The 144179-nt window shown below is 39.0% G+C and overlaps 1 long non-coding RNA gene across 2 annotated transcripts; it reads right to left on the minus strand.

The window, feature by feature from the left end:
- Positions 1 to 54240: 54240 nt before the first annotated feature.
- On the minus strand, positions 54241 to 120444 carry LOC149124658 (uncharacterized). Of its 2 annotated transcripts, none has more exons than XR_016213756.1 (3): positions 120058 to 120423; positions 58365 to 58499; positions 54241 to 54443 (listed from the first exon to the last, which is right to left on the minus strand). It is a non-coding gene; the product is annotated as an uncharacterized LOC149124658 (long non-coding RNA). The 2 variants fall into 2 exon arrangements; XR_016213757.1 differs by lacking the exon at positions 54241 to 54443 and adding an exon at positions 56402 to 56565 and having other exon boundaries at positions 120058 to 120444.
- Between the last annotated feature and the right edge of the window lie 23735 nt (positions 120445 to 144179).

The raw sequence follows: 144179 nt of genomic DNA on the forward strand, positions 1-144179 counted from the left end.
TGGATTCTATTGCGTCAGAATACAAAATTTGGGAAGGAAGAAGGCAAAACCAACTCAGACCCAGAAATCATTTAGGAAGTTGCCGCTCAAGAAATCAAATGTCGGCTGAGGCACCCAAAACAATGACAGAAAGCCAGAATTGGAGCAAGCCAACAGCTGTGCCCTGATTGAAAAAGACCATTCCTTCCGTGTCTTGAACTCCATATTCCAGCCTCAAAATGAAAGCTCAAATCACAAAATTCAAGACAAACCATGATAAATATGAAAAATGTGAAAAAAGCCAAAGAAACGGAAGAGTCCTTTTTGATATTGGCTTGATTTAGTCTCAAGGAAACAGGCTGTTTCCAGATTCATCCACCCCTCCCAGCTGACTGGCTTTGGAAAACTAATTCAATGCACCTGAAAATCCCTGGCAAACTTGATTTGGGGGAATTAATTTTCGTTCCCCTCTGCAAAAGGGTTCCATTTCTTTTTCCAAAACACAAAAACTCATGTTGGTCGTGCTGCCTCTAGAATTCTAAGCATGACATGCTAATTTGTTGTGTTTTTTATTTCATAATGGATCCGCTGTCTAAACTCTGGTTTGTATTGCGTCAGAATACAAAATTTGGGAAGGAAGAAGGCAAAACCAACTCAGACCCAGAAATCATTTAGGAAATTGCCGCTCTAGATACCAAATGTCAGCTGAGACTCATAAAACAAGGAGAGAAAGCCAGAATTGGAGCAAGCCAACAGCTGTGCCCTGATTGAAAAAGACCATTCCTTCCGTGTCTTGAACTCCATATTCCAGCCTCAAAATGAAAGCTCACATCACAAAATTCATGACAAACCATGATAAATACGAAAAATGTGAAAAAAGCCAAAGAAACGGAAGAGTCCTTTTTGATATTGGCTTGATTTAGTCACAAGGAAACAGGCTGTTTCCAGATTCATCCACCCCTCCCAGCTGACTGGCTTTGGAAAACTCATTCAATGCACCTGAAAATCGCTGGCAAACCTGATTTGGGAGAATTAATTAGCGTTCCCCTCTGCAAAAGGGTTCCATTTCTTTTTCCAAAACACAAAAACTCATGTGGGTCGTGCTGCCTCTAGAATTCTAAGCATGACATGCTAATTTGTTGTGTTTTTTATTTCATAATGGATCCGCTGTCTAAACTCTGGTTTGTATTGCGTCAGAATACAAAATTTGGGAAGGAAGAAGGCAAAACCAACTCAGACCCAGAAATCATTTAGGAAATTGCCGCTCAAGAAACCAAAAGTCGGCTGAGGCACCCAAAACAATGACAGAAAGCCAGAATTGAGCAAGACAACAGCTGTGCCCTGATTGAAAAAGACCATTCCTTCCGTGTCTTGAACTCCATATTCCAGCCTCAAAATGAAAGCTCACATCACAAAATTCATGACAAACCATGATAAATACGAAAAATGTGAAAAAAGCCAAAGAAACGGAAGAGTCCTTTGTGATATTGGCTTGATTTAGTCACAAGGAAACAGGCTGTTTCCAGATTCATCCACCCCTCCCAGCTGACTGGCTTTGGAAAACTAATTCAATGCACCTGAAAATCGCTGGCAAACCTGATTTGGGAGAATTAATTAGCGTTCCCCTCTGCAAAAAGGTTCCATTTCTTTTTCCAAAACACAAAAACTCATGTTGGTCATGCTGCCTCTAGAATTCTAAGCATGACAGGCTAATTTGTTGTGTTTTTTATTTCATAATGGATCCGCTGTCTAAACTCTTGTTTGTATTGCGTCAGAATACAAAATTTGGGAAGGAAGAAGGCAAAACCAACTCAGACCCAAAAATCATTTAGGAAATTGCCGCTCAAGAAACCAAAAGTCGGCTGAGGCACCCAAAACAATGACAGAAAGCCAGAATTGGAGCAAGCCAACAGCTGTGCCCTGATTGAAAAAGACCATTCCTTCCGTGTCTTGAACTCCATATTCCAGCCTCCAAATGAAAGCTCACATCAGAAAATTCATGACAAACCATGATAAATACGAAAAATGTGTAAACAGCCAAAGAAACGGAAGAGTCCTTTGTGATATTGGCTTGATTTAGTCACAAGGAAACAGGCTGTTTCCAGATTCATCCACCCCTCCCAGCTGACTGGCTTTGTAAAACCCATTCAATGCACCTGAAAATCGCTGGCAAACCTGATTTGGGAGAATTAATTAGCGTTCCCCTCTGCAAAAGGGTTCCATTTCTTTTTCCAAAACACAAAAACTCATGTGGGTCGTGCTGCCTCTAGAATTCTAAACATGACACGCTAATTTTTTGTGTTTTTTATTTCATAATGGATCCGCTGTCTAAACTCTGGTTTGTATTGCGTCAGAATACAAAATTTGGGAAGGAAGAAGGCAAAACCAACTCAGACCCAGAAATCATTTAGGAAATTGCCGCTCTAGAAACCAAAAGTCGGCTGAGACACCCAAAACAATGAGAGAAAGCCAGAATTGGAGCAAGCCAACAGCTGTGCCCTGATTGAAAAAGACCATTCCTTCCGTGTCTTGAACTCCATATTCCAGACTCAATATTAAAGCTCACATCAGAAAATTCATGACAAACCATGATAAATGAGAAAAATGTGAAAACAGCCAAAGAAACGGAAGAGTCCTTTTTGATATTGGCTTGATTTAGTCTCAAGGAAACAGGCTTTTTCCAGATTCATCCACCCCTCCCAGCTGACTGGCTTTGGAAAACTCATTCAATGCACCTGAAAATCGCTGGCAAACTTGATTTGGGGGAATTAATTTTCGTTCCCCTCTGCAAAAGGGTTCCATTTCTTTTTCCAAAACACAAAAACTCATGTTGGTCGTGCTGCCTCTAGAATTCTAAGCATGACAGGCTAATTTGTTGTGTTTTTTCTTTCATAATGGATCCGCTGTCTAAACTCTGGTTTGTATTGCGTCAGAATACAAAATTTGGGAAGGAAGAAGGCAAAACCAACTCAGACCCAGAAATCATTTAAGAAATTGCCGCTCAAGAAACCAAATGTCGGCTGAGGCACCCAAAACAATGACAGAAAGCCAGAATTGGAGCAAGCCAACAGCTGTGCCCTGATTGAAAAAGACCATTCCTTCCGTGTCTTGAACTCCATATTCCAGCCTCAAAATGAAAGCTCACATCACAAAATTCAAGACAAACCATGATAAATATGAAAAATGTGAAAACAGCCAAAGAAACGGAAGAGTCCTTTTTGATATTGGCTTGATTTAGTCTCAAGGAAACAGGCTGTTTCCAGATTCATCCACCCCTCCCAGCTGACTGGCTTTGGAAAACTCATTCAATGCACCTGAAAATCGCTGGCAACCTTGATTTGGGGGAATTAATTATCGTTCCCCTCTGCAAAAGGGTTCCATTTCTTTTTCCAAAACACAGACTCTCATGTGGGTCGTGCTGCCTCTAGAATTCTAAGCATGACAGGCTAATTTGTTGTGTTTTTTATTTCATAATGGATCTGCTGTCTAAACTCTTGTTTGTATTGCGTCAGAATACAAAATTTGGGAAGGAAGAAGGCAAAACCAACTCAGACCCAGAAATCATTTAGGAAACTGGCGCTCTAGATACCAAATGTCAGCTGAGACTCATAAAACAAGGAGAGAAAGCCAGAATTGGAGCAAGCCAACAGCTGTGCCCTGATTGAAAAAGACCATTCCTTCCGTGTCTTGAACTCCATATTCCAGCCTCAAAATGAAAGCTCACATCACAAAATTCATGACAAACCATGATAAATGAGAAAAATGTGAAAAAAGCCAAAGAAACGGAAGAGTCCTTTGTGATATTGGCTTGATTTAGTCACAAGGAAACAGGCTGTTTCCAGATTCATCCACCCCTCCCAGCTGACTGGCTTTGGAAAACTAATTCAATGCACCTGAAAATCGCTGGCAAACCTGATTTGGGAGAATTAATTAGCGTTCCCCTCTGCAAAAGGGTTCCATTTCTTTTTCCAAAACACAAAAACTCATGTGGGTCGTGCTGCCTCTAGAATTCTAAGCATGACATGCTAATTTGTTGTGTTTTTTATTTCATAATGGATCCGCTGTCTAAACTCTGGTTTGTATTGCGTCAGAATACAAAATTTGGGAAGGAAGAAGGCAAAACCAACTCAGACCCAGAAATCATTTAGGAAATTGCCGCTCAAGAAACCAAATGTCGGCTGAGGCACCCAAAACAATGACAGAAAGCCAGAATTGGAGCAAGCCAACAGCTGTGCCCTGATTGAAAAAGACCATTCCTTCCGTGTCTTGAACTCCATATTCCAGCCTCAAACTGAAAGCTCACATCAGAAAATTCATGACAAACCATGATAAATACGAAAAATGTGAAAAAAGCCAAAGAAACGGAAGAGTCCTTTGTGATATTGGCTTGATTTAGTCACAAGGAAACAGGCTGTTTCCAGATTCATCCACCCCTCCCAGCTGACTGGCTTTGGAAAACTAATTCAATGCACCTGAAAATCCCTGGCAAACTTGATTTGGGGGAATTAATTTTCGTTCCCCTCTGCAAAAGGGTTCCATTTCTTCTTCCAAAACACAAAAACTCATGTGGGTCGTGCTGCCTCTAGAATTCTAAGCATGACAGGCTAATTTGTTGTGTTTTTTATTTCATAATGGATCCGCTGTCTAAACTCTGGTTTGTATTGCGTCAGAATACAAAATTTGGGAAGGAAGAAGGCAAAACCAACTCAGACCCAGAAATCATTTAGGAAATTGCCGCTCTAGAAACCAAAAGTCGGCTGAGGCACCCAAAACAATGACAGAAAGCCAGAATTGGAGCAAGCCAACAGCTGTGCCCTGATTGAAAAAGACCATTCCTTCCGTGTCTTGAACTCCATATTCCAGCCTCAAAATGAAAGCTCACATCAGAAAATTCATGACAAATCATGAGAAATACGCAAAATGTGAAAACAGCCAAAGAAACGGAAGAGTCCTTTTTGATATTGGCTTGATTTAGTCACAAGGAAACAGGCTGTTTCCAGATTCATCCACCCCTCCCAGCTGACTGGCTTTGGAAAACTAATTCAATGCACCTGAAAATCGCTGGCAAACTTGATTTGGGGGAATTAATTATCGTTCCCCTCTGCAAAAGGGTTCCATTTCCTTTTCCAAAACACAGACTCTCATGTGGGTCGTGCTGCCTCTAGAATTCTAAGCATGACAGGCTAATTTGTTGTGTTTTTTATTTCATAATGGATCCGCTGTCTAAACTCTTGTTTGTATTGCGTCAGAATACAAAATTTGGGAAGGAAGAAGGCAAAACCAACTCAGACCCAGAAATCATTTAGGAAATTGCCGCTCAAGAAACCAAAAGTCGGCTGAGCCACCCAAAACAATGACAGAAAGCCAGAATTGGAGCAAGCCAACAGCTGTGCCCTGATTGAAAAAGACCATTCCTTCCGTGTCTTGAACTCCATATTCCAGCCTCAAAATGAAAGCTCACATCAGAAAATTCATGACAAACCATGATAAATACGAAAAATGTGAAAAAAGCCAAAGAAACGGAAGAGTCCTTTTTGATATTGGCTTGATTTAGTCTCAAGGAAACAGGCTGTTTCCAGATTCATCCACCCCTCCCAGCTGACTGGCTTTGGAAAACTAATTCAATGCACCTGAAAATCCCTGGCAAACTTGATTTGGGGGAATTAATTTTCGTTCCCCTCTGCAAAAGGGTTCCATTTCTTTTTCCAAAACACAAAAACTCATGTTGGTCGTGCTGCCTCTAGAATTCTAAGCATGACACGCTAATTTGTTGTGTTTTTTATTTCATAGTGGATCCGCTGTCTAAACTCTGGTTTGTATTGCGTGAGAATAAAAAATTTGGGAAGGAAGAAGGCAAAACCAACTCAGACCCAGAAATCATTTAGGAAATTGCCGCTCTAGATACCAAATGTCAGCTGAGACTCATAAAACAAGGAGAGAAAGCCAGAATTGGAGCAAGCCAACAGCTGTGCCCTGATTGAAAAAGAGCATTCCTTCCGTGTCTTGAACTCCATATTCCAGCCTCCAAATGAAAGCTCACATCAGAAAATTCATGACAAACCATGATAAATACGCAAAATGTAAAAACAGGCAAAGAAACGGAAGAGTCCTTTTTGATATTGGCTTGATTTAGTCCCAAGGAAACAGGCTGTTTCCAGATTCATCCACCCCTCCCAGCTGACTGGCTTTGGAAAACTAATTCAATGCACCTGAAAATCCCTGGCAAACTTGATTTGGGGGAATTAATTATCGTTCCCCTCTGCAAAAGGGTTCAATTTCTTTTTCCAAAACACAAAATCTCATGTTGGTCGTGCTGCCTCTAGAATTCTAAGCATGACAGGCTAATTTGTTGTGTTTTTTATTTCACGATGGATCCGCTGTCTAAACTCTGGTTTGTATTGCGTCAGAATACAAAATTTGGGAAGGAAGAAGGCAAAACCAACTCAGACCCAGAAATCATTTAGGAAATTGCCGCTCTGGAAACCAAGAGTCGGCTGAGGCACCCAAAACAATGACAGAAAGCCAGAATTGGAGCAAGCCAACAGCTGTGCCCTGATTGAAAAAGACCATTCCTTCCATGTCTTGAACTCCATATTCCAGCCTCAAACTGAAAGCTCACATCAGAAAATTCATGACAAACCATGATAAATACGAAAAATGTGAAAAAAGCCAAAGAAACAGAAGAGTCCTTTGTGATATTGGCTTGATTTAGTCACAAGGAAACAGGCTGTTTCCAGATTCATCCACCCCTCCCAGCTGACTGGCTTTGGAAAACTCATTCAATGCACCTGAAAATCGCTGGCAAACCTGATTTGGGAGAATTAATTAGCCTTCCCCTCTGCAAAAGGGTTCCATTTCTTTTTCCAAAACACAAAAACTCATGTTGGTCGTGCTGCCTCTAGAATTCTAAGCATGACAGGCTAATTTGTTGTGTTTTTTATTTCATGATGGATCCGCTGTCTAAACTCTGGTTTGTATTGCGTCAGAATACAAAATTTAGGAAGGAAGAAGGCAAAACCAACTCAGACCCAGAAATCATTTAGGAAATTGCCGCTCTAGATACCAAATGTCAGCTGAGGCACCCAAAACAATGACAGAAAGCCAAAATTGGAGCAAGCCAACAGCTGTGCCCTGATTGAAAAAGACCATTCCTTCCGTGTCTTGAACTCCATATTCCAGCCTCCAAAGGAAAGCTCACATCAGAAAATTCATGACAAACCATGATAAATACAAAAAATGTGAAAAAAGCCAAAGAAACGGAAGAGTCCTTTTTGATATTGGCTTGATTTAGTCACAAGGAAACAGGCTGTTTCCAGATTCATCCACCCCTCCCAGCTGACTGGCTTTGGAAAACTCATTCAATGCACCTGAAAATCGCTGCCAAACCTGATTTGGGAGAATTAATTATCGTTCCCCTCTGCAAAAGGGTTCCATTTCTTTTTCCAAAACACAAAAACTCATGTTGGTCGTGCTGCCTCTAGAATTCTAAGCATGACACGCTAATTTGTTGTGTTTTTTACTTCATAATGGATCCGCTGCCTTAACTCTTGTTTCTGTTGCGTCAGAATACAAAATTTGGGAAGGAAGAAGGCAAAACCAACTCAGACCCAGAAATCATTTAGGAAATTGCCACTCAAGAAACCAAAAGTCGGCTGAGGCACCCAAAACAATGACAGAAAGCTACAATTGGAGCAAGCCAACAGCTGTGCCCTGATTGAAAAAGACCATTCCTTCCGTGTCTTGAACTCCATATTCCAGCCTCAAAATGAAAGCTCACATCAGAAAATTCATGACAAACCATGATACATACGCAAAATGTGAAAAAAGCCAAAGAAACGGAAGAGTCCTTTGTGATATTGGCTTGATTTAGTCCCAAGGAAACAGGCTATTTCCAGATTCATCCACCCCTCCCAGCTGACTGGCTTTGGAAATGTAATTCAATGCACCTGAAAATCGCTGGCAAACTTGATTTGGGGGAATTAATTATCGTTCCCCTCTGCAAAAGGGTTCCATTTCTTTTTCCAAAACACAGACTCTCATGTGGGTCGTGCTGCCTCTAGAATTCTAAGCATGACAGGCTAATTTGTTGTTTTTTATTTCACGATGGATCCGCTGTCTAAACTCTGGTTTGTATTGCGTGAGAATACAAAATTTGGGAAGGAAGAAGGCAAAACCAACTCAGACCCAAAAATCATTTAGGAAATTGCCGCTCAAGAAACCAAAAGTCGGCTGAGGCACCCAAAACAATGACAGAAAGCCAGAATTGGAGCAAGCCAACAGCTGTGCCCTGATTGAAAAAGACCATTCCTTCCGTGTCTTGAACTCCATATTCCAGCCTCCAAATGAAAGCTCACATCAGAAAATTCATGACAAACCATGATAAATACGCAAAATGTGAAAAAAGCCAAAGAAACGGAAGAGTCCTTTGTGATATTGGCTTGATTTAGTCACAAGGAAACAGGCTGTTTCCAGATTCATCCACCCCTCCCAGCTGACTGGCTTTGGAAAACTAATTCAATGCACCTGAAAATCGCTGGCAAACCTGATTTGGGAGAATTAATTAGCGTTCCCCTCTGCAAAAGGTTTCCATTTCTTTTTCCAAAACACAAAAACTCATGTTGGTCTTGCTGCCTCTAGAATTCTAATCATGACAGGCTAATTTGTTGTGTTTTTTATTTCATAATGGATCCGCTGTCTAAACTCTTGTTTGTATTGCGTCAGAATACAAAATTTGGGAAGGAAGAAGGCAAAACCAACTCAGACCCAGAAATCATTTAGGAAATTGCCGCTCAAGAAACCAAAAGTCGGCTGAGGCACCCAAAACAATGACAGAAAGCCAGAATTGGAGCAAGACAACAGCTGTGCCCTGATTGAAAAAGACCATTCCTTCCGTGTCTTGAACTCCATATTCCAGCCTCAAAATGAAAGGTGACATCAGAAAATTCATGACAAACCATGAGAAATACGCAAAATGTGAAAACAGCCAAAGAAACGGAAGAGTCCTTTTTGATATTGGCTTGATTTAGTCACAAGGAAACAGGCTGTTTCCAGATTCATCCACCCCTCCCAGCTGACTGGCTTTGGAAAACTAATTCAATGCACCTGAAAATCGCTGGCAAACTTAATTTGGGGGAATTAATTAGCGTTCCCCTCTGCAAAAGGTTTCCATTTCTTTTTCCAAAACACAGACTCTCATGTGGGTCGTGCTGCCTCTAGAATTCTAAGCATGACACGCTAATTTGTTGTGTTTTTTATTTCACGATGGATCCGCTGTCTAAACTCTGGTTTGTATTGCGTCAGAATACAAAATTTGGGAAGGAAGAAGGCAAAACCAACTCAGACCCAGAAATCATTTAGGAAATTGCCGCTCAAGAAACCAAAAGTCGGCTGAGGCACCCAAAACAATGACAGAAAGCCACAATTGGAGCAAGACAACAGCTGTGCCCTGATTGAAAAAGACCATTCCTTCCGTGTCTTGAACTCCATATTCCAGACTCAAAATTAAAGCTCACATCAGAAAATTCATGACAAACCATGATAAACACAAAAAATGTGAAAACAGCCAAAGAAACGGAAGAGTCCTTTTGGATATTGGCTTGATTTAGTCACAAGGAAACAGGCTGTTTCCAGATTCATCCACCCCTCCCAGCTGACTGGCTTTGGAAAACTAATTCAATGCACCTGAAAAACGCTGGAAAACTTGATTTGGGGGAATTAATTTTCATTTCCCTCTGCAAAAGGGTTCCATTTCTTTTTCCAAAACACAAAATCTCATGTTGGTCTTGCTGCCTCTAGAATTCTAAGCATGACAGGCTAATTTGTTGTGTTTTTTATTTCATGATGGATCCGCTGTCTAAACTCTTGTTTGTATTGCGTCAGAATACAAAATTTGGGAAGGAAGAAGGCAAAACCAACTCAGACCCAGAAATCATTTAGGAAATTGCCGCTCTAGAAACCAAAAGTCAGCTGAGACCCATAAAACAATGAGAGAAAGCCAGAATTGGAGCAAGCCAACAGCTGTGCCCTGATTGAAAAAGACCATTCCTTCCGTGTCTTCAACTCCATATTCCAGCCTCAAACTGAAAGCTCACATCAGAAAATTCATGACAAACCATGATAAATACGCAAAATGTGAAAAAAGCCAAAGAAACGCAAGAGTCCTTCTTGATATTGGCTTGATTTAGTCACAAGGAAACAGGCTGTTTCCAGATTCATCCACCCCTCCCAGCTGACTGGCTTTGGAAAACTCATTCAATGCACCTGAAAATCCCTGGCAAACTTGATTTGGGGGAATTAATTTTCGTTCCCCTCTGCAAAAGGGTTCCATTTCTTTTTCCAAAACACAAAAACTATGAGCCGGCGCCGTGGCTCAATAGGCTAATCCTCCACCTTGTGGCGCCGGCACACCGGGTTCTAGTCCCGGTTGGGGCGCCGGATTCTGTCCCGGTCGCCCCTCTTCCAGGCCAGCTCTCTGCTATGGCCAGGGAGTGCAGTGGAGGATGGCCCAGGTGCTTGGGCCCTGCACCCCATGGGAGACCAGGAAAAAGCACCTGGCTCCTGGCTCCTGCCAGGATCAGCGCGGTGCGCCGGCTGCAGCGGCGGCCATTGGAGGGTGAACCAACGGCAAAAGGAAGACCTTTCTCTCTCTGTCTCTCTCTCACTGTCCACTCTGCCTGTCAAAAAAAAAAAAAAAAAAAAAAAAAAAAAAACAAAACACAAAAACTCATGTTGGTCGTGCTGCCTCTAGAATTCTAAGCATGACAGGCTAATTTGTTGTGTTTTTTTATTTCATAATGGATACACTGTCTAAACTCTTGTTTGTATTGCATCAGAATACAAAATTTGGGAAGGAAGAAGGCAAAACCAACTCAGACCCAGAAATCATTTAGGAAATTGCCGCTCTAGAAACCAAAAGTCGGCTGAGACCCATGAAAAAAGGAGATAAAGCCAGAATTGGAGCAAGCCAACAGCTGTGCCCTGATTGAAAAAGACCATTCCTTCCGTGTCTTGAACTCCATATTCCAGCCTCAAACTGAAAGCTCACATCAGAAAATTCATGACAAACCATGATACATACGCAAAATGTGAAAACAGCCAAAGAAACGGAAGAGTCCTTTTTGATATTGGCTTGATTTAGTCTCAAGGAAACAGGCTGTTTCCAGATTCATCCACCCCTCCCAGCTGACTGGCTTTGGAAAACTAATTCAATGCACCTGAAAATCGCTGGCAAACTTGATTTGGGGGAATTAATTATCGTTCCCCTCTGCAAAAGGGTTCCATTTCTTTTTCCAAAACACAAAAACTCATGTTGGTCGTGCTGCCTCTAGAATTCTAAGCATGACAGGCTAATTTGTTGTGTTTTTTATTTCATAATGGATCCGCTGTCTAAACTCTGGTTTGTATTGCGTCAGAATACAAAATTTGGGAAGGAAGAAGGCAAAACCAACTCAGACCCAGAAATCATTTAGGAAATTGCCGCTCTAGAAACCAAAAGTCGGCTGAGACCCATAAAACAATGACAGAAAGCCAGAATTGGAGCAAGCCAACAGCTGTGCCCTGATTGAAAAAGACCATTCCTTCCGTGTCTTGAACTCCATATTCCAGCCTCAAACTGAAAGCTCACATCAGAAAATTCATGACAAACCATGATAAATACGAACAATGTGAAAAAAGCCAAAGAAACGGAAGAGTCCTTTTTGATATTGGCTTGATTTAGTCACAAGGAAACAGGCTGTTTCCAGATTCATCCACCCCTCCCAGCTGACTGGCTTTGGAAAACTAATTCAATGCACCTGAAAATCACTGTCAAATTTGATTTGGGGGAATTAATTATCGTTCCCCTCTGCAAAAGTGTTCCATTTCTTTTTCCAAAACACAAAAACTCATGTTGGTCGTGCTGCCTCTAGAATTCTAAGCATGACAGGCTAATTTGTTGTGTTTTTTATTTCATAATGGATCCGCTGTCTAAACTCTGGTTTGTATTGCGTCAGAATACAAAATTTGGGAAGGAAGAAGGCAAAACCAACTCAGACCCAGAAATCATTTAGGAAATTGCCGCTCAAGAAACCAAAAGTTGGCTGAGACCCATAAAACAATGACAGAAAGCCAGAATTGGAGCAAGCCAACAGCTGTGCCCTGATTGAAAAAGACCATTCCTTCCGTGTCTTGAACTCCATATTCCAGCCTCAAAATGAAAGCTCACATCAGAAAATTCATGACAAACCATGATAAATACGCAAAATGTGAAAAAAGCCAAAGAAACGGAAGAGTCCTTTTTGATATTGGCTTGATTTAGTCACAAGGAAACAGGCTGTTTCCAGATTCATCCACCCCTCCCAGCTGACTGGCTTTGGAAAACTCATTCAATGCACCTGAAAATCGCTGGCAAACTTGATTTGGGGGAATTAATTTTCGTTCCCCTCTGCAAAAGGGTTCCATTTCTTTTTCCAAAACACAGAATCTCATGTTGGTCGTGCTGCCTCTAGAATTCTAAGCATGACAGGCTAATTTGTTGTGTTTTTTATTTCATAATGGATCCGCTGTCTAAACTCTGGTTTGTATTGCGTCAGAATACAAAATTTGGGAAGGAAGAAGGCAAAACCAACTCAGACCCAGAAATCATTTAGGAAATTGCCGCTCTAGATACCAAATGTCAGCTGAGACTCATAAAACAAGGAGAGAAAGCCAGAATTGGAGCAAGCCAACAGCTGTGCCCTGATTGAAAAAGACCATTCCTTCCGTGTCTTCAACTCCATATTCCAGCCTCCAAATGAAAGCTCACATCAGAAAATTCATGACAAACCATGATAAATACGCAAAATGTGAAAACAGCCAAAGAAACGGAAGAGTCCTTTGTGATATTGGCTTGATTTAGTCACAAGGAAACAGGCTGTTTCCAGATTCATCCACCCCTCCCAGCTGACTGGCTTTGGAAAACTAATTCAATGCACCTGAAAATCCCTGGCAAACTTGATTTGGGGGAATTACTTATCGTTCCCCTCTGCAAAAGGGTTCCATTTCTTTTTCCAAAACACAGACTCTCATGTGGGTCGTGCTGCCTCTAGAATTCTAAGCATGACAGGCTAATTTGTTGTGTTTTTTATTTCACGATGGATCCGCTGTCTAAACTCTGGTTTGTATTGCGTCAGAATACAAAATTTGGGAAGGAAGAAGGCAAAACCAACTCAGACCCAAAAATCATTTAGGAAATTGCCGCTCAAGAAACCAAAAGTCGGCTGAGGCACCCAAAACAATGACAGAAAGCCAGAATTGGAGCAAGCCAACAGCTGTGCCCTGATTGAAAAAGACCATTCCTTCCGTGTCTTGAACTCCATATTCCAGCCTCAAAAGGAAAGCTCACATCACAAAATTCATGACAAACCATGATAAATACGAAAAATGTGAAAACAGGCAAAGAAACGGAAGAGTCCTTTGTGATATTGGCTTGATTTAGTCACAAGGAAACAGGCTGTTTCCAGATTCATCCACCCCTCCCAGCTGACTGGCTTTGGAAAACTCATTCAATGCACCTGAAAATCGCTGGCAAACCTGATTTGGGAGAATTAATTAGCGTTCCCCTCTGCAAAAGGGTTCCATTTCTTTTTCCAAAACACAAAAACTCATGTGGGTCGTGCTGCCTCTAGAATTCTAAGCATGACAGGCTAATTTGTTGTGTTTTTTATTTCATAATGGATCCGCTGTCTAAACTCTGGATTCTATTGCGTCAGAATACAAAATTTGGGAAGGAAGAAGGCAAAACCAACTCAGACCCAGAAATCATTTAGGAAATTGCTGCTCAAGAAACCAAAAGTCGGCTGAGGCACCCAAAACAATGACAGAAAGCCAGAATTGGAGCAAGACAACAGCTGTGCCCTGATTGAAAAAGACCATTCCTTCCGTGTCTTGAACTCCATATTCCAGCCTCCAAATGAAAGCTCACATCACAAAATTCATGACAAACCATGATAAATACGAAAAATGTGAAAACAGCGAAAGAAACGGAAGAGTCCTTTTGGATATTGGCTTGATTTAGTCACAAGGAAACAGGCTGTTTCCAGATTCATCCACCCCTCCCAGCTGACTGGCTTTGGAAAAGTAATTCAATGCACCTGAAAATCGCTGGCAAACCTGATTTGGAGAATTAATTATCGTTCCCCTCTGCAAAAGGGTTCCATTTCTTTTTCCAAAACACAAAAACTCATGTTGGTCGTGCTGCCTCTAGAATTCTAAGCATGACAGGCTAATTTGTTGTGTTTTTTATTTCATGATGGATCCGCTGTCTAAACTCTTGTTTGTATTGCGTCAGAATACAAAATTTGGGAAGGAAGAAGGCAAAACCAACTCAGACCCAGAAATCATTTAGGAAATTGCCGCTCAAGAAACCAAAAGTCGGCTGAGACCCATAAAACAATGACAGAAAGCCAGAATTGGAGCAAGACAACAGCTGTGCCCTGATTGAAAAAGACCATTCCTTCCGTGTCTTGAACTCCATATTCCAGCCTCCAAATGAAAGCTCACATCAGAAAATTCATGACAAACCATGATAAATACGAACAATGTGAAAAAAGCCAAAGAAACGGAAGAGTCCTTTTTGATATTGGCTTGATTTAGTCCCAAGGAAACAGGCTGTTTCCAGATTCATCCACCCCTCCCAGCTGACTGGCTTTGGAAAACTAATTCAAGGCACCTGAAAATCACTGGCAAACTTGATTTGGGGGAATTAATTATCGTTCCCCTCTGCAAAAGGGTTCCATTTCTTTTTCCAAAACACAGACTCTCATGTGGGTCGTGCTGCCTCTAGAATTCTAAGCATGACACGCTAATTTGTTGTGTTTTTTATTTCACGATGGATCCGCTGTCTAAACTCTGGCTTCTATTGCGTCAGAATACAAAATTTGGGAAGGAAGAAGGCAAAACCAACTCAGACCCAGAAATCATTTAGGAAATTGCCGCTCTAGATACCAAATGTCAGCTGAGACCCATAAAACAAGGAGAGAAAGCCAGAGTTGGAGCAAGCCAACAGCTGTGCCCTGATTTAAAAAGACCATTCCTTCCGTGTCTTGAACTCCATATTCCAGCCTCCAAATGAAAGCTCACATCAGAAAATTCATGACAAACTATGATAAATACGAAAAATGTGAAAACAGCCAAAGAAACGGAAGAGTCCTTTTTGATATTGGCTTGATTTAGTCACAAGGAAACAGGCTGTTTCCAGATTCATCCACCCCTCCCAGCTGACTGGCTTTGGAAAACTAATTCAATGCACCTGAAAATCGCTGGCAAACTTGATTTGGGGGAATTAATTATCGTTCCCCTCTGCAAAAGGGTTCCATTTCTTTTTCCAAAACACAGACTCTAATGTGGGTCGTGCTGCCTCTAGAATTCTAAGCATGACAGGCTAATTTGTTGTGTTTTTTATTTCATAATGGATCCGCTGTCTAAACTCTGGTTTGTATTGCGTCAGAATACAAAATTTGGGAAGGAAGAAGGCAAAACCAACTCAGACCCAGAAATCATTTAGGAAATTGCCGCTCTAGAAACCAAAAGTCGGCTGAGACCCATAAAACAATGACAGAAAGCCAGAATTGGAGCAAGACAACAGCTGTGCCCTGATTGAAAAAGACCATTCCTTCCGTGTCTTGAACTCCATATTCCAGCCTCCAAATGAAAGCTCACATCAGAAAATTCATGACAAACCATGATAAATACGAACAATGTGAAAAAAGCCAAAGAAACGGAAGAGTCCTTTTTGATATTGGCTTGATTTAGTCCCAAGGAAACAGGCTGTTTCCAGATTCATCCACCCCTCCCAGCTGACTGGCTTTGGAAAACTAATTCAAGGCACCTGAAAATCACTGGCAAACTTGATTTGGGGGAATTAATTATCGTTCCCCTCTGCAAAAGGGTTCCATTTCTTTTTCCAAAACACAGACTCTCATGTGGGTCGTGCTGCCTCTAGAATTCTAAGCATGACACGCTAATTTGTTGTGTTTTTTATTTCACGATGGATCCGCTGTCTAAACTCTGGCTTCTATTGCGTCAGAATACAAAATTTGGGAAGGAAGAAGGCAAAACCAACTCAGACCCAGAAATCATTTAGGAAATTGCCGCTCTAGATACCAAATGTCAGCTGAGACCCATAAAACAAGGAGAGAAAGCCAGAGTTGGAGCAAGCCAACAGCTGTGCCCTGATTTAAAAAGACCATTCCTTCCGTGTCTTGAACTCCATATTCCAGCCTCCAAATGAAAGCTCACATCAGAAAATTCATGACAAACTATGATAAATACGAAAAATGTGAAAACAGCCAAAGAAACGGAAGAGTCCTTTTTGATATTGGCTTGATTTAGTCACAAGGAAACAGGCTGTTTCCAGATTCATCCACCCCTCCCAGCTGACTGGCTTTGGAAAACTCATTCAATGCACCTGAAAATCGCTGGCAAACTTGATTTGGGGGAATTAATTATCGTTCCCCTCTGCAAAAGGGTTCCATTTCTTTTTCCAAAACACAGACTCTAATGTGGGTCGTGCTGCCTCTAGAATTCTAAGCATGACAGGCTAATTTGTTGTGTTTTTTATTTCATAATGGATCCGCTGTCTAAACTCTGGTTTGTATTGCGTCAGAATACAAAATTTGGGAAGGAAGAAGGCAAAACCAACTCAGACCCAAAAATCATTTAGGAAATTGCCGCTCAAGAAACCAAAAGTCGGCTGAGGCACCCAAAACAATGACAGAAAGCCAGAATTGGAGCAAGACAACAGCTGTGACCTGATTGAAAAAGACCATTCCTTCCGTGTCTTGAACTCCATATTCCAGCCTCAAAATGAAAGCTCACATCAGAAAATTCATGACAAACCATGATAAATACGCAAAATGTGAAAAAAGCCAAAGAAACGGAAGAGTCCTTTGTGATATTGGCTTGATTTAGTCACAAGGAAACAGGCTGTTTCCAGATTCATTCACCCCTCCCAGCTGACTGGCTTTGGAAAACTAATTCAATGCACCTGAAAATCGCTGGCAAACCTGATTTGGGAGAATTAATTAGCGTTCCCCTCTGCAAAAGGGTTCCATTTCTTTTTCCAAAACACAAAAACTCATGTTGGTCGTGCTGCCTCTAGAATTCTAAGCATGACAGGCTAATTTGTTGTGTTTTTTATTTCATGATGGATCCGCTGTCTAAACTCTTGTTTGTATTGCGTCAGAATACAAAATTTGGGAAGGAAGAAGGCAAAACCAACTCAGACCCAGAAATCATTTAGGAAATTGCCGCTCAAGAAACCAAAAGTCGGCTGAGGCACCCAAAACAATGACAGAAAGCCACAATTGGAGCAAGCCAACAGCTGTGCCCTGATTGAAAAAGACCATTCCTTCCGTGTCTTGAACTCCATATTCCAGCCTCAAAATGAAAGCTCACATCAGAAAATTCATGACAAACCATGATAAATACGCAAAATGTGAAAAAAGCCAAAGAAACGCAAGAGTCCTTCTTGATATTGGCTTGATTTAGTCCCAAGGAAACAGGCTGTTTCCAGATTCATCCACCCCTCCCAGCTGACTGGCTTTGGAAAACTAATTCAATGCACCTGAAAATCGCTGGCAAACTTGATTTGGGGGAATTAATTATCGTTCCCCTCTGCAAAAGGGTTCCATTTCTTTTTCCAAAACACAAAAACTCATGTTGGTCGTGCTGCCTCTAGAATTCTAAGCATGACACGCTAATTTGTTGTGTTTTTTATTTCACGATGGATCCGCTGTCTAAACTCTGGCTTCTATTGCGTCAGAATACAAAATTTGGGAAGGAAGAAGGCAAAACCAACTCAGACCCAGAAATCATTTAGGAAATTGCCGCTCTAGATACCAAATGTCAGCTGAGACCCATAAAACAAGGAGAGAAAGCCAGAGTTGGAGCAAGCCAACAGCTGTGCCCTGATTTAAAAAGACCATTCCTTCCGTGTCTTGAACTCCATATTCCAGCCTCCAAATGAAAGTTCACATCAGAAAATTCATGACAAACTATGATAAATACGAAAAATGTGAAAACAGCCAAAGAAACGGAAGAGTCCTTTTTGATATTGGCTTGATTTAGTCACAAGGAAACAGGCTGTTTCCAGATTCATCCACCCCTCCCAGCTGACTGGCTTTGGAAAACTAATTCAATGCACCTGAAAATCGCTGGCAAACTTGATTTGGGGGAATTAATTATCGTTCCCCTCTGCAAAAGGGTTCCATTTCTTTTTCCAAAACACAGACTCTAATGTGGGTCGTGCTGCCTCTAGAATTCTAAGCATGACAGGCTAATTTGTTGTGTTTTTTATTTCACGATGGATCCGCTGTCTAAACTCTGGTTTGTATTGCGTCAGAATACAAAATTTGGGAAGGAAGAAGGCAAAACCAACTCAGACCCAAAAATCATTTAGGAAATTGCCGCTCAAGAAACCAAAAGTCGGCTGAGGCACCCAAAACAATGACAGAAAGCCAGAATTGGAGCAAGACAACAGCTGTGACCTGATTGAAAAAGACCATTCCTTCCGTGTCTTGAACTCCATATTCCAGCCTCAAAATGAAAGCTCACATCAGAAAATTCATGACAAACCATGATAAATACGCAAAATGTGAAAAAAGCCAAAGAAACGGAAGAGTCCTTTGTGATATTGGCTTGATTTAGTCACAAGGAAACAGGCTGTTTCCAGATTCATTCACCCCTCCCAGCTGACTGGCTTTGGAAAACTAATTCAATGCACCTGAAAATCGCTGGCAAACCTGATTTGGGAGAATTAATTAGCGTTCCCCTCTGCAAAAGGGTTCCATTTCTTTTTCCAAAACACAAAAACTCATGTTGGTCGTGCTGCCTCTAGAATTCTAAGCATGACAGGCTAATTTGTTGTGTTTTTTATTTCATGATGGATCCGCTGTCTAAACTCTTGTTTGTATTGCGTCAGAATACAAAATTTGGGAAGGAAGAAGGCAAAACCAACTCAGACCCAGAAATCATTTAGGAAATTGCCGCTCAAGAAACCAAAAGTCGGCTGAGGCACCCAAAACAATGACAGAAAGCCACAATTGGAGCAAGCCAACAGCTGTGCCCTGATTGAAAAAGACCATTCCTTCCGTGTCTTGAACTCCATATTCCAGCCTCCAAATGAAAGCTCACATCAGAAAATTCATGACAAACCATGATAAATACGCAAAATGTGAAAAAAGCCAAAGAAACGCAAGAGTCCTTTTTGATATTGGCTTGATTTAGTCCCAAGGAAACAGGCTGTTTCCAGATTCATCCACCCCTCCCAGCTGACTGGCTTTGGAAAACTAATTCAATGCACCTGAAAATCGCTGGCAAACTTGATTTGGGGGAATTAATTATCGTTCCCCTCTGCAAAAGGGTTCCATTTCTTTTTCCAAAACACAAAAACTCATGTTGGTCGTGCTGCCTCTCGAATTCTAAGCATGACACGCTAATTTGTTGTGTTTTTTATTTCACGATGGATCCGCTGTCTAAACTCTGGCTTCTATTGCGTCAGAATACAAAATTTGGGAAGGAAGAAGGCAAAACCAACTCAGACCCAGAAATCATTTAGGAAATTGCCGCTCTAGATACCAAATGTCAGCTGAGACCCATAAAACAAGGAGAGAAAGCCAGAGTTGGAGCAAGCCAACAGCTGTGCCCTGATTTAAAAAGACCATTCCTTCCGTGTCTTGAACTCCATATTCCAGCCTCCAAATGAAAGTTCACATCAGAAAATTCATGACAAACTATGATAAATACGAAAAATGTGAAAACAGCCAAAGAAACGGAAGAGTCCTTTTTGATATTGGCTTGATTTAGTCACAAGGAAACAGGCTGTTTCCAGATTCATCCACCCCTCCCAGCTGACTGGCTTTGGAAAACTAATTCAATGCACCTGAAAATCGCTGGCAAACTTGATTTGGGGGAATTAATTATCGTTCCCCTCTGCAAAAGGGTTCCATTTCTTTTTCCAAAACACAGACTCTCATGTGGGTCGTGCTGCCTCTAGAATTCTAAGCATGACAGGCTAATTTGTTGTGTTTTTTATTTCACGATGGATCCGCTGTCTAAACTCTGGTTTGTATTGCGTCAGAATACAAAATTTGGGAAGGAAGAAGGCAAAACCAACTCAGACCCAAAAATCATTTAGGAAATTGCCGCTCAAGAAACCAAAAGTCGGCTGAGGCACCCAAAACAATGACAGAAAGCCAGAATTGGAGCAAGACAACAGCTGTGACCTGATTGAAAAAGACCATTCCTTCCGTGTCTTGAACTCCATATTCCAGCCTCAAAATGAAAGCTCACATCAGAAAATTCATGACAAACCATGATAAATACGCAAAATGTGAAAAAAGCCAAAGAAACGGAAGAGTCCTTTGTGATATTGGCTTGATTTAGTCACAAGGAAACAGGCTGTTTCCAGATTCATTCACCCCTCCCAGCTGACTGGCTTTGGAAAACTAATTCAATGCACCTGAAAATCGCTGGCAAACCTGATTTGGGAGAATTAATTAGCGTTCCCCTCTGCAAAAGGGTTCCATTTCTTTTTCCAAAACACAAAAACTCATGTTGGTCGTGCTGCCTCTAGAATTCTAAGCATGACAGGCTAATTTGTTGTGTTTTTTATTTCATGATGGATCCGCTGTCTAAACTCTTGTTTGTATTGCGTCAGAATACAAAATTTGGGAAGGAAGAAGGCAAAACCAACTCAGACCCAGAAATCATTTAGGAAATTGCCGCTCAAGAAACCAAAAGTCGGCTGAGGCACCCAAAACAATGACAGAAAGCCACAATTGGAGCAAGCCAACAGCTGTGCCCTGATTGAAAAAGACCATTCCTTCCGTGTCTTGAACTCCATATTCCAGCCTCAAAATGAAAGCTCACATCAGAAAATTCATGACAAACCATGATAAATACGAAAAATGAGAAAAAAGCCAAAGAAACGCAAGAGTCCTTCTTGATATTGGCTTGATTTAGTCCCAAGGAAACAGGCTGTTTCCAGATTCATCCACCCCTCCCAGGTGACTGGCTTTGGAAAACTAATTCAATGCACCTGAAAATCGCTGGCAAACTTGATTTGGGGGAATTCATTATCGTTCCCCTCTGCAAAAGGGTTCCATTTCTTTTTCCAAAACACAAAAACTCATGTTGGTCGTGCTGCCTCTAGAATTCTAAGCATGACACGCTAATTTGTTGTGTTTTTTATTTCATAATGGATCCGCTGTCTAAACTCTTGTTTGTATTGCGTCAGAATACAAAATTTGGGAAGGAAGAAGGCAAAACCAACTCAGACCCAGAAATCATTTAGGAAATTGCCACTCAAGAAACCAAAAGTCGGCTGAGACCCATAAAACAATGACAGAAAGCCAGAATTGGAGCAAGCCAACAGCTGTGCCCTGATTGAAAAAGACCATTCCTTCCGTGTCTTGAACTCCATATTCCAGCCTCAAAATGAAAGCTCACATCAGAAAATTCATGACAAACCATGATAAATACGAACAATGTGAAAAAAGCCAAAGAAACGGAAGAGTCCTTTTTGATATTGGCTTGATTTAGTCCCAAGGAAACAGGCTGTTTCCAGATTCATCCACCCCTCCCAGCTGACTGGCTTTGGAAAACTAATTCAATGCACCTGAAAATCACTGGCAAACTTGATTTGGGGGAATTAATTATCGTTCCCCTCTGCAAAAGGGTTCCATTTCTTTTTCCAAAACACAGACTCTCATGTGGGTCGTGCTGCCTCTAGAATTCTAAGCATGACACGCTAATTTGTTGTGTTTTTTATTTCACGATGGATCCGCTGTCTAAACTCTGGCTTCTATTGCGTCAGAATACAAAATTTGGGAAGGAAGAAGGCAAAACCAACTCAGACCCAGAAATCATTTAGGAAATTGCCGCTCTAGATACCAAATGTCAGCTGAGACCCATAAAACAAGGAGAGAAAGCCAGAGTTGGAGCAAGCCAACAGCTGTGCCCTGATTTAAAAAGACCATTCCTTCCGTGTCTTGAACTCCATATTCCAGCCTCCAAATGAAAGCTCACATCAGAAAATTCATGACAAACTATGATAAATACGAAAAATGTGAAAACAGCCAAAGAAACGGAAGAGTCCTTTTTGATATTGGCTTGATTTAGTCACAAGGAAACAGGCTGTTTCCAGATTCATCCACCCCTCCCAGCTGACTGGCTTTGGAAAACTCATTCAATGCACCTGAAAATCGCTGGCAAACTTGATTTGGGGGAATTAATTATCGTTCCCCTCTGCAAAAGGGTTCCATTTCTTTTTCCAAAACACAGACTCTAATGTGGGTCGTGCTGCCTCTAGAATTCTAAGCATGACAGGCTAATTTGTTGTGTTTTTTATTTCACGATGCATCCGCTGTCTAAACTCTGGTTTGTATTGCGTCAGAATACAAAATTTGGGAAGGAAGAAGGCAAAACCAACTCAGACCCAAAAATCATTTAGGAAATTGCCGCTCAAGAAACCAAAACTCGGCTGAGGCACCCAAAACAATGACAGAAAGCCAGAATTGGAGCAAGACAACAGCTGTGACCTGATTGAAAAAGACCATTCCTTCCGTGTCTTGAACTCCATATTCCAGCCTCAAAATGAAAGCTCACATCAGAAAATTCATGACAAACCATGATAAATACGCAAAATGTGAAAAAAGCCAAAGAAACGGAAGAGTCCTTTGTGATATTGGCTTGATTTAGTCACAAGGAAACAGGCTGTTTCCAGATTCATTCACCCCTCCCAGCTGACTGGCTTTGGAAAACTAATTCAATGCACCTGAAAATCGCTGGCAAACCTGATTTGGGAGAATTAATTAGCGTTCCCCTCTGCAAAAGGGTTCCATTTCTTTTTCCAAAACACAAAAACTCATGTTGGTCTTGCTGCCTCTAGAATTCTAATCATGACAGGCATATTTGTTGTGTTTTTTATTTCATAATGGATCCGCTGTCTAAACTCTTGTTTGTATTGCGTCAGAATACAAAATTTGGGAAGGAAGAAGGCAAAACCAACTCAGACCCAGAAATCATTTAGGAAATTGCCGCTCAAGAAACCAAAAGTCGGCTGAGGCACCCAAAACAATGACAGAAAGCCACAATTGGAGCAAGACAACAGCTGTGCCCTGATTGAAAAAGACCATTCCTTCCGTGTCTTGAACTCCATATTCCAGCCTCAAAATGAAAGCTCACATCAGAAAATTCATGACAAACCATGATAAATATGTAAAATGTGAAAAAAGCCAAAGAAACGGAAGAGTCCTTTGTGATATTGGCTTGATTTAGTCACAAGGAAACAGGCTGTTTCCAGATTCATCCACCCCTCCCAGCTGACTGGCTTTGGAAAACTCATTCAATGCACCTGAAAATCGCTGGCAAACTTGATTTGGGGGAATTAATTTTCGTTCCCCTCTGCAAAAGGGTTCCATTTCTTTTTCCAAAACACAAAAACTCATGTTGGTCGTGCTGCCTCTAGAATTCTAAGCATGACACGCTAATTTGTTGTGTTTTTTTATTTCATAATGGATCCGCTGTCTAAACACTGGTTTGTATTGCGTCAGAATACAAAATTTGGGAAGGAAGAAGGCAAAACCAACTCAGACCCAGAAATCATTTAGGAAATTGCCGCTCTAGATACCAAAAGTCAGCTGAGACCCATAAAACAATGACAGAAAGCCAGAATTGGAGCAAGCCAACAGCTGTGCCCTAATTGAACAAGACCATTCCTTCCGTGTCTTCAACTCCGCATTCCAGCCTCAAAATCAAAGCTCACATCAGAAAATTCATGACAAACCATGATAAATACGAACAATGTGAAAACAGCCAAAGAAACGGAAGAGTCCTTTGTGATATTGGCTTGATTTAGTCACAAGGAAACAGGCTGTTTCCAGATTCATCCACCCCTCCCAGCTGACTGGCTTTGGAAAACTAATTCAATGCACCTGAAAATCACTGTCAAATTTGATTTGGGGGAATTACTTATCGGTTTCCTCTGCAAAAGGGTTCCATTTCTTTTTCCAAAACACAAAAACTCATGTGGGTCGTGCTGCCTCTAGAATTCTAAGCATGACAGGCTAATTTGTTGTGTTTTTTATTTCATAATGGATCCGCTGTCTAAACTCTGGTTTGTATTGCGTCAGAATACAAAATTTGGGAAGGAAGAAGGCAAAACCAACTCAGACCCAGAAATCATTTAGGAAATTGCCGCTCAAGAAACCAAAAGTCGGCTGAGGCACCCAAAACAATGACAGAAAGCCAGAATTGGAGCAAGCCAACAGCTGTGCCCTGATTGAAAAAGACCATTCCTTCCGTGTCTTGAACTCCATATTCCAGCCTCAAAATGAAAGCTCACATCACAAAATTCAAGAAAACCATGATAAATACGAACAATGTGAAAAAAGCCAAAGAAACGGAAGAGTCCTTTGTGATATTGGCTTGATTTAGTCACAAGGAAACAGGCTGTTTCCAGATTCATCCACCCCTCCCAGCTGACTGGCTTTGGAAAACTCATTCAATGCACCTGAAAATCGCTGGCAAACTTGATTTGGGGGAATTAATTTTCGTTCCCCTCTGCAAAAGGGTTCCATTTCTTTTTCCAAAACACAAAAACTCATGTTGGTCGTGCTGCCTCTAGAATTCTAAGCATGACAGGCTAATTTGTTGTGTTTTTTATTTCATAATGGATCCGCAGTCTAAACTCTTGTTTGTATTGCGTCAGAATACAACATTTGGGAAGGAAGAAGGCAAAACCAACTCAGACCCAGAAATCATTTAGGAAATTGCTGCACAAGAAACCAAAAGTCGGCTGAGGCACCCAAAACAATGACAGAGCCAGAATTGAAGCAAGCCAACAGCTGTGCCCTGATTGAAAATGACCATTCCTTCCGTGTCTTCAACTCCCTATTCCAGCCTCAAAATCAAAGCTCACATTAGAAAATTTATTGAAATCCATGATAAATAACAAAAAAGCCAAAGAAATGCAAGAGTCCTTTATGATATTAGGCTTGATTTAGTAACAAAGAAACCGGCTGTTTCCGGATTCATCCACCCCTCCCAGCTGACTGGCTTTGGAAAACTAATTGAATTCACCTGAAAATCGCTGGCAAATTTGATTTGGGGGAATTACTTATCGCTCCCCTCTGCAAAAGGGTTCCATTTCTTTTTCCAAAACACAAAAACTCATGTTGGTCGTGCTGCCTCTAGAATTCTAAGCATGACAGGCTAATTTGTTGTGTTTTTTATTTCATAATGGATCCGCTGTCTAAACTCTGGTTTGTATTGCGTCAGAATACAAAATTTGGGAAGGAAGAAGGCAAAACCAACTCAGACCCAGAAATCATTTAGGAAATTGCCGCTCTAGATACCAAATGTCAGCTGATACTCATAAAACAAGGAGAGAAAGCCAGAATTGGAGCAATCCAACAGCTGTGCCCTGACTGAAAAAGACCATTCCTTCCGTGTCTTGAACTCCATATTCCAGCCTCCAAATGAAAGCTCACATCAGAAAATTCATGACAAACCATGATAAATACGAAAAATGTGAAAACAGCCAAAGAAACGGAAGAGTCCTTTTTGATATTGGCTTGATTTAGTCACAAGGAAACAGGCTGTTTCCAGATTCATCCACCCCTCCCAGCTGACTGGCTTTGGAAAACTAATTCAATGCACCTGAAAATCGCTGGCAAACTTGATTTGGGGGAATTAATTTTCGTTCCCCTCTGCAAAAGGGTTCCATTTCTTTTTCCAAAACACAAAAACTCATGTTGGTCGTGCTGCCTCTAGAATTCTAAGCATGACAGGCTAATTTGTTGTGTTTTTTATTTCATAATGGATCCGCTGTCTAAACTCTTGTTTGTATTGCGTCAGAATACAAAATTTGGGAAGGAAGAAGGCAAAACCAACTCAGACCCAGAAATCATTTAGGAAATTGCCACTCAAGAAACCAAAAGTCGGCTGAGGCACCCAAAACAATGACAGAAAGCCAGAATTGGAGCAAGCCAACAGCTGTGCCCTGATTGAAAAAGACCATTCCTTCCGTGTCTTGAACTCCATATTCCAGCCTCAAAAGGAAAGCTCACATCGGAAAATTCATGACAAACCATGATAAATATGAAAAATGTGAAAACAGCCAAAGAAACGGAAGAGTCCTTTGTGATATTGGCTTGATTTAGTCACAAGGAAACAGGTTGTTTCCAGATTCATCCACCCCTCCCAGCTGACTGGCTTTGGAAAACTAATTCAATGCACCTGAAAATCACTGGCAAACTTGATTTGGGGGAATTAATTTTCGTTCCCCTCTGCAAAAGGGTTCCATTTCTTTTTCCAAAACACAAAAACTCATCTTGGTCATGCGGCCTGCAGATTTCTAAGCGTAACACTCCAATTTCTTGTGTTTTTTATTTCATAATGGATCCGCTGTCTAAACTCTTGTTTGTATTGCGTCAGAATACATAATTTGGGAAGGAAGAAGGCAAAACCAACTCAGACCCAGAAATCATTTAGGAAATTGCCGCTCTAGAAACCAAAAATCGGCTGAGACCCATAAAACAATGACAGAAAGCCAGAATTGGAGCAAGCCAACAGCTGTGCCCTGATTGAAAAAGACCATTCCTTCCGTGTCTTGAACTCCATATTCCAGCCTCAAAATGAAAGCTCACATCAGAAAATTCATGACAAACCATGATAAATACGAACAATGTGAAAAAAGCCAAAGAAACGGAAGAGTCCTTTGTGATATTGGCTTGATTTAGTCCCAAGGAAACAGGCTGTTTCCAGATTCATCCACCCCTCCCAGCTGACTGGCTTTGGAAAACTAATTCAATGCACCTGAAAATCCCTGGCAAACTTGATTTGGGGGAATTAATTATCGTTCCCCTCTGCAAAAGGGTTCCATTTCTTTTTCCAAAACACAAAAACTCATGTTGGTCGTGCTGCCTCTAGAATTCTAAGCATGACAGGCTAATTTGTTGTGTTTTTTATTTCATAATGGATCCGCTGTCTAAACTCTGGTTTGTATTGCGTCAGAATACAAAATTTGGGAAGGAAGAAGGCAAAACCAACTCAGACCCAGAAATGATTTAGGAAATTGCCGCTCAAGAAACCAAATGTCAGCTGAGACCCATAAAACAATGACAGAAAGCCAGAATTGGAGCAAGCCAACAGCTGTGCCCTGATTGAAAAAGACCATTCCTTCCGTGTCTTGAACTCCATATTCCAGCCTCAAACTGAAAGCTCACATCAGAAAATTCATGACAAACCATGATAAATACGAACAATGTGAAGAAAGCCACAGAAACGGAAGAGTCCTTTTTGATATTGGCTTGATTTAGTCACAAGGAAACAGGCTGTTTCCAGATTCATCCACCCCTCCCAGCTGACTGGCTTTGGAAAACTCATTCAATGCACCTGAAAATCGCTGGCAAACTTGATTTGGGGGAATTAATTTTCGTTCCCCTCTGCAAAAGGGTTCCATTTCTTTTTCCAAAACACAAAAACTCATGTTGGTCGTGCTGCCTCTAGAATTCTAAGCATGACAGGCTAATTTGTTGTGTTTTTTATTTCATAATGGATCCGCAGTCTAAACTCTTGTTTCTATTGCGTCAGAATACAAAATTTGGGAAGGAAGAAGGCAAAACCAACTCAGACCCAGAAATCATTTAGGAAATTGCTGCTCAAGAAACCAAAAGTCGGCTGAGACGCAAAAAACAATGACAGAAAGCCAGAATTGAAGCAAGCCAACAGCTGTGCCCTGATTGAAAATGACCATTCCTTCCGTGTCTTCAACTCCCTATTCCAGCCTCAAAGTCAAAGCTCACATTAGAAAATTTATTGAAAACCATGATAAATAACAAAAAAGCCAAAGAAATGCAAGAGTCCTTTATGATATTAGGCTTGATTTAGTAACAAAGAAACCGGCTGTTTCCGGATTCATCCACCCCTCCCAGCTGACTGGCTTTGGAAAACTAATTGAATTCACCTGAAAATCACTGTCAAATTTTATTTGGGGGAATTACTTATCGGTCCCCTCTGCTAAAGGGTTCCATTTCTTTTTCCAAAACACAAAAACTCATGTTGGTCGTGCTGCCTCTAGAATTCTAAGCATGACAGGCTAATTTGTTGTGTTTTTTATTTCATAATGGATCCGCTGTCTAAACTCTGGTTTGTATTGCGTCAGAATACAAAATTTGGGAAGGAAGAAGGCAAAACCAACTCAGACCCAGAAATCATTTAGGAAATTGCCGCTCTAGATACCAAATGTCAGCTGATACTCATAAAACAAGGAGAGAAAGCCAGAATTGGAGCAAGACAACAGCTGTGCCCTGATTGAAAAAGACCATTCCTTCCGTGTCTTGAACTCCATATTCCAGCCTCAAAAGGAAAGCTCACATCAGAAAATTCATGACAAACCATGATAAATACGAAAAATGTGAAAACAGCCAAAGAAACGGAAGAGTCCTTTTTGATATTGGCTTGATTTAGTCACAAGGAAACAGGCTGTTTCCAGATTCATCCACCGCTCCCAGCTGACTGGCTTTGGAAAACTAATTCAATGCACCTGAAAATCGCTGGCAAACTTGATTTGGGGGAATTAATTTTCGTTCCCCTCTGCAAAAGGGTTCCATTTCTTTTTCCAAAACACAAAAACTCATCTTGGTCATGCGGCCTGCAGATTTCTAAGCGTAACACTCCAATTTCCTGTGTTTTTTATTTCATAATGGATCCGCTGTCTAAACTCTTGTTTGTATTGCGTCAGAATACAAAATTTGGGAAGGAAGAAGGCAAAACCAACTCAGACCCAGATATCATTTAGGAAATTGCCGCTCTAGAAACCAAAAGTTGGCTGAGACCCATAAAACAATGACAGAAAGCCAGAATTGGAGCAAGCCAACAGCTGTGCCCTGATTGAAAAAGACCATTCCTTCCGTGTCTTGAACTCCATATTCCAGCCTCAAACTGAAAGCTCACATCAGAAAATTCATGACAAACCATGATAAATACGAAAAATATGAAAAAAGCCAAAGAAACGGAAGAGTCCTTTTTGATATTGGGCTTGATATAGTCACAAGGAAACAGGCTGTTTCCAGATTCATCCACCCCTCCCAGCTGACTGGCTTTGGAAAACTCATTCAATGCACCTGAAAATCACTGTCAAATTTGATTTGGGGGAATTACTTATCGGTCCCCTCTGCAAAAGGGTTCCATTTCTTGAGTTAGTCAAAGCTCACATCAGAAAATTCACTACAAACCATGATAAATAAGAAAAAAGCCAAAGAAATGGAAGAGTGCTTTGTGATATTGGGCTTGATTAATTACAAGACAACCAGCTATTTTTTGAATCATCCATACCTCCCAGCTAACTGGCTTTGGAAAACTAATTGAATTCACCTGAAAATCACCATCAAACTAGATTTGGGGGAATTAATTATCGGTCCCCTCTGCAAAAGGGTTCCATTTCTTTTTCCAAAACACAAAAACTCATGTTGGTCATGCTGCCTGTAGATTTCTAAGCCTGGCACGCCACCTGGTTCTATTATTTATTTCATAATGCATCCGCTGTCTAAACTCTTGTTTGTATTGCGTCAGAATACAAAATTTGGGAAGGAAGAAGGCAAAATCAACTCAGACCCAGAAATCATTTAGGAAGTTGCCGCTCAAGAAACCAAAAGTCGGCTGACGCACCCAAAACAATGACAGAAAGCCAGAATTGGAGCAAGACAACAGCTGTGCCCTGACTGAAAAAGACCATTCCTTCCGTGACTTGAACTCCATATTCCAGACTCAAAACCAAAGCTCACATCAGAAAATTCATTACAAACCATGATAGATAAGAAAAAAGCCAAAAAATGTGAGAGTCCTTTGTGGTACTGGGCTTGATTTAGTCACAAGGAAACAGGCTGTTTCCAGATTCATCCACCCCTCCCAGCTGACTGGCTTTGGAAAACTACTTCAATTCACTTGTAAATTTATTTGGGCAGAATTCATTATGGTTCCCCTCTGCAAAAGGGTTCCATTTCTTTTTCCAAAACACAAAAACGCATCTTGGTCGTGCTGCCTGTAGATTTCCAAGCATGTCAGGCCAATTGGTTGTGTTTTTTTTTCATAATGGATCCACTGTCTAAGCTCTTGTTTGTATTGCATCAGAATACAAAATTTGGGAAGGAAGAAGGCAAAACCAATTCAGAAACAGAAATCATTTAGGAAATTGCTGCTCAAGAAACCAAAAGTCGGCTGAGGCACCCAAAACAATGACAGAAAGCCAGAATTGGAGCAAGCCAATAGCTGTGCCCTGATTGAAAAAGACCATTCCTTCCGTGTCTTGAACTCCATATTCCAGCCTCAAAATCAAAGCTCACATCAGAAAATTCATTGCAAACCATGATTAATACAAAAAAAGCCAAAGAAATGGGAGAGTACTTTGTGATATTGGGCTTGATTTAGTCGCAAGGAAACCGGTTGTTTCCTGATTCATCCACCCCTCCCAGCTGACTGGCTTTGGAAAACTAATTCAATTCACCTGAAAATCACTGTCAAACTTGATTTGGGGGAATTAATTTTCGTTCCCCTCTGCAAAAGGGTTCCATTTCTTTTTCCAAAACACAAAAACTCATGTTGGTCATGCTGCCTCTAGAATTCTAAGCATGACACTCCAATTGGTTGTGTTTGTTATTTCATAATGGATCTGCTGTCTAAGCTCTTGTTTGTATTGCATCAGAATACAAAATTTGGGAAGGAAGAAGGCAAAACCAACTCAGAAAGAGAAATCATTTAGGAAATTCCCGCTCAGGAAACCAAAAGTCGGCTGAGGCACCCAAAACAATGACACAAAACCAGAATTGGAGCAGGCCAACAGCTGGGCCCTGATTGAAAAGGACCATTCCTTCCATTCTTGAACTCCACATTCCAGCCTCAAAATCAAAGCTCACATCAGAAAATTCATTACAATATATGATAAATAAGAAAAAAGTCAAAAAATGCAATTCCATAACTTTGGCAACCCAGTGGGAGACTGAAGGAGAATTTGAGCCCACTCTGAGGGCCGAACAGATTCCCTGTGTGGTCCTTGGGAAAGAGCTTCTGATCTCTGGCTCCTGTGGGTATATCATTTGCCTGCTAACTACCTCCAACTTCGTTCAGCTGTGCAGAATAACTTCCCTTTTGAATCAAAAAAAAAGAAAGAGAGAGAGAGAGATTTACCATGCCTAACCTGGGGGTGTCACTTTGGCACACCAAACAGAGCTCTCAGGCCACACCCATCTCAAGCCCTAAGGCTCCATCAAAAACAGATAGTCCACTTAATCTAGAGTCATAGTATAACAAGAAAAAGCACCACAGTGAAGAAACCAAATATCTCCAATATGCCAAATAACAAATGCAAAAACCAAGGTAATAAAAACAAGGAAGTCACCATGAAGCCCTCAAATGAAAAAGACACCCCAATTCAAGATTATGAGGATGATGACATAGAAGAAATGCAAGAAGCAGATCTCAAAAAATTGATATGAACATTAAGAAGTTCTCAAAAACAAATTCTTGAACTACAGAAATCCTTAATGGACAAGATAGAAAATCTCTCTCGTGAAAATGAAATATTAAGGAGGAATCAAAATGAAACAAAACAACTAGTACAACAGGAAACTGGGATAGTGACTGAAGTGAAGAATTCAATAGATCAAATGAAAAACACAATAGAGAGCCTTACAAACAGAATGGGTGAAGCAGAAGAGAGAATATCGGACTTAGAAGACAGAGAACAGGAAAGGATACAGTCAGACCAAAGAAAAGAAGAGGAAATTAGGAATCTAAAACATATTGTCGGGAGTCTTCAGGATACTATTAAAAAACCCAACATTCGGGTTCTAGGAGTTCCTGAAGGCATGGAGAGGGAGAAAGGATTAGAAGGCCTTTTTAGTGAGATATTAGCAGAAAATTTCCCAGGTTTGGAGAAGGACAGAGAAATCCTAGTACAGGAAGCTCACAGAACCCCTAATAAACACGACCAAAAGAGATCCTCACCACGACACGTTGTAATTAAACTCTCCACAATGAAACATAAAGAAAAGATCCTAAAATGTGCAAGAGAGAGATGTCAGATTACTCTCAGAGGATCTCCAATCAGACTCACAGCTGACTTCTCATCAGAAACTCTACAAGCTAGGAGGGAATGGCAAGATATAGCCCAGGTGCTACGAGAGAAAAACTGCCAGCCCAGAATATTATATCCTGCAAAGCTATCATTTGTGAATGAAGGTGAAATAAAGACTTTTCATAGCAAACAGAAATTGAAAGAATTTGTTGCCACTCGTCCAGCCCTGCAAAAGATGCTTAAAGATGTGTTACACACAGAAACAAAGAAACACGGTCATCAATATGAAAGAAGGTAAAGGAAGGAAACCAACGAAGGAAAGCTCACAGCAAAAGATCACAGGGAATTCAAAGCATATATTAGAACTTATCTTTGGCAAATGGCAGGGCAAAGTTACCACTTATCATTAGTCACATTGAACGTGAATGGCCTGAACTGTCCAGTTAAAAGACACCGATTGGCTGGTTGGGTTAAGGAACAAAACCCATCTATTTGCTGCTTACAAGAAACACATCTTTCCAACAAAGATCCATACAGACTGAAAGTGAAAGGCTGGAAAAAGATATACCATGCCAACAGAAATGAAAAAAGAGCGGGCGTAGCCATCTTAATATCAGACAACATAAACTTTACCACAAAAACCGTTAAGAGAGACAAAGAGGGACACTACATAATGATTAAGGAATCAATTCAACAGGAAGATATAACAATTATCAATGTATATGCACCTAACTACAGGGCACCGGTTTATCTAAAAGATTTGTTAACGGACTTAAAGGGAGACTTAGACCCCAATACAATAGTACTGGGGGACTTCAATACTCCACTCTCAGAAACAGACAGATCAATAGGACAGAAGATCAACAAGGATACAGTAGATTTAAATGACACTATAGCCCAAATGGATCTAACAGATATCTACAGAACTTTCAATCCTACAGCTAAAGATTTTACATTCTTCTCAGCAGTACATGGAACCTTCTCTAGGATTGACCACATTCTAGGCCATAAAGCAAGTCTCAGCAAATTCAAAAGAATTAGAATCATACCATGCAGCTTCTCAGACCATAAAGGAATGAAGTGGGAAATTAGCAACTCAGGAATCCCTAGAGCATACGCAAACACATGGAGATTGAACAACATGCTCCTGAATGAGCAATGGGTAATAGAAGAAATCAAAAGAGAAATCAAACACTTTCTGGAAGTAAATAAGGATAACAGCACAACATATCAAAATATATGGGACGCAGCAAAAGCAGTGCTTGTAGATTTCTAAGCATGACACGCCAATGGGTTGTGTTTTTTATTTCATAATGGATCCGCAGTCTAAACTCTTGCTTGTATTGCGTCAGAATACAAAATTTGGGAAGGAAGAAGGCAAAACCAACTCAGACCCAGAAATCATTTAGGAAATTACCGCTCAAGAAACCAAAAGTCGGCTGAGGCACCCAAAACAATGACAGAAAGCCAGAATTGAAGCAAGCCAACAGCTGTGCCCTGATTGAAAAAGACCATTCCTTCCATGTCTTGAACTCCATATTCCAGCCTCAAAATCAAAGCTCACATCAGAAAATTCACTACAAACCACGATAACTAAGAAAAATGTGAAAAAGCCAAAGAAATGCAAGAGTCCTTTGTGATATTGGGCTTGATTTAGTCACAAGGAAACAGGCTGTTTCTGGATTCATCCACCCCTCCCAGCTGACTGGCTTGGGAAAACTAATTAATTTACCAGAAAATCGCCATCAAACTTGATTTGGGGGAATTAATTATCATTCCCCTCTGCAAAAGGGTTCCATTTCTTTTTCCAAAACACAAAAAATCATCTTGGTCATGATGCCTGTAGATTTCTAAGCATGACACGCCAATTGGTTGTGTTTTTTTTTTCATAATGCATCCGCTGTCTAAACTCTTGTTTGTATTGCATCAGAATACAAAATTTGGGAAGGAAGAAGGCAAAACCAACTCAGACCCAGAAATCATTTAGCTAATTGCCACTCAAGAAACAAATACTCGGCTGAGGCACCCAAAGCGATCATAGAAAGCCAGAATTGGAGCAAGCCAACAGCTGTGCCCTGATTGAAAAAGACCATTCCTTCCGTGTCTTGAACTCCATATTCCAGCTTCTAAATCAAAGCTCACATCACGAAATTCATTACAAACCATGATAAATAAGAAAAAATCCAAAGAAATGGAAGAGTCCTTTTTGATACTGGGCTTGATTTAGTCACAAGGAAACCGCTGTTTCCGATTCATCAATGCCTCCCAGTGACTCTCTTTAGAAAACTAATTGAATTCACCTGAAAATCACTGTCAAATTTGATTTGGGGGAATTAATCATCGATCCGCTCTGCAAAAGGGTTCCATTTCTTTTTGCAAAACACAAAAACTCATCTTGGTCATGACGCCTGTAGATTTGTAAGCATGACACGCCAATGGGTTGTGTTTTTTATTGCATAATGGATCCGCTGTCTAAACTCTTGTTTGTATTGCGTCAGAATACAAAATTTGGGAAGGAAGAAGGCAAAACCAACTCAGACCCAGATATCATTTAGGAAATTGCCACTGAAGAAACCAAAATTCACCTGAGGCACTCAAAACAATGACAGAAAGGCAGAATTGGAGCAAGCCAACAGCTGTGCCCTGATTGAAAAAGACCATTCCTTCCGTTCTTGAACTCCATATTCCAGCCACAAAATCAAATCTTACATCAGAAAATTCATTACAAACATGATAAATAAGAAAAATGTGAAATAAGATAAAGAACGCAAGAGTCCTTTGAGATATTGGGCTTGATTTAGTCACAAGGAAACCAGTAGTTTCCGGATTCCTCCACACCTCCCAGCTAACTGGCTTTGGAAAACTAATTGAATTCACCTGAAAATCACAGTCAAACTTGATTTGGGGGAAATTGATTATCGTTCCCCTCTGCAAAAGGGTTCCATTTCTTTTTCCAAAACACAAAAACTCATCTTGGTCATGCGGCCTGTAGATTTCTAAGCATGACATGTCAATGGGTTGTGTTTTTTATTTCATAATGGATCCGCTGTCTAAACTCTGGTTTGTATTGCATCAGAGTACAAAATTTGGGAAGGAAGAAGGCAAAACCAACTCAGACCCAGAAATCATTTAGGTAATTGCCGCTCAAGAAACCAAAAGTCGGCTGAGGCACCCAAAGCCATGACACAAAGCCAGAATTGGAGCAAGCCAACAGCTGTGCCCTGATTGAAAAAGACCATTTCTTCCGTTTTTGAACTCCATATTCCAGCCTCAAAATCAAAGCTCACATCCGAAAATTCATTACAAACCATGATAAATAAGAAAAATGTGAAAAAAGCCAATGCAATGCGAGAGTCCTTTGTGATATTGGGCTTGATTTAGTCACAAGGAAACCGGCTGTTTCCGCATTCATCCACCCCTCCCAACTGATTGGCTTATGAAACTAATTCAATTCACCTGAAAATTACTGGCAAACTTGATTTGGGGGAATTAATTATCGTTCCCTTCTGCAAAAGGGTTCCATTTCTTTTTCCAAAACACGAAACTCATCTTCGTCATGCTGCCTTTAGATTTCTAACCATGACACGCTAATTTGTTTTGTTTTTTATTATTTTAATGAATCTGCTGTCTAAACTCTGGTTTGTATTGCGTCAGAATACAAAATTTGGGAAGGAAGAAGGCAAAACCAACTCAGACCCAGAAATAATTTAGGAAATTGCCGCTCAACAAACCAAAAGTCGGCTGAGGCGCCCAAAACAATGACAGAAATCCAGAATTGGAGCAAGCCAACAGCTGTGCCCTGATTGAAAAAGACCATTCTTTCCATTCTTGAACTCCTTATTCGAGCCTCAAAATCAAAGCTCACACAGAAAATCATTCTATCCATGATAAATAAGAAAAAAGCCAAAGAACGCAAGAGTCCCTTGATATTGGGCTTGATTTAGTCACAAGGAAACAGGCTGTTTCTGGATTCAACCAACCCTCTCAGCTGTCTGGCTTTGGAAAACTAATTGAATTCAAGTGAAAATAGCCATCAAACTTGATTTGGGGGAATTAATTATCGTTCCCCTCTGCAAAAAGGTTCCATTTCTTTTTCCAAAACACAAACACTCACCTTGGTCGTGCTGCCTGTAGATTTCCAACCTTGACAAGCCAAGGGTTATGTTTTTTATTTCATAATGGATCCTCTGTCTAAACTCTTGTTTGTATGCGCCAGATTACTGAATTTCGGAAGGAAGAAGGCAAAACCAACTCAGACCCAAAATCATTTAGGAAATTGCCACTCAAGAAACCAAAACTCGGCTGAGGCACCCAAAACAATGACAGAAAGACAGAATTGGAGCAAGCCAACAGCTGTGCCCTGATTGAAAAAGACCATTCCTTCCATGTCTTGAACTCCATATTCCAGCCTCAAAATCAAAGCTCACATCAGAAAATTCATTACAAACCATGATAAATAAGAAAAATGTGAAAAAAGCCAAAGAAACGGAAGAGTCCTTTTTGATATTGGCTTGATTCAGTCACAAGGAAACAGGCTGTTTCCAGATTCATCCACCCCTCTCAGCTGACTGGCTTTGGAAAACTAATTCAATTCACATGAAAATCGAGTCAAACTTGATTGGTGGGGAGTTAGTTATTGGTCCCCTCTGGAAAAGGGTTCCATTTCTTTTTCCAAAACACAAAAACTCATCTTGGTCGTGCTGCCTGTAGATTTCCAAGCATGACACGCCAATGGGTTGTGTTTTTTATTTCATAATGGATTCGCTGTCTAAACTCTTGTTTGTATTGCGTCAGAATACAAAATTTGGGAAGGAAGAAGGCAAAACCAACTCAGACCCAGAAATCATTTAGGAAATTGCCGCTCAACAAACCAAAACTCGGCTGAGGCACCCAAAACAATGACAGAAAGGCAGAATTGGAGCAAGCCAACAGCTGTGCCCTGATTGAAAAAGACCATTCCTTCCGTGTCTTGAACTCCATATTCCAGCCTCAAAATCAAAGCTCACATCAGAAAATTCATTACAAACCATGATAAATAAGAAAAAAGCCAAAGAAATGAAAGAGTCCTTTTTGATAATGGGCTTGATTTAGTCACAAGGAAACAGGCTGTTTCCGGATTCATCCAGCCCTCACAGAACACTGGCTTGGGAAAACCAATTGAATTCACCTGAAAATCACCGTCAAACTTGATTTGGGGGAATTAATTATCATTCCCTTCTGCAAAAGGGTTCCATTTCTTTTTCCAAAACACAAAAACTCATGTGGGTCGTGCTGCCTCTAGAATTCTAAGCGTGACACGCCAATTGGTTGTGTTTTTTATTTCATAATGGATCAGCTGTCTACACTCTGGTTTGTATTGCGTCACAATACATATTTTGGGAAGGAAGAAGGCAAAACCAACTCAGACCCAGAAATCATTTAGGAAATTGCCGCTCAAGAAACAAAACTTGGCTGAGGCACCCAAAACAATGACAGAAAGCCAGAATTGGAGCAAGCCAACAGCTGTGCCCTGATTGAAAAAGACCATTCCTTCCATGTCTTGAACTCCATATTCCAGCCTCAAAACCAAAGCTCACATAAGAAAATTCATGACAAACCATGATAAATAAGAAAAATGTGAAAAAAGCCAAAAAATGCAGGATTCCTCTGTGATTTGGCTTGATTGAGTCACAAGGAAACAGGCTGTTTCCAGATCATCCACCCCTCCCAGCTGACTGGCTTTGGAAAACTAATTCAATGCACCTGAAAATCGCTGGCAAACTTGATTTCGGGGAAATTAATTATTGGTCCCCTCTGCAAAAGGGTTCCATTTCTTTTTCCAAAACACAAAAACTCATCTAGGTCATGCTACCTCTGGAATTCTAGGCATGACACACTAATTTGTTGTGTTTTTTATTTCATAATGGATCTGCTGTCTAAACTCTTGTTTGTATTGCATCAGAGTACAAAATTTGGGAAGGAAGAAGGCAAAACCAACTCAGACCCAGAAATCATTTATGAAATTGCCACTCAAGAAACCAAAAGTCGGCTGAGGCACCCAAAACAATGACAGAAAGCCAGAATTGGAGCAAGCCAACAGCTGTGCCCTGATTGAAAAAGACCATTCCTTCCGTGTCTTGAACTCCATATTCCAGCCTCAAAATCAAAGCTCACATCAGAAAATTCATGACAAACCATGATGAATACGAAAAATGTGAAAGAAGCCAAACAAATAGAAGAGACCTTTTTGATATTGGCTTGATTTAGTCACAAGGAAACAGGCTGTTTCCAGATTCATCCATCCCTCCAAGCTGACTGGCTTTGGAATACCAATTGAATTCACCTGAATATCGCCGTCAAACTTGATGTGGGGGAATTAATTATCGTTCCCCTCTGCAAAAGGGTTCCATTTCTTTTTCCAAAATACAAAAACTCATCTTGGTTGTGTTGTCTGTAGATTTCTAAACATGACACGCCAATTGGTTGTGTTTTTTTTATTTCATAATTAATCCGCTGTCTAAACTCTTGTTTGTATTGAGTCAGAATACAAAATTTGGGAAGCAACAAATAGTTGGGTGTTGTTCCTTAAGCCAGTCAGCCAGTCTGTGTCTTTTAACTGGACAGTTGAGGACATTCACATTTAATGTTACTATTGAAACATAGTGACTTTGCCGTGCCATTTTCCCGGAGATATTTTCTAGTATGTGCTTTGAGCTTCCCATGCTCTTTTACTGGTAGGTGTTTTTCCTTTCCCTTCTTTCGTATTGATGGCTGTGTTTCTGTGTTTCTGAGTGTAACACATCTTTAAGTATCTTTTGCAGGGCCGGACGAGTGGCCATAAAGTCTTTCAATTTCTGTTTGCTATGAAAGGTCTTTATTTCACCTTCATTCACAATTGAGAGCTTAGCAAGATATATATTCTGGGCTGGCAATTTTTCTCTCTTAGCACCTGGGCTATGTCTTGCCATTCCCTCCTAGCCTGTAGTGTTTCTGATGAGAAGTATGCTGTGAGTCTGATTGGAGATCCTCTGAGAGTAATCTGACGTTTCTCTGTTGCACATTTTAGGATCTTTTCTTTATGTTTCACTGTGGTGAGTTTAATTACAACGTGTCGTGGTGAGGATCTCTTTTGGTCATGTTTACTGGGGGTTCTATGAGCTTCCTGTACTAGGATGTCTCTGTCCTTCTCCAGACCCGGAAAGTTCTCTGCTAGTATCTCACTAAAAAGGTCTTCTAATCCTTTCTCTCTCTCCATGCCTTCAGGAACTCCTAGAACCCGAATGTTGGTTTTTTTAATAGTGTCCTGTAGATTCCCAACAATATTTTTTAGATTTCTAATTTCCTCTTCTTTTTTTTTTTTGGTTTGACTGTATCCTTTCCTGTTCTCTGTCTTCTAAGTCTGATATTCTCTCTTCTGCTTCACCCATTCTGTTTTTAAGGCTCTCTAATGTGTTTGTCATTTGATCTATTGAGCTCTTCATTTCATTTTGATTTCTCTTCACTATCACACTTTCCTGCTCTACTAGTTTCTGCGTTTCATTTTGATTCTTCCTTAAAATTTCATTTTCATGAGAGAGATTCTCAATCCTGTCCAATAAGGATTTCTGTAGTTCAAGGATTTGCTTTTGAAAACTTCTAAATGTTCTTATCGTAAATTTTTTGAAGTCCATATCTTGCATTTCTTCTATCTCATCATCTTCATAATCTTGGCTTGGGGTGTTTTGTTTATTTGGAGGCATCATAATGTCATCGTTGATCTTGTTCCCTCGATTTCTGTCTTTATTGCTTGGCATGGTTAATTCTGTTTCCCTCAATGTGAGGGGTTTTTTTATTGTTATTATACTATGTCCATGTTAAGTGTACTGCCTGCTGATGGAGGAGCCTTGAGGCTTGAGATGGGTGTGGCCTGAGAGCTCTGCTTGGTTCTTCAGGGTTACAGGTGTGCAAAGGTGACACCCTCAGGTTATGCGTGGTAAATCTCTATTTATTTATTCATTTATTTATTTTATTTTATTTTATTTTATTTTATTTTATTTTATTTTATTTTTTGTTCAGGAGGTAAGTAATACTGCAAGGCTGAGCAGAATGGATGGTATTTAGCTTCCCTGGCTTCTACCCAAAGAGTCCTGTGGACTCCCACTGGGTTGCCTAGGCTACTGAATTGTAGTCTTAACTCTCCCCTTTTATTATGTATATCCCAGCTCTTTGTCTCTTGCTAGCCTTTGCAAGGTTGGTGGAGAGTGGAACTTGTCTGTACCAGTATGCCCCCACCTTTTTATTTATTTATTTTTCCTTCTCTCCTGTAGTCTGTTGGACTTTCCCACTTCAAAACCCACGTCCCTCTAAAATTCTGTCCGCCGTTTCCCCGCCAATGTCTCCGGTTACTAAGCTCACCTCCACTTCCAGCACCGATGTGTGGACTCGGAGCCCTGGGCGTCTCTCCTCTCCCCACCGATTTCTTTGTCACATAGACTCCCCTTCCCGCACTGGCGCTCAGACTCTGCGGCTCCCGCGGTTCGGCTTCCGCGTGGTGGGCAACCCTGCTCTCCCAGTAGGTCCTTTGAGTCACAGCAAATAGCTCCAGAAGAGTTTCCTCTGCAATTTTTTGCTGATCCTTTTTCTGAGGCTACTGAAACTCCGCTTTTATTAAACTAAATATTCCCGCCCTCACTATTCCGCCATCTTCGCTGGCTTTGGAAAACTGATTGAATTCACGTGAAAATCGCAGTCAAACTCAATTTGCAGGGGATTAATATCTGTCCCCTCAGCAAAAAGGTTCCATTTCATTTTCCAAAGCACAAAAACTCATCGTGGTCATGCTGCCTGTAGATTTCTAAGCATGAAACACCAATTATTTTTAATTCTTAATGGCTATTCTGTTTAAACACTTGTTTGTATTGCATCAGAATACAAAATTTGGGAAGGAAGAAGGCAAAACCAACTCAGACCCAGAAATCATTTAGGAAATTGCCACTCAAGAAACCAAAAATACCACTTGTTCTCCATGATAGGTGACAACTAACTGAGCACCAAAAAGGAAACCTGTTAAAGTGAAATGAACACTATGAGAAACCATGACTTGATCAGCCCTCACCCTGACTGTTGATGAGCAACTTAATATGTTATCCCTCTTAGTATTTTTTGTTTGTTCTACTTAATACTTTTGGTTGAATACTGTAATCAATACACAATTATTCATAAGTGCTGAAACTTAACTGAAAAGTGATCACTGTTAAATATAAGAGTGGGAATAAGAGAGGGAAGAGATGTGCAATTTGGGTCATGCTCAAGCTGACCTACCTCAAACGGTAGAGTTAGAAACATACCAGGGGATTCTGATTCAGTCCCGTCAAGGAGGCATGTACGAATGCCATCTCACTAGTCCCAGTGATCAATTTCTGTTCACAATTGATCATAATGATAGGACTAGGAACCAAAGGGATCACATAAACAAGACTAGTGTCTGCAAATACTAGCTGATAGAATAAAAAAGGGAGAGAATGATCCAACATGGAAAGTGAGATACACAGCAGACCCATAGAATGGCAGATGTCCTAAACAGCACTCTGGCCTCAGAATCAGCCCTTAAGGCATGCGGATCCGGCTGAAAAGACCATGAGAGTATTTCAGGCATGGAAAGCCAAGACACTCTGGGGAAAAAAAAACCTAAATGAAAGATCTCTGTGAGTGAGATCCCAGTGGAAAGAACGGGTCATCAAAGAAGGAGGTACCTTTCTCTGAAGGGAGGAGAGAACTTCCACTTTGACCATGGCCTTGTGTAAAAATTATCAGGGTCAGTGAAATCAGGGGGCTTCCATAGCCTTGGTAGCTCATGAGAAGAGCCTAGGTTGATTACTGATGCCATAAACAAGAGTGTCAAATTGTTAAGTCAACAACAGGAGTCACTGTGTACTTATTCCTCATGTAGGATCTTTGTCCTTAGTGTGCTGTACATTGAGATTTAATGCTATAACTAGTACTCAAACAGTATTTTTCACTTTATGTTTCTGTGTTGGAGCAAACTGTTGAAATCTTTACTTAATGTATGCTAAACTGATCTTCTGTATATAAAGAGAAATGAAAATGAATCTTGATGTGAATGGAAGGGGAGAGGGAGTGGGAAAGGGGAGGGTTGTGGATGGGAGGGACATTATGGGGGGGAATCCATTGTAATCCATAAGCTGTACTTTGGAAATTTATATTCATTAAATAAAAGTTAAAAAAAATTAAAAAAAACAAAAAAAATTTTATCCATAGATTTTCCAATGTTCATCCATGATCCTGTTTACCACCAGATTTTTTTTCAAGTATGATTGAATGGTTTTTCTGGTAAGATGACTTAAGTCACTGCTTGGGATGCCTGTATCTCAAAAGAGTGCCAGTTTAAGCTGAGGCTACTCTGCTTCCAATACAGCTCTGAAATAATGGATACTGGAAAGCAGCAGATAATGGTTCATGTGCTTGGGACCCTGTGATAGAGATGAGTAGGTGAAATTTCAGGATTCTGGCTTCAGATTAGTCATAACTGTTGATAGTATTTGGGGAGAGAGTTAATAGAAAATCTATTTCTCACTGTTTCTCTCTCACTTTCTACTTTCACAAAAATGAATAAAACTTCCCAGAATGGACTAATATTTAATAAATATATTCACCTGTAATCTAGAAGCCAATTTTTCCCTGTCCATTTTTTCAATTCATTTTTCAATGTATTTTTATTTCTTTATTTGTCAGAGTTAAACAGTGAGAGACAGAGACAAAGATCTTCCTTCCATTGGCTCACCCCTCAAATGGCAAATACAGTTGAAACTATGCCAATCCAAATCCAGGAGCCAGGTGCTTCCTCATTATCTCCAAGCAAGAATGCCATTTCATTTCAGATTTGTGAGCATTTGGACAGCCACACAGAAGCATTCAACAGGGGATCAAACCTATGGTATAAAGGCTGTGAATAATGCCCAAGATGGAGGGAAACAGGAATTTCTGTTCACAAAGGCCAGACTATGACAAGGGCAATTGCACAGTAGGCTGAAAGGGGGACAAGAGTCACTCTGGAATGAGCAATGTTCAGAAGAATGTAGAAGTATTCGGGAAAAAGACAAGAAACCATCAGGGAAGTTATGAAGGCATTGAACAGTGAAGAATTTCCAGAAAAACACTATACACAGTCAATGCAATTATGGCAGAGAAAAAAATATTTTAAAAGAGACAGTAGGCATTTAACTTACTGTTTATGATGCCAGCTCAGATACTCTCTCTCTGCATTAAATTTCCAAAGTTGGATTTCAGTGCCAGCTCCAGTTTCCAGCTCCCAGCTAATGCAGACCAGGTGAAGCAATGGTGATGCCAACCAAGAGGGAGGCATAGATTCCATTCCCGACTCTTGGCTTCAGTTGTGCCCCACCTCTGCTTGATATTTTTATTTAGGCAATGAAGAAGTGCATGGGAGCTCTCTAGCTTTCTCTCACTCCATCAATTTCTTTCTCTATCAAGCTCATAAATATTTTAAAATAAGGGAGGAGATTCAAGAAAGAATAGAAAGTAGCTTTTGCTTTTTCTACTCATAAACATTTAAAGAACTGAAATAACATAACAAATTAAAGTAAAAGCTATGGAGATATTTACCCAAGAATAGAACCTGAGAAATTCTGTACTATAATCTGCATTTGTGACTGAGGGAGATACAGAGAGATTTGTTTGAGAACCTGCAGTTGGCACCAGCCTTGTGGTACAGCAGGTAAGTCTCCACCTGCAATTCAGGCATCCCATGTGGACAGACAATTTGAGTCCTTGGTGCTCCACTTTCAATTGAGTTCCCTGCTAAAGTGCCTGAAAGAGCAGTGAAAGATGGCCTGAGCATTTGGGCCAATTCCACAAATATGGGAGACCCAGATAGAGTTCCAGACTCCTGGCTTTGGCCTGGCCAACCACTGTGTCCATTTGTTGAATGAACCAGCAGATGGAAGGTATCTCTTTCTCACTACCCATCTTTCCCTATCTCTATTACTCTGCCTTTCAAATAAGTTAATAAATAAACCTTGAGGCTGGCATTGTGGCACAGCAGGTTAATGCCCTGGCCTAAAGCACCAGAATCCCATATGGGCACCATTTCAAGACCCAGCTGCTCTACTTTTAATCCAGCTCTCTGCTATGACCTGGGAAAGCAGTAGAAGAAGGCCCAAATCCTTGGGCCTTTGAAGCCATGTGGGAGACCCAGAAAAAGCTCCTGGCTCCTGGCTTTAGATGGGTGCAGCCCGGCCATTGCAGCCAACTGGAGAGTGAAATGTTGAATGAAAGATCTCTCCTCTCTTTCTCTCTGCCTCTCCTCTCTCTGTGTAACTCTTTCAAATAAATAAATAAATTGTTAAATAAAATCTTAAAACATAAAAGAACGTGCAGTAGATTATTTTCCCCACAGTGTTATTACTCTAGCTGGGAATCAAGTTCATCTCTTCAAACTATTAAGGACAGCATTACTCTAACAATTAAAAAAATAAATGCAACTGATTTGTGGTTTAGCCCTAGGTAACTCTTTCTCTTGCAGAATGCTAAGTGTTTATTTCCAGGGTGGCACTAAAACACTGCCCACTACATCATCTGTATAACACTAAAGACTGTGTTGGACATTATGACCCCAAAATTTAGAATATTGTCCTTGAAGCTTCAGCTGAAATCATATAACAAATATATATTTTGCTATGGCAACAGAAAATGAGAGACCACATTCTGTTTTCTTAGATAAATGCAATGCTTGATAGTCATGACAAATTCATCATACATCTTGTTTCTATATATTACCTGAGAATAAACTTTACCTTCCTTTATCCATTTTCATTAATAAATTATTATAAATCTAAAAAGAAAACTGACAGCAAGCTAGGAATAATTAAGAAAACCACATAAAGGGGCCAGTGCTATATCGCACAGTGGGTTAAAGCCACAGCCTGCAGAAACAGCACCAGATATTAATACCCGCCAAATCAAGTGTGAGTGCAAAATCTACAGGCAGCACGACCAAGATGAGTTTTTGTGCTTTGGAAAAATGGAACACTTTTGCTGAGGGGAAAGATATTAACTCCCCCCAAATCAAGTTTGACTGCAATTTTCAGGTGAATTCCATCAGATTTCCCCAGCACCCAGTCAGCTAGGAAGGGTGGATGAACCTGGAAACAGCAAGTTTACTTGGGACTAAATCAAGCCCAATATCAAAAAGAACTCTTTGATTTATTTGGATTTTTCACATTTTCTTATTTATCATGGTTTGTAATGAATTTTGTGATGTGAGCTTTGATTTTGAGGCTGGAATATGGAGTTCAGGGCATGGGAGGAATGGCCATTTTCAATCAGGGCACAGCTGTTGGCTTGCTTCAATTCTGGCTTTCTGTCATTGTTTTGGGTGCCTCAGCCGATTTTTGGTTTCTTGAGCGGCAATTTCCTAAATGTTTTCTGGGTCTGAGTTGGTTTTGCCTCCTTCCTTCCCAAATTTTGTATTCTGATGCAATACAAACATGAGTTCAGAGTAGCCATTTTGAAATAAAAAAAAAAACAATTGGAGTTTCATGCTTAGAAATCTACAGGCAGCAAAACCATGATGAGTTTTTGTGTTTTGGATTAAAATGGAAAACTTTTGCTCAGGGGACAGATATTATTTCCCTCCAAATCGAGTGTGAGTGCGATTTTCAGGTGAATTCAATTAGTTTTCCAAAGCCAGTAAGCTGGGAGGGGTGGATGAATCCAGAAACTGCCACTTTCCTTGTGACTAAATCAAGCTGAATATCACAAAGGACTCTTGCATTTCTTTGGCTTTTTTCACATTTTTCTTATTTATCATGGTTTGTAATGAATTTTCTTATGTGAGCTTTCATTTTGAGGCTGGAATATGGAGTTCAGGGCACGGGAGGAATGGTCTTTTTCAATCAGGGCACAGCTGTTGGCTTGCTCCAATTCTGGCTTTCTGTCATTGTTTTGGGTGCGTCAGCCAATTTTTGGTTTCTTGAGCAGCAATTTCCTAAATGATTTCTGGGTCTGAGTTGGTTTTGCCTTCTTCCTTCCCAAATTTTGTATTCTGACGCAATACAAACAAGAGTTCAGACAGCGGAACCATTATGAAATAAAAAACACAACCAATTGGCGTGTCATGTTTAGAAATCTACAGGCAACAGACCAAGACATGTTTTTGTGTTTTGGAAGAAGAAATGGAAACTTTTTTGAGGGGACAGATACTAATTCCATCCAAATCGAGTGTGAGTGTGATTTTCAGGTGAATTCAATGAGAATTCCACAGCCAGTAAGCTGGGAGGGGTGGATGAATCCAGAAACTGCCACTTTCCTTGTGACTAAATCAAGCTGAATATCACAAAGGACTCTTGCATTTCTTTGGCTTTTTTCACATTTTTCTTATTTATCATGGTTTGTAATGAATTTTCTGATGAGAGCTTTGGTTTTGAGGCTGGAATATGGAGTTCAAGACATGGGAGGAATGGTCTTTTTCAATCAGGGCACAGCTGTTGGCTTGCTCCAATTCTGGTTTTCTGTCATTGTTTTGGGTGCCTCAGCCAATTTTTGGTTTCGTGAGTGGCAATTTCCTAAATGATTTCTGGGTCTGAGTTGGTTTTCCCTTCTTCCTTCCCAAATTTTGTATTCTGACACAATACAAACAAGAGTTTAGACAGAGGATCCATTATGAAATAAAGAACACAACCACTTTATTTCATGCTTAGAAATCTACAGGCAGCAGGACCAACATGAGTTTTTGTGCCTTGGAAAAAGAAATGGAACACTTTTCCTGAATGGAAAGATATTAATTCCCTCCAAAGCGAGTTTGATTGCAATTTTCAGGAGATTTCTAAATGTTTTCCACAGCCGCCAGTCAGCTGGGAGGGGTGGATGGATCCGGAAACAGCTGGTTTCCTTGTGACTAAATCTAGCCCAATATCACAAAGGACTCTTGCATTTCTTTTTCCACATTTTCTTATTTTTCATGGTTTATGATCAATTTCCTGATGTGAGCTTTGGTTTTAAGGCTGGAATATGGAGTTCAGGGCACGGAAGGAATCGTCTTTTTCAATCAGGGCACAGCTGTTGGCTTGCTCCAATTCTGGCTTTCTGTCATTGTTTTGGTGCCTCAGCTGATTTTAGTTTCTTTTTTTTTTTAAAAACTTTTATTTAATGAACATGAATTTCCAAAGTACAGCTTATGGATTACAATGGCTTCCCCCCATAACGTCTCTCCCACCTGAAACCTTACCCTTTTCCACTCCCTCTCCCCTTCCATTCACATCAAGATTCATTTTCATTTCTCTTTATATACAGAAGATCAGTTTAGCATACATTAAGTAAAGATTTCAACAGTTTGCTCCAACACAGAAACATAAAGTGAAAAATACTGTTTGAGTACTAGTTATAGCATTAAATCTCAATGTACAGCACACTAAGGACAAAGATCCTACATGAGGAGTAAGTGCACAGTGACTCCTGTTGTTGACTTAACAATTTGACACTCTTGTTTATGGCATCAGTAATCAACCTAGGCTCTTCTCATGAGCTACCAAGGCTATGGAAGCCCCCTGATTTCACTGACCCTGATAATTTTTACACAAGGCCATGGTCAAAGTGGAAGTTCTCTCCTCCCTTCAGAGAAAGGTACCTCCTTCTTTGATGACCCGTTCTTTCCACTGGGATCTCACTCACAGAGATCTTTCATTTAGGTTTTTTTTTCCCCAGAGTGTCTTGGCTTTCCATGCCTGAAATACTCTCATGGTCTTTTCAGCCGGATCCGCATGCCTTAAGGGCTGATTCTGAGGCCAGAGTGCTGTTTAGGACATCTGCCATTCTATGGGTCTGCTGTGTATCTCACTTTCCATGTTGGATCATTCTCTCCCTTTTTTATTCTATCAGCTAGTATTTGCAGACACTAGTCTTGTTTATGTGATCCCTTTGGTTCCTAGTCCTATCATTATGATCAATTGTGAACAGAAATTGATCACTGGGACTAGTGAGATGGCATTCGTACATGCCTCCTTGACGGGACTGAATCAGAATCCCCTGGTATGTTTCTAACTCTACCGTTTGAGGTAGGTCAGCTTGAGCATGACCCAAATTGCACATCTCTTCCCTCTCTTATTCCCACTCTTATATTTAACAGTGATCACTTTTCAGTTAAGTTTCAGCACTTATGAATAATTGTGTATTGATTACAGTATTCAACCAAAAGTATTAAGTAGAACAAACAAAAAATACTAAGAGGGATAACATATTAAGTTGCTCATCAACAGTCAGGGTGAGGGCTGATCAAGTCACAGTTTCTCATAGTGTTCATTTCACTTTAACAGATTTCCTTTTTGGTGCTCAGTTAGTTGTCACCTATCATGGAGAACAAGTGGTATTTGTCCCTTTGGGATTGGCTTATTTCACTCAGCATAATGTTTTCCAAATTCCTAACAGGGATCACTTTTCAGTTAAAATTTAAACACCTAAGAATAATTGTGTGTTAATTACAGAGTTCAACCAATGGTACTAGAACAAAAAATACTAAAATGGATAAAGTATTACATTGTACATCAACTGTCAGGACAAGAGCTGATCAAGTCACTGTTTCTCATAGTGTCCATTTCACTTCAACAAGCTTCCCCTTTGGTGTCAGTTTGTTGTCGCCGATCATGGAGAACATATGATATTTGTCCCTTTGGGACTGGCTTAATTCACTCAGCATGATGTTTTCCAGATTCCTCCATCTTGTTGCAAATGACCAGGTTTCATTGTGTTTGACTGCTGTATAGTATTCTATAGAGTACATGTCCCATAATTTCTTTATCCAGTCTACTGTTGATGGGCATTTGGGTTGGTTCCAGGTCTTAGCTATTGTGAATTGAGCTGCAATAAACATTAATGTGCAGACAGCTTGCTTGTTTACCAATTTCATTTCCTTTGGGTAAATTCCAAGGAGTGGGATGGCTGGGTTGAATGGTAGGGTTATATTGATGTTTCTGAGGAATCTCCAGACTGACTTCCATAGTGGCTTAACTAATTTGCATTCCCACCAACAGTGGGTTAGTGTCCCTTTTTCCCCACATCCTCCCCAGCATCTATTGTTGGTAGATTTCTGAATGTGAGCCATTCTAACTGGGGTGAGGTGGAACCTCATTGTGGTTTTGATTTGCATTTCCCTGATGGCTAGTGATCTTGAACATTTTTTCATGTGTCTGTTGGCCATTTGGAATTCCTCTTTTGAAAAATGTCTATTGAGGTCCTTGGCCCATATCTTAAGTGGGTTGTTTGTTTGATGTTGTGGAGTTTCTTGGCCTGAGCCATTCTCCCTCATTGCCCAAAGTAGATAAACTTTGGAATGTATTCCTTGCCCTTGAAACTCAATTGGGTCTCACAGCCTATTGCCTTCATACCCCACCCTGCATTATTTTCCAGGTTCCTAAGGCCCCCACCCAGTTCCTGGAATTCCCCTCCACTGCTGCCCCCTACCCTCATGCCCAGCCTTAGCCCTCCTTAAAAAGGTGTGGCCCCTGGGAGTTGGGGCCTTCATGCTCCATCTTTTACACACGGGCAGTTGGTCACCCACCTCTGTGGATTAATTTTCTCTGAATAAATTCTGTCTGGCTGTAAATTCATACACTTTCTCCTCTATTCTACAACTCTTTGGTGCCCTGTGTGAGGAGGCACCAATGCAGACATTTTCCTAACATCTTATCCCTCTTAAATACAAGTAACTTCATTCCTTTTACATGAGTATGCTAGAAGAAACAATTGTATTTGATTTACTGACATCATTTTTTTCTCACTTCAGTTGCCATGAAACTGGATGAGTTGATTAAGACCAACCAGAAAAGTCTGGAGAAAAATCTGAATCAGGATGTTATGAAAAATAATAAGACATTAACTCCCAAGGCAGTTGAATTCAGAAAAACCCTTAATTTAAGTATAAGCCATATTCCCAAACTGAGTATCAAAAAGGGTAACTATTCAGGAATAAAACCTGAAGAATGCAGTATATGTCACAATGTGTGTCCCCATTGTAGGCCTGATCAACTACAAGCTGGAGAGAAATTTCATGCTACTAAGGTAGCTGGGAACACTCTCCAGTTCTGTGAACCTCTTAATCAACAGCACAAAATTCAGACCATGGAGCAGGCACTTGAACAAATTGGACAAGGGAAAGTCTTCAAAAGGAAGAATATATTCTGTGAATCTGAGAAGCTTTTTATGGTAGAAACCTGTAATAAGTCAACTGCCACTCTTGGCAAGAAGACTCAAATAGTGCAAGATTTCCATAAGAATTCTAACCTCAGTATATGTCAACAAAGTCCCCAAAGAGAGAATGTTTATAAGTATATTGGGCCTGTGGAACCTGTCATTTACCAATCACATGTTAGAATGAATCATAGACCAAATATAGGGAAGAAATCCTATGCATGTAAACCTTGTGGAAAGTCATTCAGTATTAAATTCTGCCATACCCTCCATCACAGCACTCATATAGTGGAAAACCCTTATGTGTGTAATGACTGTGGAGAAACCACTCACCAGAAGTCAGACCTCATTAGACATCAGAGAATTCACACAGGGTTGAAATCTTATAAATGTAATGACTGTGGGAAGTTCTTTGGCCAGAAGAAACACCTCATAAATCATCAGAGAATTCACACAGGTGAGAAACCTTATGAATGTAATGACTGTGGAAAATCCTTTGGCCAGAAGGCAAACCTCATAAATCATCAGAGAATTCACACAGAGGGTAAGCCTTATGAATGTAATCATTGTGGAAAAGCCTTTGGCCAGAAGTCAAACCTCATAAATCATCAGAGAAGTCACACAGTGGGTAAGCCTTATGAATGCAATGACTGTGGAAAAACCTTTGGCCAGAATTCAAACCTCAGAAAGCATCAGAGAATTCACACAGGGGATAAGTGTTATGAGTACAATGACTATGGAAAATTCCTTGGACAGAAGCCACAACTCATAAATCATCAGAGAATTCACACAGGGGATAAGCATTATGAGTGCAATGACTGTGGGAAAACCTTTGGCCAGAAGTCATACCACATAAATCATCAGAGAATTCACACAGGGGATAAGCCTTATGAATGTAATGACTGGAAAAGTCTTTGCTGAGAAGTCAAACCTCACAAAGCATCAGACAATTTGTACTGGGGGGAAACCTTATGAATGCAATAACTGTGGAAAAACCTTTGCTGAGAAGTCAACCCTCAGAAAGTATCAGAGACTTCACACCATGGAGAAAGCTTATAAATGAAATGACTGGAAAAGCCTTTGGTCCCATCCTTGCATACCAAGGATAAATCCCACTTGGTCTGGGTGGATGATCTTTCTGATGCATTGTTGGATTCAATTGGCCAGGATTTTGTTGCAGATCTTTGCATGTATGTTCATCAGGGAAATTGGTCTATAATTACTTTCTTTGTTGCACTTTTTTCAGGTTTAGGAATGAAGGTGATGCTGGTTTCATAGAAAGAATTGGGAGAATCGCCTCTCTCTCAATTGTTTTGAATAACTTGAGAAGAATTGCAGTTCGTTCTTTAAATGTCTGTTAGAATTCAGCAGTGAAACCATCCAGTCCTGGGATTTTCTTTGTGGTGAGGGTCTTTATTACTGATATCATTTCCATCCGGTTCTGTGTGTGTTTAGGTTTTCTGTATCTTTGTTGCTCAATTTAGGTAGGTTTTATGGATGTAAGGGTGGTGGAAAGCCTCTTTGCTGTGATTCATAACTCATAAGATATCAGAGAATTCACACAGGGAATTTTCTACATGACCTTTTTGTGCAAGTTATATCTTATGAAATATTAGAGAATTCACCAAGGGGAGAAATGCATGAATGTAATAAATGTGAATAAGCCTTTGTGATGCAAATCAGACCTCATCAAACATAAAAGAATTCTCATGGGGAGAAATTTTATGAATGTAATGACTCAGAGCCTTTTACCATAATTCAGCCCTCATTGTACATCATCAAATTCATATAGGAAAAACTCCTTTGAAAGTAAAATCCCTTTAATTAGAAGCCATACCTCATAAGACAACAGGGAATTCACATGGGAGAGAAACCTTATGGGTGTAACGAGTGTTGGAAAGCTCTGCCCAAATCTCTCCTTATATCAGAATGCACAACATATATATCTAATGAATGAAATAAATGTGAGAAAGTCATTTCACATAGGTAATGCCTCATAATCCATCATGGAATTTGAACAAGGGAGAGACCTTAACAATATAATGAATGCGGAAGAGCTTTTCTCCAAAATTCATGTAAGTATTGTGACAAAACCTTTTGCTGGAAATCACATCCTATCCAACAGAGACTCATGTAAAGGAGAAAACTTATAAATATTATTAGTGTGAAAATGTTGTTTGTCAGAAGTCAATGGTACATCAGAGAATTGAAACAGGTGGTTTCTTAGGAGTATAATGATTGTGTAAAAACATTTTCTTTATTTCAGTCTTGTATAGATATAAAATTCACAAAAGGTGATATTCTTTGCATGCTGTAAATAGGATAAAACCTTTAGCCAGGAATTAGACATCAACAGACTTCAGAGAATTCATAAGGAACAAAAGTCTATGCAATGAATTTGGAAAAAGTATTTCTGCTATAAATCAGTCTTCAATTCCCATGAATAGACTCACAAATGAGAAAACATGCATGCATAGAAAAGTTTTGTACCATAAATTATCTCTAGATGGTAAACTAATAACTCACACGAAAGAAAAATCATGAGTGTAATGGAACTGGGAAACCCTTTGCTATAAGGCAGATTTCCAGAAAGCTTAGCAAGATTACAGAAAAGTCTCTGAAAATGTAACATGTCTGAAAGATTTGTTGGCATCACAAAGTGGAGGATAGCTCAAGTGCATGTGTTTTTGTGACCAGGCATCCAAATTGATATCTCTTTTTCTTTGATGAATTCCTTGTTTATTTATTTAACAGATTTAGAGACAAAGGATTCCTGTTCATTGATTTACTACTATAAGCCCACAATTGCCATGGTAAGGTCTATGGAAAAACTGAGTGCTGAGGGCTGTGAATCTGATTCATCACTGATAACACTGAAGACATTGGTTCCTGGTTCTTATGCTGCTATGCATGGAAATGTTTTTCTAATTTCATTTTCAAATAGTTCATTGTTAATATAAAGAAATGCTTCTAATTTTTAAAATTTCATTTAAATAATTTGTGATTAATGTGTACTAGTCATGCATTATTACAGGGTGTAGTGCAATACCTGCACACATTTATGCAGTAAAAACTGATCAAGCTAAGCAACTACAGTTTTCTTAATTTTTTAAAGATTTATTTATTTGAAAGACAGAGTTACAGAGAGAAGTAGCAGCAGAGAGAGAGAGGTCTTCCTCTGCTGGTTCACTCCCCAGATGGCCACAATGGCCGGAGCTCTGCCAATCTGATGCCAGGAACCAGGAGCTTCTTCCAGATCTCCCACTTGGGTGCAGGGACCCAAGGACCTGGGCCATCTTCTACTGCTTTCCCAGGCCATAGCAGAGAGTTGGATCAGAAGAGGAGCAGCAAGGACTAGAACTGGTACCCACATGGGATGCTGGTGTTTCAGGCCAGGGCGTTAGCTCACTGTGCCACAATGCTGGCCCCCAAGCAACTATCGTTTCTAATTCTTCTCCATGATTTGAGACTACCAGCTCCTCTCTTTCAGTTCTTTACACAGAACCTAATATGGTTGAATGTAGTCATCTCATTATATTATGGAACACCAGAAGTTCTTTCTGCCTCTTTGTATTTTGTTACTTATTATCCAATCCCCCTCTATCCCTAGCTGCTTCCCTTCTCAGCCTCTAGTAATCACAGTTCTGTGTTCAGATCCATTATTTTCTTTTACTTCCACATGTGACAAGGACCAGGTGACATTTGTGTTCCTGTTTCTGGCTTATTTCCGTTAATTTAATAATATTTTGTTCTTTTTTGTCTAATGTCTAAATGAAGTTCCCCTGTCCATTTTTTTCATTGATGGACAGCTAGATTGATTTCAAATCATGGCTGCAGTGAACTGTGTTATAGTGGCTGTGTTATGGGAAAATTGCTGTATCTTTGATATGCTCTTCTCCTTTCCTTCTAATAAAATTTCCTTATTATATATAGCCAAGAGCAAGATAACTCTCAAATGGTAGGTCAATTTTTATCTTTATTTTAAATTTTTGTTATTTATTTGAAAGAGTTACAGTAGATGTAGAGACACAGAGAGGTCCTCCATTAGCTGGTTCACTCTACAGATGATTACAAAGGCCAGAGCTATGCCATTCTGAAGCCTGGAGACAGGAGCTTCCTCTGGGTCTCCCACATGGGTGCATGGATCCAAGGACTTGGGCCATCTTCTACTGCTATCCCAGGAGATAGCAGAGAGCTGGATTGGAAGAAAAGCAGCTGGAACTAGAACTGGCACCCAAATGGGATGCTGGCCCTTCAGGCCAGGGCTTTAACCCCCTGCATAACAGCACCGGCCCCAATTTTTATCCTTTTTAAGGAATGACCATACTGTTCTCCATAACATTTGTACTAATTTGTATTTTCACCCACCATATATGGAGGTTTTCTTTTCCCTTATGCTCTCTAGCATTTGTTATTTTTTATCATTTTGGCATAAAGATGATATAGTATTGTTCATGTTTTTGTGTATTTTGAAATCAGTTAATTTGTTTACTAAATATTTGATTATTTGAAAGGTGGATTTAGAGAGAGAGGGAAAGACAGAGATAGCTTTCATCTGCTGGCTCACACCCCAGAGAGTTTCAAAGGTTGAGCCTGGGGCATGCTGAAGTCAGGAGCTTCATCCAAGTCTCCCACGTGAGTGGCAAGGACCCAAGTCCTTCTTCCATCTTCTGCTGGTTTCCCAGGTGTTTAGCAGTGAGCTAAATTGGAAGTGGAGATTCCAAACTCAAAGTGGAACTCACATGATATGCTGGCCTCACAGATTGCAGCTTACCCCACTTAGCCACAATGCCAGCCTCTCGATCAATTTAATTCCTCAAAAATAGGTCAGTAATGTTGGCATCTATCTCATTTTGTTTCTTCTCTGTTATTATTCAACTTACTGATGTCTTATTTTTGTTCACATTATTCCTCTCAATTGCTCTGCCTGAGGTGAGTAGGGCTGCTGTGTTGCTTAACTGCAGTGTATGCTTTAGATTGCTCATTTACTGAGTGCATGTCATTCACATAGCACTTCATTGAAGTTCTACTATGTCCCAAATCCTCTTCTAGGCACAGAATTCAGACCACTTTTCTCTTAGGCCTAGATCTTGCCTTTGACATACTACTTGGAATTTAGTAGCTCATGAAATCTGCAGACTGCATAAATTAATGAGTATTGTGAGGGCTGTGCTTTTGTGGAGGAACTTCATAAGAGACCAAAGGAATAAAATAAATCAAAAGTATCCACAGTATATAGAATGTATACTATTTTACAAGTCACAGAGAAGAGGAAGAAGAAGGAAAGTAGTGAAACTAGAAAGTTTGTGGCAAGACTAACAGGCACTGGTCGAGAACTTAATAAGCCCATTAGGAAAGCAGTAAGGTTTCTTTACCTCCCTGTAGACTGCTCTCCAGAGGTGAACAGGGTCCTCTAAACGCACTTGCTGCACACACAAAAACCTGAGTGCTGTATTCTCCCACAGGTGTTGGAGACTGATATTGTGTTCTGATTTATATTTACATAATGGCTAGTGACATCGGGCATATTCACATGTTTTGACCATTTACATTTCTTCTGAGAAATGTCTATTCAGATCCTTGCCTGTTTCTTCACTGTATTTTTTGGGGTTTTTCCAATTTATGTCAATGTTCTGGAAATCTGTAAACATTCAGAGTTTTAATTTTTACTGCCATTCTGTTCATTGTATCTACACTCTGATGTTTACTTTGTTGTGAAGAAGTATCTTAGTTTGATATACTCAAATGTCTCTGTTTTTACTTTTGTTACTATTGCTATTGGAATCTTACCCAAAAGCTATTGTCTGTTGACAATATTTAGAGTTTCCCTATGTTTACATGGGTTTTGGTCTTATGATTAGATTTTTAATTCACTGTGAGTTCACTTCCACATAGTGTAAGAGATGTTGGAGTCTATTTTCAGGCTTCTACATATGGATAATCAAGTTCCTCTGCACCACTTGTGAAAGAGATTCTTCTTTCTCCAGTTCATTTTAGTTCCTTTGTTAAATATGAGTTGCTGGTAGAAATTTGGGTTTATTTCTATGCTACCTATTCTTTTCCATTGAACTATGTGTGTGTTATTATATCAGTGCTAACACTTCTTTTTTTTTGCAGTTTATTTATTTATTTGAAAGGCAGAGTTACAGAGAGGTAGAGGCAGAGAGAGAGAGGTCTTCCATCCAATGGTTACTCCCCAAATGGCCACAATGGCTGGAGCTGTGTTGATCTGAATCCAAGTGTCAGGAGCTTCTCCCAGGTCTCCATGCAGGTGCTGGGGCCCAAAGACTTTGGCCATTTTCTACTTTTTTCTCAGGCTATAACAGAGAGGGGTATAAGAAGTGGAGCAGCTGGGAAACATACTGGCACCCATATGAGATGCTGGCACTGCAGACAGTGACTTTACCTGCTTTGTCATAGTGCTGACCATTGTAATATGTCTTAAAATATGGTGTGATGTCTCCAGCTTTTTTTATGCTTTATAATATTGCTTTAGCTGTTAAGCATCTCTCATGTTTCTATATGAATTTTAGCATCATTTTTTCTAGCCCTGAGAAGAACATCGTTGGTATGTTGATTGGGATTGCATTCAATTTGCAAATTGCTTTTGGTAGTATGGACATTTTCATATTCTTCTTCCCATTCACAAACATAAGTTTTCTCTGAGACTGTCAAAAAGTCTTGACAAAAATTGGACTTTATTACACAAAAATTGATCACTTTTTGGGATCATTTAAATCCATATTTTTGCACTAATATTTGATAAATAATGAAAAACTTTCTCTGAGCATTTTAGTAGGAGAAATTAAAATATTTATTTTATCAATTTCTTCAAATATTGTTTAGATGTAATATTCAAATATTGTTTAGAGCCATTGTCTGTATTCCCTCTAAATTAGGATCTTTTTGCTTTTTGCCTGTTAAACTTGTCCCTTGATTCAACAACCCTTTTTAATGTAATATAAACTGAAAATGTCATTTCATAAGCTATAAAAAGACAGAGAAGGAAAAAGAAGGGAGGGAGGTTGAGTATATAATTATGTTCTCTGAATTCTTTCTATAAACCATATTGAATCTTTTAAAAGCCAATTAAAATTAAAACTCTAAATTGGACCATTATGGCCAATATTTAAAACAAGTGATTAAGAACTGTAGATGTCTTCAATTTTGATTATCATTCTTATTTAGAATATCTGAAAGAAATCTGGTTTCTCACTTTAAAATATACCAGTGTATTAGAATTCAGTATTAAATGACTTTGTTTAAAAGTGTTATTTAATCTATTGCTTTAAGTGGTAATACTATGGCCATTGTAAAACAAAATCCTTATCATTTTTCATAAAACAGAAAGGGCCTTTAAAACATCATCACTAAAAATATTAAGAGACCTAAAATATAACATTCTTAAAACCCAAGTGATACCATTCAAAATTTTCAAATATGCAGGGATAGTTTGTGTCAAGTAACTAAATAATTGTTAAGTGTATGTATGTAATAGCTTCTATAAAATCTTTTGGCAAGGGCTGGCACTGTGGCATAGTGGGTGAGGCTGCCACCTGCAGTGCTGGTATTCCATAGGGGCATCAGTTCAAGACCTGGCTGCTCCACTTCCTATCCAGCTCTCTGCTCTGGCCTGGGAAAGCACTATAAAATGGTCCAAGTCCTTGGGCCCCTCCACCTGCATAGGAGACCAGGAAGAGGTTCCTGGCTCCTGCCTTCCAGTCGGCACAGCTCCAGCCATGGAGGCCAACTGTGGAGTGAACCAGTGAATGGAAGACCACTCTCTCTGCCTCTCCTTCTCTCTCTCTGTAATTCTGACTTTCAAATAATATAAATAAATCTTTAAAAAATTCTTTTGGCAAATAGATGAAGCTATTTGTTATACATTTCAAATAAATAGCAAACATACTAGAAAAATATATTGAATAAAATTTAAGCAACTCATAGCTATACACAGAAATTTCTTACCATAACAACATAGCAACCACTAAATTTCCAAACTTAATTTTCCACAACTTAGAATCTTTAACTCCAGAAGGAGTACTAAATGGACAGAACATGGCCTATGTATCAGGATACCTAATTCTAATACAGAATTATCCCTGCTACAACTTACCTATGTGACCTTGAGCAATTCACTTTACTTCTCTGGGCCTTGGCATTTAGCATCCTCATGTGATAAAGGAGGCTTGGATAAGATCAGTTGTACTCAAGATAGACTTCAGTGATCTCTCAGTTTCCAAACAGGCACCTTAAGGGAAAGTAAAACTTTAGATCAAAGCTTACACTTTTAAAGATAAATATATTTTAAACTGTTTCTACAACTAGTACAAAACAACACATTCAAATGTGTACCATGCCACTTTTCAATATTTGGGAATAATTAATGCATCATTTTAGAGCATTGTCTTGAGGCCAGTGCTGTGGTGTAGCCAGTAAAGCCACTGCATGCAGAGTGGGCATCCCATATGGTTCAAGACCTGGTTGCTCCAATTTCCATCCAGCTCTCTGCTATAGCCTGGGAGAGCAGTAGGAAGTTGGCCCAAGTCCTTGGGCCCCTGAATCTGCATGGGAGACCCTGAAAAGGTCCTGGCTCCTGGCTTCAGATTGGCATATCTCTGACCTTTTAGGCCATCTGGGGAGTGAACCAGCAGATGGAGGACCTCTCTCTCTCTTCCTCTTGTTCACTATCTGTGTAATTCTGACTTCCAAATAAATAAATAAATAAATAAATAAAACTTTTTTAAAAAATCAAAAGAATATTGTCTTGCACACAGTGAACCACTAAGTACAAGATATTATTAGTAATATTATATTGAAATATTGAAATAAACTAGGCAATAAGCCTTAAGATGCAAATTAATACCAAGAAATATAATCTCAAATTTCTGTGTTCAACAAGGTAGTCTCTTTTTCACTACTAACTTTATACTGAATAAGATATTTTTGTATTTTGTTAAGAGTAAATTTATCGGGGGCCAACGCCGTGGCTCACTTGGTTAATTCTCTGCCTGTGGTGCTGGTATCCCATATGGGCAAAGGGTTCTAGTCCTGGTTGCTCCTCTTTCAGTCCAGCTCTCTGCTATGGCCCGGGAAGGCAGTGGAGGATGGCACAAGTGCTTGGGCCCTGCACCCACATGGGAGACCAGGAGAAAGCACCTGACTCCTGGCTTCAGATGGGCACAGCTCCAACTGTGGTGGCCATTTGGGGAGTGAACCAATGGAAGGAAGACCTTTCTGTCTTTCTCACTGTCTATAACTCTACTTGTCAAATAAAAAAATTATTAGTTTTTCATAAAAACTGCAGTATTGAAAAGGTTCTAAAATCCCTCTAATTCTAAATGTCTGTGACTCATTAGCACATATTGCATTCTTTACATCTGGGTAATCATGATAATTCACTTTTAAATGATTAACAGATCTGCTGTCATATATAAACACATCCTTTTCTGAAAATCATACAATAAGCAGGCTGCATACTTTACTTCAAGTAAAACTGCCATATCCAGTCCTACAATTGTAAATAAGACAGTTTCAATTGTTCAGCATTATCAATTATAAATTCAATAGCGTAGCAATAGTCATAAGAATAAAGGGGCTGATGCTGTGGCGTAGCAAGTAAAGCTGTGGCTTGCAGTGCCGACATCCCACATGGGTGCCAGTTCAAGTCCTGGCTACTCAAATTACTATCCAGCTTTTTAGGCAAGTAAGACTTACTATCCAGCAGTAGAGGATGGCCCAGGCCCTTGGGCTCCTGCACCTGCATAGGAGACCCAAAAGAAGCTGCTGGCTCCTGGCTTTGGATCCGCACAGCTCCAGCCATTGTGTCCAAATAGGGAGTGAACTAGCGGTTGGAAGACTGCTCTCTTTCTCTCTCTCCTTTTCTGTGTGTGTAACTCTGACTTTCAAGTAAAATAAATAAATCTTTTTAAAAAATGACTAAATAAAAAGGAAGATGAAGATTACAAAAATTGTTTAACTTTTATTTAATAAATATAAATTTCCAAAGTACAGCTTTTGGATTACAGTGGCTTCCCCTCCCCCATAACTTCCCTCCCACCCATAACCCTCCTATTTCCTGCTCCCTCTCCCATCCCAGAATATTACAAAATTGTATGAAGGACATTTGTACAGTAAACAAATATACTGATTTCTAATGTAATATTTGAATACTTGAAGCAGGAAGGCTAAGTACTTCTTTGCCAAAATAAAATATTTTGTTCAGTGTAAAACCCATTTGCCATCCTAATACACAAAGGGATTTGGGGCAATAAAGAAAAAAGAAGTCCACACATGCAGAAATTTTAAGCAAAACAAAATAGAGAATGTATTTAGTTTCATGCAAATCACCTGAGAATTAATAGTATTCCACCAATTTCCAACAAATATTTTTAACTTTAATGAATGAATGAATTTTCAGTTACATAACAGAAAACTTCTACCCTCTCCCATAAAACTGAAAGAGAAACTTTTTAAAAGTAAAAACGGATGAAAAAATTCTGCAATACATGTTAATGCTAAGTAGCCCAGCAGAGTTTATTTAGAAATACAAAACATACACACAGAAAATAAATACATTAAAATCTTACTGAATAGTTCAGTAATAGTTCAGGATCCAATATAGTGTGCCAAAGATTCTGGATTTCCCAGTCACTTTGTATAGGAAATGATTTGCTTTGCTATGTAGCATGTAACTTTAGATTCCTGAACACCTCCATTTTGCTTCTTACCCTGAGTCCCAACAAATACAGGAACACAGCTGTCGAATCATTCATTTTCTGGATTTGGGAATATCAAAGAATTAATGAGTATAGAAAGTTGTACAGCAGAGACCAAGAATATCCAAGGGAGGTCAGGAAAATCAATTGAACAAGTCAAAATACTATGAATGTATACTCCCACCAGGACTAGAACTCGGTGTGCCTGCACTGCAGGTGGAGGATTAGCCTATTGAGCCATGGCACCTGCCTCCAATAAGTCATAACCTGGGATGCAACCAAATTTAACAAGGATACTCAATAGGAATTTTAGAATTCCAAAATATGTATCAGAATAAAAATAAATACTTTACTTGGTACACCTCATTTTAACTATACTATTGTCTAAATTTCCAATTGTCAGATGTACTAAAAAAATCCCAGAAGCAGCAGAGTTGGTCCAACATGATGAGGAATAAAATGAAGTTTTTCAGTTACAACTTGCCTAGAGAAAATGAGAATTTGCAGATCCCAGATTAAAATAACCAAGAAGGCCCAATAAAAGAAAACTCAATGTCTTCATACACTAACATTTATAACCTCAGATTTATTTAACAAAAAGGTGATTATTCCAGCTATATCCCATTAGGTATCCCAATTTTACCTGCTGAATCCAGTAAAAAATAAAAAAGCACCTCATGATATATTACTAAAATCATATTGCTATATGCCATCCACCATGTCCACTGTACCTTATACCTAATGTTAACAGATCTGATGAAAATCAATAGATGAATGATGTGTCTTAACCAAGTGTGGCAAGTGTGTTTTGTTCAAAGATTTGTTCAAAGTCAAAATACTATGAATGTATACTGAATGCTCTGTTTTTAATATGTCTTTCTTACCTAAAAAGACATGAGTGCTATTGCTCTCTCTCTTAATACAACTAAGGAGAAGATATCACCAATGCTTGAGTAAAATGAATAGACAGCAGAGCTAGTACAAAATCCCAAAAATCCAAAATAGAAAAACTGGATATGCACTCCTTACACACATCCTGAAGTGGCAATGAAGTAGAACAAATCTAAAATTAGAAAAAATTCTTTTTTTAAAGATTTATTGATTTATTTGAAAGTCAGAGTTACACAGAGAGAGGCAGAGAAGAGAGAGGGGTCTTCCATCCACTGGTTCACTCCCCAGTTGGCTGCAATGGCACCAATCCAAAGCCAGGAGCAAGGAGCTTCTTCCAGATCTCCCACATGGGTGCAGGGGCCCAGGACTTGGGCCATCTTCTACTGGTTTCCCAGGCTATAGCAGAGATCTGGATCCATATGAGATGCCAGCACTGCAAGTGGTGGCTCTACCCACTATGCCACACTGCTGGCCCCAAAAATTCTTGTCAAATTAAGAACATTTAACCTTTGTTTTAGAATGAATTATTAAAATATCCAAACTGGGGGAATACATAATTTCTTTCTTTAGAAATCAGAAGAGAAAAAGAACACTTAAAGGCTACTGTGACACCACACAGAAAGAATGGAGAATCATGACCTCAATTAGCCTAGGGTCAGAATAAAAGGGAGGGAAATAGGAACAACTGAATTAAGATGAATAAGCTTTGACAGCTGAGAGAATCTGAATGTAAAGAAAAGGCATGCAGTTAACTGAAACAATAGAGATAAGTCTGAGAGGAAAAAACATTGTTAAGACATATTAATGAGGCCAGAGCTGTGCTTAGTAAAGTAAAAAAAAAAAATCTAAAATTTGTTTTTAAATTATATAATTAAAAAGGATAAAAAAAGATGTTCAATCTTACGTCTCTACAGCATAAGATATACATCAATTTTCCCAGGTTCTATTTGCATTTATTAACAAAGTTTCATGGGTATAATCAGTGTAGTGGCTGCAATAAGTCTTTCTATAAAAATTATTTTTTTTATTTTGACAGGCAGAGTGGACAGTGAGAGAGAGAGAGACAGAGAGAAAGGTCTTCCTCTTTCTGTTGGTTTACCCCCCAGTGGTCCCTGTGGTCAGTGTGCTGTGGCTGGCACACTGCGCTGGTCCATAGCCAGGAGCCAGGTGCTTCCTCCTGGTCTCCCATGCAGGTGCAGGGCCCAAGCACTTGGGCCATCCTCCACTGCACTCCTGGGTCATAGCAGAGAGCTGGACTGGAAGAGGAGCAACTGGGACAGAATCTGGCGCTCCCACCAGGACTAGAACTCGGTGTGCCTGCGCTGCAGGTGGAGGATTAGGCTATTGAGCCGTGGCACCTGCCTCCATTATTGGGATGCAACTAAATTTAACAAGGATACTCAATAGGAATTTTAGAAGAATTCCAAAATATGTATCAGAATAAAAATAAATACTTTACTTGGTACACCTCATTTTAACTATACTATTGTCTAAATTTCCAATTGTCAGATGTACTAAAAAAATCCCAGAAGCAGCAGAGTTGGTCCAACATGATGAGGAATAAAATGAAGTTTTTCAGTTACAACTTGCCTAGAGAAATTGAGAATTCGCAGATCCCAGATTAAAATAACCAAGAAGGCCCAATAAAAGAAAACTCAATGTCTTCATACACTAACATTTATAACCTCAGATTTATTTAACAAAAAGGTGATTATTCCAGCTATATCCCATTAGGTATCCCAATTTTACCTGCTGAATCCAGTAAAAAAAAAAAGCACCTCATGATATATTACTAAAATCATATTGCTATATGCCATCCACCATGTCCACTGTACCTTATACCTAATGTTAACAGATCTGATGAAAATCAATAGATAAATGATGTGTCTTAACCAAGTGTGGCAAGTGTGTTTTGTTCAAAGCTTTTCCAAAAACCCCTCAGTCTCAGTTTACCTTCACCTTGAAAAGACACTTCTGAGGTTTACAAATCAGTCCAGCTTCTTTGGGCCTCCCTCCAATGAAAGGGGCTAAAATCCACCAAAATAAACTCTAGGCACTGTCCTTGTGCTCCCAGTGACTTTTTCACTCTAGGGGCTCACAAACCTTCTAAATTCTTTACATCACCTGTGATGTCCATTAGTTCTCAAAGACTATGATGCAAGTAATTTCCCCTCTTGGAACCTTGTTACTAACTGTGCTGTATGAGAAATGAAGTCTCCTACACACCTTGTGCTTACGATTCTCCAAACCATGTTGTCTGCTAGGACTTTGGCCATGAATATAGGACAGCAATACCTGAACATGATTACTGAGATCTCCTTAATAAAGGATAGACTGGGGCCAGCACCGTGGTGCAGTGGTGTAATTCTTTACCTGCAGTGCTGGCACCCCTTATGTGCACCAGTTCTAGTCCCCATTTCTCCTTTTCCCATCCAGCTCTCTGCAATAGCCTGGGAAAGCAGTAGAAGCTGTTCCAAGTGCTTTGGTCCCTGCCAAAATGTGGGAGAACTGGAAGCTCCTAGCTCAGATTGGCCCAGCTCCAGACATTGCAGTCATTAGGGGAGTAAATGAGCATATGGAAGACCTTTCTGTCTCTTCCTCTCACTGTCTGTAAGCACACTTGTCAAATAAATAAATAAATTCTTTATATATATATACATTTATTTCTATATATTTATGTATATAAATATATTCATATATAAAATATATTATAATTTATTATATAATATATAATATATAATAATTATAAACAGATAATATTATATAATTTATTATATGTATTACATATATAATATATATATATTATTGAGATGACTTCAATAGCCAGAGTGTGGCCAGGTTGAAGCCAGGAGCTTCTCCTCCGATGTGTGTGGCAGCAACCCAGGCACTTGGACCATCTTTCACTGCTTTTTCAATCCATTGGTAAGGAGCTGGATCAGAAATAATTATATATTTAGATATAAATAATAAATTTATATGTAATAATTTTATATAATTATATATTATATATTTATAATAATTATATGCAATTCTATATTATATATAGAAATATATAATATAATATGTATTATAATATATAAATATATATATATATATGATGGACCAAAATGTGGCATTCTCCATTTGGCAGAAGGAACAGGCTCCAATATCTACTGTCTATGTCAGTATGTCAGTATAATGCAGGAGGTAACCCCTCTACCAAATAAGAAAAGCTATTTCAGTTCAGCTGGACATCATTCTGCTGACTGTTGACCTTAGTACTGTTAGTCTGGATGCTTTCATTGGTCGCAATCCAGAGACCCAATTTTCCCATAGATATAAACATCAGCAAACATGACAATTTGGTAAGAAAAGCTTAAACTGAGAGTTATGATTAATAACTATTTTAACAAAATTTGTCAGAACCCATCTGATCCAAACCTTGGGCAATTGGAAGCTGTTGTACTTGGCCCACCCATAATCAAAATGGATTCTAAATCCTTTAACTGCAAGGAGAGTATCATAGACATTAATGCTCCAAACTGATCCAGTTCCCTGCTAATGTGTCTGGAAAAGCAGCACAGGATGACTCAAATATTGGGGCTCCTGCACCCATGTGAGAGACTTGGAAGAAGCCCCTGGCTCCTGATATCAGTCTGGCCTAGCCACAGTCATTGCAGCCATTTGAGGAGTGACCAAACCAGGAGGAAGATCAATCTCTTCCACTCTCTCTTTCTAGTGCTGCCTTTCAAATTCATAAATAGATCTTTAAGAAAGTAGATCACTTCGGGGGGACGAGGCAAGATGGCGGAATAGGAAGGGAGCACACTGATAGTCGGGGGAGAGATAGTTTAATAAAAGTGGAGATACTGCAGATTCAAGGAAGACTAGGGGAGGAAACAGCAGAAGAAACTCTTCCGGAATGCATGATTCACAGTGGACCTGCGTGGAGAGCATGGGAGCCCACAGTTCAGGACACCAGCGGCAGACTCAACACACCAGCACTGGAATGCGAGGTGAGCCAAACCTCAATAGCCCGAGACACCAGCAGGCAAGCAGAGAGAGGAGACTAGAGGGAACAACCCCCGGGGGGGAAAAGTTCACCAGGCTAACTGGAAGAGAGAGAGAGAGAGAGAAAAAGGTGACTGGTACAGACACGGGTTTCTCTCTCTCCGCTCACCTCTCAAGGGCGAGCAAGACAAAGAGCAGGTGCCATCTTGGACATACGTCATAAGCAGAGTGACCTCAGGTCTGCACTGGCCCTGAGCCTAGCAGAAAAACCTGACTCTGGGTGGGGCGAATTAACAGGAGATTAGGACCTAGTAAATTTGTGGTGCTACTGAACTGAGACTGTGAAAAAAGAGACGGTGGGGGAGAGAACTCATAGAATTCACATGAGTACTCTCCAGAGACGCTACAATTCCATAACTTTGGCAACCCAGTGGGAGACTGAAGGAGAATCTGAGCCCACTCTGAGGGCAGAACAGATTCCCTGTGTGGTCCTTGGGAAAGAGCTTCCGATCTCTGGCTTCTGTGGGTATATCATTTGCCTGCTAACTACCTCCACCTTCGTTCAGCTGTGTGGAATTACTTCCCTTTTGAATCAAAAAAAGAAAGAAAGAGAGAATGAGAGCCCTATCACGCCTTACCTGGGAGTGTCACCTTTGGCACAACAAACAGAGCTCTCAGGCCACACCCATCTCAAGTCTCTAAGGCTCCATCAAAAACAGACAGTCCACTTAATCTAGAGTCATAGTATAACAAGAAAAAGCACCACAGTGAAGAAACCAAATATCTCCAATATGCCAAATAACAAACGCAAAAACCGAGATAATAGAAACAAGGAAGTCACCATGACGCCCCCAAATGAAAAACACACCCCCATTCAAGATTATGAAGATGATGAGATAGAAGAAATGCAAGAAGCAGATCTCAAAAAATTGATAAGAACATTAAGAAGTTCTCAAAAACAAATTCTTGAACTACAGAAATCCTTAATGGATAAGGTAGAAAATCTCTCTCGTGAAAATGAAATATTAAGGAGGAATCAAAATGAAACAAAACAACTAGTACAACAGGAAACTGTGATAGTGACGAGAAATCATAATGAAGTGAAGAATTCAATAGATCAAATGAAAAACACAAGAGAGAGCCTTACAAACAGAATGGGTGAAGCAGAAGAGAGAATATCAGACTTAGAAGACAGAGAACAGGAAAGGATACAGTCAGACCAAAGAAAAGAAGTGGAAATTAGAAATCTAAAACATATTGTCAGGAATCTGCAGGATACTATTAAAACCCAACATTCGGGTTCTAGGAGTTCCTGAAAGCATGGAGAGGGAGAAAGGATTAGAAGGCCTTTTTAGTGAGATATTAGCAGAAAATTTCCCAGGTTTGGAGAAGGACAGAGAAATCCTAGTACAGGAAGCTCACAGAACCCCTAATAAACATGACCAAAAGAGATCCTCACCACGACACATTGTAATTAAACTCTCCACAGTGAAACATAAAGAAAAGATCCTCAAATGTGCAAGAGAGAAACGTCAAATTATTCTCAGAGGATCTCCAATCAGACTCACGGCTGACTTCTCATCAGAAACCCTACAAGCTAGGAGGGAATGGCGAGATATAGTCCAGGTACTAAGAGAGAACAACTGCCAGCCCAGAATATTATATCCTGCAGAGCCATCATTTGTGAATGAAGGTGAAATAAAGACTTTTCATAGCAAACAGAAATTGAAAGAATTTGTTGCCACTCGTCCAGCCCTGCAAAAGATGCTTAAAGATGTGTTACACACAGAAACACAGAAACACGGTCATCAATATGAAAGAAGGTAAAGGAAGGAAACCAAGGAAGGAAAGCTCACAGCAAAAGATCACAGGGAATTCAAAGCATATATTAGAACTTATCTTTGGCAAATGGCAGGGCAAAGTTACCACTTATCAGTCACATTGAACGTTAATGGCCTGAACTGTCCAGTTAAAAGACACCGATTGACTGATTGGGTTAAGGAACAAAACCCATCTATTTGCTGCTTACAAGAAACACATCTTTCCAACAAAGATCCATACAGACTGAAAGTGAAAGTCTGGAAAAAGATATACCATGCCAACAGAAATGAAAAAAGAGCGGGCGTAGCCATCTTAATATCGGACAACATAAACTTTACCACAAAAACTGTTAAGAGTGACAAAGAGGGACACTATATAATGATTAAGGGATCAATACAACAGGAAGATATAACAATTATCAATGTATATGCACCTAACTACAGGGCACCAGTTTATCTAAAAGATTTGTTAACAGACTTAAAGGGAGACTTAGACCCCAATACAATAGTACTGGGGGACTTCAATACTCCACTCTCAGAAATAGACAGATCAATAGGACAGAAGATCAACAAGGATACAGTAGATTTAAATGACACTATAGCCCAAATGGATCTAACAGATATCTACAGAACTTTCAATCCTACAGCTAAAGATTTTACATTCTTCTCAGCAGTACATGGAACCTTCTCTAGGATTGACCACATACTAGGCCATAAAGCAAGTCTCAGCAAATTCAAAAGCATTAGAATCATACCATGCAGCTTCTCAGACCATAAAGGAATGAAGTTGGAAATTAAGCAGTGTTAAGAGGAAAGTTCATATCAATAGGTGCCTACATCAAGAAATTGGAAAGGCACCAAATAGATGAGCTTTCAATTCACCTCAAGGATCTAGAAAACGTACAGCAAACCAGACCCAAATCTAGTAGGAGAAGAGAAATAATTAAAATCAGAGAAGAAATCAACAGGATTGAATCCAAAAAAAAATCACAAAAAATCAACCAAATGAGGAGTTGGTTTTTTGAAAAAAATAAACAAAATTGACACCCCATTGGCCCAACTAACTAAAAAAAGAAGAGAAAAGACCCAAATCAATAAAATCAGAGATGAAAAAGGAAACGTAACAACAGACACCACAGCAATAAAAAGAATCATCAGAAATTACTACAAGGACTTGTATGCCAGCAAACAGGGAAACCTATCAGAAATGGATAGATTCCTGGACACATGCAACCTACCTAAATTGAACCAGGAAGACATCGAAAACCTAAACAGACCCATAACTGAGACAGAAATTGAAACAGTAATAAAGGCCCTCCCAACAAAGAAAAGCCCAGGACCAGATGGATTCACTGCTGAATTCTACCAGACATTTAAAGAAGAACTGACTCCAATTCTTCTCAAACTATTCAGAACAATCGAAAAAGAGGGAGTCCTCTCAAATTCTTTCTATGAAGCCAGCATCACCTTAATTCCTAAGCCGGAAAAAGCTGCAGCATTGAAAGAGAATTACAGACCAATATCCCTGATGAACATAGATGCAAAAATCCTCAATAAAATTCTCGCCAATAGAATGCAACAACACATCAGAAAGATCATCCACCCAGACCAAGTGGGATTTATCCCTGGTATGCAGGGATGGTTTAATGTGCGCAAAACAATCAATGTGATACAGCACATTAACAGACTGCAGAAGAAAAACCATATGATTATCTCAATAGATGCAGAGAAAGCATTTGATAAAATACAACACCCGTTCATGATGAAAACTCTAAGCAAACTGGGTTTGGAAGGAACATTCCTCAATACAATCAAAGCAATCTATGAAAAACCCACAGCCAACATCCTATTGAATGGGGAAAAGTTGGAAGCATTTCCACTGAGATCTGGTACCAGACAGGGATGCCCACTCTCACCACTGCTATTCAATATAGTTCTGGAAGTTCTAGCCAGAGCTATTAGGCAAGAAAAAGAAATTAAAGGGATACAAATTGGGAAGGAAGAACTCAAACTATCCCTCTTTGCAGATGATATGATTCTTTATTTAGGGGACCCCAAGAACTCTACTAAGAGACTATTGGAACTCATAGAAGATTTTGGCAAAGTAGCAGGATATAAAATCAATGCACAAAAATCAACAGCCTTTGTATACACAGACAATGCCATGGCTGAGGAAGAACTTCTAAGATCAATCCCATTCACAATAGCTACAAAAACAATCAAATACCTTGGAATAAACTTAACCAAGGACGTTAAAGATCTCTACGATGAAAATTAAAAAACCTTAAAGAAAGAAATAGAAGAGGATACCAAAAATGCAAAAATCTTCCATGCTCATGGATTGGAAGAATCAATATCATCAAAATGTCCATTCTCCCAAAAGCAATTTATAGATTCAATGCAATACCGATCAAGATACCGAAGACCTTCTTCTCAGATCTAGAAAAAACGATGTTGAAATTTATATGGAGATACAGGAGACCTTGAATAGCTAAAGCAATCTTGTACAACAAAAACGAAGCTGGAGACATCACAATACCAGATTTCAGACATACTACAGGGCAGTTGTAATCAAAAGAGCATGGTACTGGTACAGAAACAGATGGATAGACCAATGGAACAGAACTGAAACACCGGAAATCAATCCAAACATCTACAGCCAACTCATATTTGATCAAGGGTCCAAAACCAATTCCTGGAGTAAGGACAGTCTATTCAATAAATGGTGCTGGGAAAATTGGATTTCCACGTGCAGAATCATGAAGCAAGACCCCTACCTTTCAGCTTTCACAAAAATCCACTCAACATGCATTAAAGACCTAAATCTACGTCCTGACAACATCAAATTATTAGAGAGCATTGGAAAAACCCTGCAAGATATAGGTACCGGCAATGACTTCTTGGAAAACACCCCAGAAGCACAGGCAGTCAAAGCCAAAATTAACATTTGGGATTGCATCAAATTGAGAAGTTTCTGTACTGCAAAAGAAACAGTCGGGAAAGTGAAGAGACAACCGACAGAATGGGAAAATATATTTGCAAACTACGCAACAGATAAAGGGTTGATAACCAGAATCTACAAAGAAATCAAGAAACTCCACAAGATCAAAACAAACAACCCACTTAAGAGATGGGCCAAGGACCTCAATAGACATTTTTCAAAAGAGGAAATCCAAATGGCCAACAGGCACATGAAAAAATGTTCAAGATCACTAGCAATCAGGGAAATGCAAATCAAAACCACAATGAGGTTCCACCTCACCCCAGTTAGAATGGCTCACATTCAGAAATCTACCAACAATAGATGCTGGAGAGGATGTGGGGAAAAAGGGACACTAACCCACTGTTGGTGGGAATGCAAACTGGTTAAGCCACTATGGAAGTCAGTCTGGAGATTCCTCAGAAACATCAATATAACCCTACCATTCAACCCAGCCATCCCACTCCTTGGAATTTACCCAAAGGAAATTAAATTGGCAAACAAAAAAGCAGTCTGCACATTAATGTTTATTGCAGCTCAATTCACAATAGCTAAGACCTGGAACCAACCCAAATGCCCATCAACAGTAGACTGGATAAAGAAATTATGGGACATGTACTCTATAGAATACTATACAGCAGTCAAACACAACAAAACCCAGTCATTTGCAACAAGATGGAGGAATTTGGAAAACATCATGCTGAGTGAATTAAGCCAGTCCCAAAGGGACAAATATATGTTCTCCCTGATTGGCGACAACTAACTGAGCACCAAAGGGGAAACTTGTTGAAGTGAAATGGACACTATGAGAAACAGTGACTTGATCAGCTCTTGTCCTGACGGTTGATGTACAATGTAATACTTTATCCATTTTAGTATTTTTTTTGTTCAAGTACCATTGGTTGGACTCTATAATTAACACACAATTATTCTTAGGTGTTTAAATTTTAACTGAAAAGTGATCCCTGTTAGGAATTTGGAAAACATTATGTTGAGTGAAATAAGCCAATCCCAAAGGGACAAATACCACTTGTTCTCCTTGATAGGTGACAACTAACTGAGCACCAAAAAGGAAATCTGTTAAAGTGAAATGAACACTATGAGAAACTGTGACTTGATCAGCCCTCACCCTGACTCTTGATGAGCAGCTTAATATGTTATCCCTCTTAGTATTTCTTTTGTTTGTTCTACTTAATACTTTTGGTTGAATACTGTAATCAATATGCAATTCTTCTTAAGTGCTGAAACTTAATTGAAAATTGTTTGCTGTTAAATATGAGTGGGAATAAGAGAGGGAAGAGATGTGCAATTTGGGACATGCTCAAGCTGACTTACCTCAAACAGTAGAGTTAGAAACATACCAGGGGATTCCAATTCAATCCCATCAAGGTGGCATGTACCAATGCCATCTCACTAGTCCAAGTGATCAATTTCTGTTCAGAATTGATCATAATGATAGGACTAAGAGCCAAAGGGATCACATAAACAAGAATAGTGTCTGCAAATACTAGCTGATATAATCAAAAAGGGAGAGAATGATCCAACATGGGAAGTGAGCTACACAGCAGACCCATAGAATGGCAGATGTCCTGCATAGCACTCTGGCCTCAGAATCAGCCCTTAAGGCATGTGGATCCGGCTGAAATGCCCATGAATTTCATGCATGGAAAGCCAAGACACTCAGGGGGAAAAAAACCTAAATGAAAGATCTCCCCGAGTGAGATCCCAGTGGAAAGAACAGGTCATCAAAGAAGGAGGTACCTTTCTCTGAAGGGAGGAGAGAACTTCCACTTTGACCATGGCCTTGTCTAATTATGATCAGATTTGGTCAACTCAAAAGGCTTCCATAGCCTTGGCAGCTCATGACAAGAGCCTAGGGTGATTAGTGATGCCATAAACAAGAGTGTCAATTTGTTAAGTCAACAACAGGAGTCACTGTGCACTTACTCCTCATGTAGGATCTTTGTCCTTAGTGTGCTGTACATTGAAATTTAATGCTATAACTAGTACTCAAACAGTATTTTTCACTTTATGTTTCTGTGTGGGAGCAAACTGTTGAAATCTTTACTTAATGTATGCTAAACTGATCTTCTGTATATAAAGAGAATCGAAAATGAATCTTGATGTGAATGGAAGGGGAGAGGGAGTGAATAAGGTTAGGGTTGTGGGTTGGAGGGATGTTATGGGGGAAGCCATTGTAATCAATATTCTGTACTTTGGAAATTTATATCCATTAAATAAAAGTTTTAAAAAAAAGAAAGTAGATCACTTCAATAAATTTGCCATTGCTCAGTCATGATGCCTTTTACCACCTTAAGTTCTTTCTCAACAGATTTATTTATTGGAAAGGCAGAAAGAGGAGCTGGTGGTTGTGGTGCAGTGGACAAAGCTGCTATCTGTTACATTGGCATCCTGTGTGTGCACCAGTTCAAGTACCAGCTATTCCATTTCTGATCCAGCTCCTTACCAATGGACTGAAAAAGCAGTGAAAGATGGTCCAAGTGCTTGGGATGCTGCCACGCACATCGAAGGAAAAGCTCCTGGCTTCAACCTGGCCACACTCTGGCTATTAAAGTCATCTCAAAAATGAATTAGGTGGTGGAAGATTTCTGTCTCTCCCTCTCTCTGTAACTCTTTCAAATAAGTAATTAAATATTTTAATATGATAAAAAAGGCAGAGAGACACAGAGACAAAGAAAGAAGGAAAGAGAAGCAGAGAGATCTCCCATCTGCTGGTTCACTTTCTATATGGCTACAACTGTGCAAGACCAGGTTCTCAAGTCCCCATTTAGGTTACAGTTCTCCAAATTAGATGACAGGAATGAAAGAATTTGAGCTATCATCCATTGCTTCCCAGGGATATTAACATGAAACTGATTTGGAAGTGGAGTACCCAAAACTCAGATTAGCACTGCAATATAGGATGTGGGCATCTGTTGTGATGGCTAACAAATTGGAAAACCTAGAGGAAAAATCAACAGATTCCTGGGCATACACAATATACCAAAATTGAGTCATGAAGACACATAGAAAAGCTAAACAAATCAAAAACCAAGACAGAGATTGGATGAGTAATAAAGATCCTCCCAACAAAGAAAAGTCCAGGATCAGACAGCCTCACTATTGAATTCTACAGGACTTTTAAAGAACTAATTCCAATTCTTCTCAAACTATTCAAAACAATTGAAAGAGAGACAATCCTCTCAAACTCCTTCTATTAATCCTGCATCACCTTAATTCTTAAACTAGAAAAAGATACAGTGGAGAAAGAGAACTATAGAAAAATATCCCTGATGGGGGCCAGTGCCGTGGCACACTGGGTTGATCCTCCACCTGTGGAGCCGGCATCCCATATGGGTGCCAGTTCTGGTCCCAGTTGCTCCCCAGAGCTTTCTGCTCTGGACTGGGAGGGCAGTGGAGGATGGCCCAAGTGCCTGGGTGCCTGCACCCACTTGGGTGACCAGGGAGATGCTCCTATCTCTGGCTTCCGATTGGACCAGCACCACCTGTTGGGCCATATGGAGAATAAACAAGCAGATAAAATACTTATGTCTCTCTGCCTCTGCCTCTGCCTCTGCCTCTGCCTCTGCCTCTGCCTCTCCCTCTCCCTCTCTGTAACGCCACCTTTCAAATAAATAATTCTTTTGAAAAAGTCAACAAACAATAAAGGTTGGTGGAGAGGTAGAGAGAAAGGTACCCTAACCCACTGTTGGTGGGAATGAAGCTAGTACAGCCATTATGGAAGGCAGTATAAAAGTTCCTCAGAAATCTGAAAACAAACATACCATATGATCCCGCCATCTGACCCCTGGGAATTTATCCACATGAAATGAAATAGAATATGCATAGGCATGAGTTATCTGTACCCTCTTGTTTAGTACAGCTCAATTCACAATAGCTAACATGGAATCAACCCAGATGTCCATCAACTGGTGACTGGAAAAAGAATATGAGCTATATATACAGTGTAAAATACTATTCAGCCATAATTGAGAATGAAATCCTATCTTTTCTAACTAAATGGATGAACTGGAAACAATTAGGCTTCATGAAAGAAGCCAGTCCCCAAAAGACAAATACCATATGTTTTCTCTGACTGGTGGTAACTAATATATAGACAACAAAAAGTAGCATATGAGTTAAATTGACATTTTGAGATTTGAGTATTGTTCATAGCACTTTTCTGTACTCTTTGATAGAGTATACAACATATCCTCATTGATAGTTCTGCTACTACTTGCTGAATTCTTTATTTTGTAGAGGGTTAAAGCTTGTGATTCTAAAATAAAATCAAAGCATGCAGCTGTAAAAATTAAAAGAAAATAAACCAAGAAGGAGGGAGTTGGAAATATGAGACCAAGGGAAGATAGGGTAGGATGTTATCAGTTTGCTCTTAAATCTGTATATATCAATTACATGAAATTTGTTCACTTAATATGCATTTAAAAACATAAACTTAACACTAGAAGAAAAAGACCTGAGATCAGTGTTTTCTGGATCACCACTAATAAAATTTAGTCTTCATTTATGTCTGACCATATTTAATTTCTTATTTACTTATTTTATAAGAAAATTAACATCACCACTCCTAACAAGTCCATCCTGCTTCATCCATATCTATCAGTTCCCACTCTGCTAATAATTTCTCATGAACTTAAATCCATATCATCTTAAAAAGATGCAATGCGGGGCTGGCGCTGTGGCATGGCTGATAAAGTTGCTGCCTGCAGTGCTGGCAAGCCATATGGGTGCCAGTTCAAGTTGTGGCTGCTCCACTTCTGAACCAGCTCTCTGCTATGGCCTGGGAAAGCAGCAGAAGGTGGCCCAAGTCCTTGGGGCCTTGCACACAAGGGAGAGACCTGGAAGAAGCTCCTGGCTTCGGATCGACACAGACCAGCCATTGCGGCCAACTGGGAGTAAACCAGCAGGTGGAAGACCTCTCTGTCTCTGTCTGTCTGTCTCTCTCTACCTCTCCTCTATTTGTGCAATGCTTTCAAATAAATAAATAAATCTTTAAGAAAAAAACCTGATTCATGTTATTATTTATGTGTTTTAGAGGCTTTGCAGATGTTGCTTACATGTGCCATGAAAACCCATTAAAATGCAAATCCTATAATAGGCAACTCCATGTTCACTAAAATGGTAAAATCCAGTGCATGTGTTGAGAAAAACACACTAGCAATAAATTTCAAAAAGCTGTTAAATATTATAAGTGGCTGTCAAAGAGCTAAAAATCTGACAATGACTCATTATGTCATTTATTTAGTACATAATGCTGAGAAAATCAGAAGTATTTGTTAAAACTTCTGCTAAAATGCACTAGATTTATAATTTTTAAATGCATCTTTCCTATATGTAATGCAGTCCTGTGCTACTTTAGAGTATCAGAAATTTAAAATGTTGGACTGGTGCTGTGGTGGAGCAGGTTAACACCCTGGCCTGAAGTGCCAGCATCCCATATGGGGGCCGGTTCAATACTCAGCTGTTCCATTTCTCATCCTGCTCTCTGCTATGGCCTGGGAAAGTAGTAGAAGATGGCCCAAGTCCTTGGGCCCCTGTACCCATCTGGGAGACCTGGAACTAGCTCCTGGCTCCTGGCTTCAGATCAGCACAGCTCTGGCAGTTGCAATCAATTAGGGAGTGAACATCAGATGGAAGACCTCTCTCTTTCTCTCTGGCTCTCCTCTCTGTTTGTAACTCGACTTGTAAATAAATAAATCTTTAAAAAAATTAAGAAATTTTAAATCTGAAAGGTTTTTAAAAAATGTATTTATTTATTGTGAGGCAGTTACAGATATAGAGAGGAAGAGAGAGAGAGGTCTTCTATCCACTGGTTCACCCCTAAATGGCCAGAATGGCTGGAGCTGGGCCGATCTGAAGCCAGGTGCCAGAAGCCAGGAGTCAGCAGCTTCCTCCAGGTCTTCCACATGGGTGCAGGGGCCCAAGCACTCAGGGCATATTCCACTGCTTTCCTAGGCCATTAGCAAAGAGCTGGATTGGAAGTGCAGAAGCAGGGACGCAAACTGGTGCCCATGGGGGATGCTGGTGCTGCAGGTGGATGTTTAATCTACTGTGCCACAGAGTGGGCCCAACGAAAGGTTTTAGGAAGACATCTTTCATGTAGACTAGGCTGCAATATTGCAAGGTAAGGTTTAGCTTTTATTCCCACACATCAGTATTCATCTTTTAGCAATTATAAATACTAAATATCATACATATATACATAAATATAGGTAACTGCAGATTTTGTTGTCATTCTTTCTAATTCTCTTTTTAATGTCTGCTAATAGGCAATCTTATGGGTTCTTATATTGATGTTACCTGTACACAACCATCAGGCATTTCCACTGTTGAATGTGTTTATGTGTACAGGTAGTTTTGTTTGTGTGTACATGAATGCACATTTGATGGAGCTAGCACTGACAGTAATACTGTGAGAAATCCTAACGCTGATTTCAAACTTTCTGTCCTCCGCAGAGATGGCTGTCATTGAAGTAGACCACAGGGCCCCTTTTGCTGTTATGGACTGAAATGTGCCTCCCTAAAACTCAAACACTGAAGTGCTAACCACCAACATGACTCTACCTGAAGAAAGTGATTTTAAGCAGATCAAATGATAGATGTGTCTGTCACATTGAAGAAAGGCTTCTGGAAAAATCAAGCCTATTAGGACCTTGATCTGATATTTTCAACCTCTACAACTCTGAGAAGTAAAATTCCATGATTTAAATCATATTCTCTGTGGTATTTTCTTAGCAAATTAATATATCCTCATTTCTGCCAGCATTTTCTGCTGTCATCTAGAAGGTCCTTGTGATTAGCAGAGAAATATAGAAAATAAAAACTATGATTTTAGATTACCAAGCATCTACTAACACAAAAAAGATATCCCAGAAGCAACTTACTACCATCCTCCAGGACCCAGAAAAAAACAGGAATGGGTCAAGTTGCAGGGCAGTAGAAAAAAGTGAATAATGAAAGATCACAGCAGAAATAAATAAGGAAGGGTTTGGTGCTGTGGTGTAGTGGGTTAAAGCCTTCAGCTGCTGTGCATGCACCCCATATGTTGCTGCTGGAGACCAGGTGCTCCACTTCCAATCCAGCTCCCTACTAATGCACCTGGGAAATTGGTGGAAGATGGCCCATGTTCTTGGGTGCTGGCACCCACATGAGAGACTTGGAAGAAGCATCTGGCCTTTCAAATAAATAAATAAATCTTTAAAAAAAATAGAAGCAGTGTTAGCACTGTTGGAAAAACAGACACATAGTTCAGTGGAAAAGAATAGGCAGCTGAAATAAACCGACTTTTCTACAGGCAACTCCTATTTAACAAAGGAAATAAAACAAACAGGAGAAAGAAGAATCCCTTTAGCAAATGGTGTAAAGGAAAGTGATTATCCATATGTAGAAGCCTGAAAATATACCCCAACACCTCATACACTATGTAAAAGCAACCCAAGGCGAATTAAAAGTCTAAATATAAAACCCCAAACTAAGTAAACCTATGAGAAACTGTAAAACATTAGCATAGACAACAGTTTTGGGTAAGATTCCAAAAGCGCAAGTAACAAAAATAAAATATACAAATTTGAGAATATCAAATTAAGATACATCTTCACAACGAAGTAATCAACAGAGTGAAGATACAATGGACAGAATGGCAGAAAACATTGAAAACTGTGAATATGACAAAAGATTGATAGCCAGAACATCCATATATACAACTGGAAAAACTCCAAACAAGAAGCAAAATGTGCAGTTAAGAAATGGGCAATGATCAGAATAGATGTTTCTCAGAAGAAGAAATCTAAATGGTCAAGACATATATGAACATGCCCAGTATCACTAGCCATTAGGGAAGTGTAAATCAAAACCAATAGCAGACTCCATCTGTGGGAGAAGACAATGCTTGGGTTTTCATTTGTGCAACAAGTGGGTTTAGAGGACCCTGTTCACCAGAGTCTACATGGAAGTAAGGAAACCTTAATGTTTTCCTAATGGGCTTGTTAAATTCTTGACCAGTGCCTATTACCTTTGCCACAAACTTTCCAGTCTCACTACTTTCCTTCTTCTTCCTCTTCTCTGTGGCTTGCAAAAACAGTATACCTTCTATATACTTTTGTTTTGTTTTATTCCTTCTGCCTCATCATGTTCCTCTAAGAAATCACAACCCTCAAAGTATTCATTCATTAATGCAGTCTGCAGTTTTCATGGGCTACTACATGGCAAAGTACTAAGTTAAAGGAAAGGTATAGGTCAGGAACTGAGCAAAGTTCACAATGATGAAACCATTGGGGAAATGAACCTGATGGAAGACCTCTCTCACTCTCTCTCTCTCTCTCTCTCTCTCTCTCTGCCTCTCTCTCTGCCTCTCCTTCTCTCTCTGTGTAACTCTAATTTTCAAATAAATAAATAAATCTTTAAAAACTAACTAAATAAATGTGGGGAGCAACTCGGACTAGACTAAGTTACTCAAATTAAGACTTATTCTATGCATCTGCTCTCCCACAATATGGCGCTGGGAGAGGAGTAAACAGCTTCTACGCAGCTGCCTCTCGCCAACTTGAGTGATGACCTGCAGGAGCTGATCCTGCTCCTGATTGGAGGAGAGCAGCGTACTCGGCGTGTGGGTAGCAGAGTTGGGATTGGTGGAAGAGGACTATAAAGGAGGAGAGAGACAACATGCACCAGGAACATCTATCTGAAGGAACACCTGAGCAGCCCCCGAGGGAGCCGGCCAGCGGTGTGCCGCTCCCCCATGGAAGTGGGAAAAGTGGCAGGGGGAACCGCCCTTCCACGGAGGTGGAAGGGTCGGTAGCCAACCCGGGAAGAACGAACAGCAAACCCGGGGAGGGCCGAGCAGACAAAAGAACAACGCAGTGTCCTGTGTGTCATTCCTCCATGAAGAGGGGGAGCGACATAATGGTGCCGTGACTTGGATATGAAGTTTAGGAGGCATAATGGTGCCGTGACTCAGATAGGAAACCTAGGAGGGAAGAAGCAGGAAGAATCAAGTCCTCCACACATCAAGTTTTCTAGGCAGACAGCTTCAGAAAGCCGAGAAAACATGCTATTTCTGTTTGTAAAAATGATATTCGATCCTCTGGCTGAACAAAAAGATTGTGCTTTTCTGCAAAACCACTTTGACAGTGATTTTTTTGGTTAAATTTCACCCGAATTCCACAACACTTTGCCCCAATATGCCTGGTTGAAAGCAGAAATATCTGGTGTGTTGTGCCTATCTCAATCCCAGATCTTTCTACAGCCTCTGTGTTTGATTGTGTTTTCTGGGCTTTATCTATGGACTTTACGCTTTTGAATGCACTGTAGCATCTAACTTTCAGTTTTCTGCTGTCTAAGGATTGTCAGTTCCACTTGGAGTCAATTCCTCCCCACATTCGAGTTTTCTATGCAGAAAGCTTCAGAAACCTGAGAAAACATGGTATTTATGTTTGTAAACATGACATTGGATCCACTTGCCGAACAGAAAAATTGTGCTTTTCTCCAAAACCACTTTGAAGGTTATGCTTTGGTTAAATTTCACCCGAATTCCACAACACTTTGTCTGGCTATGCCTGGATGAAAGCAGAAATATCCGGTGTGTTGTGGCTATCTCAATCCCAGATCTTGCCTCAGCATCTATGTTTGTTTGTGTTTTCTGGGTTTTATCTTCGGACTTGATGGTTTTGAATGCATTTTAGCATGTAACTATTTTTTTCTGGCAGAAAACACTAATTGGTTCCACATGGAGTCAAAAACTCCACACGTTGATTTTTCTAGGCAGAAAGTTTCAGAATCCCGAGAAAACATGCTATTTCTGTTTGTAAACATGACATTGGATCCACTTGCCAAACAGAAAAATTGTGCTTTTCTCCAAAACCAGTTTGACGGTGATGTTTTGGTTAAATTTCACCCAAATTCCACAACACTTTGTCCGGCTATGCCTGGATGAAAGCAGAAATATCCAGTGTGTTGTGGCTATCTCAATCCCAGATCTTGCTACAGCCTCTGTATTTGTTTGTGTTTTCTGGGCTTTATCTACAGCCTTGATGGTTTTGAATGCATTTTAGGATGTAACTTTTTGTTTTCTGCTGGCAAACGCTAATTGGTTCCACATGCAGTCAAATCCTCCATACATTCGAGTTTTCTATGCAGAAAGCTTCAGAAACCCGAGAAAACATTTGTGTTTAAAACTTGACATTGGATCCACTTGCTGAATAGAAAGATTGTGCTTTTCTCCAAAACCACTTTGACGGTGATGTTTTGGTTAAATTTCACCTGAATTCCACAACGCTTTGTCCGGCTATGCCTGGATGAAAGCAGAAATATCCGGTGTGTTGTGGCTATCTCAATCCCAGATCTTGCTACAGCCTCTGTGTTTGTTTGTGTTTTCTGGACTTCATCTATGGACTTTATGCTTTTGAGTGCATTTTAGCAGGTAATATTTTGTTTTCTGCCAGCAAATGCTAATTGGTGCCACATGGAGTCAAATCCTGCATACATTGGAGTTCACCGGGCAGAAAGCTTCAGAAACCCGAGGAAACATGCTGTCTCTGTTTGCAAACATGACATTGGATCCACTTGCCAAACAGGAAGATTGTTCTTTTCTCCAAAATCACTTTGGTGGTGATTTATTGGTTAAATTTCACCCAAATTCCACAACACTTTAGCCAGATATGCCTGGTTGAAAGCAGAAATATCTGGTATGTTGTGGCTATCTCAATCCCAGATGGTGCCTCAGCCTCTGTGTTTGTTTGTGTTTTCTGGGCTTTATCTACAACTTTATCCTTTTGAATGCATTTTAGCATGTAACTTTTTGTTTTCTGCCAGCAAATGCTAATTGGTTCCACATGGAGACAAATCCTCCATACATCCGAATTCTCTAGGCAGACAGCTTCAGAAACCCGAGAAAACATGCTATTTCTGTTTGTAAACATGACATTGGATCCACTTGCCAAACAGAAAGATTGTGCTTTCTCCAAAACAACTTTGACGGTCATTTTTTGGTTAAATTTCACCCGAATTTCACAACACTTTGTCCAGATATGCCTGGTTGAAAGCAGAAACATCCAGTGTTTATGGCTATCTCAATCCCAGATCTTGCTACAGCCTCTGTGTTCGTTTTTTGTTTTCTGGGCTTTATCTACGGACTTGATGGTTTTCAACGCATTTTAGCATGTAACATTTTGTTTTCTTCCGGCAAACGCTAATTGGTTCCACATGGAGGCAAATTCTCCACACATCGAGCTTTCTAGGCAGAAAGGTTCAGAGACCTGAGAAAACATGCTATTTCTGTTTGTAAACATGACATTGTATCCACTCTCCGAACACAAAGATTGTGCTTTTCTCTAAAACAACTGTGACGGTGATTTTTTTGGTTAAATTTCACCCGAATTCCACAACAGTTTGTCCGGATATGTCTGCCTGAAAACAGAAATATCTGGTGTGTTGTGGCTATCACAATCCCAAATCTTGCTACAGCCTCTGTGTTTGTTTGTGTTTTCTGGGCTTTATCTACGGACTTTATGGTTTTTAGTGAATTTTAGCATGTAACTTTTTGTTTTCTGCCGATAGAAGTAAAAAGGGAGAGAATGATCCAACATGGGAAGTGAGATACACAGCAGACCCATAGAATGGCAGATGTCCTTAACAGCACTTTGGCCTCATAATCACCCCTTAAGGCATGCGGATCCGACTGAAAATCCCATGAGAGTATTTCAGGCATGGAAAACCAAGACATTCTGGCAAAAAAAAAAAAAAAAAAAAACCTAAATGAAAGATCTCCCCGAGTGAGATCCCAGTGGAAAGAACAGGTCATCAAAGAAGGAGCTACCTTTTTCTGAAGGGAGGAGAGAACTTCCACTTTGAATATGACCTTGTCTAAATATGATCAGAGCCGGTGAACTCAAAGGACTTCCATAGCCTTGGCAGCTCATGACAAGAGCCTAGGGTTATTACTGATGCCATAACCAAGAGTGTCAATTTGTTAAGTCAACAACAGGAGTCACTGTTCTCCTCATGTACTCCTCATGTAGGATCTCTGTCCTTAATGTGCTGAGCATTGTAATTTAAGGCTATAACTAGTACTCAAACAGTATTTTTCACTTTATGTTTCTGTGTGGGTGCAAATTGTTGAAAACTTTACTTAATATATGCTAAACTGATCTTCTGTATATAAAGAGAATTGAAAATGAATCTTGATGTGAATGGAAGGGGAGAGGGAGCAGGAAAGGGGAGGGTTGTGGGTGGGAGTGAAGTAGTGGGGTGATGCCATTGTAATCCATAAGCTGTACTTTGTAAATTTATATTCATTAAATAAAAGTTAAAAAAAGGAAGAGCACCAACAATTATACTGATTGGCAGTGATAAGGCACAAGTAATCCTTATGTTAAAAGAAACATGTACTTGCTGTTTAAAATGTTACTGCCATGAAGCAATTTGTTATTTTAAGAATGCTGTGAGTCAAGTTGCAAAATACCACAGAAAGATGCAAATGCTGTCACTAAAATCTACCCTATAGAAAAATACTTGGGTGATGTCAACTATTGTTCTGTTGCTACAAATATACTTCATGGTACTTCATATTGTTAATTTCACTAGAACATATTTTGATGTTATACACTGAAAATTCTATAGAATATATTCTTCTTGTAACCAGGGTATTTTTGTCCACAGCTGTGTAGAAAAATGAATATGATACACATTTATTATACTATGTCTTTATAGTAATTATTACAAAAGACACCTCCCAGTTTCCAAATATTCATGTAGTTCTTCCCTAAAATGCTTCTTGGCATTCAGTGAACATAACACCAACATGATTTAAAAAGTTATATTATGAAGAAGCCTCAGAGCTTCCTGTTGGAGATACAGGACCCAGGCAAAATTTCATAGCAAACCATCAGACTTGGGAATATTAAATGTTGTGATGTGAGTTAGTCTGCTGCTTGGGAAATACCATATCTAATACCAACATGCCCAGTTGCATGATTGATATTCTGCATATTCAAGGCAGCATCCTGCTAAGATGTCTATGAGGCAGTAGTTGGTGCATAAGCACTTGGATTCCTACCACCCACACATTAATAAAGGATGGAGTCCTGTACCTGAACATATATGTTGATTTCTTCTGATTTAACTTTGCATGGAATTAAATTCTTCCCTTCTCATCAAGGTTATTAACATTTGATGTTGAACAAATCCACAGATATGTGTAAGCTCTCCTCCATTAGAAAACAATAATAGGGATCAGGGGCAAAATTGCAGAGTAGGGAGGGAGCTTGCTGCTCTATTCTTGGGGAAGATAGTTTTTAAAAAATGGAAAGAGTGCAGATTCAGGCAAGAGTTTTGGGTAAAAAAGCAGAGGAAGCTCTACACATTGGAGGGACAAAGTGGACCTACATGGAGGGATTCACAACTCAGAACTCCAGCAGCCAAGAGCCTCCACATCAGAGAGGAGAGTGTGGTAAGACCAGACTGCATAAGCCAAATCCATGGGTGAGAAAGCTGCAGGAAGAGCCTAGAGAGAATCTGACTTGGAGCCAATTGGGGGATAATGTACCTGCCAAACTAGAGGAGGAAAAAAAGAGGGGGCACATTTTCTCTGGCCATAGCACCCTGCAACTGCAACATGTAAGAAAGTGATATAGAACAAGTGCCCTTTTGACACATATGACAGCTGTGCTAGCTTGTGTCAGCATCTTGAAAGCAGTCAAGCAGAGAATCCTGATCTGGTGGGGAGATCTGGGAGTATGCTGCATGAGACTGTGTGAGGCTTCTGTGTTAGGACTGTGTAAATACTGAGCTGTGTGGGAGCACTCAGGTTGTCACTGGGACTTTGAGCAGTCACTGTGGGAGGCTCCACACAATCGGCATTCCCTGGTTACCAGGCAAGGGTCATTGCTGGAGAATCCAAACTTATACTGAAAACTGCACAGATCCTTTGTGTGGTCCTTGTGGCAATGACAACAAATAATATACCCTCTGGGGCTAGCACCCAGCTACTGGTCTTATTTGAGGAGAGGAGCTCAGATGAATCTACACCAACAGACAAGAAGAAACCTCCATTCTAATAAAAAAAGAGATTTAAGATGCCAAAATTGGTGTGTCACTTCAGACACACCCTTCACTCTGAAACAATGAACAGAGCTCCCTGGCTACAATCACCACAAGCCTTTAGGTATTTCCTGAAAGCAGACAATCTGATAATGAACACAGACATAGTCCACAGATAAAAGCTGCCACAGCAAAAAAAAAAAAAAAAAAAAAAAAGAGTATCTCCACAAATACTAAATAACAAATGCACCAAACAAGAATATGGAAGACAAAATGATGACTCCCAAAGAACACAACACTACAATAATAGATTGTGAAGATGATGAGATTAAAAAATATTCAGAAATAGAATTCAACATATTGATCACAGGATTGCTTAAAAGTAATCAGAAGAAAATGCATGAACTAATAAAATCTATACATAACATGAAAGAAATTTTCTCCCATGAAATTGAGAACATAAGGAGAAATCAAAATGAAATCTTGGAAATGAAGAAGTCAATAGAGCAAATTAGAAAATGCAGTGGAAAGCCTTAACAAAAGAATCTGTGAATCAAAAGAAAGAATATCTGACTTAGAAGACAAAAAAAGGGAATCATTCAGAGAGATCAAACATAAGAAGAAATTAGAAAGTTAAAATACACTGTTGGTAAATTATAGATAGTATCAAATGACCCAACATAAAAGTTCTAGGAATTTCTGAAGTTTTGGAAAGAAGGGATGGATGGGAAGGCCTTTTTAGTGAAATAATAACAGAAAACTTCCCTAATTTGGAGAATTAAAGGGACATTTAAGTACAAGGAGCACATAGAACTCCTAAAAGATATGACCAGAAAATATATTCACCATGATAGATTATAATCAAACTTTCCACAATAAAACATAAAGAAAAGATTCTAAAATCTTCACAAGAGAAACACTAGATTTATTTCAGGGATCTCCAGTCAGACTCAGAGTGGACTTCTCATCAGAAATCCTACACGCTAGGAGGGTATATCACTGTTATAAATGCATATGCACCTAATTACAGGGCACTGGCTATTTAAAACAAACGTTAAAGGAACAAAAGGGAGACATAGATTCAAACATAATAGTAACGGGGGACTTCAATACCCCACATTCAGGGATGGACAGATCCACCAGACAGAAATTCAGCAAGGAAACAGCAGAGGTAATCAACACTATAGACCAAATGGATCTAATAGATATCTACAGAAATTTTCATCTTACAGTTCCAGAATACATATTATTCTCAGGAGTGTATGGAACTTTTTCTAGGATTGACCACATACTAGGCCATAAAGCAAACATCAGCAAACCCCCCCCCAAAAAAAAATCGAAATCATACTACGCTTCTTCTCACACCACAATGGAATGATGCTGGAAATCAGCAACTTAACAATCTCTGAAACATATGCAAACATATGGGGACTGAACAATATGCTCCAGAATAAACAGTGGGTCATAGAAGAAATTAAAATTGAAAAAAAAATTCTGGAAACAAATGAAACAACAATAAAATATCAAAACTTATGGTGTACAGCAAAAGCAATGTTAAGAGGAAAGCTTGTAACAATTGGTGCCTATATCAAGAAACTGGAAATACACCAAATAAATGAGCTATCAACGCATCTCAAGGATCTAGAAAATGAGCAAACAACACCCAAAACTAATAGGAAAAAAGAAATATCAAAATTAGAGAGGAAATTTAAAAAATGAATCCAAAAAACAATATAAAAGATCAGCAAAATAAAGAGTTGTGGCCGGCGCCGTGGCTCAATAGGCTGCCTGCAGCACGCCGGCTGTGGCGGCCATTGGAGGGTGAACCAACAGCAAAAAAGGAAGACCTTTCTCTCTGTCTCTCTCTCTCACTGTCCACTCTGCCTGTAAAAAAAAGAGCTGTTTTTTAAAAAAAATAAAATTGACACATAATTGGGCAACTAACCAAAAAAAAGCAAATTAATAAAACTATAGATGAAAAAGGAAATGTAGCAACAGACACCATAAAGTGAATAACAAGAAATTAATACAAAGAGCTGCATGTCAACAAGCTGGAAACATAAATGAAATGGACAGGTTCCTGGAAACAAACAACCTAGCTACATTGAGCAATGAATACATAGCAAACTTAAACAGCCAAATTTCCAAGATGAATATTGAATCAGTAATAAAGACCCTCTCAATAAGGATGATGGCTTCACTGCTGAATTTTAACAGACATTTTAATTAGAACTAATATAATTTCTTCTCAAGTTATTCAAAACAATTGAAAGAGAGGGAATTTTCACAAAATCTTTCTATGAAGCCAGCATCACCTTAATTTCTAAACACGCAAAAAGACACAATAGAGAAAGAGAACTACACACCAATTTCCCTAAATCAAATAGATGCAAAAATCCTTAATAAAATTCTAGTCAATGGAATCCAACAACACACATCCAAAGATCATTCACCCAGACCAAGTGGAATTTATCCTTGGTATGCATGGATGGTTCAATATTTGCAAATCAATCAATGTGATACATCACATTAACAAATTTAAGAACAAAAACCAAATCTCTATATGTAGAGAAAGCATTTGATAAAATACAACACCCTTTCATGATGAAAACTGAGCAAATTGAGTACAGAGAAAATCTCTTGACACAATCAAGAAAATTTATGACAAAAATACAGTCAGCATCCCTTTGAATGAGGAAAAGTTAGAAGCATTCTCACTGAGATCTGGAACTAGACAAGGATGCCCATGCTCAACATTGCTATTCAGTATAATCCTGGAAGATTTAACCAGAGCCATTAGCCAGAAAAAAGAAATCAAGGGACACAAATTGGTAAAGAGAAAGTCAAACTATCTCTATTTGCAGCTGACATCTCTATTTGCAGATGGATCCAAAAGACTCCTCCACGAGATTATGTGAACTCATGGAAGAGTTTGGTAATGTAGGAGGATATACAACCAATACACAGGCGTTAAAACAGCCTTTGTATACACAGACTGTATACACAATGGCATGTTTTAGAAAGAACTTCTCAGATCATTCCCATTCACAATTGCATGGAGTAAATTTAACCAACAATGCCAAAGATCTTTATGATGTGAATTATAAAACATTAAAAAAGAAATAGAAGATACAAAATGGAAAAATATCCATGTTCATGAATTATAAGAAGCAATATCATCAAAATGTCCATTATTCTAAAAGCAATTTACAAATTCAATGTGATACCAATTAAAATAGCAAAGACATTCTTCTAAGATCTAGAATAATGATGAAGAAACACAGGAGGTCTTGCATAGCTAAAGCAATATGATAGAACAAAAACAAAGCCAGAGGCATCACAATACAAGGTCTCAAGACATGCTTCAAGGCAGTTATAATAAAAGCAGCCTAGTAATGGTGAGAAAAAAAAAGATGGATTGACAAAACTAACAAACAAACAAGCAAACAAAAAACCACCAGAAGTCAATCCAAGCATCTTCAACCAACTTACATTCAACCAAAGAGCATAAACACATCCCTGGAGTAAGGACAGTCTCTTCAGCAAGTGGTGCTGGGAAAACTGGATTTCCCCATGCAAAAATATGAAGCAAAACCCCTACTTTACACCATACACAAAAGTCCATTCAAAATAATCAAAGACATAAATCTATGAACTGATAACACCATATTATTAAAGAACATTGGGGAGTGCCAGCAAAATAATTGGCTCAGGCAAAGAGTTCTTAGAAAAGAAACCAGAGGCACTGCTAATCAAAGCCATAATTAACAAATGGGATTACACTCAGAAAGTGAAGAGGCAACTGATAGAATGGGAGAAATTATTTGTAAACTATGCAGCTGATGAAAGATTTATAAACAGGATATATAAAGAGATCAAGAAACTCCACAACAATGAAACAAACAACCCAATGAAGAAATGGGCCAAGCATTTAAATAGATATTTTTCAAAATAGGAAATTGAGATGGCAAAGAGATAAATAAAAAAATGTCTAGAATCACTAGCCATGAAGGAAATGCAAATTAAAACCACAGTGATGTGGCTGGCACTGTGGTGCAGTGGGTTAAATCCCTGGCCTGAAGTGCAGGCATCCCATATGGGTGCCGGTTCTAATCCCAGCTGCTCCTCTTCCTATACAGCTCTCTGCTATGGCCTGGGAAAAATAGAATATGGCCTAAGTCCTTGGGAACCTGCACCCATGTGGGAGACCCTGAAGAAGTTCCTGGCTTTGGATCAGCACTGCTCTAGGCATTGCAGCCATCTGGGGAGTGAACCATCAGGTGGAAGACCTCTATCTCTGTCTCTACCTCTCTTTGTAACTCTGTCTTTCAAATAAATTCAATAAATCTTTAAAAAGAACACAGTGAGGTTTCACCTCATTCCAGTTAGAATTGCTTTCATACAGAAATCAACAATCAGCAAATGCTGATGAGAATGTGAGGCAAAAGGTACCCCAACCCATTGCTGGTGGGAATGTAAACTTGTAAAGCCACTATGACAGACCATTTGGAGATACCTCAGAAATCTGAATACAGACCTACCACAGGTCCCAGCCATTTCACTCCTGGGAATTTACCCAATGGACATGAAATCCGCAAATGAAAAATGTTATCTGTACCTCGATGTTTATTAAAGCTGCATTCACAATAGCTAAGACATGGAATTGACCTAAATGCCCTTCAACTAAAGACTGGATAAGGAAATTATGGGATATATACTCTATTGTATACTACACAATGGATAAAAACAATGAAATCCATTCATTTGCAACAAAATGAATGAATCTGGAAAACATACTAATACCACATGTTTTCCTTGATCTGTGATAACTAACAGAGCACCTAAAAGAAAATCTGTAAAATTGAGATTGACACTTTGAGAAGCAATGATTGAACAGCTTTGGTCTTGGCTGTTGAGAAAGAGTTTTTTTTTTTTTCTATATGTCATACTATTTGTTGAACTCTTTCTTAACATTGAGTTAATCTTGTGTTTATTTTTTTATTTAATAAATGTGAATTTACAAAGTGCAACTTTTGTATTGTTGTGGCTTCCCCCCAAACCTCCCTTCCTCCTGTGACCCTTCCCTCTCCCACTCCCTCTCCCATCCTGCTCTTCATTGAGTTTCATTTTCAATTACCTTCATATACAGAAATCAACTTAGTATATACTAAGCAAGGATTTCAACAGGCTGCCTTCACACAACCGCACAAAGTATAGGGTATTGTTCAACTCGTAATGTTGTCTTTAAGTTTCATAGTAAAGCACATTAAGGACAGAGATCCTACATGGGGAGCATGTACCCAGTGACTCCCATTGTTGATTTAACAATTGGCACTTTTATTTATGATGTCAGCAATCATCTGAGGCTCTTGCCATGAGCTGTCCAGGCTATGGGAGCCCCTTGAGTTCACCAACTCTGAACTTGTTTAGTCAAGGCTGTATCACAGTGAAGGTTTATAAAGTCAATTGACAATAAATATCATTAAGCATAATGTTTGGAATAACACAGGAAGGAGGAATTTTGTAACTGTGAAGCTCTATTGTCCTGCATACTTTCCTACAGATTACTTCTAAAGATACAGTTTAAAATTGTGGTATGGGACTTCAAATCCCATCAAACTGGGTAGTAAAAAATGTCATCTTAATTGTTAAAGTGAACATATTAAGTGTTAAATTGATAATATAGATAGGATTACATGTTAAGTGGATAATATAAATAATATGAAATGTCTGGTAATAATAAATGGAATTAAAAAGGAGAGAATATTCCAACATGGGAAGCAGTACACAGAGCAGACACATAGAATGAGAATCACATTAAATAACACTCTGTCCTCAGAATCAGCCCATAAGGCATCCTGGTCAGGTTAAAGTCGCATGAGAGCAATTCAAGCATCAAAAGCCAAGACAATGTGGTAAAAAATGTTCTACATAAAGGATCTCTGTGAGAGAGACCCCGGTGGAAAGAAGTGGCCATAAAAGAAGGATGTACTTTTGTCTGACAGGTGGAGAGTACTTCAACTTTGCTTGTGGACTTGTCTAGATACTGATACTGATTTTGGATACAGAGGCTACTATAGCCTTTGTAGCTTCTATAACCTAGGCAGCTCATGACAAGAGTTTTGGGTGATCACTGATATCATACAAGAGTGTTATTTGTCAAATTAACAACAGGAGTCACTGTGCACATACTCTCCATAAAGGACTTCTGTCCGCAATGAATTGTATTATGAGAATTAACTGTAAAACTAGTTCTCGGTTTGTGTGTGTGTTTGTCTGTGTGTGTTTGTTCGTATGTGTAAATTGTTGAAATCTACTTTGTAAAAGTTGGTCTTCTATGTATAAAGTTAAACAAAAATGTATCTTAAAGTATAATGGAACTTGGAATGAGCAAGGGAGGAGGACTGGGGTGAGAGTGGAGGAGGGAGGGCAGCATAGTGAGAAGAATCACTATATTCCTTAAGTTGTACTGATGAGATTTGTACTCATTAAATAAAATGTTTCTTTGAGATATAAAAAGAAACAAGAAGAATGATTTGTATGTTTCCTGAGTAATTGTTTCACTCTCAAGACAAAATGCATGATGCAAAAGAATTCATCTTCAACCACACACTAACAAAGTGGAACTCTAGTGGTTAAATTTTAGGGTTGCAAACTCATATTTGAAAGTCAGGTGTTAAAAATAGATGAATTCTTATTTCAGCTCAATTCACAATCGCTAGAACCTGGAATCAACCCAAATGCCCATCAACAGTAGACTGGATAAAGAAATTATGGGGCATGTACTCCATAGAATACTATACAGCAGTAAAAAACAATGAAATCTTGTCATTTGCAACAAAATGGAGGAATCTGGAAAACATCACGCTCAGTGAATTAAGCAAGTCCCAAAGGGACAAATATCATATGTTCTCCCTGATTGGTGACAACTAACTGAGCACCAAAAAGGAAACATGGTGAAGTGAAATGGATACTATAAGAAACAGTGACTTGATCAGCCCGTGTCCTTACTGTTGATCTACAAGTTAAAACATTATCACTTTAAGTACTTTTTTGATCTACTTAAAACTATTGGCTGAACTCTTTAATTAACACACAATTATTCTTAGGTATGTAAATTCAACTGAAAAGTGATCTCTGTTAAATGTAATAGTGGGAATAAGAGAGAGAGGAGATGTACAATTTGGGACATGCTCAATCGGACTTGCCCCAAATGGTGGAGTTAGAAACATGCCACGGGATTCCAATTCAATCCCATCATGGTGACATGTACCAATGCCATCTCACTAGTCCAAGTGATCAACTTCAGTTTACAATTGATCATACTGATAGGCCCATGAGTCAAAGGGATCACATAAACAAGAGTAGGGTTTGCTAATACTAACTGATAGAATTAAAAAGGGAGAGAATGACCCAACATGGGAAGCGGGATACACAGCAGACTCATAGAAAGGCAGATGTCCTAAACAGCACCCTGGCCTCAGAGTCAGCCCTTAAGGCATTCGGACCTGCTGAAGAGCCCATGAGAGTATTTTAGGCATGGAGAGCCAAGACACTCTGGCAAAAAAAAAAAACCCTAAAGGAAAGATCTCTGTGAGTAAGATCACAGTGGAAAGAATGGGGCCATCAAAGAAGGAGGTACCTTTCTCTGAAGGGAGGAGAGAACTTCCACTTTGACCATGGCCTTGTTGACATAAGATCAAAGTTAGTGAACTCAAAAGGCTTCCACAGGCTTGGCAACTCATGACTAGAGCCTAGGGAGATTACTGATGCCTTAAACAAGTGTCAATTTGTTAAGTTAACAACAGGAGTCACTGTGTACTTACTCCTCATGTAAATCTCTGTCCTTTATGTGTTGTTCAATGTGAATTAATGCTATAATTAGTACTCAAACAATATTTTACACTTAATTGTTCTGTGTGGGCACAAACTGTTGAAATCTTTACTAATATAGACTAAATTGATCTGTACATAAAGATAATTGAAAATTAATCTACGTGAATGGAATGGGAGAGGCAGCAGGAGATGGGAGGGCTGTGGATGGGAGGGAATTTATGGGGGGAAGCCATTGTAAACCATAAGCTGTACTTTAGAAATTTATATTTACTAAATAAAAGTTAAAAATGGATAAATTCAAATGTGGGAACAGGTTATATGATGATTATTTTTTGCTTTCCCTTTGTTTTCAATTCTGATAATTATACTGTATTTCTAAACACACATCTGCTTGTTACAGATACATGTATAAAATATGGAAAACATGATGCTATTCTACTTTAAGATACTTAAACAAGAAGCTAATATTCATATGGCAACTTATATTTAATCCATCAAAAGATATTTGCTGTGACCTAATCAAATAATTAGTGTGTTATTCATGGGTAATATTCCAGAATTCAGAAAACTACTATAGTATATTTACTAGAATAAAATAATGAGTCTTACTGTGGGTGCATTTAAATTCATTGCACGGAGCAAAAGTTCCAGTCTCTGGGAATTAATCCAAAACTCTTGAAATCCATTTCTCTATACATTCATTTGATGATCTATCAACTCTATTTATTGCTCTGAGAGTCAGTTCTTAACTTTCTCTGTTCGCTAGTTTCTTCTACAAATCATGCAAGATATCAACACAAGAATTACATAGAGCCTCTACTGCCACTGTTGTTCTTCTCTAACAGGGAATGGCCATGGCTAATCTGATCTTCAGTGGGAGTAAGACAGTGTACTGGTATTAGGCCCACAACCTCTCCCTGGTTTCCTTTATTGCACAGATATGATTTTCCCTGTTCAAATTCCTGTGTTTTCTCTATACTGCCATTGTCCTAAGTGATATTCTACAAATGTGGGAACCTTAAACTTGAGCTTCTAAGCCTAGGTTACCTCATCTCAGAGCTCAGAAACTAGTACATGATGAAAAAATAGGTCTCAATTTCATATTGCTTGAGATAAAAATGAAATTTCAGGGATTAATGAGCTAGCTCAGCACCACGGACTTTGTGAGTTTATATGTCCTTTCCTGGAATTTGCTCTCTTTGTTCATCACACACCTCTGCCAACAGGAGTTGTTCCTTCTGGGAATGGAGATATAGTTTCCAAGGGAAACTCCAATATGAGAAAAATTATGAACATCATACTCACCAAAAATTGGCTAATCATAAGCCACTCCTTTGTCTGACTCTTCTGAGTCAATAAGGAAGCTATAGTGATTAATTTGTCCTGAATACAGAAGATTATATAGTCCAAGTGCTATAAATAAAGGGAGTGATGAGCAAAGAGTGAGTCTAGCTAATTAAAATAACCTCAAGGATTATTAGCTGAATTTAGCCTTTTCTTTTTAAATATCTAATTATTTGAAAGGCAGAGAAATGAAAGACAAAAACAGAGAAACAGACACATGAAGCATCTTTTTCTTGGCTCACTTCCCAAGATGCTAAAATAAACAGGTTTTGGCGAGGACAGAGCCAGGAGCAAGTAATTCTATTTACATCTGCTATATGGGCACATTCCAAAGCATTTGGGTCATCTTCCATTGCCTTCCCAGGTTCATTGATAGAATATACACAAAGTAACACTACAATAGAGGAGGCCAGCATTGCAAGCAGTGGCCAATCCCATTGCAAACCAATGTGTGCCACAAACACTAGTCATTTCAGATCCACCATTAAAAATATTTAGTCATATACCTCTGTTGCCTCATCATGTATTTTTCTATTAATTCAGTTCATAATTTTATTGTTTAAAGAGACAAACAATATACATCTTGAAGTTTTAGACATACCCATTAGATAAGAGAGGAAATCAAAGGGATACAAATTAAAAAGTGGGAATTCAGATTATTCCTATTTGAAAATGACATGTTTCTCAATATAGGGAAGCCAAAAGAGTCCACTAGTAGATGATTAGAATTCATAAAAAACTTTGTTAAAGTAGCAGAATATAATATTCACACACAAAATTCAGTAGCCTTTCTATACACAAACATTGCCATGGCCAAACATCTAAACAGAAAGATTTCCAATAAACAACCTAAGTATCCATCTCAAGAGTCCTAGAAAACAAGAATAAGCCAAATACAAGATGAAATTAATAGCATAGGTCATAAATGGAATGTTAACATTAAAGATAAGCAAAATAAAGATTTTATTTTTAATAGAAGAAACAATCCTTTCGCTAGGTTATAAAAACTAGGTTCAAGTAATAAAATCAAAGAAGGGGAAACTACAATGCATATCACAGATATAATAGGAATCACTGATTTATATTAACAAGGATAAATGAAAAAATTTAAAAAATTGTTTATTTGTGGATACATATAACCTACCAAAACTGAGCCGAGTAGATATAACATATCTGAGAATCCAGATCTCCCATGGGGTTGCAGTTTTGGGTGATGATCATTGTGAATGTTGTTCTTTAGCTGCAGCCAACATGCTCTCCATGCAGGATGTTGGTCATAGAGGAAGCCACCTGCTAGCAGGAGGTAGGAAGTACACAGTGACCTTACTTTCTGCTTGCTGTCACTGCCAATCTACAAATGCCCTTTAGAAGAAGCCTATTGGCAAGCCAGTGGTGGTTACAAAATAGCAGAATAGGGAGGGAGCTTATTTCTCTAGCACAGGGGAAAATAGTTTTAAAAAAGTGGTAGTCTTGGGGAAGAGTTGTGAAAAACAGGCAGAGGAAACTCTACTACATGGAGGGCATGGGTACCCATGGCTCAGGACTCCAATATCCAAGAGCCTATGTACCATTGCTGCAAAGTGAGGTGAGACAAGATGGCAATAGCCTGAGACTCTGGTGAAAAAGCAGAAGGAAGACCCTAGAGGAAGTGAGGTTTGAAGCTATGTGAGGGAAAGTGCACCTGCCTAACTAGAGGAGAGGAAAAAAAGGAGAGTATGAACACATTTCTCTCTGATCACCTTACAAAGCCATACAAGCCAATAGAGCAGGCACCAATTTGGACATACATAACAGCTGCATGAGCTCATTTCTGTGCCTGGCAATCAGCTGAATGGAGACTCCTGACTCCAGTGGGGAGAAATAACAGAAGGTTAGGAGCTTGTGAATGTGTGAAGCTTCAGAACCAGGACTGTGGAAAAAAATGAGTGTGTGTGGAAGAACTCATGGTGTGGATGACACTTTGAGCAGTCTCAGTGGGACACCACAAGCTCCAGAAGTCCTGGACACCTGGTGAGAGTCATTGCTGGAAAATCTTAACATTTTTTTATTTTTTACCTTTTTTATTTTTTTAACATTTTTAACTTTTATTTAATGAATATAAATTTCCAAAGTACAGCTTATGTATTACAATGGCTTCCCCCCATAATGTCCCTCCCACCCACAACCCTCCCCTTTGCCACTCCCTCTCCCCTTCCATTCACATCAAGATTCATTTTCGATTCTCTTTATATACAGAAGATCAGTTTAGCATACATTAAGTAAAGATTTCAACAGTTTGCTCCCACACAGAAACATAAAGTGAAAAATACTGTTTGAGTACTAGTTATAGCATTAAATTTCAATGTACAGCACACTAAGGACAAAGATCCTACATGAGGAGTAAGTGCACAGTGACTCCTGTTGTTGACTTAACAAATTGACACTCTTGTTTATGGCATCACTAATCACCCTAGGCTCTTGTCATGAGCTGCCAAGGCTATGGAAGCCTTTTGAGTTGACCAAATCTGATCATAATTAGACAAGGCCATGGTCAAAGTGGAAGTTCTCTCCTCCCTTCAGAGAAAGGTACCTCCTTCTTTGATGACCTGTTCTTTCCACTGGGATCTCACTCGGGGAGATCTTTCATTTTTTTTCCCCCCCAGAGTGTCTTGGCTTTCCATGCCTGAAATACTCTCATGGGCATTTCAGCCATATCTAAAACCTTAAGGGCTGATTCTGAGGCCAGAGTGCTGTCCAGGACATCTGCCATTCTATGGGTCTGCTGTGTAGCTCACTTCCCATGTTGGATCATTCTCTCCCTTTTTGATTCTATCAGCTAGTATTTGCAGACACTATTCTTGTTTATGTGATCCCTTTGGTTGTTAGTCCTATCATTATGATCAATTGTGAACAGAAATTGATCACTGGGACTAGTGAGATGGCATTGGTACATGCCACCTTGATGGGATTGAATTCGAATCCCCTGGTATGTTTCTAACTCTACTGTTTGAGGTAAGTCAGCTTGAGCATGTCCCGAATTGCACATCTCTTCCCTCTCTTATTCCCACTCTTATATTTAACAGCGGCCACTTTTCAGTTAAGTTTCAACACTTAAAAATAACTGTGTATTGATTACAGTATTCAACCAAAAGTATTAAGTAGAACAAACAAAAAAATACTAAGAGGGATAACATATTAAGCTGCTCATCAACAGTCAGGGTGAGGGATGATCAAGTCACCGTTTCTCATAGTGTTCATTTCACTTTAACAGGTTTCCTTTTTGGTGCTCAGTTAGTTGTCACCTATCAAGGAGAACAAGTGGTATTTGTCCCTTTGGGATTGGCTTATTTCACTCAGCATAATGTTTTCCAAATTCCTAACAGGGATCACTTTTCAGTTAAAATTTAATCACCTAAGAATAATTGTGTGTTAATTACAGAGTTCAACCAATGGTACTAGAACAAAAAAAAATACTACCATGGATAAAGTATTACATTGTACATCAACCGTCAGGACAAGAGCTGATCAAGTCACTGTTTCTCATAGTGTCCATTTCTTCTAGCTCCTCTGCTGGTAGGTTCACCAAGCGAATTCTTCTCTCGGGGGTCCATATTGGTCGTGCCACACCCTGTGGAAAAAAACAAATGGCGCCTCATACCCTTCTGAGTAAGTGAATGGGCATTTTCATTGATTGTCCTGTAAATCCTTCCACATTACCCACTGTATTGATTCCTTATCAGCTGATTGAGCGTGCATTTCTGCAGGTGTTTTGCCGTTCTTTTTCTTGTTCAAAAAATTAATTGTATAAAGAGCTAAGGCCAAAGCATCCTTATGGGATGTGGCCATTTCCCCTATTCCCCCTTTTTGTTTAATTATTAAATTTTTTAAATATAAATGAGTGCGTTCTACCACAGCTTGCCCTTGTGGATTATATGGAATACCGGTAATATGGGAGATTCTGAATTCTTTCAAAAATGCAGCAAAATGAGCTGATGTATACGCTGGGCTGTTATCCATTTTGATCACATGAGGAACTCCCCAGGCTGCAAAAGCCTGCAAGCAGTGTTGGATTACTTGTTGTACTCCTTCTTTATTCATGGCTGTGGCCATAACTATGCCTGAATATGTATCTACAGTGATATGCACACAGCTTTGTCGCCCAAAAGAAGGGATATGTGTAACGTCCATCTGCCAGATATGTCCTGGTTTAAGGCCATGGGGATTGGCTCCCGCAGGAATCTTTGGAACTATGGCAACAACGCACTTTTCACAGGACCTAATAATACGTTCTGCTTGCTTGCGGGGAATATTAAATTTAAAACTTAAAGTGTGGGTGTTAACATGCCATTTAGAGTGATATTCTTTAGCTTGTTCCAAAGTGGTACATGCAAGCAAGAATCTTGAGTAATGATCGGCCATCATGTTACCTCGAGTAAGTGGGCCGGGTAAATTAGAATGTGCTCTTATGTGGCCTATGTAAATAGCATGCTCTCTCTGATTTAATAACCCCTGAATTTCGCTTAAATAAGAATAGACTGAGGAGGATTTAAGAATAAGGCACTGTGTAGCAAGCATCTGAACTGCATTCACCACATATGCGCTATCAGACAAAAAATTCATTGGTGCACTCTCTCTGCATAATACTGTCGCGATAATAGCAAATTCTGCATGTTGTGGAGAAGGGGATGCTGTTAAAACAAAATATCACTGATTGCCAAGTATAGCTGCTCCTGTTCCGCCTTTAGCTCCATCTGTAAATATGGTAACTGCCCCTTGAATTGGATCCCTTCGCACCTTCTGCACCCGTTTTATTGAAACCTGTGTGTAGAAGTTAACAAATGGATGGTGAGGGTAGTGATTGTCAATCTCTATTTGTAGAATGAGAACTATGTATGCCCATTGCCAGCATTCCCTTGTAAAGGCTTCTACTGCCTCTTGAGCAAAGGGAACTACACATCGCTTTGGAATCTTCCCTGCCATTTCTGTCACCTTTTTTATTGCTGTTAATATCAAATCAGCCACTTGGGTGTATAGTACATGCGATGCACGTGAATGTGGGTATATGAACAACAAGGGTCCTCCTTGCCAAATGACTGCGAAGGGATACAGCTGTTCCATAAAAATTAATATTTCTAGGGCTTGTTGCAGATCACATCTTTCCATCTGCATTGCTTTAATTTGTTTTTCGATTTTCTGTAACGTCAAGTGGGCTTCTTTTGTCAATCTATGAGGGGAATCAAGCTGGGCATCTCCCTCTAAAATATTGAATAATGGCATCATAACTTCGGTGGTTAATTTACAATAGGGCCTCAACCAATTTAAATTGCCACATAATTTTTGGAAGTCATTAAGGGTCTGCAACCCATCTATTGCAATTTCAAATTCTAATGGAGTCACCTTTTCAGAAGTTACTTTAAGCCCTAAGTACTGTACTACTTCCCCTTTTTGTATCTTCTCTGGTGCTACTTGTAACCCAACTTTTTCCAAATATAATAGCAGCAGCTTATATTCTTCCATAAGGTGATTTTCACTTTCAGCCGTTATTAACAGGTCATCCATGTAATGTAAAATTTGTACTTCTGGGCACTGTTGTCGAACTGGCTCCACTGCCTGATCAACATATAGCTGGCATATGGCAGGACTGTTATTCCTTGGGGAAGCACTTTCCATTCATATCTTTTGTCAGGACCTTGATGATTAATGGAAGGTATGGTGAAAGCAAACCTCTGAGTGTCTTGTTCATGTAGAGGTATGCTAAAAAAGCAGTCCTTCAGATCGAGTACTATTAATGGCCAATGCTTTGGGATCATAGTAGGAACCGGAAGTCTGGGTTGTAATGCCCCCATGGGTTGCATCTGCTGATTAACAGCCCGTAAATCATGCAACAACCAGTATTTCCCCAATTTTTTCTTTATCACGAATATTGGTGTATTCCATGGGGAGGTTGATGGTTGCAAATGGCCTGCCTCTAATTGTTGTAACACTATATCATTTACCGCAGCCAGCTTTTCCTGGGTAAAGGGCCACTGTGGTATCCACTTTGGCTTGTTGTCCAGCCATGACAATGGCAGCGGCTGCATCTCAGTGGCCCCCACGAAAAACCCGTGTCCTGTCTTTTAAAGTCGCCTTTGAGCTGGGCTAGGTCTCTTCTGCCTTCTCCTCTGGAGCCCATTCCTCTCTCCTGATACCCCTTTTCACACATAATATGCCATCCTGGAGAACTCTCCAACTGGTCTTCATTGGTTAATGTCAGTCCCATTTGTTCCAAAATGTCTCTTCCCCATAATGTGATGGGGAGTGCACTAACATAAGGTTGCACATTTCCCTTGTTCCCTTCTTGATCCTGCCAACAAAGCACCTGAGCACTCCTTGATGGTGTCATGGCCGCACCTAGGCCTACTAAAGTATTATCTCCTGGCTGAAGGGGCCATGACTTCGGCCAATCATTTTCCGAAATTATACTTACATCTGCGCCCGTATCTAGCAGGCCCTGAATCGACTTTCCTCTAATGGTTAAGGTCCATAGGGGTCGATCTGCTAAAGACATAGATAAGGCTGCAAATTTCTCCCCTTGGGGTCCACGAACATCCTGCACTCCAGTCATAATCAGCATCTGAGCCACAGGTTCTTCTGGCTTAATTTGTACAATGCCCTTTGTGGATTGTAGCAGAACCTTTAACTCATCAAAGGGTAATTGGACAACTCCAGTAATGACCATTAGGCCTCTTAAAGCATTTGTTGCTTTTCCTATAATTATTCCAAGTCCCTTCTGCCCAGCCGAAATTGTTTCTGCCATCACCTCTATGGCTTGTGCTCCCATTTGAGGTGTTAGTACCGAATACCCGGTGGCTCATAACTCTGAGCAGTAAATACTTGGTTTCTGTATCGTTGGGACCGTGGCACCCACCGATTGTTTTGGCCCCGGGGTGCAGGGGCACACATTCCATTTTTTGGCTGTTGTCCATATACACCTGGTCTTTTTATGGGGCCCGGCTCATTTGGCACCCTCAGGGGATTGCCTGCCCTATGCATTTTAGAGTATCATTCACTGATCCAATGGTTCCCTCTTCTACAGCGTGGGCAAAGGCCTGGTCTTCTCGAGTTCTCCATGCCCTGCTGATCTCAGGCTTGAAATTTTGCCCTACACTCCATTAAATGCCCTTCTCTACCACATTTAAAGCATTTTCGTCCCCTCATATCTTGTCTAAATTGTCGGGCCATTGCTACTGCAGCATGTGATCCAGAAGCCACATCATCCATGACATCCCTACAGATTTTCAAAAAGGTAGGGATGTCCTTATGCTGCCATGGCCTAAGAGCTTCACGACATGTTTTATTTGCCTGTTCATACGCCAATCTTCTGACTAAGGGCATAGCTTCCTCCACAGTTTCAAAAATATTTCCTGCTGCTTCCATTAATCTGTTCACGAAGTCAGCGTAAGGTTCGGTAGAGCCCTGCACTATCTTAGTCAAGCTGTGTCTTATTTCACCTTTTCTGGGTACCACCTTCCAGGCTCTTCTTGCTATCTCTCTTACTTGTAAAAGGACAGCTGTTGGTAGTCGGGCCTGATCATCGGGATTGGCAAATCGCCCATCTCCATTTAACATTTCCTCATCCCATGTTTGATTCCCTGCTCTATAGTTCTGCTTTGAGTGTTCTCGAGCAAATTCTCTATAAGTAGCTAACCATAAGAGGAATTCACCCCCGCCTAACACTGCCTTTACTAAGTTCCTCCAATCCTCGGGTATCAGGCCTTGCTGTCCTATGTTATCAATGATTGCCTGTGTAAAACTTGCATGGGGACCATACAGTTGTACTGATTGTTGCAATTCTTTAAGTAATTTGTGATCAAGAGGCGTCCAACCCCTATTTCCTTGCTGATCTTGAATTACAGGAAACACCTGGCCTGGTCCCTGGTATTGCTCCCAAGCAGGTTTTTTTTAATAAACAGCTCCCCTTTGCTTGCTTTCGGTTCTTGGCCTTTCTATCTCTTCCTGCACTCCTACTCCCTCCATCACTCCTTCTTCCTCCTCCCACTCTTCTTCAATCTCATGTGGAAAAAAAGTGCTTTTCTTTACAGGAGGAACCTTTGGCAGTACTAATGGGCGATACCGGGGTGGTGATTCATCCTTTATGGTTGAATTTGTCAGCCTTGTAGGGCCAGGATATATTCTTGGCATCTCTCTCAGGGGCGAGGTTCCCTCTTCAGCTTCCTCCCCCCCCCCCCCATAGGCTTCCTGGCTCTCTAAATCCTTCTTTGGTTTTCTTCTCACCTGTTCGTACAATAGCTGCTTGCCTGGCTGCCCTGCCATAATTCTTCCTGCAACTCACTCCCCTCATTAAGCAATAATTCGATCCCTTCCATGGGGTCCTGGAGTGCCTGATCAACAAGTTGCCACAGCTTTAGCACTTCTATCGATTCCCCAGCTGTGTGCAATTGCCGTCCCACCTGTCTCCACTGCTGTAGAAACCAGGGGGACGTCTCTACGACTGCTCTTACAAATGCGTGAAATTTCCTCCCCCCTCATTTCCCTCACTTAGAAGAAAAGCTGCAAGGAGGTGGGGAGTAGGGAGAAAGAGAGGAACCACATTCAGCCCATAATGGATGATCTTTAGGGAGAAATAGAGGATGGTGCCCAGCATGAGGAAGAAGATGTAGCCAGTGGGCAAGGAGTAGCCAAAGAGCTCCATTGTCTGTACCGTCACGACATGTTGGAGCAGCGGGCATAGTGGAAGACTGAGTCTCCCGGGCGTCCCCAGTAAATGCCTCTTTCCTAGCTTCTATTTTTCTTCCCCCATGGCTTTTTGCCTGGGTTCTTGCTAGCTTCTCACTGGCACTTTTCATCCAGCTTTTTTCCTACACTCTCCCTATTCTCTCTCTCTGGTATTTTCCAGCTTCTTCCCCCTGTCCAGATCTGAGTCATGGCACCATTTGCTGCTCCTCCACACGCGGAGGAGCCGCACCGGACTGGACGCTTGTTGTTCCCTTTTTTTACAAGTCTTTTCTATAGTAAAGTAAGAGTAAGCAAACAGCGAACTCCCAAAGCAAGAATGAGTAGAGAGAAATGAGAAAGAACGAAGCAACGAACTTCCCCATGAACATTCCAACGCACTCTCCAACCAACCCACACCACCGTGCCATCTCTCTTCTCCTTTATAGTCCTCTCCACCAATCCGTGCTCTGCTTGTCCACGTGTTGAGCATGCCGTTCTCTTCTATTGAGAGGATGAATCGGCTCCTGCGGCTTCTAGTAGTCAAGATGAATCAGCTGTGTAAAAGCTGGTTACTCCTTATCAGTGCCATATTATGGGAGGCAGGCTTCGCCTTCTGCAGGAGACAGATTCTGCCTCCCACAGAGGGTAAAGGAAGAAAACATTGCAGTAAGGGATCACAGGAAGTTCAAACTATATATTAGAAATATCTTTGGGAACATGGCAGGGCAAAGTCACTACTTATCAGAGCTGCACTCTCTAGAGATCCCAGTGGAAAGAACAGGTCATCAAAGAAGGAGGTACCTTTCTCTGAAGGGAGGAGAGAACTTCCACTTTGACTATGACCTTGTCTAAATATGATCAGAGTCGGAAAACTGAAAAAGCCTCCATAGCCTTGCCAACTCATGACAAGAGCCTAGGGTGATTACTAATGCCATGAACAACGATTGCAATTTGTTAAGTCAACAACAGAAGTCACTGTGCACTTACTCATCATGTAGGATCTCTGTCCTAAATGTACTGTACATTTTGATTTAATGCTATAACTAGTGCTCTAACAGTATTTTACACATTGTATTTCTGTGTGGGTGTAAACTGTTGAAATCTTTGCTTAATATATGCTAAATTGATCTTCTGCATATAAAGATAATTGAAAATGAAGCTTGATGTGAATGGAAGGGGAGAGGGAGTGGGAGAGAGGAGGGTTGCAGGTGGGAGGAAAGTTATGGGGGGGGGACCTTTGTAATCCATAAGCTGTACTTCAGAAATTTATATTCATTAAATAAAAGTTTAAAATAAAAGACACAGACTGGCTGAATGGATTAAAAAACAAAACCCATCTATTTGCTGCCTACAAGAAACATCTTTCCAACAAAGATGCATGCAGACTGAAAGTGAAAGGTTGGAAAAAGATATCCCATGCCAAAAGAAACCAAAAAAGAGCTGATGTAGCCACATTACTATCAGAAAAAATAGACTTTAACACAAAAAATGTTAAGAGAGACAAAGAGAGTCACTATATAATGATTAAGTTGTCAATTCAACAGGAAGATGTAACTATTATCAATGTATATGCACCTAATTACAGGGCACCGGTTTATTTAAAAGATATGTTAAGGAACTTAAAGGGAGACTTAAACTCCAATACAATAATATTGGGGGCTTCAATGCTCCACTTTTAACAATGGACAGATCAACCAGAAAGAAATCAACAAGGAAACAGCAGATTTAATTGACACTAGAGAACAAACAGATCTAAGAGATATGTACAGAAATATTCATCCTAATATTACAGATTACACATTCTTCTCACTAGTGCATGGGACTTTCTCTAGGATAGACCACATATTAGGCCAAAAAGCAAGTCTCAGCAAATTTAAAACAAATCAAAATCATACCATGCATCTCAGACTGCAATGGAATTAAGCTGAAAATCAGCAACTCAGGATTCTCTAGAGCATAAGTAAACACATGGAGAATGTCAGCATGCTCCTGAATGAACACTGGGTCATAGAACAAATCAAGAGAGAAATCAAAAACTCTCAGGAAGCAAATGAAGATAACAACACAACATATAAAAACGTATGGGATACAGCAAAAGCAGTGTTAAGAGGAAAGTTTATAGCAATAGGTGCCTACATCAAGAAATTGGAAAGGCACCAAATAAATGAGCTATCAATGCATCTCAAAGATCTAGAAAAACCACAGCAAACCAAACCCAAAACTTTGGGACAAAAGAAATGATTAAGATTAGTGAGAAAATCAACGAAATGAAATCCAATAAAATTACAAAAGAGAAGCAAAATGTTGAAAGGATTTTTTGAAAAAAAAAAAATTGACTCACCATTGGCCCAACTAACTAAATAAAGGAGAGAGAGGACACAAATCAATAAAATTAGACATGAAAAGGAAATGTAACAACAGACACCACAGAAATAACAAGAGTCATTATAAAGTTTTACACAGAGTAGTATGCCAGCAATCAGGGAAATCTGTCAGAAATGGATAGATTCCTGGACATATACGATCTACAAAAATTGAAGCAAGAAACATAAAAAACCAAAAACACCCCTAACAAAGTCAGAAATTGAATCAGTAATAAAGGCCCTCCCAACAGAGAAAAGCCCAGGACAAGAGAGATTCACTGCTGAATTCTATCAGACATTTACGGAAGAAATAACTCCAATTCTTCTCAAGCTATTCAAAACAATTGAAAGAGAGGGAATCCTCCCAAATTCTTTCTAAAAAAAAAGCCAGTATCACTTTATTCCTAAACCTGAAAATGATGTAGCAGAGAAAGAGAATCACACACCAATTTCTCTAAAGAAAATACAAAAAATACTCAATAAAATTCAAGCCAAAATAATCCAACAACAAATTAGAAAGATCATCCAACCCAACCAAGTGGGATTTATCCTTGTATGCAGGGATGGTTCAACATTCACAAATCAATCAATGTGATACACCACATTAACAAACTGCAGAAGAAAAATCATATATTATCTCAATAGATGCAGAGAATGCATTTGATAAATTACAAAACCATTTCATGATAAAAACTCTAACCAAATTGTGTATAGAAGGAACATTCCTCAACACAATTAAGGCAATTTATGAAAAACCCACGGCCAGCAACCTATTGAATGGGGAACAGTTGGAAGCATTTCCACTGAGATCCAGTTCCAGACAGGGATGCCAAATCTCACCATTGCTATTCAATATAGCACTAGAAGTTCTAGCCAAGCCATTAGTCAAGAAAAAGAAATTGAAAGGGGCACAAAAAGGGAAGGAAAATGTCAATGTATCCATCTTTGCAGACAACGTGACTCTTTATTTAAGGGATCCAAAGAACTCCACTAAGAGACTATTGGAACTCATAGACGAACTTGGCAAAGTAGCAGGATATAAAATCAATACATAAAATCAACAGCCTTTGTATACAGACACTGCCAGAACTGAGAAATAACTTCTAAGGTCAATCCCATTCACGACAGCTACCAGAAAAAGCCAAATACCTTGGAAAAAACTTAACCAAGGATGTCAAACATTTCTATTATGAGAATTACAAAATCTTAAAGAACTAGATGAGGATACCAAAAAATGGAAAAATATTCCATGCTCACTGATTGGAAGAATCAATATCATCAAAATGTCCATTCTTCCAAAAGCAATTTACATATTCAATGTGATACCAATGAAAATATCAAACACATTCTTATCAGACCTAAAAAAATGATGCTGATATCCATATAGAAACATATATTGAGGCGCAGGAAACCTCAAATAGATAAACGAGTCTTATACAACAAAAACAGAGCTGGAGGCATCAGAATGCCAGATTTCAAGACATACTACAGGGCAATTATAATCAAAACAGCATGGTACTGTACAGAAACAGATGGATAGAAGTATGAAGCAAGATACCTATGTTACACCTTACACAAAAATCCACTCAACATGGATTAAAGATCTAAATCTATGACTCAACACCATAAAATTATTACAGAACATTGGAGAAAGTCTTCAAGATATAGGCACAGGCAAGACTTCTTGGAAAAATCTCCGGCATAGGCAGTCAAAGCCAAAATTAACAACAGGGATTACATCAAATTGAAAAGTTTCGGTACTGCAAAAAAAAAAAAAAAGTCAGCAAAGTGAAGAGGCAGCTGAAATAATGGGAGAAAATCTTTGCAAATTATGCAACTGATAAAGGATTAATAACCAAAATCTGGCAGCTGCCACAGCTCACTTGGCTAATTTTCCACCTGTGGAGCTGGCACCCTGGGTTATAGTCTCAGTTGGGGTGCCAGGTACTGTCCCAGTTGCTCTTCTTCCAGTCCAGCTCCCTGCTGTGGCCTGGGAAGGCAGTGAAGGATGTCCCAAGTGGTTGGGCCCTGCACCCACATGGGGGACCAGGAGGAAGCATCTGGGTCCCTGCTATGGATCGGCACATTGCACCAGTGTAGCAGCCATTTGGGGGGTGAATCGACGGAAAAGGAAGACTTTTCTCTCTGTCTCTCTCTCTCTCACTGTCTAACTCTGCCTGTAAAAAAAATAACCAGAATCTACAAAGAGATCAAGAAACTTCACAACTGCACAACAAACAACCCACTTAAGAGATGGGCCAGAGCCTAAATAGATATTTTTCAAGAGGAAATCCAAATGGCCAACAGACACATGAAAAAATGTTCAGGATCACTAGCCATCAGGGAAATGCAAATCAAAACCACAATGAGGTTTCACCTCACTCCAGTTAGAATGGCTTTCATACAGAAATCAACTAACAACAGATGATGGTGAGGATGTGGGGGCAAAGGCACAATAACCCACTGTTGGTAGGAATGCAGACTGGTAAAGCCACTATGGGTACAGTTTGGAGATACCTCAGAAATCTGAATGTATCCCTACCACATGACCCAGCAATTCCATTCTTTGGAGTTTACCCAAGGAGAATTAAATTGGCAAATAAAAGAGCTGTCTACACCTCAATGTTTATTGCAGCACAATTCAGAATGGCTAAGACATGGAATCAACCTAAATGCCCATCAACAGTAGGCTGGATCAAGAAATTAAGTGATATGTATTCTACAGAATACTACATAGTGGTAAAAAAAAATGAAATCTGGTCATTTGCAACAAAATGGAGGAATCTGGAAAACATCATACTGAGTGAAATAAGCCAGTTCCAAAGGGACAAATATCATATGTTCTCCCTGATATGTGACAACTGAGCATCTAAAAGGAAAACTGTAGAAGTGAAACTGACACTATGAGAAGCAATGACTTGATCAGCCCTTGTGATGACTGTCAAGGAACAGCTTACTATTTTATTAATTTTAGTATTTTCTTTTTCTACTTAATACCATTGGTTGAGCTTTTTACTTAACACAGAATTATTCTTAGGTGTTTAAATCAAATTGAAGTAAAAAATAAGAGTTGGAATAAGAGATGGAGGGGATATACAGTTTGGCACATGCTCCCAGGTACTTACCCCTAAGGGTAAAGCTTAAAACTTGCCATGGGACTCGAAATATTAAAAATTGGCATGTACCAATGCCACCTTACTAATTAAAGTGATCAGTTTAATTCCATAACTGATCATAAAGAGGATTAAGTGTCAAGGGAGCACACAAATAAGACCAGTGTCTGCTAATAATTGCAGAATTAAAAAGGAGAGAACAATCCAGGATGGGAAGCAGGTCACAGAGCAGACTCTTAGAATGACAAATGCCATAAACAGAACTCTGGCCTCAGAATCACACCTTAAGGCATTTGGATCTGGCTAAAAAGCACATGAGAGTAGTTCAGGCATGGAAACACAAGACATTGTGGCAAAAATGACCTTAAAGAAAGACCTCTATGAGTGAGATTCCAGCAGAAAGAAGCGGACATTAAAGATTGAGGTACCTTTCTCTGAAGAGAGGAGAGAACTTCCAGTTTGATTATGAGCTTGTATAAATAATGTTGGACTTTGTGAACTCAAGAGGCTTCCATAGCCTTGGCAGCTCATGAAAAGAGCCTCAGATGATTACTGACATCATAAATAAAATTCCAAACTGTTAAATCGTCAACAGGAGTCACTGTGCACTTGCCTTCTATATTGGGACCTGTGTACTTAATGTTTTTTACTATGAGAATTAACACTCTAACTAGTTCTCAAACCATGCATTATACTTTGTCTTTCTGTGTGGCTGCAACCTGTTGAAATCTTTACTTAGTATAGAGTTGATCTTCTGTATATAAAGATATTTAAAATGAATCTTAATGAAGAATGGGATAGGAGAGGGAGTAGGAGATGGGATGGTTTGTGGGTGGAATGGTGGTTATAGAGCAAAGAGTCACTATAATCCAAAAGTTGTACTTTTGAAATTTATATTTATTAAATAAAAATTTTCTATAATTATAATATATCTGAATAGAGCAATACTGACTAAGAACATTAAATCAGGAATAATGTGTTCAAATGAAAGATCAGCAACAAATATCTTCATTCATAAAATCTACAAAATTAAAAAAAAATAACACCAATCTTTTGAAAAGTTAGAGAGATAACTTTTCCAAACTCATCATATGAGGCCAGCTGGTAAAGCCATTATGGAAGTGTGTTTGGAGATTCCTCAGAAACCTGAATATAACCCTACCATACAACCCAGCCATCCCATTCCTTGGAATTTACCCAAAGGAAATTAAGTTGGCAAATAAAAGAGCTGTCTATATCTTAATGTGTATTGCAGCTCAATTCACAATAGCTAAGACCTGGAATCAGCCTAAATGCCCATCAACAAAAGACTGGATAAAGAAATTATGGGATATGCACTCTATAGAGTACTATACAGCAGTAAAAAATGAAATCTGTTCATTGGCAACAAAATGGAGGAATCTGGAATACATCATGCTGAGTGAAATAAGCCAGTCCCAAAGGGACAAATACCATATGTTCTTGATCGGTGACAACTGACTGAGCACCTAAGAGGAAACCTGTTGAAGTGAAATGTACACTATGAGAAAAAATGACTTGATCAGCCTGTGTCCTGACTGTTGAAGAACAACTTACTATTTTGTTCCTTTTAGTATTTTTTGTTCTACTTAATGCCATTGGTTGAACTCATTAATTAACATGCAATTATTCTTAGGTGTTTAAATTTAACTGAAAAGTGATATCTGTTAAATATAAGAGTGGAAATAAGAGAGGGGGGAGATGTACAGTATGGCCCATGCTCATCAGACATACCCCTAGTGGTAGAGTTAGAAACATGCCAGGGGAGTCCAATTCAATCCCATTAAGGTGGCATGTACCAATGCCAGCTCACTAGTCAAAGTGATCAGTTTCAATTCATAATTGATCATAATGATAGGATTGAGAGTCAAAGGGATCACCTAAACAAGACTAGTATCTGCTAATACTAAGTGATAGAATTAAAAAGGAGAGAACAACCCAAGATGGGAAGTAACTCATAGAATGGCAGATGTCCTAAACAGCACTCTGGCCTCAGAATCAACCCTTAAAGTTTTAGATATGGCTAAAAACCCCATGAGAGTATTTCAGGCATGGAAAGCCAAAACACTCTGGCAAAAAAAAAAAGACCTAAATGAAAGATCTCTGTGAGTGAGATCCCAGTGGAAAGAGCGGGCCATCAAAAAAGGAGGTACCTTTCTCTGAAGGGAGGAGAAACTTCCACTTTCACTATGGCCTTGTCTAAATAAGATCAGAGGTGGTGAACTCAAGAGACTTCCATAGCCTTGACAGCTCATGACAAGAGCCTCGGGTGATTACTGACGTCATAAATTAGATTCTCAATTGTTAAGTCAACAACAGGAGTCACTGTGCACTTACTCCTCATGTAGGATCTCTGTCCTTAATGTGTTTTACTATGTGAATTAATGGTAAAACTACTACTAAAATAGTACTCTATTCTTTGTGTTTCTGTGTATGTGCAAACTGTTGAAATCTTTCCTTAGCATATACTAAATTGATCTTCTGTATATAAAAATAATTGAAAATGAATGTTTTTTTGTTATTTTTTTTAACTTTTATTTAATGCATATAAATTTCCAAAGTACAGCTTATGGATTACAATGGCTTCCCCCCGCCATAATGTCCCTCCCACCCACAACCCTCCCCTTTCCCACTATGAATCTTGATGTGAATGGGATGGGAGAGGGAGTGGGAGATGGGATGGTTGTGGGTGGGAGGGAGGTTATGGGGGGGGAATGCCGCTATAATCCAAAAGTTGTAGTTTGGACATTTATATTTATGAAATAAAAGTTAAAAAATAAACAAACTTAAATTTAATTAAGGGAATTATAAAAATTTTTCTATAATAATATAACATCTCTGAATAGAGCAATCCTGAGAAAGAACATTAAATGAGGAATAATGTGTTCAAACGAAAGATCAGCAACAAACGTCTTCATTGCTTAAATCTACAAAATTAAAAAAAAAAACACCAATTTTTTGAAAAGTATTATACAAATTGTTAGGGAGGTAACTTTTCCAAACTCATTATAATGAGGCCAGTTTTTCCTAAAGTGACCTGATAGATGCAAGATCCCAGTTTATCTCTGATTCTCTTTTTTTCAAATAAAAACTTACAAAGCAGAGTCCCTGCTGAATATAATGCAACACTGTCATCCTAATAGAATTTATATTAGAATATAGGTGCAAAATTTGATAGTAATTGAATCCAGTTTGGAATCACAAAAAATAAAAATAAATAAAATGGTCAGATATCATAATCAAGTCAGATGTAACATAGGAACAGGGAAAATGTGAATGTAATTCATAACTACAATAATTCACATCAATCAAAAATAAACATCAGTATAATAAACTAGATGCAGAAAACATTTTGTATAAAATTATACATTCACTTTTGAGAAGTAAATTGAGCAGAACACTTATAGATTGCATATACTTCAATTACAAAACCCTTGCATTTGAGGAACCTGAGCCAAATTCTATTGAATGCCAACAAAATGAAAGCATTTACCCTATAATTGGAACCATAAAATGATGCACATTTTTTACTTTTATATTCAATACTGCAATGTAAGGTCTAGGCAAAACAAAAAGAAAAGGGAAGGAAATAAAAGACACAGATATAGAAAAGAAGAAATTGAAATTATTTATTTTTCCAGATGATTTTATTCTATTTATATGGAAATGCAACGAGTTCAACAACAGGCCACCTGAACTGGTAAATGACTGGTAGATTTGTAGGATACAAAGTAAGCACAAAAAATCAGAATAAGTTTTATATACCTATACTATTGTGAACCCACTGAGAAAATAAATTAAAGAAGAAATTAAATTCACAATAAGAAATAAAATACCCTGGATAAATTTGATTGTGATGTAAAATGCCTCTACAGCAACAATTCTAAAGTCATGATAAAGAATCTGAGATCAAAAAGACCGCTCATATTCACAGATTGAAATACGTTCTAATATTTCCATATTATCCAAGTTAATTTACAGATACAATATGCCTTCCATCAAAATCAATGGAATTCCTCATGTAACTAGAAAAATAAACCTAAACCTCATATCTTCACATATATTAAAATTGTTCCACATAGAAAAGTAACTCTTGAGAAACAGAACACGTCTGGGGTCACAACAAATGAGTTCAATACATACCATAAATGTATGGTAAACCCTGGCATGAAAACTGATGAATAGACCAGTGTAAGAGGATAGAGGCTCCCAAAAAGAAATACAGATACATACAGACAATGGGTCTTTTACAAAGCTAACAAAAATACACTGGAAAAGGTATAGTCTATTCAGTAAATTGTCCAGAGGCAACAGGATATCCATATGGACATGACTAAACCCAGGTGACCACCCCTCTTTTCCTATACAAAGTCAACTGAAAGTGAGTCATGGATGTAAATGTAAGAACTGAAACTTACAAAATATAGAGAAACTATAAGACATTGACATAGCAATGGCTTCTTGATAAGATATCCTAAGAACAGGCAATAAAAAACTAATAGAGAAACCTTATATCAAACTAAGAAGATAATTCACAACAAAGAAAACAACCATCCGAGTGAAGATAAAACCCCTCTTAACTCCTATAAAACCAGCACCACTTTAATTCTAAAACCAGGTATATGTACAAAGCAAACTAAGACCAATGTATTTGATAAATACAGATGCAAAAAAAATCCTCAAAATACTTGCTAATCAAACATAACAACACATTAGAAATATAATTCACCCAGACCAAGTGGGAATGCACTAGATAAAATATGTCCTTGATATAAACCTTAAATTGGGAATAGAAGGAATGTTCATGACCACATTCAAGGTAGTTTATGACAAACACAGAGCCACCATCAAAGTGAGTGGGTAAATTGGAAGCATTTCCACTAAGATCTACAAGGATGCTCACCCCCAAAATTGCTATTCAATATAGTTCTAAAAGGCTTACTGAGAGCCACCAGCAAGCAAAATCCAAGCAAAGGGATACAAATAGGAAAGGTTGAAGTCAAATTATTACTGTTGATAGAAGATATGATTTTATATATAGGGAAGCCAAAAGACTCCACCAGGAGACTATTGGAACTCAAGAGAGTTTGGTAAATTTGCAAGATAAAATCAATACACAAAATTCAATAGCATTTGTATAAAAAGACAATGCTATGGCTGAGAAAGGACATGCAAGATCAGTTCAATTCACAATAGCCAAAGAAATTGGACTAAATTTAAATAAAGAGGTCAAATATCTCTACAATGATAATTACAAAACATTTTTAAAATAAATAGGAGAACATAAAAATGGAAATATCTGTCATGTTCATGGATTAGAAGAATTAATAGAATCAAAATGTCCATACTACTGAAAGCAATTTACATGTTCAATATGATCCCAATCAAAATAGTAATGACATTCTTCTGAAAAAATGATAGAAAAAATGATGTTAAAATTCATATGGAAGCCCAAGAGATCCTGAATAGCTAGAGCAAACTTAAAGAATAAAACAAAGCCAGAGGCATCGCAATATCAGATTTCATGACAACTACAGGTCAGTTATTATCAAAAAAGCCTAATACTGGCACAAAAATAGACATGTAGACCAATGGACTGGAGTAGAAATTCCAGAAGTTAATACACTCATGTACAACCAACCGATCTTTGACAAAGGAGCCAAAATCAATGCCTGAAAAAAAGGTACTCTTCAACAAATGTTACTGGAAAACTTGGATTCTGCATGTAGAAGTATGAAACAAGACCACCACCTTACAATTTATACAGAAATGAACTATAGATGGATCAATGATATTAAACAATAACCTGATAACATCAAATTACTAGATGAAAATATTGGGAAACTCAGCAAGACATTGGCATACACACGGAATTCTTGTTAAATACCCCAGAATGATAGGCAATCAAAGCAAAAATAAACAAATAGGATTGCATTAAGCTAAGATGCTTATGCACTGCGAAGGAATTGCACAACATATTGTAGAGGCATCCAAGAGAACAGGAGAAAATATTTGCAAATCTTTCAATGGTTAAAGGTCTAATATCCAGAATCTACAAAGAGTTCAAGTAATCCAGAACAACAAAAACAACAAAAATCCTGTCAAGCAATGGGCAAAGGACAAAACAGACATTTTTGAAGGATGACATTCAAATGGTCAACAGAAACATTTAAAAATGCTCAGCATCATTAGCCATCAGGAAATGCAAATCAAAAGGATGATGAGGGTGAAACCTCACCCCAATTAGAGGGGCTATCTTTCAAAAATTATAAAACAATACATGTTAGCAAATATATGGGTGATGAAACACTGTAATCCACTGCTGGTTAAATTGTAAAAGAGTGCAACCATTATGGAACACAGTCTGGTAATTTTTCAGTAATCTGAAAATTGTTCTACCGTATACACAGCCATCCCACTCCTAAAAATTTACCCAAATGGAATGAAATCAGCATAAGGAAGACTTGTCTGCACCTTATGTTTATTGCAGATCAATAGCTAAGATCTGACATCAACCTAGAGATTCATCAACTGAATAATGGTTAAAGAAAATGTGGTATATATACACTATGCAAAACTACTCAGCTATATAAATTAATAAGATCTTGTCTTTTACAACAAAATATATGCATATGGAAGCCATTATTCTCAGTCAAATAAACCAGCACAAAATCAACAAATAAACAAAGCACAAATAAGCAAAGCACAAAAATGCAATGTTGAGTTTTGTTATTGCTTACAATCCTTGTCTATACTCTCGATAAACAGTGATTTTTCTACTTGTTCCATTCAATTCTTTATTTGGTGCAGAGTTAAGCTTGTGATTATAAAATAAATCAAAATTATACAATTATAGATATAAAAAGGAAAAAATAAGAGAGGAAGGAGGACAGAGGGTCCGAGCATGGGCAAGAGGGAGGTTAGGGTGGGAAATAGTATGCTCTTAAGTCTGTGTATATGAAATACATGAAATTTGTTTACCTTATATGAATAAAATTATTTTAATACCCCAGTAGACTGGGATAAAGTATTTGCCAATTCTGCATTTCATGAAGAGCTGAAATACAGAATACATATGAAACTGCTGAAATTATGCACAAATATATCTAAGAATTGGGAAAGGATCAGAACAGGCATTTATGTAGAGAAGAAATACCCATGGCCAACAAAAATGGGAAAACATGCAATATAATTATTATATAGGAAAATGCAAGTCAAAATATACTAGGTGTCACCTCACTAACAAATGCTAGTGGGGTATGAAGAAAAGAAAACTTTAATAAATTATTGGAGCCTGCACTGTTGTGTAGCAATTAAAGCCGCCACCTGCAGTACCAAAATCCCATATGGGGACTTGAGTCCCAGTTGCTCCACTTCTGATCTAGCTCTCTTCTGTGGCCTGGGAAATCAGTGGAAGGTGGCCCAAGTCTTTAGGCCTCTGCTCCCACATGGGAGACCCAGGAGGAAGCTTCTGGTTCCTGGCTTTGTTTTGGTCCAGCTCTAGCCATTGCAGCCATTTGGGGAGTGAACCAGTGGATGGAAGATCTCTCTCTCTCTCTCTCTATCTGTAACTATGACTTTCAAATAAATAAATATTTTAAAATATAAGATATTGATGAGAATGCAAGTTAGCCTGAGCATTATGAAGACTTAGTATGGCCATCCCTCAAAAAATGAGAAGGGATAAACCTCTCCAACCATTGTGTATGTATCAGAAGGAAATTCAATCCGCATGCAAAAGAGATTTCTGCTCTCTGTTTTGACTACAGCACTATTAATAGTAGTAAATATTTGGAACCAACCTAGGAATTTATCAATGTGTTACAGGTTTTCCAATCCTAATTCAGTGATTAAAAAGGATTGAAATATTATTTGCTTCAAAATGGGTGGAACTGGAGATCCTTAAGTGAAGTAAGACTGGCATAGGAAGAAATAAATCTCACATGTTCTCTGATATATGGGTTTCTAAAAAATGGTGGATATAAATATAAATGGTTTTAATTAGGATGGGAAGATTCATTACTGAAGATACTGGGTGGTAGGATAACAGATATAGAAACAGAGTTAGAAAGAACGAACCAGTTGCAGTGTTCCATAATATGGTGTTGTGACTTTAGTTCATGATAAGATACACTGTATAAGAAATTGGAATGGAGGAGCTTGTAGGCCTTTAACACAAAATAAGCAAGGAAAATCCTCATTTTCTAGATTGATTAAATTATGTTGTGTGTGTACTCAAATGTTGCACTGTATCCTGTAATAATAATATACAAGTAGTGTTAATCAAACACTGAGCAAAATTTTAAAAATCAGAAATGTCTCTATATTCTATCAATGAACTATCTGCAATATGTGATTAACCAAACTACATCATTTACAAAGCATAAGAAAGTAATAAGGCAATAATCTCCAGTCCTGCTAAGGATTATTTAAATAATCTTAAAATTTAAAAATCAAGGTTGCCTTTCCCATTGAACTTTCTTCTGATCCCTTGCATGACTTTCTGATATTCTATGAATGTCATTGTTGCAAAGCTAAACTTGAACCTAAATGGAAGAATAGTTGTAAGGTTTTAATATGTATTTATTTACTTGAAAGGAGGAGGGACAGTAGTGGGTAGATCTTCCATCCACTAGTTCACTTGTCAATGTTTGCAAAACCTGGGACTGGTTCCAGTTTAATCTAGGAGCCAGGAACACCTTTTGTATCTCCAATGGAGGCAGAAGGTACATGAGTACTTAAGACATCATCAAATGCCTCTCAGATACATTTTAGCAAGAATCTGGATTGGAAGTGGGGAATGGCCAGGACCTGAATGAGGAAGATAAATATGAGATGAGGGCATCCCAAGTCGTGGCTTAACTCACTGCTCATGACCCCATCCCTTTATACTATTTCATGTATTCTTTATACTGTTGTCAAATTACAGGCATGATGTTCAAACTTGGATCCATGTATTTCAGTTTAAAAAAAGGCTTAGGGTAACTGTTAAGATTAATAAAACTGTATTCCACGATTGAGGACCCGGGTGCATTTCCTGATTCTGATCCTAACTCCAGCTTCCAATTAAAGCAGACCCTGGGAAGTCATGATGGTGTCTCAAGACATGTGGTTTGTGCCACCCACATGGAAAACCTGAAGTGAGTTACCTGCTCTCAGGTTTAGATCTGATCCCTCCCTGGAAGATGTGAGCATTTGCAAAGTGAACTTGTGAATAGGAGCTCTTTCTCTCATTCATTGTCTCTTGTTTTCTATCAAGTAAATTAGAAAATAATTCATCAGACATAAAGAGCAACTTAGTCTTGGAAGTCATCCAAGTAAAGACAAGACTGAAAGCAAATGGAAGTATAGCAAAATATTTGTATTCTTTATTCCAATGTAACCTAACAGATAATATTATCATTTTAATAAAAACTTAACAATGAACAGTGTTGTTACAGTTTCTGATCATTAAAAATAATGACAGACATTATATAAATGATAGGAGTAAAGAGTTGAGAGCATTCTTTTATAAGATATCTGAGCTTCCAAAGAAATAGTGTTCCAAACCAATTTTATGTGCTAAATACATTACATTTTTGTCAACTTAAGATACATATGTACAGATTTCAAAAGTAAAATAGAATGAAGATATAAAATGATTAAATAGAAAATATGCAGAAACATGGTCCATTATAACACCATTACATTGAAGCCTGGAAAACCAATATGCACTTCAGGTTAATCAGGATTTGTGTCAGAAAATTTAAAAGGGTTACACAGTGAGATGAGCAGATCATTTTCTATGAGGATAGTACAATGTTTCATATCAGTGTTCATAGATAGAGCATCAGAATATTTAAGAAAAATGCTTACAAAACTGCAAGGATTGCCCAGTGTTTATCAGAACAAATAAACACAATGGTATAAATACCCAACTGGGGTAATTAATAGTTATCCATATGTCATTGTGAAGATACATCAGCTAACACTAGATGGAGAAAATAAATAAATCAGGTCACTTCAAGTGTTGAAAAGGCACAAAAATCAGTATATATGGAAGAAAAGATAGACAATCCATTTTAACTATCAATATTTCCTACAGAAGCACAGTCTATACACAATCTATAACATGACAGCATTTTGCCATAATGTAACAAAAAAGGCCAAGAATTAGCAGATGAGGAATAAAAATCAAGAAAGATATTGTCACAAATACCAAACAAAGCTAGCAAAACTCATGGTTTAGAGAAACAGAAAGTAAGCAAACAAAAACATCAAAGAACCAGGACTTTCCTCTTGGGGGCAGAAGTAGAAGAGATTGGGAAAATACCTGAACTGACCAAGGCCCCTATATTTTCCTGAATATTAGTTCTATGGATGTTAACATTCTTATTCAAATTTAGCAGAAAACAAAGATATCAACAATTGTCTTCCTTTCAGGTTTTATTACTGTATATTAGGGATCTATGCAAGAGTATATATGTCTAACATGAAACCATGGCACATAATTTCTAAACTGGTGTCCTAAGTGCAATTAAAAGGAAACAACCTATTTATCCCACAGTATCAAGGGACACCAAACTCAGGTTCCCAGACTTTGGGGATCACTCTCAGGAGATGCAGACTAAGGGGATTCACTCTCAGCAACTAAGACAAACCTCAGCAGCCAGAACATTTCATTCTGAGAGTTCCACACTTTTTACTTTTCCCTCCCAACAGTTTGCATTGGCTCCCTCCTCCAAGGTCTTAATTCTCACCAGAAATCAAACACTTAAAATCAGTTTAAGTCTGTGACCTGTGCAGTCATTTTCGTGATCACTAACACCAAATGTGTGTTGTTTGCTTAATATCAAACAACACATCTATAACACCTATTACTTACCAATTGTTCAATATGTTCAATTCTGACATAATATAGAGTTAGTAGACATAACGGATTAAGATTTTAGTGTAAACACATCCCAGGCATATACCAATGAAAAGCATGTATTTGATTTTCTGGCTCCAGTCAAAATTATGAAGTTATCCAGAGATCCCCTCTAAAGCTTTCTTACTTGCATGAGCTTAGCTATGGCCTGAAATTTGTGTATTAGACAGGATCATAGCCACTCATATCACCCATCAAATATCTGAGTCTTAAAATCAAAGGTACAGGCATTGAAGAGAAAAGAATTTTTTTTCTTTTACCAGTCACAAATGAACTCTCAAATTTATAAGCCATTTTATAGCCAGCAGAATCTGATATTCTGAGATATTCTCAAGTGCTACAAGCTATCATTTGACTAAACCAAATTTGGATGTATAATGAAACTACTATGTGTTCAACAGTTTCTTTGATTCTCAGTTCTCACACCAGTTAGCTTGGGGTTAGGGAGTGAAGAATGATTGGCCTTTACAAAGATATTACTCTCCACACAAGGGTGTGAAGGCATTTAATCCCAATTAGGAGAGATTAATCATTGGGAACAGGCGGGACCCTAATGAAGTGATTAGGCTAAATCAATTCATGTGATTATTGAGTGACTGCTTATTCCCAGGTGTGTGCTATAGAAACTACTTCATATTTGAACCTCCTGCAATTTCATTATTCAGTCATATGGTCTCTGTGCCACCCAAACCTCTGCCAACAAGATGACCATCAACAGATACTGCCCTCTGACCTTGGACCCAAACCATGAGACAAATGCCATTTCTTTCTAAATTACTGAGTCTGTACTATTCTGTAATTAGCATCAAACAAAACCTGACTCAGAACCTAGGAAGAGCTGTGCTGACAGGATTGAATTGTAAACTAGTGACCTCATTTCTCAACCAAAGGATATCAGATCACATGTGGAAGTTCACTTCTCCATGTGGATTCTGTAACCACCATCAATTTGGAAAGCTGTGAGGCCCCAGGGTTCACACAAACCATTTTCCTTTAGACACAGGACAGGACACCAGGGTCCTGGCTACTGGCCCAGCTCACCTCCTGTGACCATAGAATACTGGTCTCTGACACTCACCACTTTCCAGCTTCCAACGAGTCCCAGCATCCTCCTGAGGGCTCCTGAGTGTGGTGAGGGAAGTTCACAGAGCAGCAATGGGTGAAACACCTGAGACTTCTCTCAGGAACAAACCCAGAAAGCCTAACATTGGGATGCCAGAAAAGAAGATGCTGTGTGGTTCAGCAGTGTTGCCTTTGAACACCTGATTTTAAAGTCTGCCCTAACAATGAGCATGCATGACATCAGAGAACACACAGCCAATCCAAATGCTCCTAGCATGAGGGCCATAGCTTGGGGTTGTGGCAGGTGGGGGCAGAGAGGAACTCTGCTTGGTCTCAGGTCTGAAACTGCCTCATCTTTGCAGCTTGATCCTCCCAACAGCAGGGGCCGCTCTCACCTCCCTGATGATCATGACATCAGAGCACTGTCCCTCCCTCCTTTTTCCAGGACCCTATTAAAATCTTGTGACCCTTGGACTTTCAATAATGGTCTCACGTGTAACAGAATGCTGAATCTTTCCGGTATTCTGGGTCTTTATATTATTTATATGATTGGCTCTTTTTTTAAGGTCATTTGACTTTTAAAAAAAAAATGACTCCAGGACTATTTTAAGATACTAAAAAATGCATTACATAGATTGACCTCTCTTTCTCTTGTTTCTATTACAGATATTCACTTGTAGTTCTGTATTCTGTAATTTAATATTGTTGTCTGTTTCGTTCTTACTGGCATGTCATAACACATTGGGTTTATATATTGATCTTATACACAGTAATCCTGCATAATTCTCTGGTCAGTTTTTATTTGTTTTGAGTTTTATGGGATTATCTCCATATATAATAGTTTAATTAACATGTATTGATGGTTTTGCTGCTTAAAAGCATATCCTTCTACATAAAATTTTCTGTTTTTTAAATTTCCTAACTGCACATCTAGGACATTGTTGAAGACAGAAAATACAAGGAGAGCAGCTTGTGCAGCTGTGTTCCGAGGGAAATAGCTTTCAGTGTTCTATGACAATTATGCTTTATATTATAGGTGCATTGCAGCCCATCTTAGTTATAATAAGTAATAACTATTTTTACTGCTTTACTCACAGTTTGTTTTTGTGATTAGATGCTTAATTTTATTCAAAACTTTTCATCTTTTAATTGCAGTTACCATGTGATTTTTTTCGTGTTTCTCTTCCACATGAATTATTCACATGATTTATTTAGAAATGTTAAACACCTTGGCATCTATGACTCTATCTTGCTTTTTTATTGATCTCTTGTGATTTCATATTTTGCTCTATATTAACATTTTGCTTAAAATATTTGTACCTCTTTTTATAAAGATATGTGTCGCTCCCCCTCTTCATGGAGGAACGACACCAAACCCTGCCTAGGCTTCATATCCGAGTCACGGCACCATTATGTTGCTCCCCATCTTTGTGGAGGAACGACACAGGACCCTGCGCTGTTCTTTTGTCTGCTCGGCCCTCCCTGGGTTTGCTGCTGGTTCTTCCTGGGTTGGCTACCGTCCCTTCCACCTCCGTGGAAGGGCGGTTCCCCCTGCCACTTTTCCCCACTTCCACGGGGGAGCAGCACACCGCCGGCTGGCTCTCTTGGGGGCTGCACAGGTGTTATTCAGATAGATGTTCCCCCTAGATGTTCCTGGTGCATGTTGTCTCTCTCCTCCTTTATAGTCCTCTTCCACCAATCCCAACTCTGCTACCCACACGCCGAGTACGCTGCTCTCCTCCAATCAGGAGTAGGTCCTACAGTTTATTGGTTGAACTGGAGGCAGCTGTGTAGAAGCTGTTTCTCCCTTCTCGGCACCATATTGTGGGAGAGCAGATGCATAGAATAAGTCTTAATTCCAGTAACTTAGTCTAGTCCGAGTTGCTCCCAGTTGCTCCCCACAGATATGTTCCTTAAGTTCCTTTTTAGTTCATGTCTTGATCTGACTGTGCCATCAATGTAAAAGAAATTAAATCATATTCCATATTTATTACCACTGTTTATGAATCTGGGAAATTGAGGAGTGTTTTACTGCCTTGAATATGAGGGAAATTCTACAAATCTAGGCCAGAAATTTTGCTTTTCAAATTTGTTCATTGGTTAGTTTGATTTTTCAAACACTGAGTCAACTTATTTTGTTTATATAGCAGATTCCTATGTTATTGAAAATTTTTGATAAATTTATTTCATAATGTGGTGGCTCTGGGTTTAAGTTTTTTTTAAAAAACTTATTTCTATGCATTTCAGAATATTCTTTAACTGTGTTGCTAAACTTTATTAATTTGGTCAAGAACAATGCTGTTTGGATTTCTGTCAATGGTTATCTGTGTTGCATATTTTTACTTTTTCTTAAGATTATACTAGTCTTTATTAATTCTACTCATTTTATAAAAATATTAATGTATTTGAAAGGAAGCATTACAGAGAAGCAGAGGCAGAGAGAGAGAGATGTATTCCATCCCAGATTTACTCCCCCAAATGGCTGAAATGACCAGAGCTGGGCAAAGCTGAAACCAGGAGTCAGGAGACTCTTCTGGCACTCACATGTGGGTGCAGGGGCCCAAGGATGTGGGCCATCTTCTACTGCTTTTCCAGGCCATAGAAGAGAGCTGTATTGGAAGTGGAGCAGTTGGGACTTGAACTGGCATGCATATTGGATGCCAACACTGCAGACGGCAGTTTTACCTGATACGCCACAGTGCCAACCGTTTGCTCATATGTTTTAAAAACACTTTTCCTTTATTATTTGTTTCTGTTGTACAGTCTTACTAAAGGCATTATATTGATGATGTTCTCCATTTTCACTATCCTGTATTGCTGTATAGTTCATCTGAGATCTTAAGAAGGATGTCACGATGATTAGGTCTTTGTCTTCTCACATAATATCTTGAGCCTATAAATTTATCTGTGCACTGATTTATATGACAGCTCCTCTATTTCTTTCTGTGTTTGCCAATCCTCCATCACTCTGCCAACTATTTGCCTCATGATGTCTCAAGCCCTATGTGCCTTCCAGCTATGCCAGACTTTATGTATCTCTGATCTTGCTCCTGAAACCTTGTAATCTTGCATTTAAAAATCTTTGACATCCAAGCCTGCTCTTAGTAGCCTATCCTTGTGCCTGCAGCAAGGGCTGGCTTCAGGGTCTCCATCCCTTTTGTTTACACCACATCTTTCCTCAAGTGGCTCCTACTGTGCTTGTATCTTATGCCAATCCACATGAGTCTCCAGCTCCTCTACATGTAGCCATTATCTTCTCCTCACATACTGACCTCTCTGATTCATACAGTCCATCTCAGGATACCTGCGTCTCCATTCCTTTATACACATTGACTTCACTCCTAATTCCGGGTTATTGCTGCATTCCTCTAAAGAAGGCTAAAATTCCCAATTCATTTGCAATATTTGTCTCACTGTTGCAAATATATTGAGAATTACTGCCTGGCCTGAAAGTCGGTTGGTGGACAATCAGTTGAGAAATCACAAAGATATTCACTATCAGTACAGCTGCAGTGTCCTTTCCATTTTTTTTTATCTCAATCCCAGATCTTGCTACAGCCTCTGTGTCTATTTGTGTTTTCTGGACATTATCAACAGAGATTACTGTATTGAATGATTTATATCATCTTTTTGTTTTTTGCTGGAAAAAGCTAATTGGTTCCACAGGGAATCAAATCCTCTGCACATTCGAGTTTTCTAGGCACAAAGCTTCAGAAAACTGAGAACACATGATATTTGTGTTTGTAAACATGGCATTAGATCCACTTGCTGAAGAGAAAGATTGTGCTTTTCTGAAAAGCACTTTGACGGTGATTTTCTGGTTTAATTTCACCTGAATTCCACACCACGTTGTCCGGATATGCATGGATGAAAGCAGAAATATCTAATGTGTTGTGGCTATCTCAATCCCAGATCTTGCTACAGCCTCTGTGTTTTTTTTTTTTTCTGGATATCATCTACGGACTTTACAGTTTTGAGTGAATTTTAGCATACAAATTTTTGTTTTCTGCTGGCAAACGCTAGTAGGTTACACATGGAGTAGAATCCTCCACACATTCATTTTTTTTCCTGGCAGAAAGCTTCAGAAACCTGAGCAAACATGATATTTGTGTGAGTAAACATGACATTGGATCGACTTGCTGAAGAGAAAGATTGTGCTTTTCTCCAAAACCACTATTACGGTGATTTTTTGGTTAAATTTCACCGAATTCCACACCACTTTGTCCGGATATGCCTGGATGAAAGCAGAAATATCTGATGAGTTGTGGCTATCTCAATCCCAGATTTTGTTACAGCCACTGCGCTGTTTGTGTTTTCTGGACATTATCTACCGACTTTACGGTTTTGAGAGAATTTTAGCATGTAACTTTTGGTTTTCTCTTGGAAAATGCTAATTGGTTTGACATGGAGTCAAATCCTTCACGCATTTGAGGTTTCCTGGCAGAAAGCTTCAGAAACCCAAGCAAACATGATATTTGTGCTTGTAAACATGACATTGCATCCATTTGCAAAAAAGAAAGATTGTGAATTCCACCAAAACAACTTTGATGGTGATTTTTGGTTAAATTTCACCCAAATTCCACAGCTTGTCTGGATATGCCTGCTGAAAGCAGAAATATCTGTTGTGTTGTGGCTATTACATCCCAGATCTTGCTACAGCCTCTGTGTTTGTTTGTGCTTTCTGGACATTATCTACGGTGTTTATGGTATTGATTGAATTTTAGAATGTAATTTTGTTTTCTGCTGGCAAACGCTAATTGGTTCCCATGGAGTCAAATCCTCCACACATTTGAGTTTTCCTGGCAGAAAGCTTCAGAAACCTGAGCAAACATGATATTTGTGTGTGTAAACATGACATTGGATCCACTTGCTGAATAGAAAGATTGTGCTTTTCCCAAAACCACTTTGACAGTGATTTTTTGGTTAAATTTCACCCGAATTCCACACCACATTGTCCAGATATGCCTGGATGAAAGCAGAAATATCTCGTGTGTTGTGTCGATCTCAATCCCAGATCTTGTTACAGCCACTGTGCTGTTCGTGTTTTCTGCACATTATCTACCAATTTTATGGGTTTCAATGAATTGTATCATCTAACTTTTTGTTTTCTGCTGGCAAATGCTAATTGGTTCCCATGGAGTCAAATCCTCCACACATTCGAGTTTTCTAGGCAGAAAGCTTCAGATACCTGAGCAAAGATGATATTTGTGTTTAGAAACATGACATTGGATCCACTTGCTGAAGAGAAAGATTGTGCTTTTCTCCAAAACCACTTTGACAGATATTGTTTGGTTAAATTTCACCCGAATTCCACACCACATTGTCCGGATATGCGTGGATGAAGGCAGAAATATCTGCTGTGTTGTGACCATCTCAATCCGAGATCTTGCTACAGCCTCTGTGTTTCTTTGTGTTTTCTGGACATTATCTAAGGACTTTATGGTTTTGAGTGAATTTTAGCATATAAGTTTTTGTTTACTGCTGGCAAACGCTAGTAGGTTACACATGGAGTTGAATCCTACACACATTCGAGTTTTCCTGGCAGAAAGCTTCAGAAACCCAAGAAAACATGATATTTGTGTTTGTTAACATGACATTGGATCCACTTGTAAAAATCAAAGATTGTGATTTCCTCCAAAACCACTTTGACGGTGAATTTTTGGTTAAATTTCACCCGAATTCCACAACACTTTGTCTGGATATGCCTGGAGCAAAGCAGAACTATCTGGTGTGTTGTGGCCATGTCAATCCCAGATCTTGCTACAGCCTCTGTGTTTGCTTGTGTTTTCTGGACATTAACTACCGACTTTACGGGTTTGATAGTATTTTAGCATGTAACTTTTGGTTTTCTGCTGGCAAGCACTAATTGGTGCCACATGGATAAAGATCATCCACACATTCGAGTTGTCTAGGCAGAAAGCTTCAGAAACCCGAGAAAACATGCTATTTCTGTTTGTAAACATGACATTGGATCCACTTGACGAAGAGAAAGATTGTGCTTTTACCAAAAACAGATTGATGGTTTTTTTTTTTTTTTAAATTTCACCTGAATTCCACAACACTTTGGATATGCCTGAATGAAAGCAGAAATACCTGGTGTGTTGTGGCTATCTCAATCCCAGATCTTGCTACAGCCTCTGTGTTTGTTTGTGTTTTCTGATCATTATCTACAGACTTCACGGTTTTGAGTGAATTTTATAATCATACTTTTTGTTTTCTCTGGCAAACGCTAATTGGTTCCACAGGGAGTCAATTCCTCCACACATTCGCGTTTTCTAGGCAGAAAGCTTCAGAATCCCAAGAAAACATGGTATTTCTGTTTGTAAACATGACATTGGATCCACTTGCTGAAGAGAAAGATTGTGCTTTTCTGAAAAGCACTTTGACGGTGATTTTTTGGTTAAATTTCACCCGAATTCCACACACTTTGTCTGGATATGCCTTGTTGAAAGCAGAAATATCTGGTGTGTTGTGGCTATCTCAATCCCAGATCTTGCTACAGCCTATGCATTTGTATATGTTTTCTGGACTTGATCTAGGGACATTAGGTTTTGAGTGAATTTTAGTTGTAACTTTTTGTTTTCCGACATCAAACGCTAATTGGTTCCACATGGAGTCAAATCCTCCACACATTCGATTTTTCTAGGCAGAAAGCTTCAGAATCCTGAGAAAACATGATATTTCTGTTTGTAAACATGACATTGGATCCACTTGCCGGAGAGAAAGATTGTGCTCTTCTCCAAAACTACTTTGACAGTGATTTTTTGGTTAAATTTCACCTGAGTTCCACAACAATATGTCTGGATATGCCTGAATGAAAGCAGAAATACCTGGTGTGTTGTGGCTATCTCAATCCCAGATCTTGCTACAGCCTCTGTGTTTGTGTTTTCTGGAAATTATCTATGGACTTTACGGTTTGGAATGCATTTTAGCATCTAACTTTTTGTTTTCTACCAGAAAATGCTAATTGCTTCCACATGAAGTCAAATCCTCCACAAATTCAGTTTTCCTGGCAGAAAGCTTCAGAAACCCGAGCAAACATGATATTTGTGTTTGCAAACATGACTTTGGATCCACTTGACGAAGAGAAAATGTTTGCTTTTCTCCAAAACCACTTTTACAGTGATTTTTTGCTTAAATTTCACTCGAATTCCATAACACATTGTCTGGATATGCATGGAGGAAAGCAGAATTATCTAGTGTGTTGTGGCTATCTCAATCCGAGATCTTGCTACAGCCTCTGTGTTTGTTTTTGTTTTCTGATCATTATCTACAGACTTCACGGGTTTGAGTGAATTTTATAATGGGACTTTTAGTTTTCTCTGGCAAACGCTAATTGGTTCCACATGGAATCAAATCCTACACACATTCGAGTTTTCTAGGCAGAAAGCTTCAGAAACCCAAGGAAATATGATATTTCTGTTTGTAAACATGACATTGGATCCACTTGCCGAAGAGAAAGATTGTGCTTTTCCAAAACCACTTTGACAGTGATTTTTTGGTTAAATTTCACCCGAATTCCACACCACTTGTCTGGATATGCCTGGAGGAAAGCAGAAATATCTGGTGTGTTGCGCCTATGTCAATCCCAGATCTTGCTACAGCCTCTGCGTTTGTATGTGTTGTTGGACATTATCTAGAGACGTTAGGTTCTGAGTGAATTTTAGCATGTAACTTTTTGTTTTCTGCCTGCAAACGCTAATTGGTTCCACATGGATTCAAATCCTCCACACATTCGTTTTTTCTAGGCAGAAAGCTTCAGAATCCCGAGAAAACATGATATTTGTGTTTATAAACATGACATTGGATTCACTTGCCGAAGAGAAAGATTGTGCTTTTCTCCAAAGCCACTTTGACCATGATTTTTTGGATAAATTTCAACCGAGTTCGGCAACACTTTGTCCTGGATTTCCTGGATGAAAGCAGAAATATCTGGTGTGTTGTGGCTATCTCAATCCCAGATCTTGCTACAGTCTCTGTGTTGGTGTGTGTTTTCTGGGCATTATCTACGGACTTTACGGTTTTGAATGCATTTTAGCATGTAAGTTTTTTTTTCCCGCTGGCAAACACTAGTATGTTACACATGGAGTTGAATCCTCCACACACTCGATTTTTCCTGGCATAAAGCTTCAAAATCCCGAGAAAGCATTATATTTCTGCTTGTAGACATGACATTGGATCCACTTGCCAAAGAGAAAGATTGTGCTTTTACCAAAACCACTTTGATGGTGATTTTTTGTTAAATTTCACCCAAATTCCACAACACTTTGGATATGCACGGATGAAAGCAGAAATATCTGGTGTGTTGTGGCTATCTCAATCCCAGATCTTGCTACAGCCTCTGTGTTTGTTTGTGTTTTCTGGACATTATCTACCGACTTTATGGTTTTTAGTGAATTTAAGCATATCACTTTTTGTTTTCTGCTGCCAAACGCCAATTGGTTCCACATGGAGTCGAATCCTCCACACATTCGAGTTATCTAGGCAGAAAGCTTAAGAAACCTGTGAAAAATGATTTTTGTGATTGTAAAAATGACATCAGTTCCACTTGCTAAAGAGAAAGATTGTGCTTCTCTCCAAAACCACTTTGACGGTGATTTTTTGGATAAATTTCACCCTAGTTCCACAACACTTTGTCCGGAATGGCCTGGATGAAAGCAGAAATATCTAGTGTGTTGTGGCTATCTCAATCCGAGATCTTGCTACAGCCTCTGTGTTTGTTTTTGTTTTCTGATCATTATCTACAGACTTCACGGTTTTGAGTGAATTTTATAATGGGACTTTTAGTTTTCTCTGGCAAATGCTAATTGGTTCCACATGGAGTCAAATCCTACACACATTCGAGTTTTCTAGGCAGAAAGCTTCAGAAACCCGAGGAAATATGATATTTCTGTTTGTAAACATGACATTGGATCCACTTGCTGAAGAGAAAGATTGTGCTTTTCCAAAACCACTTTGACAGTGATTTTTTGGTTAAATTTCACCTGAATTCCACACCACTTTGTCTGGATATGCCTGGAGGAAAGCAGAAATATCTGGTGTGTTGTGCCTATGTCAATCCCAGATCTTGCTACAGCCTCTGCGTTTGTATGTGTTTTTGGACATTATCTAGTGACATTAGGTTTTGAATGCATCTTCGCATGTAACTTTTTGTATTCTGTATGCAGACACTAATTGGTTCCATATGGAGTCAAATCCTCCATACATTCAAATTTTCTAGGCAGAAACCTTCAGAATCACGAGGTATATAATGTTGGTGTTTGTAAACATGACATTGGATGCACTTACAAAAATGAAAGATTGTGATTTCCTCCAAAACCACTTTGATGGTGATTTTTTGGTTATATTTCTCCCAAATTCCACTCCTTGTCCGTATTTGCCTGGATGAAAGCAGAAATATCTAGTGTTTGTGGCTATCTCAATCCCAGATCTTGCTACAGCCTCTGTGTTTGTGTTTTCTGCACATTATCTACGGATTTTACGTTTTGAGTGAATTTTAGCATATAAGTTTTTGTTTTCTGCTGGCAAATGCTAGTAGGTTCCACATGGAGTCGAATACCCCACACATTAGAGGTTTCCTGGCAGAAAGCTTCAGCAACCCGAGAAAACATGATATTTGTGTTTTTACACATGACATTGTATCCATATCCACTTGCCGAAGAGAAAGATTGTGCTTTTCTCCAAAACCATTTTGACAGTGATTTTTTCGTTAAATTTCAACCGAATTCCACAACACTTTGTCTGGATATGCCTGGATGAAAGCAGAAATATCTGGTGTGTTGTGGCTCTCTCAATCCCAGATCTTGCTACAGCCTCTGTGCTGAGTATGTTTTGATGTGTCTGTAGGCCATTTGTATTGATTGCATCCTTTGAAAAATTTCCATTCATGTCCTTTGCCCATTTCTTAACTGCATTATTTTGTTGAAGTTTAGTCTCTTAAAATCTTTATAAACATCAAATTTTTGTACCTGAGTGAGTGCAAACAAAAGCGCTCCACAGATTGATAAAATTTGATGGTCCTTTATTGCCAGTGGTGGAGAGTGGGCTCATGCCCTAAAGAACTCTCGACCCTGATGCCCAAAGCAACAGGGTTTATAAAAGCAAAAACCCCAAAATCAGGAGGGGAATTCATGGCTGCTAGGAATAGGGGGGAATACATGATTACTGGTTATTGGTTACTGACCTAAAACCTATGTGAAACTAGTATCAATTATAAGCTAGTATCAATAATCTAGTATCAATAAACTAGTATCAATTATAATATTGACAATACCAGTTACAATCTTAACAATTCCAATTATAATCTTGACATTAATCCAGGTATTGGTTTTAATCATGTAGGACATAGACAAATTACATTTTTATCATTAACCCAGGTGTAGTCTATCCACTTCCAAGCTTGAGTGATCATGCTAGGGGGTTTCTGTGCTCTGCCAAGTGTGATGTAGTGGACTGCTATTATTCAACTGTTTTAGATCATAGTTTCAGACCAGAGTCTCATGGTGTGTGGGGGGGGCACCTTCCCAGAATGGAGTCTCAAGTGCTCCAAAATGGAGTCCCTACTGTCAAGGTGTTACTTCAAGATATTAACCCTTTATCAGTTACATAGTTTGCAAATATTTTCTACCACTCTTCACTTTGCATAGTGTTTCCTTTGCAGCACAAATCTTCTAAGCTTGATGTAATCCCTTTTGTCTCTTTCTGCTTTTATTGCCTGTGCTTCTGGGGTCTTTTCCAAGAAGTCTTTCCTATGCCAATGTCTTGCAGAGTTTTCCCAATGTTTTCCTCTAGTAATTTGTTGATATCAGGTCATAGATTTAGATTCATGATCAGTTGTGAGTTGATTTTTGTATGGGTGTAAGTACAGGTTTTGTTTCATATGTCTGCATGTTGAGATCCAATTTTCCCAACACTATTTGTTGAAGAGACTGTCCTTTCTCCAGGGATTGATTTTAGCTTGTTTGTCAAAGACTAGTTGGTTGTAGCTGCATGGATTAATTTTTTTGGTTTATATTTTGTTTCATTGGTATACATGTCTGTTTTTATTCCAGTCCCAGGCTGTTTTGTTTGTAACTGCCCTGTAGTATGTCTTGAAATCTGGTCTTCTGATACTTCCAACTTTTTCTTGTTTAATGTTGCTTTAGTTATTTGGGGGTCTCTTCTGTTTCTACACAAATTTTAGCATTATTTTTTCTAGATCTGAGAAGAATGTTCTTGGAGTTTTGATTGGGATCTCATTGAATCTATAAATCGCTTTGGGTAGTATGAACATTTTGATGATATTAATTTTTCCAGTGCACAAACATGAAATATTTTTCCATTTTTGTGTGTGTTCTTCTATTTCTTCCTTTAATGTTTTGTAATTTTCATTGTGAAGATCTTTCAAATTCTTAGTTAAATTTATTCCAAGGTATTTAATTTTTTAGTAGGTATTATGGTTGGTATTGTGCTTACAAGTTCTCAGCCTGGACTCATCAAATACAAATATATTTAGCTTACCCAATTCCCAAAGGATTCAAAGTTCACTTTTTTGGTACATTATAAAAATTGTAAAAGGAGTTGTTAATTATCCATCCCAGATAATAATTCCTTTCAGATCATTCATAGAAGGATACAATTATAAATGTGGATGTTAATTATAAGTGTAGGTGTTGATGAATCTGCCATAGTTTACTGTGGTATTTTTGGTTAAATTTTAAGTCATTCCTGATTACAAACTGATGAGTATCATAGCATTTGTGGCAGTGAAGTGTGTTCATAACTTACATTCCTACTTTCTCTGAATTCTGAATGATTCAAGCTGGACATGGAAAGAAGTCAAAATGTAAGCTTTCTAGCCCACAGAGTTGTTGGTCTTGGTGCTTAGCAACAAAGATTGCCTTCCATTGCCCTAGTACATTACATTGCATCCTTACCTAGTCACTTACAGAGCACAGGTTTTTTGCTAAATTTACAAAAATTTAAAAAGGGCAGACAAGAACTCATGTTCTCTCGTAGGCATCCTAGAAAAGTGCTAAATAAAGAAAAGGGGGGGTGGTAGCTCATTGCCTCTTTCCAATATCTCCATTCATGCAAGTCATTCATAAATCCCACATAGAGGAACAAGTGAGCAGGGGTCAGGAGCAGTGCTCTAATATTTAGGCATTTTACTTTGTGGAGGGGGTTGTATCCTTGTCAGCCTACATTCAAAAAAGATACTCTGTCCCAGGAAAACAAGAAGACTAGGAAAGTCAGCATACCCAAATTGTTTCTTTTAATTTTAAAGACTCTCTTGTGTCCAACTGTGGTCACTATGTTAAAAGGAATATTTAGAAGAAAGTGAAAATTTTGAATGTTGAGCAAGGAGTTGCTCTCCTATGACACGGGTGAATCTATTGTAAGAACAATATGCCTGAGTACATTCTTATAGAATATTTCTGCAGTGGTTTTTGAGCTCTTACAGATTTGAGTTTTACAAAATGATGCCAAATCATTATATTTACTTGTTTACTCAAGAGACACAAATATTTTCCTTTAAAGTGAAGAAGCAAATTGTAAATGTTGAGAAGCAATTAATTCTGGTATGTGGTAATTTGCAGTAACCAGTAAGGATGGCTAAAATGTATAAAAAAGTATAAATATATATATATGTATATGTATACATATATGTACAAATTTAAAATGCAAACCAAGAAGTGAAAAATGTTTTTCTTACTTTAAAAATGAACGTTATAAATTCTCTCCTTAAAATATATTTCACCAGTGATGTGGCTCACAAGGCTAATCCTCCGCCTGCAGTGCTGGCACCCCAGGTTCTAGTCCCAGTTGGGGTGCTGGTTCTGTCCCAGTTGCTCCTCTTCCAGTCCAGCTCTCTGCTGTGGCCCAGGAGAGCAGTGGAGGATGGCCCAAGTGCTTGGGCTCTGCACGCACATTGGAGATCGGGAGGCCATGGTGGCCATTTGGGGGGTGAACCAATGGAAGGAAGACCTTTCTCTCTGTCTCTCTCTCTCACTAACTCTGCCTGGCAAAAAATAAATAAATAAATAAATTTTGCTTTGTACACTCTCAGTTCTTACTCTGAAGATGTTAAAGTGTATCACATTTTTATTGAGAAGCAAAGAAAAAATTTCCATTTTAGAACATTAAATACATACAATTTTAAATTTTGCTGAACAGTTTGTAATAGTTGAATTTGTATTTTTAGGCATAAATATGTTTTCTTCTTGATGTATTTTGACAGATATATTATTTTAAGGGTAGTGGAATGTATGAGGTAAATGATCCAACAGATTTGTTTTCATTAGATCAAACTTTCCATGAAGTACCTAAACTTAGAATGAGTTTAATATCACAACACTATTTACATTCTCTGTAAGAAAAACAAAGGACATTTGTCCCTAGATTTCAGATCACAGAATGAGATAGTCCAATTTATTTTTGGTTCTCAGTGATGTATTGCTGTGTTTTATAACACCATGCATTCATGAAAAATAGATTTTTATTCAAAAGTTCACATTTGTACCACATTTTTTTTTCTGTAGGCCTAAAATTTTTCTAAAGGTCAATCTTTCTATAAAAAAGTTCATATGTGTTGCCTGATGTAATCAATTTCTTTTTTTCTGGATTTATTTTTATTTATTTGAAAGACAGAGTTACATAGAGAGGTAGAGACAGAGAGAAAAGTCTTCAATCTGCTGGTTCACTTCCCAATTGGCTGCAAAAGCTGGAGCTGAGCTGATCTGAAGCCCAGAGCCAGGAGTTTTTCTCAGGTCTCCCACACGGGTACAGGGGCCCAAGGACTTGAGCCATCCTCTGATGCTTTCCCAGGTGCATTAGCAAGGAGCCAGATCAGAAGTGGAGCAACTGGGACTCAAACCAGCACCCATATGGGATGCTGGCACCATAGGCTGGGGTTTTAACATGCTGTGCCACAGCACTGGCCCCTGTAATCAATTTCTAAAGTATATACACTGACAAGAAGAATTACACAAAGTACACTCATCTAACAAGGCATATCTTTGTTAAATTTAAAGACAATGGCTTTACCTGCTACACCTAATGCTAGCCTCAAGTATTTGGTTTGGAGCAATACTCATCTGCAGTTTCCATAGGTTTTATCATAAAGTATCATTTGATAGTAAATCCTTTTAGTGAATATATGAAATAGATCAAACCTTGAATTTGTGAAAAAAAATGGCTGCCATTCAGATCATGCCAAGTCTAAGGCTTTGCCACTTCATGATTATATATCCTTGGGCAAACCAGTTACTTACCTCTTCATGCCTCAGTTGCATTTTCTTTAAAGTTAAGATAACAGGAGCTATCTCCATTTTTCTGGAAACATAAAATTCTGGAAACATCACCTGGTATAAAATAAATGTTAGCAATTATTATTATTATCTATTCACATTTTCCTAAATAAAGGTATTTAAATATATGTGCCTTTATGCTTAATATTATAGTGTACACATTTAGATACATCTCAAAATTTATTTGAAATTATATACATTCAATTTTTCTAAAACTTCATATTTTGCTTGACATGGTAACTCAAACTAGATTCAATTCCTTTTAATTTGATGAGTGAGCCATTTCTTATCTAATTCCCTAGATAATGTAACTTATTCACTCATTTGTGCTTTGTGATGATACCTGCCTCTTTTTCAAAACAGTAACTAAACTGCATCATTTTAGGTCAAAAATAAATCAATAGAGTAAATTGGTATTTAAAGAAAGGGACTATTCTTTGGCAGTAATCTTAAACTAGCATATTGATGCACTTTGGTAAATGCATTGGAGACTTGCTGATTGTGTATGTGCATTTGTGAATGTATGTATGGCACATGGGTGTGTGTGTGTGTGTGTGTGTGTGCTCAATTTAAAGTTACAATAAAATTGTAGCATTATCCAAAGAAATAATTCTAGAAAATCATGGTTTGCAATAATTTTTGCTCTTTGGAGATTATGATGTTTAGATGATGCCTAAAAAGTTCCTGTGACTTTTTTTCAGAATTCTAGTCATATACAACACTGAAATTCATACAGAAGGGGAAAATAGTTGGGTTCAAAGATATCATTAGACTACAGAACCAATCAGCCATAATTCAGGCCCCCAAATTAAACTACTTGTATGAGAAAATTTAAGTAGTTGTATTGATGTCACATATTGTTTGCAAACAAACATCTTTTTAAAAATTATTTATTTATTTATTTGAAAGCCAGAGTTACACAGAGAGAGAAGAAGAGGCAGAAAGGAGAGAGAGAGGTCTTCCATCTGCTGGTTCACTCCCCAATTGGCTGCAATGACTAGAGCTGCACCGACCCAAAGCCAGGAGCCAGGAGCTTCTTCTGGGTCCCCCATGTGAGTTCTGGGGCCCATGGACTTGGACCATCTTCCAGTGCTTTCCCAGGCCTTAGCAGAGAGCTGGCTCAGAAGTGGAGCAGCCGGGACTCGAACCAGCATCCATTTGGGATGCTAGCACTGCCAGGCTGCAGCTTTACCCACTATGCCACAGTGCCAACCCCAAATGTATCTTAATGTAACTGTATTTGATAAACACATAACATTAGTGTTGAAAGAATAAATAATTATAAACCTCAATGAAGGCAATTTGTCATTAGGTAACAAAACCATGAAATACTATTCAATTGATTTCTAGTCCAGATATTTTTTCATAAAGAAATTTTAAACAAAATTATATTGATGCCAAAATATTCACAATAGAATGATTCCCAAAAGTGCAAACATATGGTAATCATTTACATTGGATGATTGCTTGGTAAAACTCATCCATAAATTTAATGTAGTCTATCATTTAATAAATCCTTTAAATTAATTGAATTAGTTGAGCATATGCTTTGAATAGTGTCTATAAAAAGTGTAGGGCAATAATTTATACACAATCATTTAATGTGTAGAAATCAATGCCCATAATGTTAATTGTATGATAGAATTATAGATTTTCTTGAAACTTTCAATATTCTTGTTTTCCATGCTGCCTTGTTTTACAATGAGAAAAACATTTTAAAAATTACTTGAGAGGGAGAGAAAGTAGCAGAGCTACATCTGTTGGTTCACTTCTCGAACACCAACAACATGGATCTGAGTCAGCCTAAAGCTAGGAGCTGGAACTGAATGCAAGGCTCCCACATGAGTGGGGAACCCTACTACCTGACCAGTCAGCATTGCCTCTCAGGGTCTGTGCTGGCAGGAGAGTGGAGTAAGCATCCGGAGCCAAGATGTGAACCCAAGTACTCCAACATGGGACACTGTTCCCAAATGGCATCTTTTTAAAAAAAAGATTTATTCCTTTATTTAGGAGGGAGGGAGGGAGGGAGGGAGAGAGAGAGAGAGAGAGAGAGAGAGAGAGAGAGAGGTCTTCCACCCTCAGGGTTTTTCTCCAAATAGCTGCAATGGCCAGAATTGGGCCAATCAAATGCCAGGAGCCAGGAGCTTCCTTCAGGTCTCCCATGTGGATGCAGGGGCCCAAACCCTTGTGCCATCTTCAACTACTTTCCCAGGCCTTAAGCAGATAGCTGGATCAGAAGAGGAGCAATCAGGACATAAACTGACACCCATATGGGTTGTCAGTGCTGCAGGCGGAGGCTTAACCTACTAAACTGCAGCACCATCCCCCCAAAATGGCATCTTAACTGCTAAACACAATGCCTTCCCAATGTTATCTTCATTAGAAAGAAAAGTATACCTGCATCCTTTTTGTAAGCTTGACTGTGAGTCGAACTATAGGAACTAGTTGTCTCCCTCCCTCAGGCTGGGCTGGCTGTCTACAACACTCTGGGTCACCACTGACCCCAGGCCTCTTGGGTAGACCCCCTCATGCAGCACAGTCCCCTAGCCCATCGTGGGGCATGAGTGGAGCCATGTGCAGCCAGCATCTCCAAGTGTTAAGGACAACCCCTTTCAAAGAATCCACCTAAATGTAACACTGCAAGGGAAAAACATACCTTGTGCAGCTGGGTCACCAAACAGAGATGTGAGTGAAACAGTGGCAGAAGTTGATGAAAAAGAGGGTGCTCACTTTGACTTTTCTGTGCCTACCTCAGAGACAGTCATGTATAGATATCAGCCGGCCCATGTCCTCAGGACAAAAGCTGATGATGGGTTCTCAGGTGCCCAAAGCAGCTGTCATATCTCTTGTACCTCAGTGCTTTTTACAAAGCCCATAGCTGCCAATGGTGAGCTCAGATGATAACAGGCTCTCCCATTGCCTCCATTCCTGGGTTTTCCCATTTAGCAGCTAAAGTCTTTTCTCAGATTGACTCTTCCAGAATAAGAAGTCCCATCTGTAGTTACCCAGAATGTGACAAGACATACTTCAAGATTTCTCATGTGGGACCACAGCTGTGTTGTCTGCAATAGCCTGCATCACCTATGGGTGCCAGTTCAAGTCCTGGCTGCTCTGTTTTGGATCCAGCTCCCTGCTAATATACCTGGAAAAGCAGTGGAAGATAGCCCCAGTACTTGGGCCCCTGTACTCACATGGGAGACCCAGATGAAGATCCTGGCTCCTGGTTTCAGCCTGGCCCAGCCCTGCCCATTGTGGCCATTTAGGGAATGAACCACTGAATGGAAGATCTCTATCTCACTCTTGCTTTCTGTAATTTTGACTTTCAAACAAACAAATAAATAAATAAATCTTTAAAAAAATTCTCATGCGATAGTCCCCAGGACAACACATACAGGAAAAAACCCTTTTAGCTGTAAGTGGAGAGGTTGTGAAAGGTGGTTTGCCCCTTCAGATGAACTGTCCATGGCCCTTCAGGCCAGGGCTTTAACCCACTGCACAACAGAGCCGGCCCCAATTTTTATCCTTTTTAAGGAATGACCATACTGTTCTCCATAACATCTGTACTAATTTGTGTTTTCACCCACCATATATGAAGGTTTTCTTTTCCCATATGCTCTCTAACATTTGTTATTTTTTATCATTTTGGCATAAAGATGATATAGTATTGTTCATGTTTTTGTGTATTTTTGAATCAGATAATTTGTTTATTAAATATTTGTTTATTTGAAAGGTGGATTTAGAGAGAGAGGGAATGACAGAGATAGCTTTCATCTGCTGGCTCACACCCCAGAGAGTTTCAACAGTTGAGCCTGGGGCATGCTGAAGTCAGGAGCTTCATCCAAGTCTCCCACGTGAGTGGCAAGGACCCAAGTCCTTCTTCCATCTTCTTCTGGTTTCCCAGGTGTTTAGCAGTGAGCTAAATTGGAAGTGGAGATTCCTAAACTCAAAGTGGAACTCACATGATATGCTGGCCTCACAGATTGCAGCTTACCCCACTTAGCCACAATGCCAGCCCCTCCATCAATTTAATTCCTCAAAAATAGGTCAGTAATGTTGGCATCCATCTCATTTTGTTTTTTCTCTGTTATTATTCAACTTATTGATGTCTTATTTTTGTTCACATTATTCTTCTCAATTGCTCTACCTGAGGTGAGTAGGGCTGCTGTGTTGCTTAAATGCAGTGTATGCTTTAGATTACTCATTTACTGAGTGCATGTCATTCACATAGCACTTCATTGAAGTTCTACTATGTCCCAAATCCTCTTCTAGGCACAGAATTCAGACCACTTTTCTCTTAGGCCTAGATCTTGCCTTTAACATACTACTTGGAATTTAGTAGCTCATGAAATCTGCAGACTGCATAAATGAATGAATATTTTGAGGGCTGTGCTTTCATGGAGGAACTTCATAAGAGACCGAAGGAATAAAATAAATCAAAAGTATCCACAGTATATAGAATGTATACTATTTTACAAGTCACAGAGAAGAGGAAGAAGAAGGAAAGTAGTGAGACTAGAAAGTTTGTGGCAAGACTAACAGGCACTGGTCGAGAACTTAATAAGCCCATTAGGAAAGGAGTAAGGTTTCTTTACCCCCCTGTAGACTCTGCTCTCCAGAGGTGAACAGGGTCCTCTAAACCCACCTGCTGCACACACAAAAACCTGAGCATTGTATTCTCCCACAGGTGTTGGAGACTGATATTGTGTTCTGATTTATATTTAGATAATGGCTAGTGACATCAGGCATATTCACGTTTTGACCATTTACATTTCTTCTGAGAAATGTCTATTCAGATCCTTGCCTGTTTCTTCACTGTATTTTTTGGAGTTTTTCCAATTTATGTAAATGTTCTGGAAATCTGTAAACATTCAGAGTTTAATTTTTACTGCCATTCTGTTCGTTGTATCTACACTCTGGTGTTTACTTTGTTGTGAAGAAGTATCTTAGTTTGATATACTCAAATGTCTCTGTTTTTATTTTTTGTTACTATCGCTATTGGAATCTTACCCAAAAGCTATTGTCTATTGACAATATTTAGAGTTTCCCTATGTTTTCTTGGGTTTTGGTCTTATGATTAGATTTTTAATTCACTGTGAATTCACTTTCACATAGTGTAAGAGATGTTGGAGTCCATTTTCAGGCTTCTACATATGGATAATCAAGTTCCTCTGCACCACTTGTGAAAGAGATTCTTCTTTCTCCAGTTGATTTTAGTTCCTTTGTTAAATATGAGTTGCTGGTAGAAATTTGGGTTTATTTCTATGCTACCTATTCTTGTCCATTGAACTATGTGTCTGTTATTATGTCAGTGCTAACACTTCTTTTTTTTTTTGCAGTTTATTTATTTATTTGAAAGGCAGAGTTACAGAGAGGTAGAGGCAGAGAGAGAGAGGTCTTCCATCCACTGGTTTACTCCCCAAATGGCCACAATGGCCAGAGCTGTGTTGATCTGAATCCAAGGGTCAGGAGCCTCTTCCAGGTCTCTATGCAGGTGCAGGGGCCCAAAGACTTTGGCCATTTTCTACTTTTTTCTCAGGCTATAACAGAGAGGGGTATAAGAAGTGGAGCAGCTGGGAAACATACTGGCACCCATATGAGATGCCGGCACTGCAGACAGTGACTTTACCTGCTTTATCATAGTGCTGACCACCATAATATGTCTTAAAATATGGTGTGATGCCTCCAGCTTTTTTTTGCTTTAGCTGTTAAGCATCTCTCATGTTTCTATATGAATTTTAGCATCATTTTTTCTAGCTCTGAGAAGAACATCATTGGTATGTTGATTGGGATTGCATTGAATTTGCAAATTGCTTTTGGTAGTATGGACATTTTGGTATTATTCTTCCCATTCACAAACACAAGTTTTCTGTGAGACTGTCAAGAAGCCTTGACAAAAATTGGACTTTATTACACAAAAATTGATCACTTTTTGGGATCATTTAAATCCATATTTTTGCACTAATATTTGATAAATAATGAAAAACTTTCTCTGAGCATTTTAGTAGGAGAAACTAAATATTTATTTTATCAATTTCTTCAAATATTGTTTAGATGTGATATTCAAATGTTGTTTAGAACCATTGTCTGTATTCCCTCTAAATTAGGATCTTTTTGCTTTTTGCCTGTTAAACTTGTCCCTTGATTCAACAACCCTTTTTAATGTAATGTAAACTGAAAATGTCATTTTATAAGCTAAAAAAATGACAAAGAAGGAAAAAGAAGGGAGGGAGGTTGAGTATATAATTGTGTTCTCTGAATTCTTTCTATAAACCATATTGAATCTTTTAAAAGCTAATTAAATTAAAACTCTAAATTGGACCATTATGACCAATATTTAAAACAAGTGATTAAAAACTGTAGATGTCTTCAATTTTGATTATCATTCTTATTTAGACTATCTGAAAGAAATCCGGTTTCTCACTTTAAAATATACCAGTGTATTAGAATTCAGTATTAAATGACTTTGTTTAAAAGTGTTATTTAATCTATTGCTTTAAGTGGTAATACTATGGCCATTGTAAAACAAAATCCTTATCATTTTTCATAAAACAGAAAGGGCCTTTAAAACATCATCACTAAAAATATTAAGAGACCTAAAGTATAACATTCTTAAAACCCAAGTGATACCATTCAAAATTTTCAAATATGCAGGGATAGTTCGTGTCAAGTAACTAAATAATTGTTAAGTATATATATGTAATAGCTTCTATAAATTCTTTTGGCAAGGGCTGGCACTGTGGCATAGTGGGTGAGGCTGCCACCTGCAGTGCTGGTATTCCATAGGGGCATCAGTTCAAGACCTGGCTGCTCCACTTCCTACCCAGCTCTCTGCTCTGGCCTGGGAAAGCACTATAAAATGATCCAAGTCCTTGGGCCCCTGCACCTGTGTAGGAGACCAGGAAGAGGCTCCTGGCTCCTGCCTTCCAGTCGGCACAGCTCCAGCCATGGAGGCCAACTGTGGAGTGAACCAGTGAATGGAAGACCACTCTCTCTGCCTCTCCTTCTCTCTCTCTGTAATTCTGACTTTCAAATAATATAAATAAATCTTTAAAAAATTCTTTTGGCGAATAGATGAAGCTATTTGTTATACATTTCAAATAAATAGCAAACATACTAGAAAAATATATTGGATAAAATTTAAGCAACTCATAGCTATACACAGAAATTTCTCACCATAACAACATAGCAACCACTAAATTTCCAAACTTAGTTTTCCACAACTTAGAATCTTTAACTCCAGAAAGAGTACTAAATGGACAGAACAGTGGCCTATGTATCAGGATACCTAATTCTAATACAGAATTATCCCTGCTACAACTTACCTATGTGACCTTGAGCAATTCACTTTACTTCTCTGGGCCTTGGCATTTAGCATCCTCATGTGATAAAGGAGGCTTGGATAAGATCAGTTGTACTCAAGATAGACTTCAATGATCTCTCAGTTTCCAGACAGGCACCTTAAGGGAAAGTAAAACTTTAGATCAAAGCTTACATTTTTAAATAGAAATATATTTTAAACTGTTTCTACAACTAGTACAAAACAACACATTCAAATGTGTACCATGCCACTTTTCAATATTTGGGAATAATTAATGCATCATTTTAGAGCATTGTCTTGAGGCCAGTGCTGTGGTGTAGTCAGTAAAGCCACTGCATGCAGTGTGGGCATCCCACATGGAGGCCGGTTCAAGTCCTGGCTGCTCCACTTTCCATCCAGCTCTCTGCTATAGCCTGGGAGAGCAGTAGGAAGTTGGCCCAAGTCCTTGGGCCCCTGAATCTGCATGGGAGACCCTGAAGAGGTCCTGGCTCCTGGCTTCAGATTGGCATATCACTGACCTTTTAGGCCATCTGGGGAGTGAACCAGCAGATGGAGGACCTCTCTCTCTCTCTCTTCCTCTTGTTCACTATCTCTGTAACTATGACTTCCAAATAAATAAATAAATCTTTTAAAAAAGTCAAAAGAATATTGTCTTGCACACAGTGAACCACTAAGTACAAGATATTATTAGTAATATTAGATTAAAATGTTGAAATAAACTGGGCAATAAGCCTTAAGATGCAAATTAATACCAAGAAATATAATCTCAAATTTCTGTGTTCAACAAGGTAGTCTCTTTTTCACTACTAACTTTATACTGAATAATATATTTTGATATTTTGCTAAGAGTAAATTTATCGGGGGCCAGTGCCGTGGCTCACTTGGTTAATTCTCTGCCTGTGGTGCTGGTATCCCACATGGGCAAAGGGTTCTAGTCCTGGTTGCTCCTCTTTCAGTCCAGCTCTCTGCTATGGCCTGGGAGGGCAGTAGAGGATGGCCCAAGTGCTTGGGCCCTGCACCCGCATGGGAGACCAGGAGAAAGCACCTGACTCCTTGCTTCGGATGGGCACAGCTCCAACTGTGGCGGCCATTTGGGGAGTGAACCAATGGAAGGAAGACCTTTCTGTCTTTCTCATTGTCTATAACTCTACCTGTCAAATAAAAAAAATTATTAGTTTTTCATAAAAACTGCAGTATTGAAAAGGTTCTAAAATCCCTCTAATTCTAAATGTCTGTGACTGCTAACTCATTAGCACATATTGCATTCTTTACATCTGGGTAATCATGATAATTCACTTTTAAATGATTAACAGATCTGCTGTCATATATAAATACATGCTTTTCCAAAAATCATACAATAAGCAGGCTGCATACTTTACTTCAAGTAAAACAGCCATATCCAGTCCTACAATTGTAAATAAGACAGTTTCGATTGTTCAGCATTATCAATTATAAATTCCAATAGCATAGCAATAGTCATAAGAATAAAGGGGCCGATGCTGTGGCGTAGCAAGTAAAGCTGTGGCTTGCAGTGCCAACATCCCACATGGGTGCCAGTTCAAGTCCTGGCTACTCAAATTACTATCCAGCTTTTTAGGCAAGTAAGACTTACTATCCAGCAGTAGAGGATGGCCCAGGCCCTTGGGCTCCTGCACCTGCATAGGAGACCCAAAAGAAGCTGCTGGCTCCTGGCTTTGGATTGGCACAGCTCCAGCCATTGTGGCCAAATGGGGAGTGAACCAGCGGTTGGAAGACTGCTCTCTCTCTCTCTCTCTCTCTCTCTCCTTTTCTGTGTGTGTAATTCTGACTTTCAAGTAAAATAAATAAATCCTTTTTAAAAAGGACTAAATAAAAAGGAAGATGAAGATTACAAAATTGTTTAACTTTTATTTAATAAATATAAATTTCCAAAGTACAGCTTTTGGATTACAGTGGCTTCCCCTCCCCCATAACTTCCCTCCCACCCATAACCCTCCTATTTCCTGCTCCCTCTCCCATCCCAGAATATTACAAAATTGTATGAAGGACATTTGTACAGTAAACAAATATACTGATTTCTAATGTAATATTTGAATACTTGAAGCAGGAAGGCTAAGTACTTCTTTGCCAAAATAACATGTTTTGTCCAGTGTAAAACCCATTTGCCATCCCAATACACAAAGGGATTTGGGGCAATAAGGAAAAAAGAAGTCCAAACATGCAGAACTGTTAAGCAAAACAAAATAGAGAATGTGTTTAGTTTCATGCAAATCACATGAGAATTAATAGTATTCCACCAATTTCCAACAAATATTTTTAACTTTAATGAATGAATGAATGTTCAGTTACATAACAGAAAACTTATACCCTCTCCCATAAAACTGAAAGAGAAACTTTTTAAAAGTAAAAACTGATGAAAGAATTCTGCAATACATGTTAATGCTAAGTAGCCCAGCAGAGTTTATTTAGAAATACAAACACACACACAGAAAATAAATACGTTAAAATCTTCTGAATATTTCAGTAATAGTTCAGGATCCAATATAGTGTGCC

Source organism: Oryctolagus cuniculus, chromosome 9, assembly GCF_051225735.1.
Source record: "Oryctolagus cuniculus isolate XC-2025 breed Fujian yellow rabbit chromosome 9, ASM5122573v1, whole genome shotgun sequence".
NCBI classification, from domain to species: domain Eukaryota; kingdom Metazoa; phylum Chordata; class Mammalia; order Lagomorpha; family Leporidae; genus Oryctolagus; species Oryctolagus cuniculus.